At 42.0% G+C, this 111143-nt stretch overlaps 1 protein-coding gene across 2 annotated transcripts; it reads right to left on the bottom strand.

Annotated features, from left to right (window-relative positions):
- Positions 1-464: 464 nt before the first annotated feature.
- Positions 465-45692, bottom strand: KHDRBS1 (KH RNA binding domain containing, signal transduction associated 1). Of its 2 annotated transcripts, XR_007516584.1 has the most exons (11): positions 45107-45692; positions 30863-30987; positions 29358-29474; positions 28079-28225; positions 24171-24304; positions 23476-23677; positions 22892-22959; positions 21794-21852; positions 19003-19195; positions 16350-16407; positions 465-4779 (listed from the first exon to the last, which is right to left on the bottom strand). XR_007516584.1 is itself a non-coding variant. In XM_049878591.1 (9 exons), the coding sequence occupies exons 1-9, from the start codon at positions 45483-45485 to the stop codon at positions 19098-19100; spliced, it is 1329 nt and encodes a 442-aa protein (XP_049734548.1). In that variant the 5' UTR covers positions 45486-45692; the 3' UTR covers positions 17840-19097. The 2 variants fall into 2 exon arrangements, 1 of the variants encoding a protein (XP_049734548.1); XM_049878591.1 differs by lacking the exons at positions 465-4779; positions 16350-16407 and having other exon boundaries at positions 17840-19195.
- Between the last annotated feature and the right edge of the window lie 65451 nt (positions 45693-111143).

Below are 111143 nucleotides of genomic sequence, written 5' to 3'. Positions count from 1 at the left end.
TATTAAGAGCATGGATTCAAATTCCAACTCCACCACTTCCTGGCTGCATGACCTTACAAAATAACCTCTCTGTGCCTCAGTTTTCTATAAGAATAGTGTTAGTCCCTTATGGAATTAAGGTGACGATTGGTCTGTGTGAAGTACTTAGAATAGTAAATGCTATTTCAGTATTACCCAATTTCAGTATTAGCTACTATTATTAAAACATGGATATATTATGAAGAAAAATGAAGTTAAAGATGAAGACAGAAGAAATGTCCCCATAGCTCTGTTTCAGGCCCTCAGGAATTTCTTCTTCTGCCAGCAAGGATACTTACATCTGATTTTCCCAAGAGCCTACAATCCAGGTGTCTTCGTGTTTTTCTGATTTCCACGTAGTCTCCCCACCCACCCACCTGTTCTCATGAGACCTTTGTCTTGCCAAGTCTTTTGACTATTACAAAGATAATATATGCAAGCTACAGAAAACTTGGAAAATACTGTATCTCTTTAGTTTTTCCAACATGGTTAGGATTTTGATAGGTAACGTACTTAGTGGGTGAGGGGGCAATGAAGACAGAGGAAACAGTATGAGCAAAGGTCCAGAGGGTGGTTATGTTTCAGAACAGCAAGTCCGTTTTGGCTTCAGAGTAACTGGAGATGAGGTTGGAAAGATAGGTTAAGTTCAGATCACTTGAGAATCTTGAATTCTATACACAGTGAAGGGTTTGGATTTGATTTCACCTCTTTAAACCTGTTTCATCTGTAAAATTAATTCCTTTGTTATTGAATTGTGTGAGGATTAATGATAAAAGATGCAAACAGACGGGAGGCACCCTGAATGAAAAATGGGGTGACTACCATTAGGAGTTGAGGACAAGGATTCTTTTACTTGTAGATCAAATCATCCCACTTCCCAGGGTGGCCTGAAATTCTTACATTTAAAATCTTCTTGCACATCTCAACCACCAGAGAGAGCCCGATACAAAGGAAATCAGAGCCCCTAGCACAAGTAAATTTTGCTGGGCAGGGCAATGTGCAGTCCTCGATCGGATGCAGGGTTTCTCAATTGCAGGATTGGGGCATGGATCCAGGTGTCCTTTCTCTGGCCATTTTTTCCTTCTTGGATTCCTCCCAAGGAGAGGGGTAGGGCATGATGCCACAACCTAGAGCCTAGCAACTAGCCAGATGCAAGGTCTCCAGGATGTGGGCCAGATCTGGCTTGGGAGCCTGGGTTTCTAGAACCTAAACAAAAAGGGTTTCTATGAACTCTGCACATAACCAGCTGGGCCCAACTCCTTGGGATACTGTCAGGCTAGGTAGTCTAGGAAGCCTTGGGAACCTTAGAAGAGCTGGGGCTGTAGCACAAGGGAGGGAGGAGGGGGCGTGCCATATCTGAGGACTCTTTAGAGTCATCCGCATGGCACTGGGGGAAGCCCAGGCACAACCTTTATGGCTACAGGGCCTAGCTTCCCCAATCGTGACTTAATAGGCTGTTTCTTAGGATTTTCACACCTTTATTTTCATCTTCTCCACTTGCCTGCACTGAGGTAGGCAAGGATTTTTGTTAGAAATGTTAAAAATGCTAAAAAAAAATGAAGGCTAGACACGTTTATTCAAATAAAGCAGCACTCAGAGGCAGAGCTGGGTGTGGAAGCTATAGAGGCAGCTCTGAGGGGCCCAAGAAAGGGAAAGCAGGCAGGCAGAGCAACAGCCTTTGGAACAGCTGCAACAAGCACTGGCTTTTGGCCAGCCTCATACCCAGCCCTCCAGGGCCAGCTCTGCTGCTAGGCCCCAGGCTGCCAGCCCCACCTCCATACTCCCACCCCAGTCCCCTGAGAGCCCATCACCATGGCAACAGCCAGAGAAAGCCCTAGCTAAAATATTTATGGCTCAAAACATTTCAGAGGCTTGGGAGGGAAGGTGGAAGACTGATGTCATCCTTTCTGTGCTTGCAGGGGAAGTGACTGACATGCAGGCTGCTGGGTGGGTGGGCCAGGCCCACTGGGTCAGAGCTCTCAGAGGAAGATCCCGAGGACCATAAGTGGTAAGGGGAGGGAGGAGGCTGTATGTGACTGACACGATGGTGACAGGACTGGATAAGGCCCACAAGCCTGGAAAAAAGGAGGAAGGAAACTTAAGTGTTGAGCAGCATTATGTTTAGACCCTGTTCTAGGCATCTCACACACATTTCGTTTTCCTCTCAGATCCCATTCAGTGGGTAGGGATTACTACCCTATTTTTATGGTGTAAACAGGCCTGGAGAAGTACACAGTAAGTGATGAGCTGAATATGAATCCAGGTTTATTTGGCTACAGCCCTTTTAGCTTTCCTGTAAGATTCTACTGTTCACATGTAGATATCCTGCATCTGGGGTTGAAGGCATGACTCTCTAGGAACCTAGCAATGGCTTCTCAGACAGTGACCCAGGCTCTGCCAGGCCCGGGGCACAGGAGGGGTGGGGAAGTCTGAGTCCCCATCTACCTATGACCAGGCTGTCATCTGATTCCACATCTCCCCACCCCAAACTCCTGCCCTACCAGGTGAACTGTAGCAGGTCTTCAAATGCTAGATTAAGGAACTTCGGCCACAAGGTATAGCCAAGAGGCCAAGAAAAACGCAGCCTTAGTGACCAGTATTGGACCGAGAGCCTCCAGTGACAAACAGGCCGACAAACTCATCCTGGTTTGCCTGGGACTTCCCTGGTTTTAGCACTAAAAGTCCCATGAGAACCCTCTTAGTCCTGGGTAAACCCAGACAGCTTGCTACCCTAGACAAACACCTCATACAAACAATGCTTTACTGTTTCAAATCACTTGTAGCTCAGCTATAAGGCAGACAGGTCAGAAGTATGGGCTGTAAAGTCTGTCAGCACCTTTTTCTAACCTTAAAAAAAAAAAAAAAAAAAAAACCTTAAGCAAGTTATTTATCTTCCTTGAGCCTTGATTTCTTTATCTACAAAATGGGGATAATGGGTTGGAGGATTAAGAAAAACAGTACATACAAATACTTAACACAGTGCCTGGTACAGATTAAAGACAGTTGCTGTTGACTAGATTCTGACTCGTGGTGATCTCACGTGTTTCACAGTAAAGCCGCATTCCAGAATTTTCAATGGCCATGATCTTTTGGAAGTAGATTGTCAGGCCTTTCTTCCGAGACACCTCCGGGTGGATTCAAATGGCCAATCATCCAGTTAGTAGTTGAGATTTAGCCATTTGTGCCACCCAGGGACTCTTGGTACATACTAAGCACTCAATTACAGTAATCAATGAAGAGAAAAAATGAGCTCAGAGGTTAAATAACTTGCCCAAAATACATCAACTGATTCAAAATTCCCTTTCCATTATACCTGTTCTTGCTAAGAATGAATGAATCCAAGCTCATCAGAATGCCCCAGCCATAATAAAATGCAAACAACCTCTCTCCCTAAACTCAGCCCTTTCCCTTGTTCCCTTGTTAGGATAACCAGAGGAATTAAGGAACAGTGTAATACTATGGGTCCCTAACCTATCAGGAAAAGCCCTGGTGGTGCAGAGGTTAAGAGGTTCAGGCTGTTAACCAAAAGGCTGGCAGTTCAAATCTACCAGCCGCTCCTTGGAAACCCTATGGGATAGTTCTACTGTCCTACAGGGTTGCTATGAGTTAGAATTGAATTGACTCAATTGGCAATGGTTTTTTTTTTTTTTTTTTTTAACCTATCAGGTAGTTCAGTGTAAAGTCAACCTGGGGTATACATAATGCCAAACCAAATCTGTTGCCATCAAATCGATTCCAACTCATAGTGACCCTGTAGGACTGAGTAGAACTGTCCCATATGGTTTCTAAGGCTGCCAGATCTTTCTCCCGTGGAGCAGCTAGTGGGTTCAAACCACCAATCTTTTGATTAGCAGCTGTGCGCTTAACCACTGTGCAACCAGAGCCCCTAACAGGGCACAGGCCATAGGAAATCAGAAGCCTATCAAAGACTGACCTTCCAATCCTTCCAGAGGAAATGTCAGGACTGATAGCCCAAATATAGCTGGGAATGAAGTGGCAGATAGATCAGGGGGCCTTTGGCTGTCTCCCAAAGCTGATAGAAGCTACCAAAGTGGGACCATTCATCCCTTGACCAAACCTTTATTGAGCTCCTCAGTGCCAGATACTTGTTGGGGAGGAATTGGGGTATGGTACAGAGATGAAGTAGGCAAAGCCCTACCCTTCAAGAGCTTTCTGGACAAGGCTAGTAGTTAACAATGAAGAGAAATACGGCCTCAGAGGTTAAATAACCTGCCCAAAGTAAATCAACCTTTTCACTTGGCTTTCCTCAACCTATGTTGTGGCAAGTGTTGGGGGAGCCTCTCCCTGGGAGCCTTCTGGGAAGTGTCCAAGGGCTCCCAGGGTGGGACCCACAACACAGGTACAGCAAGGAGGAAAACAGGAAGTGGTGGTAGTATGTTCCAGCCAGTTCTGCTGAAGGCTGAGGGGAAGCAGGCAGACAGAATAGCACATTAGGAGCTGCCAGTTTACTCAGGTCTAGGAGGCAGTGCTGGGGATACTGTTGGTCCCCTTTAACTCTTTAAAGTCCTGAGCAGGTTTAACTGTTATCATCACAGTCTCTTATAGCCCTTAGTACTCCATTCTGGGCCTAGAGACTCCTAGGGTAATCCTGGCTAGCTTTCAGTTGGTAAATCAGATCAAGGGGTGGGGTGGGAACAAGACTGTCGATGTCTTCTCCTGGGTTTCTCTGTGCCCAGCAAATGCCCTCAGGCCAGCCTTGACATAGCAGGTAGCTCTCTTGGTTTCCAGAGTCTTTGATTCCTGCAAAGACACAAGGTGGTAGATTCAGAAACATGGAAGTGTTGTAATAAGGGGCTTCTCAGCTTCCTACCCTTGGCCAGGTACCTTACAATCTCCCCATCACACAGCACAACTTGTTGTTCCATTCAGTACACAGGTCTCTAGGTACACAGATAGGTGGAAAACAGAAGTTCACAACCTATCAACTCTCCTTCTGCTGCCAGTCAGACAGTAAAGAGCCTCAGACCCTGTATCTGCCTTGCTCATGCCTGAGCTGGGTGATCCAGGGAACAATCAACTAAATTTGGGGGGGTTGCAATACCCCTAGCTATTTAAAGGAGAAAAAACTTCCTGCCCTTCCAGAAATGTGAAAAAGATAAAGATCGACAAAGAGCTTTAAAGTGCTTTGGGAGAAGGGGACTGAGGAAGTAAGTATCTTCTCATCACTATTATTATTACCTCGATTCTAGGCTGAGCAGCCTGGCTCTGTGGCCTTATGTGGGATTTATTCCAGCCCCAAATACTGAGTGTCATCCACAGGAGAGACACATCCTAAGCCTACAGTACAGGGCTGGGGACTGATCTCATGTCAAAGCCTGTGATAGCGCTCTCCGTCTTTTAAATAACACCCTCCACCCGACTTGTATATGCCAGTAACCTGGGACCCCTTAGTACCTCTTTCTTCTCTCACATCTAATCAACCACCAAATGGTGTTCATTCTATCTCCTAAAAGTTCTTAAAATCCATTCACTTCTCTACCATTTTTGCTGCTATCACTGTCCAACAGATAGTTATTTCTTGCTTGGACTAATCCAAAGCTTCCTGGCTGACAAAATCCACTCTTCATTCTACAACAAGTGGGGTAATAAAACATGAAATCTAATCATGTCATTGCCCTGATTCAGTGGTCTTCAGTCATACCCACAGAGTAAGTTCAAGACCTCCACCTAAGCAGCTTCCTAACCCACCCCGGTCCTATTCTGCCTAGAATGTGCTCCATGACCTTTCCCTAAGCCTTCTATCTAGCTCAGTTTTCCTTCAGATGTCAGTATAAACATCATTACCTCAAGGAAAACCCCACAACTAGTTTAGTTCCCTGTTATATCCTATTATGACACCTAGTTCTTTTCTTTCATAGCACTTACCACAGTCGAAATTATTTATGAAATTAACTGTTCAGGGTTTGTCTCCCCTACTATAAACTCCATGAGGTCAGGGACCATTTTATCCTGTTCATTCACCACTGAATCTCTGGTACTAAACATAATTTAAAAGAGTGAATAAATGAAAAAAAAAAAAAAAATGAAAGCAGCCATTTATACTGATCTCTGGAGAGAAGCTTACAAAGAATCATCTCTGAGCATAAGGCATTTCTCTTTCTCAAAGGCAGGTGCAGAGCTTGCTTCCTGTATTTCAACCCCAGAGAGCCTGAGAGGTAGGGAGAATCCATCTTCTCCCTAAGCCTGACAGAGTCTAAAGGAAGGTTAATCGGAAGCATGAAGGCTGGAGCCAGAAGACCCCTGAGAAGAATTAGCCCTGTATCTGAACTCAAGCTCTTCTGTATCTCAAGTTCTGACACACATCATGGTACCTGGAGGAAAGAGACCGGCTACCCCAAGGTGGGCCTAGGCAGGCTCCAGAGGATGACAAGGAAACAGCTAATCCAGGCATCTTAATGCTGCCATTTTTAGGAGTCCCCATAATTTCCCCAAATTTGCCTTGGAAGTGACAAGGCCTCCTTGAGGCAAGATGTCCCTTTGACTTAGGAAGGGGGCAGCATGGCTATGAAATGCAGGTCTCTTCCAGATACAAGTCTCCCTCTTTTTAGAAGAGAGTTGCAGTTGGCAGAACACCGCATGAGAATGCATCCTCAGCCTCAGGGCCGGGACAGGCTATAGTGTAAATAACCTCCAGCCCAGAGGTTGCAAATTTGATTCCAGACGTTAGTAATCATTTTCTGTTTGCCATTACCCAAGAAAAAGGGCTTGGTCTGCTGCCTGAGTGCAGCCTCCTCGAGAGCCAGGACAATCATGAGGCCACAATAGGTCTAGGTATAGTGCCCACCACAGACTTAGGGGGCCTGAAAAAGCCATGTCTATTTTCTAGGCCAGGAAACAAAAGACTAGATAGTAAGGCAGTGCAGTGTACTACCTTGTCTCCCCACAACAGATGCTGCCTCAGACAGCTGTTTCTAGCCTGTCAACTCAAGGCTATTAAATATTCATCAGATGCTTGCTAGCTTTAAAAATGCAATGGCTATTAATCTAGAGAGCAGGAGGTACATGTGGGTCCAGAGAGAAAAAAGGGGGAAGGCTTTTAAGGATCTAAGTCAATTAACTTCAGGGCTGAGAAAACCATGCCAAGGGCACCCATCTTGTACACAAGCCAGGAACTGCCTTCAGGGTAAGCCAATCTTCTTGCAGCCACTCTAGGTACAGAGGAGAGACCGGGAGACAGCTAACTGGGAGCAAAAAGATATGGGTCTAAACTCCAGTTCTTGGAATTTGCGGGTGTCCTAATCTCTATCCGTCTCAGTTTCCCACTCTGTAAACTAGGGATAATCTCTGCTTTCTCGGGTGTTTGAGATTAAATGGGATGTTGCATACGAATACTCCCAGCACAAAGCTTGGCACAGAATTAAAAGCTTAAATAGAGGCAGAGTCTTCATCCATTCAGAATTTAAAGAGTGATGAAACAAAGCCTTGCTTAATATTCCCTTAAGAGCACAGTTTCTATCAATGGAGACTATTAATGGTCTCCAATTCACAGGGTGGGTACAAGGGATAGAATACGCGAGACTCCTTTAATATATGGTGAAGGCCTAACTTTCCATCTTCAAATGGCCCAAATACCTCAGAGGAGAGACAATTCTCCTTTCTGAAAAATGTAGGAATCAAGAGTTCTTCAGGCAAGAGGGAGGGTACGAGGGAGACAAGGTGGGAGAAGGGTATCTCCTTCAACCCCCACAAAGGAATGATGCCACTTCATGGAAGGCTTTTCTCTTCTGCTTCCCTTAATTTTCTTTACTTCACCAGAACAAGGGCAAACACAGGTGTGTTAAGTCACTCTCATGCTTAAGGCCTTAAATGGCTCTCTAAACTTTAGCATAAAGTCCAAATTCCTTGGCCTAACACTGCTGAATCTTTTATATGCATTAGCTCACTCAATCTTCACAATAACGTTGTGAAGGAAACGGTAATATATCCCTACTTTACAAATGGAGAACGGATACCTGGAGAGGATAACTCACCTGAAGTCCCAAAGCTGGTTAAGCATGGGAGGCAGAATTTGAAATTAGTTTGCTTTATGCTAAGGTATCTATTTGCCTGCCTGGCAAATTCTTATTTATCCTTTAAGACTTGAATTAAACGTCATCTCCTTCCTTCGGCCCTCCCTAAGACTTCCCCGTACAGCATCTCCAAGCTCACCAGGATTCAGTTCTGCAACACAACTTGATCTCACACTACTTCCTCTCTCCCCTTAGACTGAGTTTTTTGAGGGCAGGGACTATGAACTGATATAGTCCTGTGACCCAACACAGCCACCATAAGGTCCAAGAGGCCTCAGCAAATGTTGACTGCATTAACAGTAATATCTCTGCAGGATAATATCCCCAGCCAGGATAATTCTGGCTGACAGGTAAAACTCTGTCTAAATTCCAGTATAATGTAATAGTTGAGATTAATCACAGACTCTGAAATCAGACTGCTCTGCTACTTAACAGCTATTAGGACCTTCGGTACCTTACTTAATTTTTCTAGGTCTCAGTTTCATCATGTGTAAAAATTGAATAATACCTACTTCATGAGTAGAGAAAGTAAGGCATGGCACAGAGTCAATATTCAGTATATGTCAGAATTGACAAAATACAGGAGTAGCTAAGACACATTTTTACATTTTAACATCTCTGAAATCAGGATGTATCTCACATTCGATGTGACAAGAAACCCTGTGTCAGTTTAATTCCCGTTTTTTTTTCTTTCTTTGAAGTACTTAAAATAATGATGCATCTTTACAATAAATGGTATCTTACAGTCAATGCAATATATGGTATTATAGAAGCAGCATGCTTTCAACATAGAGAACAGACTTTGTTGCCCAACAGTATTCATAAGCACCCTCTTCCAAACCTGCTGTGCAACCATGATAAATTACTTCACTTCTCCTAGTATCAGTTACCTCATTTATAAAAATAAAACCAAAAAAACCAACCCACTGCTGTTGAGTCAATTCCGACTCACAGTGATCCTATAAGACAGAGTAGAACTGCCCCACAGGGTTTCCAAGGCTATAAATCTTTATGGAAGTAGACTGCTACATCTTTCTCCTGCAGAGAGGCTGGTGGGTTTCACCTGCTGACCTTTTGGTTAGCAGCCAAGTGCTTTAACCACTGAACCACCAAGGCTCCCATTTATAAAAATACGGGCATTCAAATAGGGGTACACAGTAGGCTTTCAAATTGAGTTTTCTTCTCCCTTAGCCAGGCAAAGCTCCCTTATTGTCCCTTTCTCACTTTCCCCTTCCTATAGACAGGGTCAAAATCAATGAATGGGGGTAAACTGAGAAATAATAAAATGAAAAAAAAAAAAATTAAAATGACTACTTAATGGTAGCACTGCCAGCACACAGCAATCTCTACAGGCCCACACCAAGCACAAGAACATGTCAAGAGAGAAGGAGCCCATGTGTTGCCTTATGCATTCTAACCCAGAAATGATCTTTGGGCAAAGCCTTGGGGGACTTGGTGACAGAGCTTCAGGGTCTGAGGTTAGGGAGGCAGTACTTAAGTTTCAAAAACCTGAGCAAAACATACACCATTCCTTTATCCCTCTTGTTCACTTAGTTCAGAAGCACTTTGCATATGTGTAAGCAAGAAGCCTTCTGAGTCCCAACTCATGGGCTGCTGTCCCTGAAACAACAGTCCATTTCATCCTTGGTGGTCAGAAAGCCCTAGCAGCTGCTGATGCACCTGTAACTTAATCTGAGGCACGGAGTGGAAAGTGGTTGGGGAAAGTACAAAAGCTGGCAAGCCCCCAGGCTTGAATAACTGTCAAATCCCTAGGTAAGGAAGGGTGAGCATTCACTCAGCAGCAACTGTCATTGCCAAGAGCCCCCGGAGGCACCATGGCAACATGGTTGGGGTGGAGGATGGGGGGATGGGAGTAAGGAGTAGTGGAGCAGAAGAGACTGATTGATGGTAGGGCATGGGAGTGCTGGAGAACTACATATGGCCAGGCATGGCAGCTAGAACAGCCTCATTTCCACCTCAGCAGCCTGAAATATAATGCACAGAACAAAGGCATATGCTCTGAGATCATACATACCTGGGTTCAAATCCCAGCTTCATCTTACTAGCCCTTAATGATGCCAGAATAATCTAGGCAATCTACTGCTATTTATGTTCGAACAGCTACTATATGCCACACATTGTATTTATTAACCACTTACATAATAGCTACTTCAAAAGGTAGTAAAGCAGTTGCCATCCAGCGTTTCAGAACAGAACCATGCTCCACAGGGTTTTCAATGGTTGTGACCTTTCAAAAGCATATTACCTCTTATGAGGTGCCTCTGGGTGGATCTGAACTACCAACCTTTCAGTTAGTAGCTGAGCACTATTTGTACTACCCAGGGACTGTTCAAAAGGAAGTAGGCCTGTTGTACCTATGATCAACTGATTTTCGACAAGGGCGCCAAGACCATTCAATGGGGGAAAGAACAGTCTTTTCGACAAATAGTGTTGAGAAAACTGGATATCCACATGTGGAAGAATAAATATGGATCCCTACCTCATACCATATACAAAAGTTAACTCAAAATGGATGACAAACCTAAATGTAAGAGCCAAAACTATAAAACTTCAAGAAGAAGCACCTTTGTGACCCTGAAAGAGACAATGGTTTCTTAAACATGACATCAAAAGCACAAGCAACAAAATAAAAAATAGGTAAATTGGACTTCATCATAATTAAAAACTTTTGTGCAAAGGACACTATGAAGAAAGTGAAACAACAACCCAGAGAACAGGAGAAAATATTTGCAAATCATTTATCTGATAAGATCCTGGTATCCAGAATATATAAAGAACTCTTGCAACTCAACAAAAACAAATAATCCAAGGGTTTGAACAGATACTTCTTCAAAGGAGATATACAAATGCCAATAAGCACATGAAAAGATGCTCAACAATATTAGTCATTAAGGAAATGCAAATCAAATTCACAACCTGATACCACTTCATACCTACTAGGGTGGCTACAATAAACAAAACAGAAAGTATATGTCAGTGAGGATATGGAGAAACTGGAACTCTTGTACATTGACGGTAGGAACGTAAAATGGCGCGGCCCCTGTAGAAAACAGTTAGGCAGTTCCTCAAAAGTTAAACAGAGCTATCCTATGACCCAGCAATTCCTCTCCCAAGTATATATGCAAGAAATTGAAAACATATATCCGCACAAATACTTGTACTGAATGTTCATAGCATTACTCATAATAGTCAAAAAGTGGAAACAACCCAAATGTCCATCAATAATATGTGGTAATCCACACAACGAAATACTATTCAGTAACAAAAAGGAATGAAGTACTGATACATCTTACAATATACGTGAACCCTGGAAAACATGCTGAACAAAAGAAGCGAGTCACTAAAGACCACGTATTGTGATTCCGATTTATATTTAATGTGTCGAATAGGCAAATCTATAGAGACAGAAAGTAGATTAGTGGTTGCTTAGGGCTGGCAGGGAATGGAGGGACTTTGGGCAGGATGGTTAAAGAGTGCGGGGCTTCTTTTGGAGTGATAAGGACGTTCTAAAATCGACTGTGTGACAATCACACAACTTGATGAATATACTGAAAACCACTGAATTGTATACTTTAAATCAGTGAATTGCATGGTATATGGAGTACATCTCAATAAAACTGTTCTCAAAACAAAAAACCAAAAAACAAAACTAGGATTTCCTCTTTGCCAACAGGATACGTAGTCTGCTCAAAGAGAAAGGATCATTAAAAAATATTGACCTGCCTTTTAATTTATATTAATAGAGCCAAATAGGAGGCTGTAAGCTATAGGGCCACACACATTAAGACTAATTTAAAAAACAAAAAACCAAACCCATTGCTGTAGAGTGGATTCTGACTCATAGTGACCCTGCAGGACAGAGCAGAACTGTCCCATAGGGTTTGCAAGGAGCAGCTGGTAAATTCGAACTGCCGACCTTTTGGTTAGCAGCCAAAGCTCTTAACCACTGCGCCACCAGTATTTTTTTTTTTTTAATCTGAGCAAACATTTAACAATTGACTTATATAAAACCCAAATTTTCAGTTTCTCTTGAAACAGAATAGGCAAATCCATGGCAACAGAAAATAGATTAGTGAGCGAAGGGGTAATTTGGGAGAGACTACTAAGAGGTGTGGAAACCCTGGTGGCATAGTGGTTAAGTGCTACCGCTGATAACCAAGAGGTCTTGCAGTTTGAATCCATCCGCCAGGCACTCCTTGAAAACTCTATCGGGCAGTTCTACTCTGTTGGGCAGTTCTACTCTGTCCTCTAGGGTCGCTATGGGTCAGAATCAACTCAACGGCAGTTGGTTTTTTTTTTTTTTACTGAGAGGTGTGGGGTTTCTTTTTGGGGTGATAAAAATGTTCTGAAATTATATAGTGGTTATGGTTGCATTAACACTGTGAATATACTAAAACCCACTGAATTATATACTTTAAAATGGTTTAAATGGTAAATTGTTGTGACTCTCATCTCAATTTTTTAAAAAAAGGTAGTAAAGACCAAATGAGATCATCCTTATTAATTGCTTAGGATATTACATGGCACATAATGATGTTAGCTATTATTATCAACTTCATTTGATGATAAAGAAATGAGGCATCGAGAGGGGTTAAGGTTTTTTTGTCTAACAAAAGGCTAAAATGACACAGGCTAAGATGAAGTAGAGCTAGGTCTGGTACCCAAATCTTGCCTGGCTCTAAAGCTTACAGAGATGTAATGAAGGTTTACAAGTAGTAATAGAAAGCTATAGAAACCACTTGGATCAACTAAGTGACACATACCCAGAAAAAGCAGGCCACTGGCAGGCCTGGGTCTACAAATGCTGGAACGTGCCTTTCCAAGCATAACATAAGCCAAACGCAAAAAGATGTTTCTGTTCTTAAGAGTACCCTAGGGAGAACTGAGACTAAATTCTCTGCACGAAGGGACTTTCCCCTAAATTTTCAAGCCATTCATGTGGCCGCTATCAAACTTTAGGATCCCCTGGGTTCCCAGAACCATGACCAGTACACATGGCTTAAGATCTCCCGATCTCCTTAATGTCTCCAGACCTCAGAGGTTCCCGGCTGACGGGTAAGCTTAAAAGAAATTATCCCCAAGAAGCCAAATTTGACTTTCTAAGGAGATATGTGCCTTTGGCTCATGAAGATAGATCCTTTCTTAACAGTGCCACCCTAACCCCTAACAATTTACTCAAGGGCAGAGGGAAAAATCAGTCTGTTCCTTGAAGGCTTCAAGCAACATGAAGGCTCACTCAGTTGTCAAGGCTCCAAACACCTAAATCAAGGTGATTAAATTTTCTTAGGAAGAGAACACCAATGTTTACTACGTACGGGGCACTGAATTGGTTGGATATACAGTATATAAACATACACACATATATTATGTATATTAGCTCTCCCCCAGTCTGCCAGCCACTGTGAGGTGTACATTATCACCATCTTCCTCCCAAAGATGTAAAAAATAAAAGGCTCAGGAAGGTGACTTATTTAGGTCACTAAACAAAAGAAAGCTCATGGATTCTACTCTAGGTTTGTCATGCTCCCCATCCTTTCTATTGCATCACAGCATCACTACCAAGGGTTTCCTAAGTCTGATGACAGAAATGGATAAACCTGGGTTTGATCACCAGCCTTACTAATTATATGACCCTGGGAAGTTATTTAACTTCATTAAGTCTCAGTTACTTCCATAAAACTGGGGTATTAGCAGACAATTGATTTCTTTTTTTGGGGGGGGTGGTCTGCCCAGGTCCTATTTCCCTTTTCTAATAACACCCTGTTATGGACTGAATTGTACCCCCCCCAAATGTGTTACAAATTCCAACCCCTATGCCTGTGGTTATAATCCCATTTGGGAATGGGCTGTCTTAATGAATAAGCAAGCAGAGATGGGGGAAGACAGATGCCAAGCCACATGAAGACTGTCCAGGAGCAGAAGCTCAAAAGAGACAACGACCATCCTCCAGAGCTGACAGAGAGAGAATACCTTCCCCTAGAGCCAACACCCTGAATTTGGACTTCTAGCCTCCTGTGAGCCCAGGTGGCGCAGCGATTAAGTGCTATGGCTGCTAACCAAAAGTTCGGCAGTTCGAATCCAACAGCCGCTCCTTGGAAACCCTATGGGGCAGTTCTACTCTGTCCTATAGAGTCACTATGGGTTGGAATTAATTTGACAGCAAAAAACAAACGGTATAGTCTCTTGTGAGAAAAGTAATTTGTTTGTTAAAGCCATCCACTTGTGGTATTTCTGTTATAGCAGCACTAGATAACTAAGACATACTCCAACTGTTTTTTTCCTAAATATTTGTCACTGAGAATATACACAGCAACCCACCGCCATTAAGTCGATTCTGACTCATATTGACCCTATAGGACAGAGTAGAACTGCCCCACAGGGTTTCCAAGGCTACAATCTTTATGGGAGCAAACTGTCACATCTTTCTCCTGTGGAGTGGCTGGTGGGTTTGAACTGCTGACTTTTCATTTAGCTGCCAAGCGCTTTAATCACTGAGCTACCAGGGCTCCTATACACAGCAAAACGTACACCAATTCAACAGTTTCTACACGTACAATTCAGTGACACTGATTACATTCTATAAGCTGTGCGGCCATTCTCACCTTCCTTTTCTGAGTTGTTCCTTACTCAGAAACAAAAACTCACTGCCTCCTAAGGTTCCTATCTAATCTTTTGAGTTGCTGTTGTCAGTTTGATCCCATACCAATAGTTCTTAAAACAGCATAATGCATTAGGCAGATTTTTTTTTTTTTAACTAGTTAAGCTAAACTACAGCTCGGTTTTAAGATGACTTAAAGGGATATTTTTGGTTTAAGGTTTAAAGATTAACTCAAGGGTAACAGTTTCAAGGGTTCATCCACATTCCACGGCTCTACAAAGTCTAGAGTCCATGAGAATTTGAAATTCTCTTCTGCATTTACCCCCTTTTGATCAGGATTCTTCTATGGAATCTTTGATCGAAATGTTCAGTAATGGCAGCCAGGCACTACCCAGTTCCGGTCTCATGGCAGAAGAAGCAGTTGGTTTGTGAAGGCAATTAGCCACAAAGTTCATATCCTCTTCCTATTCGTGTCTCTCCTTCTTCCTCTGTTGCACCAGATGAATAGAGACCAACTGTTGTGCCTTGAATGACCACTTGCAAGCTTTTCAGACCCCAGGCACTATGCAACGAAGTAGGAGGTAGAACAAAAGCACTGAACATGTTATTAAGCCAATTAACTGGGATGTTGCATGAAACCACTACCCTAAACCTCCAAACCGAGGAACCAGCTACTTTTTTTTTTGTTATTGTTGTAAATACATCTATCACACAATTTTTGCCAATTCAACTGTTACAAGTATACAACTATTGACAGCAATTATAACAATCGGTTATGCAACTCTGCCCTTAATCAACATGATTTTTCTATCACCGGTAACCCTCCTTTTTCCCTCCCTCCCGTCCCTGGTAACCACTAATAAGCTTTGGTCTCTGTTCATTTGCCTTTTCTTGTATTTTTATATAAGTGAGGTCATACAATATTTATTCTTTTGTGATTGACTTATTTCGCTCAACAGAATGTCTTCAAGCTCCATGCACGCTGTAGCATGCATGTATCGAGACTTCATTTCTCCTACTGGCTGCATAGTATCCCATTGTATGTATGTACTGCATTTTATTTACCCATTTATCTGTGGATGGGCATTTAGGTTGTTTCAACCTTTTGGCTATTGTGAATAGTGCTGCAATGAACATTGGTATAGCAGTCTTTTTGACTCTGTTTTCAAGTCTTTGGGTATATACCTAGGAGTGGAATTTGTGGGTTGTATAAAAAAAAAAAAATTCTATTTTTTTTAATGATAGTTCTATTTTTACTTTTTTAAGGAACTGCCAAACTTTTCCACAATGGCTGTACCATTTTGCATTTCCACTAGGAATGGATAGGGTTCCAATCCTAATATGCTTTTAATAAATTCTCTTTTATTTATATTAGCCAGTCACTTTGTTGCTTGCAACCAATAAACTCTAAATGAAACACTACACTCAAGTTACTGACAGGCTAAATAAGATTGGAATTCAATAGATATAAGTTGACACTACCTGGTCATATCAACCATTAGAAATAAATTCAACATGGACTACAAACCAACATATAAGTACGGTCATGTTGTAAATATGGTATGAATGACTGTAAGAGAGATTAGTCTACCGACCACCTCCCAGGCCACCTCCTGGTGTAACTGTTTTACTTTACTTATGATAAAGTCTCACATCCTTAACAGAAAGCCAGCTTAACATACCTGATAAGGGTCTTCATTACCCATTGTTTCAGGAAATGCCTCAGGAGCTTTCAATCACCTGTAAATGGAGACAAAGAGATCACTCTTTTGAAGAGGAAGTTTTAAAGACATACAAAATAAGATAAGGAGATCCTGCATGCAGTTTACACATTACAGGAGAGAAACATGCAACTTTACAGAAATTTTAAGTAACATTTCATTGTGAATATCAATATGGGGACCTACAGGGGCTCATCTTTGTACATTTTAAAATAGCTGAGCAGAAAGCTTTACTTTGGGGAGCAGCAGGAGGTCTAAGCTACAGTCAGTGAAAGTTTACAACGTGTCATTTAAGCTGTCAGACTCTGTGCCCAGCTTACATTACAGTTCACTTGGGATTGGGCAGGATTATTAAGAGTTATGGCTAATTTATGCGGCAGCATATGGTTTTTCTTTTTACAGCTACTTTTATTAAACAAGTTTTGCAAAGTTTTAACATTAAAAATTAACAGCTAAAGAATTGTTTATGCAAGTTGCTGTCACAGTTTATGTAAAAGAGAAATATGTGCTATTAAAATCAGACATTTAGGTTACCTTTGGTTTTTTGCGATGCATGTTAGCTTTACACATCCTGATTCTCTTGCGATAATTTTCCTTTAAAAAGGGGGGTATAGAGTGATCTCTTTTCATCAAAACAAGACATAATGCCCTGAAAGCTGACTTCAAACCATGGTTGAAAATTCAGTTATTTACACTTTATCACAATCTACAAATACAATTTTTTGTTGGTGTGTTTTGAAAGAAAAAAAAAAATGTCCATCATGCACTGCTGCAGGCAGCTTGGCATCTCATACAGAGGATTTTTCACCCCCGAGCAGTTTAGGTGGCTCCCTTTGGGAAGGCACGAAAACCCTGAGAATTAACATCAAGTGGAAATGGAGCCAACCAATTCCATCATTCCCTCCCTTGAACTCTTAGGAGGGAGTTCAGAACCAGCCTATCATGCCAAATCCTGCCCCAGCAGCGTTTCTGGGATTGGAAGGGAAACCCTTAAGGGCACCCAGGGTTTGTGGATTGCCATATCTAAAGGCAGGTGTCATCCTTTTCCAAGCTCTAAAGAGATTATTTGGCATCACTCGTTTGGGCCACCTAGGGGCTCTATGGAAGGTGCGAGATGGGATGGCAGGCATCTTAAATACTGAGATCTGTGTATGGAAACCAATCCAAGTTTCAGCTCGGTTGGGTTTCTCTCTCCAGAAATCAAGGCTTGTGATGCGACTGGGTAAAGCGTTCTCAACAACTTCCAGGGGGTGAAAAAGCTTTGGTTATTTTTAAACTAAAACTTAACAACTCCATAAACTCTTTTTTGGTAAACTTAAAATAAAACCCCCCCACCACTTTTAAGATGTCTCCAACTTTTAACAAGCCCATTAACTTTAGAGTTAATTTAAGTTTATTTGAAAGAGAAAATTATTTTATTGTCCACCCAAAAAAAAATGACAATTCATCACATTTACTTTGATTAAAAAAGGACTAAACTTTATTGACAAACTGCTGCAGACATTTTGACATAAGTTTAAGCTACCTATTTAGGCAGACTTACACATGTAGCATTTAATCTTCCAAGAACAAAATGGGAGGACAGTACAAATCCAATTAGGACTTTAACTTATGTACAAAGTGGATTTTGATTCCTTTTTCATTCAGCTGCAGTGTCCCTTTTTATATCATGCTAGTGTTGAGACATACTTGACTAACTACCTTGGGAACAGTTCAATATCGAAAACCATCAACTTAGGAAAATCGGCTTTTTGGCCAGTGTCCAAGTGAGTTTTTTATGGAGTGTAGACTCTCAAATGGACACAATACTTTGTTTTGTCTTTTTAAATACTGAAATTTTAATTATTAGTACTATTACTGAAAGACTGTTCTTGGTTAAAAAGCTCTACATCAAAATTCAATTCAGGTGGCCAGCCCCTCTCCCCCAATTAACCTCTTCAAAACCTATTCCCCCCCCTTAAGTATCTCTCAACACTGTATGTCTGGGGCTAGATTTCAAAACCCACATAATGAAAAAGTCAGTTTTACAAACCTAATTTTGTTGTTGTTTTTAAATCAATTAATGTTAAAAATTGAATCAACTATTTAATTCATGAGGATCTTTCATATTAAAATTTAACCTTAAGCATTCGACCGCCATGTGCTTTTAAAGGAAACATTTTTAGAGACATCTGAGCTCACTTTTACATGGTGGCACCTCTACTGCCGTTAACGTTTGTGATTTTAATCTTAAACAGCCCTGAATTTTGAAATGTAGCCTAGTTTGGGATTCTGCAACTACAACTTTACGGGATGCCTCAAATCAAAACTAAGAGAAAGTTAACAAGCCTTAACTTCAGAACCTTTAAGCAAGCAATGCCACTTTTGAAACTAACAGGTTTGTGGTTTTTTTTTTTTACTCAACTTTTTTTTTTTTTAATTATAAAAGGTACATTTGTTTATATTTAAACAACAAAGAAAAAAAGCATCTACACACTTAAAAAATTAATTCGATATTCCTAAATCTATTTTAACTCATTTTAAAATACTACATACAGAAGCCAGAATGCAGAGTAAGAACGGAGTTAAGGGGGGAAAAGAAAGGGACCACGAAGAAAAACACTTAGACAATTACTTGTCTGTTGTGGGTAAAGCAACAGGAATCCTGGGAGATACAAGAAATCAGTAACAACTTTGCTCATAACTGATATTTTCCCCTCATGTTTGTTTTTAATAACGTCCATATGGGTGCTCTCTGTATGCTCCCTTCACTGGCCTAGCTGGAGGGGCCTTCAGTGATGGCCTGGTCCCATTCCAGTCATCTTGGCCTGTGGAGAAATCAAGAACAATTTATAAACCATATGCCAATGGCATTTGGAACCAGCAGAGATAGGTCACCTGGTGGTGCTGTTAGGTGCCACTGAACTGATTTTTGACTAATAGTGACCTCATGTGACAGAACTCCCTGTAGGGTTTTTTAGCCTGCAACCTTTATGGAAACAGATTGCCAAGTCTTCTCCTGTGGAGCTGATGAGTGGGTTAGAACCGCCAACCTTAGGTGTTAGTAGGTGAGCACTTAACCACTGTGCCACCAGGGCTCCTTAGGTCACATGGTAAAGATCACCAATAAAACGGCTTTGTCTCCAATATCTAGCCATCTCCTCAGTGATCCTCTTTTCCATTTTGCTTGGCCCTCATGAGTAGCCTCAGCAATTTCCCAACTGCACACAGTTTCCAGTGGACAGAGAGAAGGGACCATCTCAGAAAAGGCCTGAGTTTAATTTGGAGTAGTCTCCAGCTACAGGCTCTCCAAAGACAACTTGATCTATACTCAGTCCCCAAACCTGGATAAACTCAACACCATCCTTGAGCCAATGAGGGAGTCATTAATCTCGGCAGTTCTGCAATGGCCTTTTCTGTTCCTAAAGCAATTTGGCAGGCAGCCTCAGGTAAGGCGACAACTTCTGTAAGTCTTTCAGATTGGAAGCAGGTAGCCCCTTTTCCATGCAACAGCAAAGTCTGGCTCCCCTGTGGAGAATCTCTGCTGGTTCCCTGGGAGAAGCAAGCAAGGACCACATTTCATGAGGTCTACCATCAACAGAGCTGGTACTCATTGTTCTGGTGGCAGGAAGTACAAGCAAATGTATTTACAGCAGTGACTGGGAGAATTCATTAGCCCCTTTCTTATGCCAACAGTCAACCCAGAGAAGCCAGACAACAGGGCTGACATTCTGAGATGGTTTTCCTTTGTGACAGGGTAAAGCCTGAGAGAGATGATCACTTATTTCTAGAACTAACCTCTTATGAAAATGAGTTGTGTTTGCAAGTTTACTTTTCCCACTCACTTCCATACCTTACCCATGCCAGTTTATCCCTAAAGCTTCTTTCTCCAGCTGCCAGCATTCACAAACATCTGTCTCTATCACTATATAGGTCTAAAACGCCTATATGGATCTAAAGTTGCATGGAATCCTGTCTGAGACTGTTGTACCCCTAGTATATATATATCCATCCATCATTTTCCAAGTTGTTTCTGAGTACCAATAAAAGAGTTTATTTTTCTGTTTTTACAAAGGCAGAGATCAGAAAGAAAAAAAAAGGGAGCAGATAAACTAACAGTGGCAACATCATACAAGGAGAAGCCTACCCCTTTCAGTTCAGTCCTTTCCCCAGCAAAACAGAAATGCAATTTAGTCAAACACACATAGAAGCCCCATTGTGCTGCCTCACCAGTGGAGAGAAATACCCACATACTATCGTACTACCCTTCTGAATAGTGGCATATGAGCAGAACAGCACAGTGTTACTGATGGCAACTGTCCAGTACCATTTACCTAAAACTGGTAAAAACTGTTTCTCTGGGCAAGTAGCTGATTGGCTACTTCATATGGTGCTAAGGAGATGAACTCAGCTTGTCTGTCTGTGGGTAGTCCTAAGAGGCCCCATTCTAGCTACGGGGTAAGGGGAAACGGTCAATCTTCTTTCAGTGCTTTAAGAGGAACAACTGTCAATTGCTGAGCCCCTCGCCAAGGACTCTCTGGAACTCCCTCAGGTATGCTCAAAATACCTCACATTTAAAAGGCTGTTCTCTCTGCATCCACTGCCACATGGCACTTCCTCTGGGGCCCATTAACATGGGGCCATAATTAGCTCTTAACGCCACTCTTGAGCAATGTGTTTTCAACCAAACCTCAGGGAAGACAGTTTGGCCCTGCTGCCATTCCAGCCTCTACATCAATCTTGAGATCAATGACTGAGTTGAGGTGTCTCCAAACCAGTAAGCAGCTTGGCTCCAGGCTTCCTGGTTATAAGGCTCTAGACCCTTTGATCTAATTCTAACAGGCACTATTCTTGGCCTCTAATCTGCTCTGGCTAGCTCCTTGCCACCTAGGTCAGTGAGATTCTTTTTGAAGAAATCAAAATAAATAAATAAAGATAAAAAAACAAAATTGAGATGGGGCTGAAGAATCGAGTGGAATATGATTAAGTCTTGTTATCTATAAATGAGGCCCAGGTATCAGCAGCAAAGGCCCAGCAACATAAACCAGGTCTAGCTGTCTCCCTGCCCAAAGGGGGGCGGAGGCGGTGCGAAAAACATCATTTTAAAAGTGTTTGTTGTTCTAACTAGGCCAGGCTGGTCCTGAGCCTCAGTTTAAGGTATCTACGTAGCCTTCCAGGAGTAACAGCACCTCGCCTCACTTCAATAGTCTTTCTGCCACACCACAAAATTTAAATAGGAGCAGAACTCCTATTTTCTCATCTATTACCATGTGCAATTAGTACCACCTGGGCTGTTAAACTCAGTCGTGGGCTGTTAAAGATTTCTTCTTAAGTATGTGATTGCCGGACTCCCAATAATCCAGTTACCAGCATCCTCCCAGGCACTTACTTGCAATTTCTGCCCCACCACAGAAATAAAGACATACCATAAGCTTCATAAGAATCTTGAACCTCCCCATGTCCATAGTCATAATATTCTGAGTCCCTGAAAGCCAAACACAGAATGTTAGAAAGCTATAGAGTAACTGTTTTAGTTTAACCTTCCTCCCAAATGCCTCCATATCTTAGCTGTTTTACTGTGTCAATACAGGAAAATGTTTACTTTGCCCCATCCCAAAACCACAAAATATTTCCAAAACACACATATACTACCCAGCTGTAAAAAAAAATATAACCATGTATATGCTATGTACTCATTAGCTGTACCAAAAAAAAAATGGATACCATACAATTTAAAGAGAGAAGGCACAATTCAAAGTTGGCCATCTTAATCGGTGTACATACATACATATTCATATGGCTCAACACTCGAAAAGAATAAACAAACATGAAAAGAACTGTTCTGTCCCCACTGTAGAATTATGAGAGGCTTTTTTTTTTTTTTTTCCAATTAATCTCAGATCCAACCAAAACCAAACCCACTGTCTCTGAGTCGATTCTGACTCATAGTGACCTCACAGGGTTTCCAAGGCTGTAAATCTCTATGGAAGCAGGCTGCCACATCTTTCTCCTGTGGAAGCATTGGTGGTTTCAAATGCTAACCTTTTGGTTAGGAGTTGATCGCTTTAACCAATGGGGCACCAGGGCTCTTTAATCTCAAATAATTGATATATATTCACACACACACACACACAAATGTTTTTAAGAGGATATGTGGAAAACAAAATACTTAACTTATGATACTGGGATTCTAGTGTCCTTTTAAAATTTTATGCAACTTAAGTGTGGCTATAATATTTTAAAATAATAAATCAAAATAATTTAAAGGCATTTTCCTTTGTTTCCATGCAGTCACAGATCAGGAATTTTTCATTTACTATTTCTAGATTTTAAGCTATAATTTAAGATCCAAAGTTACTCAAACTTGCAGATCCAAGTGAGAGCCTCATGGATGTCAAAAGCAGAGTTATATACCCTCAAAAGGTGAGCTCCCGAGATTTGTGACGCTTCAATCTCTCAGTTTCTCAAACTCTGTCCCCATCCTTCACTGGGACGTGAAATAGCATTTCTATTGCCTAACTCACCCTTGGCTTTGGCTGTAGTAGCCTTCGTAGCCTTCATAACTCTGTTCTGCATATGTATCATCATATCCCTAGAACAAATAAAATGAAAAAAAAAAAAAAAAAGTTAGAATCACAGAAAGTAGAGAAGGCAACTGCATCTCATACAGGTATGGCAGGTTTCTAGATTAACAAAAAAGAAAATTTCCCTCCAAAATGTTTTTAACACCCATTTTGGAATAGTCGAGAGAGACAATGTTACTTAAAACAAAAAACCTTCATGTGATATGCCACCAGACAAGAATGGGTAAGAAGTAAAGTATAATATTGAGCCTTAGTATTACCAGTAGATATTGTGGGAAACTAGTAAAACATTGTACCTTAAGGCACACAGCTTATTTTCTGTTTCATCTATACACAAATAGTAAACCACGCCTAAAATGGAAAAATCTTTTCACAGTTCAATGCTAACTGCTAGAGAGATGTGTAGATTCCAAATCTTACAGGCAGTCCCTGCCATCTATTATCAAGGGCCAAGGCCCTGTCGTTCAACTTCCTTTGGCAACCTTCTAGGTATTGAGAAATGGCACGACGTTCAAATTTCTTACATAGTCTTCATATGTTTCTGGCGCAGGGGGTGGAGGCAGAGGTATTCTCTGGATGCCAGCTGTCCGTGCTCTCGGTGTTGGAGCACCCCTCACAGTAGGTGGGGGTGGCACTCCTCGAGCCACAGTGGTGCCTCTGGTGATGGTTCCTCTCACGGGTGTACCACGCACCAATGCCCCCCGAGGTGGTCCAACACCTCGGCCCCTGCAAAAAGAAAGCTTATTTAGGTGGAGCTTTTTATAAATAAGCTACTTTCAAGTTCAGATTCTGGAGCTAGGTAGACTTACCAAGTCTTAACTAACTAGACTTACTAAAGCAGAGAGGAATATACAGGTGGCTGAAGGACCCACACTGAAGATTCCTCAGGTCTCATATTGGACTTGTGGATGTCTCATCATCCATGTGCTGCCTTGGGCAGGTGTGGAGTCTGAACACTCCATAAAGGGCAATCACAAAAGATAAAATTCTAAACTCAGAGACCATTCAAAAATGCTAGGACTGCCCAAAATTAAGACCAAAATTTTTAGCAGGACTATAGCACTTGACTATGGCGAAGGTACTCAAGATCTAAAATTAGACTCAATGAAACATACAAATATCGAGGCCTCTCCTAAGCTGTGGATAAAAACACCACTGAGAGAGATGGTACTAGCAGTCAAATTTACATGCCATTTCTATTTATTTCCATTATTTTTACCTGGGAACAGGTGGAGGGGGAGGCGCAGCTCCCCGGCCTCTCACTGGCACCCCACGTCCACGAGTAGGCTCAGGTACTCCATTCAAGTAGGACAGTTCTAGAAATTGCTCTTGACAGATGTCATCCATCATATCCTGGGAATTGGAGATAACAAGGAATGTTGTGTAACATTCCCACCTTCTGTGGAGAAGTTATCCAGCCCACATGAGCCTTGGACACTAAGAACCACTTTCAAAGCCCAGATGAAGTCTCAGGCCATTCATTCCCTGATGAAATCAAATGGCACCCTGTCTGTCACCTTTCTGAGGAAAGTCTTGATGGCAGACCCCTCATTATTCAGATGAAGCTCTTCATGATGTGGTCCCTGCCTAGCTCTCCAGATCACTTCTCTATTCTCTCCATATACAATGTCCTCTCAAACCATGCTGAACAACTTGTAGTTAAGAGCCTGGCATACTCTCATACAACCATTCTTTGAAAATAGTTTCTGCATCCTGGAGTATTAAGAGTCACTATTATTAATTGAGCTCTATGTGCTGGGCACTACATAATAAGCTTCACATAGATTTTTTAATCTTCAAAATAATCTTGAAGATCACCCCATTTACAGTCGGGAAAACAGAATCAGGGAGTATAAAGCAACCAGTCCAAGGATATAGAGCTATTAAGTGGCAGACTCTAGATGTAAATTCAGAATTATCTGTCTCTAAAATCTAGGCTTTGAATCATTAGACTGTATTATTGCCTTTTCTGTCCACCTAAGGGACTCTAACTTACCCTTACAAGACTTAACTAAAATATCACCTCTTTTGAAAAACGTTGTCTTGATGCCATCCTTCTCTTCTCTCACAACACCCTGTAATTTTCTATACCCAAACCCTTACCACATCATTATTTCAGAACTGCCTGTGTCTTCCTCACTAGATGATGAGATATTTAGGAGCCATCTTTGTAAATTCAGACCCAAGCATAGTATTAGGTATAGAGCAAATGCTTAACAAATGTTTGGGACGAAGAAGGAACCTGAGGCTCAGAAAGGTGAAATAAATTGTCCAAGATGACCCAGATACAATTTCTAGTACAGTGCTCTTCCTACTGTACCATGAAGCCTCTGTTACAGTTAATGGTTTTAAGAGGAAATGGAGGGGCCTGGTTACAGATGCAAAAATAGGTTCACTTTTTTCTCTTCGTAAGAGGGAAGAATTGGCCTCTATACAGATGACTCAAAAGTCATCTGCAAATCTTTCCATGCATTTCCTGATCAGAAATATTCATTCTTACTACTTTATAAATTTTCACAGCTTCGAGAACAGAAGATTCTAATTACTACAGATGGATATTGACTGAAAGCAAAGAACACCAGAAAGATGTTTACCTGTGTTTTATTGACTATGCAAAGGCATTTGACTGTGTGGATCATAACAAATTATGAATAACACTGAGAATAATGGGAATTCCAGAACACTTAATTGTGCTCACATGGAACCTGTACACAGACCAAGAGGCAGTCATTTGAACAGAACAAGGGGATACTGCATGGTTTAAAATCAGGAAAAGTGCGTGTCAGCATTGCATACTTTTACCACACTTATTCAATCTGTATGCTGAGCAAATAATCCGAGAAGCTGGATTACGTGAAGAACGTAGCATCAGGATTGGAGGAAGACTCATTAACAACCTGCAATATGCAGATGACAGACACAACCTTGCTCGCTCCAAGTGAAGAGGACTTGAAGCACTTACTGATAAAGATCAAAGACTACAGCCTTCAGTATGAATTATATAGCTCAACATAAGGAAATAAAAAATCCCCACAACTGGACCAATAAGCAACATCATGATAAATGGAGAAAAGATAGAAGTTACCAAGGATCTCATTTTACTTGGATCCACAGTTAATGCCCATGGAAGCAGCAGTCAAGAAATCAAATGACAAATTGCATTGGGTCAATCTGCTACAAAAAGACCTCCTTCAAGTGTTATTAAGCAAAGACATCACCTTGAGGACTAAGGTGCACCTGACCCTGCCTCACATGCATGTGAAAGCTGAACAATGAATAAGGAAAACCAAAGAAGAATTGATGCCTTTGAATTATGGTGTTGGCGAAGAATACTGAATATACCATGGACTGCCAGAAGAACGAACAAACCTGTCTTGGAAGAAGTACAGCCAGAATGCCTTAGAAGTGAGGATGGCAAGACTTCATCTCATGTACTTTGTATATGTTATCAAGAGGGAATAAGCCCTGGAGAGGGACATCAGGCTTGGTAAAGTAGAGGGTCAGTGCAAATGAGGAAGATCCTCAATCAGAAAGATTGACACAGTGGTTTCAACGATGGGCTAAAACACAGAAACGATTGTGAGGATGGCGCAGGACCAGGCAGCGTTTCATTCTGTTGTACACAGGGTCAGAATCGACTTGATGGCACCTAACAACAACAGTCACTACGGAGATGCCTCCCTCAACTCTCCGCCTGCCCCTACCTTACACACCATTGCTACTTTAGACTTACACTGGAGAAAGAGGTAACCAACGCCAGCCCATTTACTCAGATTTCTCCAACTGCCACAACAACACTAAGGAAACCCAGGTCTCCCTGGCAGGCATCTTTTTTAAAGATCTACTTACATGGAAGCCTTGTAAACTATCCCTTCTGAGAAATATGCTGGAGACAATAATAAAAAGGAGGTGGGCATTTCCTCTGCAGTCCTTCAGAATTTGGGTAGCTCAGGATGCTTTAACAGAACACCTCAAAAAGAGTAAAGAGAATCCTCCCAGGGAAAATTTACCTGCTCTGAGATTTTCTCTAGGACATTTTAAATTGGCTGTTTCATTTTGAGCCTTCCAGTGAAGATGAAGTTCTTGGAAGCAAAGCAGATGCTGAGACATTTGAGACAGTGCTGGAATCTCTGGAGCTCAGCATTATGGGGACACACTGCCTATAAATTGTTGCTCTACCAATTCTCGCATCCTTTGACACCACATCTAGTTCCAACTCCTTCATTTTACATGTGAGAGAAGCAAATATTGTCCCTCACCTCCTCTTAGTTTTACTGATGAAAACATGAAACTTGCTCAATTCTAGCTGAAAAGTATTCCAAATCCTAAGGTTCCAGATTCACCTTTGGTATTAAATGTTCAGCAGTAGCATGTTAACTCTAACAATCACCAGGCCTTGCTTGTAAAACAGCACCATTTTCTAAGTAGTAATTACCAAGGCAGATAACCTGGCCTGTCCCAACTCTTCCTGGGTCTCAGTTAAAATCTGAAAGAAGCCACACACCAATCTGTTTAATATCAACAGCCAACCTCTAATAATTATGACTCTTCCAAACCAAGCCCTACTTGAGTAAACTCCTCTAGGAGACAATTTCCTGAATGCACCAGGTCAGAATTTAATCCATTAATACTGGGTTCTATAATTTTTTTGCTGTTACCTTCTAAACTCTTTAGAGTCTAAAGGATAAACCCCTTGAGTACAGGGATCCAGGTTAGTCTTTTTCCTATCACATCCTCCTGGTTTCACAGAAGTATTAAAATATTAAGCTTGTTAAATCTATGCTAACTGGATATTAGAATGCTGGATACACTGCAGACCCAAGATATTGACAACAGATACTGGCACAAAACGAAAAGCACTTTAGACGAGGGGTGGAGTGCCCTTGGGGCACAATAACAGCTCAACATGGGCTCTATCACAGGCAAATACACACCCCAAGAGCACTTGTGCACAGTGCTTCGAGAACTAGGTACAAATAACGGCCCACCTCAGAAAAATAAATGTTTTAACTGCAGCATTTAGTATACAAGTTCTATGCAGACCCTGGTTAAGAACCCCTGCCTTAGCAACAGCACAAGAGCCCAGCTCTCCCTTGCTTAGAAAATACAGGATATGGACTTCCTTACTGGTACTAGAAACTTCTTGACTTCCTCCATCGCATGGGCCATAAGAGCATAAGCCTCACATGGGGGTCCAAAGACTTCAATGAAGACATGCAGGTCCATATTCAAGTGTGCATATTTGGGGTCTCCACCTTTGCGCAGCTCTTCCTCCTGTGAAAAAATGCAGACAAACATCACACCTGTACCTGTAGGCCAAAGGGTCAGCAAGAAATAACCCCAATATCTAAGAAAAACAGTAAAGTTTATAAAGAAAGTAAAACAAGCTCTGGAATAGCAATTTGCACAAACTGCTAGACCTTCACGTGGTCTGCTGCTAATAGTTAACTGCTGCCTTGAATCCCTAGGTGTCAACTGGGGCTCTTAATAAAAGGCATGAAAGAGAAAAAAATTCCAGTCTCCATTCAGAGAATAGCTATTTGCCAAGCAGTTGTTTTTAAATACCAGGTAGAGCTGCTAATCACCAGCTCTGCTTATCTGATTGGGGGAGTTCTGGGAGAGAAAAGATGTCAGGACTGACAGAAAAGTTCATGTATGTCTCATTAGTTAGACTAACATACTTCAGCCTTAACTGGATTCCTATCTGTCCTCTGGACAAAAGAAAACGGTCTGAGAAAACAATGTTTGTCAATTAGGCTGCTTAAAGGTGGCATGAAAGCTTTTAAACTGTAGCAGGTAATGCCTCATCTAAAAAGTTGACTCTACAAGACTAAGACTACTCTGTTTTGGTGGAAACTTTCTTGGCACTTGCAAAGAGTACACATTATATGGGGATGTTTGGCTTGGGGGCAAAAAAAGAAGCATTTGATTCTGTTGTCAGAATTACTGATTGTTTCCCTTTGGTACACATTCATTTAGCAGGCCTCATATTCCAAATGGCTGGAAAACAAAACAACTAACCAATCCTCAAATTCACCTACACTCAAAACATTATTGCTCTCATCAGTGTTACTGAAAGGAGATGTGCCAGTCACATTTTACAGCCTTTAGTCTGGGTACATTCAGCTCTCCTTCCAAGTTTTCATAGCTAACCTCACTGATGCCAAAATTGCTACTGCTCTTTCCATTACCATGCAGTCAAAAGTCAGAAAAAAAACATTCGCTGGGGCACACCTTAGTGCTTCCAGGGTTGCAAAGCAAGTAAATTAACTTGGTCTACAATCTCTTGCACCCAACTCAAAGGAGTCACATTCTGTACCTACATAAAATGCCTGCTTCTGTAAGACATCCATACTGTGCTATAGAACGCACCAGGGCATCCTCATCTCACCAATGCTAAGCTTACCTTGGCTTTGTCTCTCATTGAGCCCTTTCCCAACACAGAGATCTTTGCACCAGTCTCTTCCTGAAGTCTTTTGATTGTATTCCCTTGTGGTCCAAGGATCTTCCCCACAAAATTAAACTGACAGAAAACAAAAGAGGAGGTCTCTAAATACACACGTTCCTATAAAATATTTCTATATATATTATCTCATTTAATCTCCAACCACCCTGTAAAATAGAGAGTTTTACCATTCCCATTTTACTGAAGGACATACTGAGAATGTACTGATAAAAGGGATTAACGGAAGGTTACTTGTCTAGGAAGCAGCAGTTCCAAGACCTGAATTTGAGTTTCCTGATGCAGTCTGGTGCTCTTTTCATATCATACTGCAACCCTTAGTACTTACCATACATAAATGTTTTCAGGGCAGTGACCTCAGAGCAAAACAGACACATGGCACCCTTTGGCAGCATTAGTTTAGTAAGTTAAATATAACTTACTATCAATATAAATGTAACTTTGCTTTCCCAAAAATAAAGAAGAAAGTATTTGCTTAAAAGTAAACTTTTGGGTAAGAAAATTAACTTCATCCAGTTCAAAGATTTGTGTTACTGAACATTTCCTTTTATTTAGAGCTAATCAATGCCCATGGAAGCAGCAGTCAAGGTATCAAACAACATATCGCGTTGGGCAAATCTGCTGTAAAAGACCTCTTTAAAGTGTTAAAAAGCAAAGACGTCACTTTGAGAACTGAGGTGTACTGACCTAAACCAAGATATTTTCAATCGCCTCATATGCATGCAAAAGCTGGACCATGAATAAGGAAAACCAAAGAAGAACTGATGCCTTTGAATTATGGCATTGGTGAGGAATACTGAATACACCACGGATGGCAACAAACAAACAAATCTGTCTTGGAAGATGTATAGCCAGAATGCTCATTAAAAGCAAGGATGGCAAGACTTCATCTCACATACTTTGGTCATGTTGTCAGGAGGGACCAGCCCCTGGAGAAGGATATCATGCTTGGTAAAGTACACGGTCAGTGAAAAAGAGGAAGACTCTCAACGAGACAGATTGACACAGTGGCTGCAATAATGGGCTCAAGCATATCAGTGATTGTGAGGATGGTGCAGGACCGGGCAGTGTTTCATTCTGTTGTACAAAGAGTCACTGAGTCAGAACCGACTCAACAGCACTTAACCACAATGATTTTGGGCCAATCTTTTGAAAGAGAGCAACTCTTCAGGGTTCAATTTTTTTTTTCTTTAAACCTTCAGCAAAACCTGAACACTTGAGAAAGGAGTTCTTTCTGATAATAAGATTATACTTCTTTCCTGGCTATGGCTATGTTATCATTGACTTAGATCCACAACCGGTGCCAGAAACAAGAACTGCAAGCATGGAAAAGAAGCTTCACAGGCTTAAGCTTCTGCTATATCACAACTCCCAAAAGTCTTTATTACAGCCCATAACTCTCATACCTATAAAGATAACTCAAAGGAGCAATGTACTTTCTGCCTTACCTTGGGATACTGCTTGACAGGTATCAATACCCGCTCCTTCAGTTTCATGTTCTTGTGAGAAAATAAATCCAAGTAATTCTCCTCATCGTCCTTTTTTGAATCCCCTTTCTGAATCTTTTCAATTTCTGAGTGAGACAAAGAGAATTCAATTTATTTTTGCTCTGGTAAATAAAGGCAAGTTTACAAGTTTGCTTACTGTATGAATGAGGCCAAATACTTCAGATGATAGTACTGATTTCAGGGAGAGACCAGTGGAAAGCGCCAAAGCTAAATGAGGTTGAATAGGAAACCCAAAGTTGGCTTCTGTAGCAGTTTGTTTTTCCACCCCTACCTGGAGCCTCTAAAAAGAGACATTCGAATGTTTAAGAATAACCTAATTAAACAAACTAATGATAGTGACAGGGGAAAAGAGGATAAAAGAACTAAAAAAATAAGTAAATAAAAATTTATATCACAAAAAAGTACACTCATATCTTGATGAATCCTGTTAATATCTCACGGTGACAGTAGTGCTTTAGGTGGCAATTCTTAAACAGTCTTAAAGACCTGGTTCCTGACTCTGCCTCTTACTAGTTGTATGAACTTAGAATAGTTACTTGATTTCTTTGAATTTTGGTTTTATCATTTGTAAAATAAAGACAGTATTTCATGTGGTTGCTATAAAGACAGAAGTTTCTTTAGCCCTGATCAGATGGAACCTGCGTATCCAACTGGGAGAAGATTGCCTACAATTAAGGAACTTCAATCATTTGATCATTAAGTGACTGCAAATACTGAGCTTCCTATACAGAAGCAGATTAACTGAGATACATGTGTGATTGTTTACTAAGGGCCAGGCACCTACTTTGCAAAGTACAGGAGGTACAACAAAGGCAAGTACAACATTGTCTCTATTCTATGTTTACATACTGGAGTTTCTGGGCTATGGGGGTGGAAAAGAAGTAAGTTAAGTGCTATGATAGGAGCTCTAACCAGGGAATCGAATTGGTTCAAACCCCTACTGAGAATTTTAATTTCCACCCCCAGATATACCGAATCAGAATCTACATTTTAACAAGATTCCTAGGTGATTCTCACATATAATAAATTTTGAGAATAACTGCTGTACTAATGGTTCCCAGAACTGGTCCCTAACCAGCAGCATTAGCACCACCTGGGAACTTGTTAGAAATGCAAATTCTCAGCAGGGGTTTGAACCAGGAACTGGTTTGCAGTCCTGGCTCTAACAGAGACAAGGAAAGGGTTCTCAAACTTCAGTATGCATCAAAATCAACTGGAAGGCTTGTTAAACTAGATTGCTGGGCTCTGCCCCAGATTTCTGATTCAGTAGGTCTGGGATTTGTGTTAGGAATTTGCATGTCTAACAAGTTGCCAAGTGATGCTTCCGTTGCTAGTCTAGGGACAACACGTTGAAAACCACCAGTCTCAGATACAAAGATACCCTATCTCAAACACACTCCCAAACTCTATGCCCTTAACAGTTTTTAAAAATAACTTTTAGATTAAGTCCAGCAGTGAAGTATACAGATGAAGGAAAGCTTTGACTCTGACAGACTTCCTAAGAGTTCAAAACTTCAAACTGAAGGCTTTTGTTAAATGTTATGTCAGATGTTGTAGTATACAGAGAGCTAACTGACCTACTTATGCCTGAGAGCATATGCTCTCTTGTTTCCTGACAATTGAAACTGCTAAGCGTATTTGTAAATATTCTTAACTAAACCCTTATTCCTATGAAAAGAACTGTAAATAACAGAGCTCTTCACAATCTTGTATTTCATTGCTTGGAATAGAAAACAAATTTGACCTTACAATTTAACAGACCAAATGCTTCATTCAACACCCTGTGTTTACTGTTTTATTGGTGGTATACCCGGAACTCTACCCCTCCCCGCCTACTGCTAATATTAACTTTTCCTGGTCACTCCTTCTGAGCCTAACACCTGAATACACCTCTTCTTCAGTTTCCAAGCTGGAAAGCTGGGTACTCAACCCTAAAAAGTCCTACAGGAACAAAGACTCCACAATTCTTATCTGAAAACATCACTGCACAGCTTGTAACAAAGTGGAACAAATTACATAATAGCTCATTTAATCTATGACACTTTGTTTGTGTTTTCTAATTGCCCTAGTGGTGCAGTGGTTATATACTCAGCTGATAGCCAGGAGGTCCAGGGTTTGAACCCACCAGCAGCTCGGAGAGAAAGATGTGGTAATCTGCTTCTGCAAAGATTTACGGCATTGGAAACTCTACGGGGCAGCTCTGCCTTGTCCTACAGGGTTGCTATGAGTTGCAATCAACTTGATGGCAACGGATTTTATCATCTCATCAGGCCCTTCAGCTATATTGTATACCATTTTCCAGAAACCCTTCTTGGCTAGTGCAAGAGGTAAGACTCAAAGTCTGTTAATATGCTGTATTCCCCTACAGGAGCAGGACTCCAAAACTGAACCCAGTAGAAAGGTTCGTTTATATGCAATATAACGTGCACTGTGAATTCACACCCTTCCTATAACTTGTATCCTTCTGCTATTTTCTGAACTACTCAGATCCTAATTAGAATCCTTTTATAAAATTTTTCTCAAAATTATTTTGAGAATATGAAAACATTTTCAGAGAATGATGATTTAAAACTGAGAGAGAATTAAAAAGATAGAAGTATTAGGGGATTTTACCCTAGAAAGCAAAAGACTAAGTGACTTGAGCCTTCAAGAAGGGTTATCTTTCATGTTTAGGAGGGGAGAAGACTAAACAATTATCCAGTGTCTACATGTATCAAACACTGTACAAATATATTTATCATAAACAAACAAAATACTCAGTGAATAGGTGGTACTATCCCCATTTTACAGATGACGAAAGGAAACTCAGAAAAGTTAAATAACCATCCCCAGGTCTGTTAAAGTACCTGAATAAGGATTAAATCCTCATGCATTTTCTGTTACTTATGCTGTTTCCTATCAACAAGGGGAACAATTTATTTAAGGAAGGACTGATTTTAATAAAATTTTGGGAAGTACAGTCTACACACTCAGACACAGTCATGCAGCCTAAAGACAACAAAAGGGCTTTGTGGGTGCCTTTTTTTTATATGTTCAGTTCCCTAATAACTTTTCTTTTTCAACTCTGTACTTCTCTCCTTAGCTTAACTTCCCTTAGAGGGCTAGAGCTGATTGTAATGAGAAAACAAAAATAAAATGAAGAAGTTTCCTAAAAATGACTTTCCCTCAGGTGAAAGTACTTTCTAGACAACTTTTTTGAAACCTATTCCTTTAAGTGATCTTTGCCCGGGCCTCTGGGAGACCCTGGATATCCCAACAACTAAGGAAAGAAAATCTGAGGTGTAAACAACACAGAGAAGTGATCCATTTGTTTCCTGGCCAAACCCTTAAAATAACCATATCCAGTTTTTTTTTTTCTGTGTCAGGAATTTTGTATTATTTCATTTAATCCTTATAACCAGTATTATTCTCATTTAATAGATGAAGAAATCTGGGCTCAGAAAAGTAATATAACTTGTCCAATATCAAAATCTAGTTAGTGACAAAATATTTAAAACCAGGTCACTTCTAACACCAGTCACAGGAAATTCAACCAACTTTGTGACATTTCCTTTACTGCTATCTCTTGCTATAACTTGGATCTTACCTGGTTTCGTGGGTCTTATTACAACCAGACTAAGCTCTCAAGGTTGAAGAGGTCCAGAGGAAAGACCATGGGTTTTAAAACTAAACAGAAGTGGGTTTGATTCCCAGCTCTGCTAGATGTTTGGTGTATGACTTTGGGCAAATCATTTAACCTTTCAGTCTTCTTGCTTTTAAAAATGGGATAATACAAAAAGGAAGGGGGAGAAGTTAATGACATCTACCTGGTATGATGTGTAATGATTGAAGATAATGCATCTGGCATAGAGTGGATGTTTAAATAAATATTTGTTAACTTACAATTTGGTTTTGATTCGTTTTGTCTGCAAAACACAAAATCTGTTTCACTGGCATGGGAGTAATAAAGTTGAGCCAAAATATAAATACCATAACATGAGTTAGATGGGGAGTCAGCAAGGCTTAGAACTGGATAGAAAATAGGTTCCAGCCAAGAAAGAAATGGTCTTAAGTGAAAATTTTAAACATTTATCCTGCCATCTTTTCTCCACAACCAGCTACAGCTTCAGTGTCCCAGCCTTGGACATATTCATAAGTACATTCAAAAAGGTTTAGTGAAAAAAGGTTTAAAAACAACAGTTAATGTTGTTGTTGTTGGGTGCCGTCGAGTCGGTTCCGACTCATAGCGACCCTATGCAGAACAGAATGAAACACTGCCCGGTCCTGCGCCATCCTTACAATCGTTGTTATGCTTGAGTTCATTGCTGCAGCCACTGTGTCAATCCACCTCATTGAGGGTCTTCCTCTTTTCCGCTGACCCTGTACTCTGCCAAGCATGTCCTTCTCCAGGGACTCATCCCTCCTGACAACATGTCCAAAGTATGTAAGACGCAGTCTCGCCCTCCTTGCTTCTAAGGAGCATTCTGGTTGTACTTCTAATACAGATTTGTTCGTTCTTCTGGCAGTCCACGGTATACTCACTATTCTTCGCCAACACCACAATCCAAAGGAGTCAACTTTCTTCAGTCTACCTTATTCATTGTCCAGCTTTCACATGCATATGATGCGACTAAAAACACCATGGCTTGGGTCAGGCGCACCTTAGTCCTCAGGGTGACATCTTTGCTCTTCAACACTTTGAAGAGGTCCTTTGCAGATTTGCCCAATGCAAATTTGATTTCTTGACTGCTGCTTCCATGGCTGTTGATTGTGGATCCAAGTAAAATGAAATCCTTGACAACTTCAATCTTTTCTCCCTTTATCATGATGTTGCTCATTGGTCCAGTTGTGAGGATTTTTGTTTTATGTTGAGGTGTAATCCATACTGAAGGCTGCGGTCTTTGATCTCCATTAGTAAGTGCTTCAAGTATTCTTCACTTTCAGCAAGCAAGGTTGTGTCATCTGCATAACGCAGGTTGTTAATGAGTCTTCCTCCAATCCTGATGCCCCGTTCTTCATATAGTCCAGCTTCTCGTATTTGCTCAGCATACAGATTGAATAGGTATGGTGAAAGAATACAACCCTGACGCACACCTCTCCTGACTTTAAACCAATCAGTATCCCCTTGTTCTGTCTGAACAACTGCCTCTTGATCTATGTACAGGTTCCTCATGAGCACAATCAAGTGCTCTGGAATTCCCATTCTTCGCAGCATTATCCATAGTTTGTTATGATCCACACAGTCAAATGCCTTTGCATAGTCAATAAAACACAGGTAAACATCCTTCTGGTATTCTCTGCTTTCAGCCAGGATCCATCTGACATCAGCAATGATATCCCTGGTTCCACGTCCTCTTCTGAAACAGGCCTGAATTTCTGGCAGTTCCCTGTCGATACACTGCTGCAGCCGTTTTTGAATGATATTCAGAATTTTGCTTGCGTGTGATATTAATGATATTATTCTATAATTTCGACATTCGGTTGGACCACCTTTCTTAGGAATAGGCATAAATATGCATCTCTTCCAGTCAGTTGGCCAGGAAGCTGTCTTCCATATTTCTTGGCATAGACGAGTGAGCACCTCCAGCGCTGCATCTGTTTGTTGAAACATCTCAATTGATATTCCATCAATTCCTGGAGCCTTGTTTTTCGCCAATGCCTTCAGAGCAGCTTGGACTTCTTCCTTCAGTACCATCGGTTCCCGATCATACGCCACCTCTTGAAATGGTTGAATATTGACTAATTCTTTTTGGTATAGTGGCTCTGTGTATTCCTTCCATCTTCTTTTGATGCTTCCTGCATCATTTAATATCTTCCCCATGTAATCCTTCACTATTGCAACTTGAGGCTTGAATTTTTTCTTCAGTTACTTCAGCTTGAAAATCGCCGAGCGTGTTCTTCCCCTTTGGTTTTCCCTCTCCAGCTCTTTGCACGTCATTATAATACTTTGTCTTCTCGAGAGGTCCTTTGAAATCTTCTGTTCAGTTCTTTTACTTCATGTATCCTTCCTTTTGCTTTAGCTGCTTGACGCACAAGAGCAAGTTTCAGAGTCTCCTCTGACATCCATCTTGGTCCTTTCTTTCTTTCCTGTCTTTTCAGTGACCTCTTGCTTTTTTCATGGATGATATCCTTGATGTCATTCCACAACTCGTCTGGTCTTCAGTCACTAGTGTTCAATGCATCAAATCTATTCTTGAGACTGTCTCTAAATTCAGGTGGGATATACTCAAGGTCATATTTTGGCTCTCCTGGACTTGCTCTGATTTTCTTCAGTTTCATCTTTAACTTGCATATGAGCAATTGATGGTCTGTTCCACAGTCAGCCCCTGGCCTTGTTCTGACTGATAATATTGAGCTTTTCCATCATCTCTTTCCACAGATGTAGTCAATTTGATTTCTGTGTGTTCCATCTGGCGAGGTCCATGTGTATAGTTGCCGTTTATGTTGGTGAAAGAAGGTATTAGCAATGAAGAAGTCGTTGGTCTTGCAAAATTCTATCATTTGATCTCCGGCATTGTTTCTATCACCAAGGCCATATTTTCCAACTACTGATCCTTCTCCTTTGTTTCCAACTTTCGCATTCCAATTGCCAGTAATTATCAATGCATCTTGATTGCATGTTCGATCAATTTCAGACTGCAACAGCTGATAAAAATCTTCTACTTCTTCATCTTTGGCCCTAGTGGTTGGTGTGTAAATTTGAATAATAGTCGTATTAACTGGTCTTCCTTGAAGGTGTATGGATATTATCCTATCACTGACAGCGTTGTACTTCAGGACAGATCTTGAAACGTTCTTTTTGACAATGAATGCAACACCATTCCTCTTTGAGCTGTCATTCCCAGCAGAGTAAACTATAAGATTCTCTGATTCAAGATGGCCAATACAGTCCATTTCAACTCACTAATGCCTAGGATATCGATGTTTATGCGTTCCATTTCATTTTTGAGGATTTCCAATTTTCCTAGATTCATACTTTGTACATTCTAGGTTCCAATTATTAATGCATGTTTGCAGCTGTTTCTTCTCATTTTGAGTCGTGCCACATCAGCAAATGAAGGTCCCGAAAGCTTTACTCCATCCATGTCATTAAGGTCGACTCTACTTTGAGGAGGCAGCTCTTCCCCAGTCATCTTTTGAGCGCCTTCCAACCTGGAGGGCTCATCTTCCAGCACTGTATCAGACAATGTTCTGCTGCTATTCATAAGGTTTTCATTGGCTAATGCTTTTCAGAAGTAGACTGCCAGGTCCTTCTTCCTACTCTGTCTTAGTCTGGAAGCTCAGCTGAAACCTGTCCTCCGTGGGTGACCCTGCTGGTATCTGAATACCGGTGACATAGCTTCCAGCATCAGAGCAACACACAAGCCCCCACAGTACGACAAACTGACAGACTCGTGGGGGACAGTTAACATTAGGGAAGTTTAAAAAAATTATATACAAACTTTATCAACTGAACTGGCTTAACTAAAACAGATTACCAGATATATTTCATTAACCGAACGTTCCATAAGCATTGCTTAAGGAACAAGGCAATAGTCAAGATTTTCTAAATCACCCAAAGATAGTGTTTCCAGGAGAGCAAGATTCAAAGATACCTGCTCCAAAGGGTAGGGGGTCATGCAGTCTTCCACTCTCCACACATTTGGTTCCCGTATCTAGCACCACAGTACCCCTTGCCTTACTTAACTGAGTGTCTACAGTTCTTAGGAGAGTGCCTAATACACAACCAAAGCAAACCCACTGCCATCCAGTCAATTCCAACCCAGCAGAGAAGAACCACGCCACGGGGTCTCCAAAGCTGTAAATCTGTACAGAAGCAGACTGCCACATCCTTCTCCTGCAGAGCAGCTGGTCGACTCCAACCGCCAACTTCTGCGTTAGCAGCTCAGTGCTTCACCACTGTGCCACCAGGGCTCCTTAATATACAACAGGCGCCTATAAATGTTTTGCTTAGTGAAGGAAATTCACCACTAACACCCAGCAACTTCTCTTAACAATTCATATTAATTTCAAACCAAACCCATATGAATTCAGCATCCTCAAATTTATAATTCTCTACCCTATACCTTTTCTGATGGTACCACCTTTTGGAATTACAAGTCCACTAAGCTTACTATTTTTGTGGGAAAAAAAAAAATCCTTTCATTTATCAAATTACTTCTTGTTTTAAGTGACAGTACTGGAACAAAATATTCTTAATCTTTTTTTGGGTCATGGGCTCCTTTGAGAACCTGATGAAATCTATAGACTAGCTCACCAGAAAAAGATGCAAATCCCCAATATTTTATATACAATTTTGGCTAAGGGTGGATAAAGGTGGGTGTTGGTTTGAAAAATCTAAAGCCTGGGTTAAGAGTACTCTTACGGGCTCAAGTCTCACATTCCAGGATGGTGGCAAACCTTGTTAATAGCATAACGACTGTGGTCCCAAATCTCTTCCTTAGGGCGCAATTTAGAGCTTAGGACATCATTTTTTCTTTAAAAAAAAAAAAAAAAAGAAAAGTTTTTTTTTTTTTTTTAACTTTGAAATAGTTTTAGTTTTATATGCAGAGATCCTGTATAACCTTTACCCAGTTTTTCCCATGGTAACACCCTGCATATCTACAGCACAATATTTAACTACCAGAAAATTAACATTAGTACAATCCACTGAGTCTATTTAGATTTTACATGCACTTATTTGCATGTGTTTAATTCTACACAATTTTATCACATGTATAGATTCATGTGACCACTACCAGTCAAGATATAGATGATTTCCATCAAAAGAATCCCTCATGCTACCCTTTTAGAGCCAGTCACCTACACCTCCCTGTCCCCTTCCTAACTACCAGCAACCTGTATTCTCCATCTGTATTATTTCATTTCAAAAATGTTATATAAATGCAATCATACTGCATGTAGCCTTTTAAAATTGACTTTTTTCACTTAGTATTAATTCTCTTGAGATCTACCCAAGTTGTTGAGTCTATCAATAGTTCATTTCTTTTTCTTGCCGAGCAGTAGTCAATGGCACATATGGACCGCAGTTTAACTATTCACTCGATGGTGGCGTTTGGCTTTTTAGTTTTCACTATTACCAAAAAAAAAAAAAAAAAAAAAAGCTTCTATGAACATTTGTGTACAGGTTTTGTGTAAACAAAAGTTTTAATTTATCTGGAATAAATGCCTAAGACTGCAATTGCTGAGTCATATAGTAAGCATGTTTGGTTCTGAAGGAAACTGCTTTATCACAGAAACATGCATGTTTAACGATATTGTGCTTAATCTTGCTAGTATTTACATTCAATATAAATAGTACTGAACTGCATGTAGTTATCTGGGACCTAATTTTTTCACCTAACATTTGATTTTTTAAGATTTCTCTATGTTCTTGCATGTAGCTATAGTTCATTCATTTTCATTGCTGTGTAAGTATTCCATTTTGTGAATATATCACAGTGTCCAATCAATGGTAGAACAAGTTGCACTATTTTGTGGGCAAGGCACATTGCTTTATGAATGAGATGCTCATGTGCAAGTTTCTCTGGACGTATTTCTTGGAATGGAGTTGCTGAGTTTTAAGGAATGTGAATGCTCAGGTTTCTGAGGAAACACCCAACTGTCATCCAAAGTGGTTGTACTAATTCACACTTCCACCAACATATGTTTAAGAGCTCCTTCTAGTTTACATCCGCTCAAGTCTTAAGTGTTGTTTGACTTAGTTTTTGTCAATGTAGCAAGTTTTTATTATTTCCAATCTCGAAAATTTTTATTTACCTTCATTTGCTCTTTTAAAAACTTTTAGCTACTTTATATTCAAAATGTCAAATTAAAAAAATAAATCCAGTTGGAATTTGTTTGGAAAATGCACAAAATCAACAGTTTAAGAGTACTGTCATCTTTCTAACACTAGTTCCCTGTTCTCCCCAAGGACATAGCTTATTTCTCTATTTATTCAGATCTTCGTTTATCTCCCTCAGCAAAATTTTAATTCAATCACACTAGCCATGTGATGGAATATTCTTCATCTGTAATAATGGGATAGGAGTCCTTGGGTGGTGCAAACAGTTAAGCACTCATCTACTAGCTGAAAGGTTGGTGGTGGGAACCTGCCCGGAGGCACCTTGAGAGACAGGCCCCGCGATCTGCTTCTGAAAGGTCACAGCCTTGAAAACTTGATCTGTTCCACTGTGCACACATGGGATTGCCACGAGTTGGAGTAGACTTGACGGCAACTAACAACACTAATATTGGGATAAAAAATCTTCCTGCTTCATTGCATGGCCAGGAGGATGGAAATAATGACCATAAACGAGTAGCACATGTTAATATGCACTACAAAAGTTTAATGTTATTGTTATTATTTGTTATGAATATTCACATACATTCTTGAACCAATTTTTATTGCTTATCTCATGGTATTTTATATTATTCTAAAAATTTGATCCTTTTGTTCATTTCTACTTTAGCCGGCTATTTGCTTATATATGAGAAACCTACTGACATGTTTATCTTTATCTTGTAATTAGCCTCATTACTGACCACTTTTCTAGGTAAACAATCATGATGTTGCAGAGAGTGATTAATTTTGCCTTTCTTTTGTAATATTTATACGTATATACATGGTGTATAACTCTTCTGCAGTTCCACTTTCCAGGTTTTTTTCCACCTTTTTTTTTAAAATTGTATTTTAGATGAAGGTTTACAGAGCAAATTAGTTTCTCATTAAACACTTTCTAGTTTTAATAGATTTTGCTAGCCCCGTAGAACGAACCGAGAAGGTCTCCATACCTCTCTGTAACATAAACAATAAACTATTTTCAAGTTTTCAATCAACTACTTTCAAGTTTTCAATGTTACGTGCTTTCAAAGGATGGATTTCTGAGTATCCTTTCAAGATCTTCTGGGAATTGGTCATCTACTCAAAGTGTTTACTTATTCCTGAGCTTGTATATGTATTTTTCTATTAACAGGATGGAAACCCTGGTGGCGCAGTGGTTAGGAACTACTGCTGCTAACTAAAAGGTCGGCAGTTTGAATCCACCAGGCGCTCCTTGTAAACCCTATGGAGAAGTTCTACTCTCTCCTAGGGGGTTGCTATGAGTCAAAATCTACTCAACAGCAACGGGTTCTTTTTTTTTTTTCAATAGTAGGAAGTAGAAAATGAACATCAATATGTATTAAAAGAATTCACGTTTATCACATAAATATATTAACACAAAATGGATTTCTTTCTTTCAGAAATTTTCTAAATGTTGACTTTGAGTCCTTGTATTTAATTGCCATCATAGTTCAATATCAATTTGCCTAATACAGAAGTTTGTATTCAACATCTACATCCTTTAAAATTGTGTCCATATTTTTTCATCACATAATGAATGTGAGCATTCATTAAATACTCAGTAAGAGGTCACCCTGTGCAGCACTCTTCTAGGCACAGGAGATGCACTGGTGAACAAAGCAGAAAATATCTCTGCCCTTTTGAAGCTGACCTAGTCGTGAATGAGAAGGGGTGGTCAACAAATAGAGTATATCCTTCACAAGATGCTGATAAGGTCAAAATAATACAAAGCTGGTAAAAGGTCAGAGAGAAAAGGTGGGCAGTGTAGGAAGAGTTGCCTAAGTCTTGTGACACCTTTTGGGAATGGGCAGAGGTGCCTGGGGGAGTCGTTGTCCCAAGTGCTGGCCTCTACTCTCTGAGTTTTATTCTTCTGCATTTTGGCCTCATCATCTTCACTGTCCTGTTAGCTCTCCGATGCTTTCAAACAGATTTTATTTTTAATACTTTATCCAACTAGGCCTTAATTTTTAAGTACAAATTGTAGCAGGTGGGGGGAAGGGAGGTATAAGTGTGTGGACCTAGAGTTCTAGACTCAGACTGAGTTCAAATTCTGGCTATGTTGCTTACTAACTTTGCTACCTTCAGCAAATTATTTCGTCTGTGTACCCCGGTTTCCTAATAGGTGAAAATAAGGGTAAGAGTAACTTCCTTACAGTGTTACCACGAAAATTAAATATTTAATGTAAAGCACTCAGACCAGTGCCTGGCACCTAATTGTTATAGCTACATTTTTCTTACATGTGTCCTCATCATATACTACTACGTACTATTCCATGTTCTCAGAATCTGTCTTTTCCAGATCATTTAGAAATACCCTAAAAGCTGCACCCAACATAGATCAAGACTTATCCATGCTAAGAAGTATCCCAATTCTGTTCTTTCACTGAGCCAGTAGTACCTCAATCCCATCTCTCTAGTTAAAATTTGAGTTTGGTTAAAAAAAAAAAAAGGGGGGGGGGAGACATCAAAAAAGCCAAAGTTAAAAAATTAAAAGGCACTCTTTTGGTAGAAGTTAAGCAATGCAGGCAGGGAGGGTGAAAATTATAACTAACTTTTGAGGATCAATAGTTTTTGATGGTTACCCTAAGAAACCACCTTTTGCTTAAGAGATGACCACCACACTGGATGCCTGATGTTCGGTTACAAAGGCAAAAAATATCCTGAGTTTCATACCTTGTTGGGTACCGTGGATTTACAGCTAGAAGACAGCTGAGGTGACAAATTATTACTTAATGATTATAGGTCAAAGAGAGCTGTGATAGTGCTTTTACACATCATTTAACCTTCATAACTCATCATTCCCACTCTACAGATGAGATTACTGAGGTTCAGTTTCCCAAAGCCATGTAACTAGTTAAGGATCAGAATTTTAAACCAAAGCCAACACCTTGAAGTTCTAAAATTTGTTACTTTCTTTTCCTCATACATGTTATCTGGACTGATTATTTGAAGATTTGGGTAAATAAAAATTAGAATATCAGGTCAAGCTTTACCAATCAGTCTGACATTCCTAAATCTGCATGTACATTTTTTCAGATTCAATCAGACATATTTGGTGTTTGCTATATGCAAGGGATTGTGAAAAATTTAAAGATGAAAAGCAATTACTGCCCTCAAAGAACCTGCCAGAAGAACACAATAAACATTAATGTTTCAAACAATGTGGATGGGTGGACAGGGCAGCAAAACAGTGAGTTAAAAAAATGTAAGCAGTTTATCAAAAAGTTTTTATTCTTGACCCCCACGTACTTTAGTTTACGGTGTTGAAAACTAGACTCCTTACCAATGCTGGAAGATAGAGAACAAAAGGGAGGGAAACGATATTTTCATAATGATCTGCCTTTTATATCAATCTGATCAGAGTCCAACTACTCATTTAGTGTTAAAGGCTGTGAATTTCTACTTAGGAAAATTTACGTATCATAAGAAATACTTACTAAAATGTCTTAACGAGAAGCAAGGCAAATCTGAGCGACTAGATGCTTGGCCAGGGCCGATCAGGAAAGGAATGCCAGTCTACAGACAGAGAACAAAGACTACCATTCCTGATCTCTAGTTCACAACTGAAACCAATAGAAAAAACCAAAAAGATCGAGCCTTTCACGTACAAGCATCGCGAAACTTCTCTCAATCTCATTTGGAAACGGCAAGCAAACCATCCTGGAGTTCCTTCCCTCTCTCTCTCATCTCATTTCACTGTCTCTAGGGTTATTTTTCCTTCTTGAATGATGAAGGTGAACGCACATCATAAAATAAAGGGGGCCAACCTTTTGGCTTGTCGCAATTAATCATTTTATCAGCCGAAGTCGGAAATCTCATTCGGAAAACCTCAAGCTCGGATTCCCACAGGTCGCTCCTACCTGGGGGAAACTTAAGCTCCAGTTACCGCTAAGTCCGACCGGACCCCACAGTAGACGGCGCGCTGGACAGGGCACTCCAGCCTCACCTCGGCCCTCCCTCCCACGGTCCCTCTCCAACCGGGCTGTGTCTTCATCTCTTACACCACCCACCACCTGCAATCGAAAAGGCTTTCTTTCCCTTTGGGAGAACAGGGAAATAAACATTCATTTCTGGAAGAATCTGAGCACTCAGAGCGCGGGGCAGCTGCAAGAGGTGGGAAAGGGAAGGGTTGGAAGGGTGACGGAGAGCTCAGCACCATCCATCAAGATCTCTGCGCTAAGAGATCGCCAAGCCGCCTTCGGGCCTCCACTGCAGCCTAGAAATTCTCCCTCGCACCCTGCGAAAGAATGAGGCTTTGGAAACCAGGTTCCCGAAGATAAGAGTAGGGGAGTTCACGAATGCCTCGGTCCCGAGGGGGCGGGAAGCGAGAGGAACAAAGCCGCTGCCACCCACGCCCCCGGGTGGCCGGGCGGCCCGCTCACCTGCCGTCAGCAACTGCATGGCGTGAGTGAAGGACGGGTCCAGCGAGTCCTTCTCGGCCATAAGCTCGGGCAGGTACTTGTTCTCTGGCTCCATTTTAACGGAGGCAGTGGCTGAGGGGGGCAGCAGCGGGGTCGGCGCTGGACCTACTGTCGCATCGGGACCGGTGGCCGAGGGCGGCAGCAGCGGTGGCGGCTGCGTGGCGGGCGAGGCCCGGGCGCCCCCCCGGGATCCTCCTCCGCCTCCCCGGGACCGGTGAGGCAGCGGGGGCTGCCGAGACGGTGTCTGACGCACTGAGGGATGGGCACCTGAAGGGTCCATGGAGCCACTGCGGCCCGAGGACCGGCTCATGCGCGCGGCGGGATCGTCCCGGCGCTGCATTTGGGAGGACGTGCGGTCAACGGATCGAGGAAGAGACGCGGCAGCTGCAGAGGCCCGAGCGGCGGTTGGCGAAGGTGGGAGAGCCTGGGCGATCGCGACCGAAGCCGACCCGAGCGACCCAGCAAAAGAGAGCACCGGAAATGAGGCGGCGCGCGTGCGCAGCCAGCCACCGGCACCGCCCTTGGGTTTATCCGCGGAGAACAAAGTCCCTAGTGGAGTCACAGCGCCTGCGCACCACCTAGGCGCCCGAGGAAGTCGCCTCCCCACTCCTCATTTCCCTCTGAGCCCGCTAGGCCTAAGGTTTGTGCGCGTGCGCGGGTGGCTCCGGCTTCGTTCGTTTTCTTTTCCACGTGACTCGGCGCTAGCGGGACACGTGTCTCCTCCCCCTTCTGGCCGAGTGCGCGGAGGGGGCAGGGACTGTGGAATGTCTTTGTCTGCGCGGGGGCCCGCGGAGTGTGGGGCGGGAGAGCTGTTACTCGCGGGGCCACGCCCCCTTCAACGGCTGAGCTGTGGGGCCAGGTTGCGTTCAATGGGCTGGGGGTGGGGGTGGGGGTGGGGGTATGGGGTGAAGTGGGGAGTCGTTGAAGTGTGGAAACGAAAGGAGAACCGAGTAGCGCACCGGGAAGGAGCGAGAATTGAGGCCGCTGGGCAGGAAAGAGGAGGGAGAGAGGCTGCCTAAGTGTGGAGAGGGGGAGAGAAAGGGAGTAGGAGAAAGGGTGAAGAGGCAAAGACTAATGGAGAGTTTGACGTAGGGATGAGGAGTGGAGATGGGGAAGGGAAGCTTGGAGGGATAAATTGAGGAAGGACGGCTTAGTGGGGAGACTAAATGCTGTTGGGAGAATTTGAACTAAGAGGGAAGATTCAGATCGGAGACCTGAAATCTCGCAATGGCACGCACAAAGGGAACCAGAGAAGTCTTATCCCATGGCTTGCAATACAGTAGGCTCTTAAACGTTAACCTTTGTTGGTCAGAGAAGTCTTCGTAAAGGAAGGAGTGTTTTAACACTTATTTACATATCGGTCTGCTTTCACTCAGTCTGTTTCTTCCGCAAAAAATGGGGCTAGAGCTTAATTCGTGGCGGTTGCATCATGTGGGGTGTCTCTTCTTCGGATGAGTGACTTCGGATGAGCGTTAGTCCTTCTGCCTCTGTTGGGCCCTCCATGATGGATTATTCCAGACTTGCTCAGAGAGACAGACCCTGCTTTGAAGACCAGGGTACACACCGCACAGTCTCCGTGCGCGTTCGCCTCTTGCTGGGGCTGGTATATGCAAAGTGGAGCCCAGGTCACTACTTTCCAATGAACATTCCCATAAAAGGTTAGTGCCTTCTCTAACCTTTCCTTCTCTCCACAGATTTTGACTTCCCCCATTCAAAGCATTCACTACCATCCCTTTTCTTTCTTGATCACTTCCCCCAATGAGCCCACACTGTTCAAAAGCATTTCTGGAAATTTTCTTTTGGGTGCCTTGAAACTACTGAATTTTGAAATCAGTGTAATTTGACATTATTAAATGTAATCATTTTTGAAACTTACAAGTCTTCAACTAGGGCACATAAGGGCCTGGCTACCTTTTTCTGGTGGGGGTGGGAAGAAATTACCTACAGAAATCATTACAAAACACAGATATCTCCATAAATTGTCTTGCCTGTCTTACTCCCTCAGTGCAACCACAGTGCCCCCCCCCCCCACCCTTATCTCCAGTGTTTGGTGCGGCACTTTACTTTGAGGTCACATAAGAAGTGGCTCTTGTCCTTAGTTTATAGTCCAGTAGGAGAATAAAAGAATGTTTTGAATAATTGTAATGCAGAATGCAATATGACAAAGTGTCAAAAGATAAGGGAAAATTAAGGGTTACCAGAGATCAAAGCAGGGGAAGAGAGATGTCAGCCTGGGAAGAATGAGTTCCAGGCAAAGGGGAGCGTGAATAAACGAGCAGAGATGAGAACGTCAGAAACGCGTCAGAAACGCATTCACGGAATGGGAGTAATCCATTTGTGGACTGTGAAGGAATAGGTGGGTTGGGTGGAGAAAGAGACTGCATGGAGGGAGGAAAGGGGGCAGAGAGGATTTATAGCTCCCTTGCAATTCATTTCTGCCGCCATCCCTGAAAATCCTGCTTGGGTGGTGGTGTTACAAATGACTGAAGTGTCCTTGCTCTGTAGTGAGATGCCCAGATGGAGGTACCTTGAGCTGAGGCTAATAAAACTTTGATAAAGAAGTGTCTGAGAAGGAGTTGGGTAGTGGTGCCTATGGGTTTTCTAGACTAGGATCAACAGACTTTTTGGGTGGCAGGCAAACCTTTGCTTACTTTCTCTGAGGGTGGGTTGAGGGAAGCCTGTGTAACCTCCACGAATGGGGGATCCAGCAGGCTTCAACCACCTCCTCTGTTGTTGCAGCCAGTTCCCAGGAGAGAAAGGGCCCTGGGCAGGAGAATTTCTCTTCCAAGAGTGTAGTTAACCTGTTCAGTCTTAAACATCTTTAATCAGTTGTCATTCAGTCCTTTCCTACTCATGGGGGCCCCATGTGTGTCAGGGTAGAACTGTGCTCCGTAGGGTTTTCAATGGCTAATTTTTTGGAAGTACATCACTTGGTGCCAAATATGTGGAGGGAGGGGAGAGGGGACACAGAAATGGGGACTCAACATTGAGTAAGAGAGAGTCCTTGCCCTCCAGGAGCTCTTCATTTAGTGAAGACAAATACGTAAGCCAAGAGTTACCACATAGTGTGAAAAAAGTTATAATAGAAGAACATACAGACGGTTGTGGGAATGCACAGGAAGGAGTGACCAACTGTGGCAGGTGGTGAGTTAGGGAAGCTGGGACTTGGCTGGCTGCCAGGTGGAGAGGGAGCAGGGCATTTAAACGTTGGGCGTTCAGCAAAGCTTGGTCTTGTGCCTGTACTGTCGCCTCCGTGCCCACAGCTCTGGAATTTAGATCTTCAGCCCAAACTTCTAAGTTCTAAACCCAGAGGCTGTTTGTATACCTGACATCCACATTTGGATGTCTCACTGTCCTTTCAAACTCAACATGTTTTTACCATGGTACTAGCAGAGCAGCTTTAGGGCCCAAATGACTTAACGTAGCTCAAAGCTTGGGGAAGCTCCTTCTTCTTGAACACAGGCCTGCTCCAGCACCTTGAGGGCATCCAAAAAAAAAAAAACAAACCCATTGCCATCAAGTCAATTCTGACCCTGTAGGACAGAGCAGAACTGCCCCATAGGGTTTCCAAGGAGCACCTGGTAGATTCAAACTTCTGAGCTTTTGTTTAGCAGCCTAACACTTAACCACTATACCACTAGGGTTTCCTTGAGAGCATCAGGGCTAGAAAAACATAAGGAGGCACTCACTTTCCAGACTTGCTTGCCTCACTCTAGCCCTGGTGTTGCCCTTAGCACCCTCACAGTGGGCACCTTTGCTAGGGGCGGTGGGCGGGAGCAGAAGGGAGCAGAGCAGGGCTGATGTGCCCGCAGACTGCCTTGTCTATCAGGCACATGTGAAAAGTCCCTTGAAATGTCCCAGAAATACCTGTAGGGACTTTGCGGGGGCAAGAACAGAATATCTTCATGATTGATGTTCCTGTGGCTTTGTTTGAATCCACAGTCCAGAGAGGCCTGCTTGATGTTTGAACTATAATGATCTTTTTGGCCTGCTTCCTCAAACAGCAGGTGAGCCACTTTAAGGCAGGCACCATTTCTGTTTATGTATAAACAGAGACAGGTACAGAGAGGGCATTCAGTAAATGCCTTCAAAAAAACTCCCATTCTCCACCCTGCCTTCACTGCCAACCTGTGTTCACTATCTTAGGGAACAACACCCTCAACTCACTGCCCAAGGCAGAAATCTGGGAGTCGTCCTTAACTTCTACCTGCTGTCTCATAGCTCTACCCGCATCGTATCAATTCATTACTAAGTATTATTGTTTTTACCTCATAAATATCACAACTCCCGTCCACTTTTCTCTATCTCCACTGCCTCTACTTCCTTCTGAAGTGCCATCATGTCTCACCTGAACTCCTACCACCTCTGACCTGGTCTCCATACTTCCACTCCTGTGCCTCTTCCATCCATTCCCCACCTAGAAGCTAGCATATTTAAAAGCGCAGATCTAATCATCTTTCTTCCCACCCTCCATTCTGTCACAAACACACACACATACACACCTGGTTAAACCTTTTCAGTGGCTTCCTCTTGCCCTTAGATAAAGGCTAGAATCCTTTATCTGACCCAGCCCTGCTTGCATGGCTTGGCCCCACCTGGCTTTCTTGCTTCATCTCAGGCTATTCCCCTCCTTAGTTCCTGTGCTTGGCAACCCTGGCCTTTTTCAGTTCCTCAGACAAATCAAGACTCCTGTGTCCCCCAAACTTCACACATTTTGGTTCCTCAATCTAAATCTCCAATCACTGCTCCCCTCCCTGCAATCCAGCCCTCCCTGCCCCTGCTGCCTTTTTTTTTTTTTTTAAAGATACCATAATTTCTACTCATCCTTCGGATGTATTAAAATGTCACTTCTTTAGATCCGGCAACTTTATATTCTTAGTTAAAAAAAAAAAAACCAAACCCACTGCCATGGAGTCAATTCTGACTCATAGCGACCATTGGGAAATTTCACATTTAAAAAAAATTCTGCATTTTTGGTTTTTCTTGAAACATCAGAAGTTCTAGGAACCCTGGGCCCATCCTCCTCCAAGAAATTAGCTGCTTTGTTTAGCCAACACTGTCTTTAGCTCTCCAGGTATTTATGCCACCAGCCTGGCTTTTTAAGCATTTGAATTAGTGACCTTCTTCTAGAGGGTTCATTCTGATGGTGGAATGGGAGAAGAGATTAGAGCAGGGTGGGGGAGGGCAATGGCAGCCAGAGGAACCCAGGGAGAATAAAAACCAAAAAAACCAAACCCTGGTGGATTCAAACTGCTGACCCTTTGGTTAGCAGCCGTACTACTTAACCACTATGCCACCAGGGTTTCCTGGGCTGGAAACTAGGGAGAAGAAGGAGTTCATATTCAATTTGGAGACACCTAGACCCAAGGGGAGTCCCTGGGTGATGCAAACAATTAACATACTCAACTGGTAACCAGAGGGTTGGAGGTTAGAGTTTACCCAGAGGTGCCTCAGAAGAAAGGCCTGGTGATCTGCTTCACAAAATCAGCCATTGAAAACCCTATGGAGCGCAGTTCTACTTTGACACATAAGGGGTCCCATGAGTCAGAATTGACTTAACAGTAACTGATTTTGGTTAGACCCAAGGGAGACTGTATTTGGACTCAGTCAGGACCTAGGGTTGGAGGCAGGGAAGGGGGACGAAATTGATAATCTTGTGGGGGAGGAAGACATTTAAATATCTAAATAATGTTGTTGTTGTTGTTAGTTGCCATGGAATTGATTCTGACTCATGGCGACACCAAGTGTGCAGAGTAGAACTGTACTCTATAGGGTTTTCAGGGCCATGATCTTTTGGAAGCACATTGCTAGGCCGTACTTCCGAGGTGCCTCTGGGTAGTTTGAACTTCCAACCTTTCAGTTATTAGTCCAATGCTTAACCATTTGTGCCACCCAAGCACTCCTACCTAAATAATACGGGCTAGATAATAGAACAAATATATTTTGAGCGCCTACCAGCAGCTCCTTGGAAACTCTATGCGGCAGTGCAACTCTGTCCTATAGGGTCAATATGAGTCAGAATCGTTTGACAGCAGTGGGTTTTACCATGTGGCAGACACTGTGCTAAATGCTGAAGGTACAGTTGTGAAGATGACAAACCTAACCCCTGCCCTCATAGTAGTTTGGGAGCTCAGAGGATGATGGAATTCATTCTGAAGGAGGTTTGCATGAGGTGGGAATTCTGGAAGGCAGCCGTTTGAGCTGTACTTGGAGGGAAGAATAAGATTTTGCCAGGGCTTGGGTTGGAGGATTGGAGGTCCATTCTAGTCAAAAGAAAGAACAGAAAAAGGGACACAAACTGGCGAGATTGTGTGAAATGTTTGAGGAATAGAAAGTATTGGGTTGGAGTGCTTTTTGTACAAGAGAATGAGGCAAATTGTTTAGCCCTTGAGCTGCCTTTCAACAAATCCGACCTAAAAACCATTGGATTTTTTTTCCCCCTAGAAACTCAGTTTGCTAAATTGGAGCTATTTCAAAAATAATTAAAATAAGACACCAAGCCACAGGTGAAAACACTGTAAAGTAAAAACACTGTAATTTAAAATTTTTAAATCAACACAAGACTCCAGAACTTACACATCAAAATGAGAGTTTCTTTAATTCCTCCTTTCAAATTGCCTTCAGAGCCTGAAGTCCATTCTTCAGACTGTTATCACAGGTGACCAATTTTCATTCTTGAGGGTGAATTTAATTTTGGGAAACAAATTCAGAGCCAAACTTAGTGAATAAGACAGAAATCAAGTTGGGAAGAAGGATTTTGAGTAAAAAATTAGGTATGCTGCAAAATAGTGAAACATTTTCTTGTGTGACTTTTGAAGTGATTCTGAAATCAGTTCTAAAAGATGAGATCCCAAAATACTTTTGAGCAAGGATAGCACTGTCAGAACAAGACATACCCACCCAAGGCAGGTACTTGAAAGATAGCACTTGTTAAAAGCATGCATGCACTCAGTCATTCAACAAATTAAATATCACATATGTCCCTAATAGATGTCAGACTCTGTTCAGGTGTTAAGGTAAGCTGTGAAAAAGACAGATAGGGTCCCTGCTTTTGGTACTGCCTACTTTCTAGTGAGGGGAGATAAATAATCACCAAGTAAACAAACTGTGGAAATAAGTGTTAGAAAGACATTAAAACAAGATACTGTGATAGTGACTGAGAAAGGGTTAGCAGTTGGTTACTCTAGGTAGGGTGACCAGGGAAGGCCTCTCTGAGGAGCCTAAAGGGCGAGAGGAAACCAGCCATGGCAAGTGCTGGCAAGAGCAGTCTGAAAAAAAGGAGCCACAAGTACATGGGTCCTGAGGCAGGAACTGAGTAAATTCTAGAAAAGCTGTGTGGCTGGAGAATAAAGTGAGCACAGGGGACAATGATAGAAGTAAGGAGGGTGAGATACATAGCGTCAGAATCCTGTATGGCCATGTAATTCATAGTAGGAGTTCTCTGGTTGCTGTGTAGAGATTGGGGGAAGAATAGAAGCACAAAGACCAATTAAGAGGCTATTACAGTAAATATTCAGCAAATACTTATTGAGCATCTACTATGTGCCAGGAAATGTGATGCTAGGGATATAATGGTGAGTAAGATGTGGTTCCTGTCCTCTGTTGCTGACAGTGGGGGACACAGACAAATAAACCGGCAATTGCAAATCAGTGTGGTAAGTGCTAGAATAGGGATAAGTACTGGGTGCTGTGGGAGACAGAGGAAGGTTATGTAACCTAGACTGGGAAGTTAAGGATTGCTTCCTGGAGCAGGTGAACTTGAAGGACCTCAGGAATTAGCCCACTGAAGGGCTGAGGAAGGGCATCCCATGCATGAGTGAAAGCTTAGAAGGAAGAGAGAACTTGGTGAACTTGAGGACCCACAGATAATTCAGCATGGCTGGATCTCAGAGGTATATATTCTGTTTAAAAAGAAATCAGTCTTAAGTTTTATTTTTTGCATTTTATTTTAAGCTTCCTGAGTTTGCATAGGAAAGATATCTGAAGGTTTTTCAGGAGGCAAATGAGGTGGTTTGGGACCTGCCTAACTCTCAATGGACTCTCTGTCTAATCTCTTATGGTCTTAATAATCATCTGTTGAGCTAAAAAGGAGCCCTGTTGGGGCAGTGGTTGGTTAAGTGCTTGGCTGCTAACCGAAAAGTTGGCGATTCGAACCCACCAGCTGTTCCTCAGGAGAAAAGATGTGGCAGTTTGCTTCTGTAAAGGTTACAGCCTTGGAAACTGTATGTGGCAGTTCTACTCTGTTACATAGGGTCGCTATGAGTTGGAATCGTTTCGATGGCAATGGGTTTTAATGGATTGAGCTAAAACTTTGACCTGATACTATACCTAGTTGGAAAACAAAACAAAACGTGCTGGTCGAACACCTCTGTTCTCTCCTAACTAGATGGAAAGAGTAGTTGTTGTTAGGTGCCGTCGAGTCGGTTCCGACTCATAGCAACCCTATGCACAACAGAACAAAACACTGCCCAGTCCAGCACCATCCATACAATTGCTGTTATGCTTGAGCTCATTGTTGCAGCCACTGTGTCAATCCATTTTGTCAAGGATCTTCCTCTTTTCACCACTGACCCTGTACTTTACCAAGCATGCTCCCCTTCTCCAGGTACTGATCCCTCCTGACAACATGTCCAAAGTATGTAAGACACAGTCTCACCATCCTTGTTTCTAAGGAGCATTCTGGTTGTACTTCTTCCAAAACAGATTTGTTTGTTCTTTTGGCAGCCCATGGTATGTTAAATATTCATCGCCAACACCACAGTTCAAAGGCGTCAATTCTTCTTCAGCCTTCCTTATTCATTGTCCAGCTTTCACATGCATATGATGCGATTGAAAATATCATGGCTTGGGTCAGGCAGACCTTAGTCTTCCAGGTGACATCTTTGCTTTTCAACACTTTAAAGAGGTCCTTTGCACCCTGGGGGGTCATGGTTCCCAGACCTTCTGTTAGTCCAAGACTGGAACCATTCCCAAAGCCAACTCTTCAGACAGGGATTGGACTGGACTATACAAAAAAAAAAAAAAATTTTTTTTTTTTTTTATAAGATAGAAAATAATACTGGTGAGGAGTGAGCTTCTTGGCTTAAGTAGACACATGAGACTATGTGGGCAGCTCCTGTGTGGAGGGGAGGTGAAAAGGCGGTGCGGGGAGGGCAGAAATTGGCTGAATGGACACAGAAATACAGGGTGGAGAGAAGGGGTGTGCTGTCTCATTTGTATGAGAGACTGACTTGATTTGTAAACTTCCACTTAAAGCACAATATAAATAAAAAATTAAATAAAAATAAATAAAGAGGTCTTTTGCAGCATATTTGCCCAATGCAATGCATCTTTTGATTTTTTGATTGCTGTTTCTATGGGTGTTGATTGTGGATCCAAGTAAAATGAAATCCTTAATAACTTCAATCTTTTCTTCGTTTATTATGATGTTGCTTGTTGGTCCCGTTGTGAGGATTTTTGTTTTCTTTATGTTGAGATATAGTCCATACTGAAGGCTGTGATCTTCGATCTTCATCAGTAACTTCAACTCCTCTTCACTATCAGCAAGCAAGGTTGTGTCATCTGCATAATATAGGTTGTTAATGAGTCTTCCTCCCATCCTGATGCCCCATTCTTCTTCATATAGTCCAGTTTCTCAGATTATTTGCTCAGCATACAGATTGAATAGGTATGGTGAAAGGATACAACCCTGACTCACACCTTTCTGGACTTTAAACCACTCAGTATCCCCTTGTTCTGTGCAAACAACTGCCTCTTGATCTATGTATAGGTTCCTCATGTGTACAATTAAGTGCTCTGGAATTCCTATTCTTCACAATGTCATCCATAATCTGTTATGATCCACATAGTCAAATGCCTTGCATAGTCAATAAAACATTGGTAAGCATCCTTCTGGTGTTCTCTGCTTTCAGCCAGGATCCATCTGACACCAGCAATGATATCCCTGGTTCCATGTGCTCTTCTGAATCCAGCCTGAATTTCTGGCACTTCCCTGGCAATATACTGCTGCAGCTGCTTTTGAACGATCCTCAGCAAAATTTTGCTTGCGTGTGATATTAATGATATTGTTCGATAATTTCCACACTCAGTTGGATCACCTTTCTTAGGAATGGGCATAAATATGGATCTCTTCCAGTTGGTTGACCAGGAAGCTCTCTTCCATATTTCTTGGCATAGACAAGCGAGCACTTCCAGTGCTGCAGCTGTTTGCGGAAACATTTCAATTGATATTCCGTCAATTCCTGAAGCCTTTTTTTTCTCCAATGCCTTCAGTGCGGCTTGGACTTCTTCCTTCAGTATCATCAGTTCCTGATCATATGCTACCTCTTGATATGGTTGAATGTCGACTAATTCTTTTTGGTATAACGACTCTGTGTATTCCTTCCATTTTCTTTTGATGCTTCCTGCGTCATTTATATTTTCCTCATAGAATCTTTCACTATTGCAACGCGAAGCTTGAATTTTTTCTTCAGTTCTTTCAGCTTGAGAAATGCCGAGCATGTTCTTCCCTTTTGGTTTTCTATCTCCAGCTCTTTGCAGGTGTCCTAATATTTTACTTTGTCTTCTCAAGCCGCCCTTTGAAATTTTCTGTTCAGTTCTTTTCCTTCATCATTTCTTTTGCTTTAGCTGCTCAACATTTGAGAGCAAATTTTAGAGTCTCCTCTGACATCCGTCTTGGTCTTTTCTGTCTTTCCTGTCTTTTCAGTGACCTCTTCCTTTCTTCATGTGTGATGTCCTTGATGTCATTCCACAGCTAGTCTGATCTTCGGTCATTAGTGTTCAATGTGTCAAATCTATTCTTGAGATGATCTCTAAATTTAGGTGGGATATACTCAAGGTGGTATTTTGACTGTCATAGACTTGCTCTGATTTTCTTCAGTATCAGCTTGAACTTGCATATGAGTGATTGATGGTCTGTTCCACAGTCGGCCCCTCACCTCATTCTGACTAATGATGTTGAGCTTTTCCATTTTGCCTTTCCACAGATGTAGTCGATTTGATTTCTGTGTGTTCTGTCTGGTGAGGTCCATGTATATATTTGTTGTTTGCATTGATGAAAAAAGGTATTTGCAATGAAGAAGTTGTTGGTCTTGCAAAATTCTATCCTTCGATCTCCGGTGTCATTTCTATTACCAAGGCCATATTTTCCAATTACCTATCCTTCTTCTTTGTTCCCAACTTTCAGATTCCAATCACCAGTAATTATCAATGCACCCTGGTTGCATGTTCAATCAATTTCAGACTGCAGAAGCTGATAAAAATCTTCAATTTCTTCATCTTTGGCCTTAGTGGTTGGTGCATAAATTTGGATAATAGTCATATTAACTGGTCTTCATTGTAGGCATATGGATATTATCCTACCACTGACAGCATTGTACTACTTCAGGATAGATCTTGAAATGTTCTTTTTGATGATGAATGCAACGCCATTCCTCTTCAAGTTGTCATTCCCAGCATAGTAGACCATACAATTGTCTGATTCAAAATGGCCAATACCAGTCCATTTCAACTCACTAATGCCTAGGATATTGATGTTTATATGTTCCATTCCATTTCTGATGATTTCAAACTTTCCTAGGTTCATACTTCATACATTCCATGTTCTGATTATTAATGGATGATTATTAATGGTGATACATCGTCTCACATATTTTGGACATGTTATCAGGAGGGACCAGTCCCTGGAGAAGGACATCATGTTTGTTAAAGTAGAGGGTCAGCAAAAAAAAGGAAGACCCTCAATGAAATATATTGACAATTGGCTCAAGCATAACAACAATTGTGAGGATAGCACAGGACCCGGCAATGTTTCGTCATGTTGTACATAGGGTCACTATGAGTTGGAACTGACTCGACACCACCTAACCACACCAATGGGTCGGAGTTGACTTGATGGGATACAACAGCAACAAAGGCTGACTCCAGAGCCCGATTTTTTTTTTTTTTAATCGTACTTTAGATGAAGGTTTACAGAACAAACTAGCTTCTCATTAAATGGTTAGTACACATATTGTTTTATGACATTGGTTACCAACCCCGTGACATGTCAACACCCCTTTCTTGACCTTGGGTTCCCTATTGCCAACTTCCCTGTCCCCTCCTGCCTTCTCTTCCTTGCCCCTGGGCCGGTGTGCCCCTTTAGTCTCGTTTTGTTTTATGGGCCTGTCTAATCTTTGGCTAAAGGGTAAACCTCAGGAGTGACTTCATTACTGAGCTAAAAAGATGTCTGAGGGCCATACTCTCAGGCTTCTCCAGTCTCTGTCAGGCCAGTAAGTCTGGTCTTTTCTTTGTGAGTTATAATTTTGTTCTACATTTTTCTCCAGCTCTGTCCAGGACCCTCTATTGTGATCCCTGTCAGAGCTGTCAGTGGTGGTAGCTGGGCACCATCTAGTTATACTGGACTCAGTCTGGTGGAAGCCATGGTAGTTGTGGTCCATTAGTCCTTTGGATTAGTCTTCCCCTTGTGTCTTTGGTTTTCTTTATTCTCCCTTGTAGAGCCCAAATTTTTAAGAACCACAGCATAGGTATGACCAATTTAGGGATTTAAAGACAAAGATACAGTTATAAATCCCTCTAAGCCCCTATAATTTTGGTCCCAGATCTACATAATTGAACATAAATAGACTGAAATCAGTGATCTCAATGTCCTACAAAGTACATTTACAACAAATAGAATTTCTTTGTACCATTAAGTTGACCTAAATGAGCCAATTTGTTCTAAAACTGTAATATAAAATTTCAAATATAGGAATTGTACTTGCTTTCTTAAAGTTTATCAAGCCTTTTTTTTGATGGGGCAGATGATTGAGATGATTCAACCTTCTTAAAAAATAAAGCTAATGGAAGCCCAAATTGGAGTCTGCTTTTCTTCTTGGTAAAGTTCCCTGTTATAAGCAGAGACTTTCAAAACCTTTCATTCGTCTTAGAGTCGAACACCTGTAATGCCCATTATAACAAACAACAAACAACAACCCACTGCTGTCGAGTCGATTCTGACTCATAGCGACCCTATATAGGTTACTACAAAGAACAGTTACTAACATTTTTTAAGGACTTAGTATGTGCCAGGCTCCGTATAAGCCTGTAAGTCTAGAAGAAAGGACTGTAGTTAAACCCACTTACAGAGAAGAAGAAACCAAGGCTCCAAGAGGTTAAATAACTTACCCAAGTCACAGAAGTGGTGAATTAAGGTTGGGACCCTGGACTGTCTGAATTCATGGCCCAACCTCACCTACAGATATTTACAGAGATTTGCTCCAAGAAATACTTATGTAATTGTGTGAGAATGTTATAATGAGGTGTTTCTTCCAAAGTTTTGAATTTCATCTCAAACTGCTTCTCAGTTTAATCCCAAATATGACACGGGAAGCGTTAGGGGCCCTTATCATTATTTCTTGACTTCAACACAGGGCCCACTTGATACTTGTCTGATGTGTTATCATAGCATATCACACTTTATGAATGCCACAGAAACAATTACAGGTCATTATTAACAATGGTTCTTAATAGATCTAAAACATCTGTGAAAATGGCTAAAAAAAGGCTTAGTGAATATTCTCCACTAGATGGGGTGAGGCAATGAGAGTTGAGATACAAGTGATAATCAGGTATAAAAAGCATGGCAAAAGCCAAGTATTCTAGTGGGGCCTGCCTATGTAACCTAAAAAACTGGTCATAGAACAAGAGTGTTTTTTGCTTTCTTGGTTTTGTTTGTTTTTGGTGATGAAAATGCAAGGTGTTCTCAAATAACCAGAATGTCCCGTGGACACTTTCGTACAGAGATGGTAAAACCACCAGCAAACATTTCCAATTCAGATGTCACTCTTCAGGACAAATTCCGAATGGCATAGAAATTAGCTTAGTAAATCACAGCGAGCAATCCTTGAGAATGCATAGTTAGAGCAAGAACTGGAATCAGAAAATTACATCCCCTCTGGGTTTAATAGGACTCTGCTTTCTAGAGGTTTCAGTGCTTTTTCACCCATCTTTTGGTAGACATTAGATAGAGTTGATACCCTACCACCCGGAAGCAACTGGCCTGATGTTGTTACTGTTGTTAGGTGCCATAGAGTTGGTTCCAACTCATGGCGACCCTATGTACAACTGAATGAAAAGTTCTGTGCCGTCCTCATCATTGTTGTTACCCTTAAGCCCATTGTTGCAGCCATTGTGTCATTCCATCTCATTGAGAACCTTTCTCTTTTTCGCTGACCCCCTACCTTACCAGGCATGATGTCTTCTAGGAACTGGTCCCTCCTGGCCTGATAGAATGGGGGAATAGCCTGCTGAAGGCTCAGTTATGGTGGCACCTAGGAAATAGCAACCTGCAAAGTTGGGGTGATATCAAAGGATGTGGAATATGCCTTAAAAGAACAAAGAATATATGGCGCCATCTCCCCCATAGCACATCTGGCAAACTAACCTCAGGAAAAGGGGGGGCATGATGGAATCAGTTATGCATATTCAGTGATTCAATCAATCATTGACTATGCATTAAGGCCCCAGTTATGCATATACATTGAGGCCCCAGTAACTATTATAAAGGACCTGGACCTTGAAGCTTCCAGATTGATGATGCACATGGGAGGACCAGCACATCTCTGGGGACATGACACTCCATGTGGAAAAATTCTCCTAGACCTTGTCTGTGCATCTTTTTGTGTATATACCTTTTTGTGGTTATATTAAAAAGGTTACAGTGGATATACCCCTTTCTGTGAGTTCCATGAGTCATTCTAGGAAATTATGAAACCCACTGGGGGCCATGAGGACCAACAGGTCTTGGCATCTGCCTATTTGGCAGTTGATTAGAAGGACAGAGCCCTAACTTGTGAAGACCCCAGCCTTGGGTAGCTGGTGGACAGAAGAGGGTTGTGCAAGCAGTCAGCTTATAAAGACTGGGTGGTTAGAAAGAAAAAAATGCCACGTGGGTGGCTGGTGTCAGAGATGGAGAAGTGGGAAATCGGGGATGTGAATTATCTTCGAATGTTTGGGATCAGCCTTGTGTCGATTATTAACGGTTCCCTTACCCTACCTACACCTCTTGAATAGTCCCTTCATTAAAGTTTCTTGAACGATCTGAGCTGGATTCATTTTTCTGCTAAGATTCAACTGATAGATGAGTCATTTCAAGGTGAGTTGCAAAATTCTTAAAATATATTTGAGTTTATTATTGAAAAATAAATTCATAAAAGCCATTAAAGAATGGGAGATGAAAGTTGTCATTCTTTGATAAATATTTATTGAATACTTACTATGTGTAAATCGCTATATAGGTGTTGGGAATACAAAAACTAATGACAGTCACTGTCCTAGTGTACAAGCTAGTGGGGAGACAGATGTGCACACGAACTACACAGTGTGGTAAGTGCTTTCTAACAGAGTTATAAAAATGCTATGGAACAAGTGTAAGTTTACTCATTTGTTTCATAACTTGAATTTATCTTAGTTTTTCCCCCCAGAAAATGGTTTTATTTGGCACATAAAATTTAAGAGAAACACAATTATTTTAAAAAGATGATTTTCATATCATGTCTTACTTGTAGGAGCCCTGGTGGCACAGTGGTTAAAGCGCTAGGCTGCTAACCCAAAGGGCAGTTTGATCCCACCAGCTGCTCCACTGGAGAAAGATGTGGCAGTCTGGTTCTGTAAAGATTTACAACCTTGGAAACCTTATGGGGGGCATTTCTACTCTGTCCCATAGGGTCCCTATGAATCAGAATCAACTTGACAACAGTGGTTTGGTTTTTGGTATCTGACTTGTTGTTAGTTGCTGTCAAATCGGCTGTGACTCACGACCACCTTATCCTGTGCCATCTTTATAATCGTTGGAACGTTAGAGTCCATTGTTTTGGCTACTGTATTGGTCCATCTTGTTGAAGGTTACTGCCTTAATATAAGGAGCCATAGTGGCACAGTGGTTAAGAGCTCGTATGCTAACTTAAAGGTCATGGTTGAAACCCACCAGCTGCTCCTTGGGAGAAAGATGAGGAAGTATGCTTCCATAAAGATTAACCAACCCATTGCTGTTGAGTCGATTCCAACTCATAGAGACCCTACAGGACAGAGTAGAACTGCCCCACAAGGTTTCCAAGGCTATAATCTTTATGGAAGCAGACTGTCACATCTTTCTCCCACGGAGCAGCTAGTGGGTTTGAACTGCCGACCTTTTGGCTAGCAGCCAAGTTCTTAATCACTGTGCCACCAGGGCTCCCATAAAGATTACTGCCTTGGAAACCCTATAAGCAATTTTACTCTGCCCTATAGGGTCTCTATAAGTTGAAATTGACTCGATGGTGAGTCAGGTTCACGGGTCTTACTATAGGATATTAATTCCCAATAGAGGAATACCTACCAGAGTGTTCCTAATTGTTACCTTTGAGAAGTGGGAATATGAAAAAATTTCATTATTGCTTTACACATTTCTGTATCACTTTAATTTTTTCAATTAAAAAAATATTTTTAAAAATCCTATGCAATCGAATATATAGTATAAATTAAAGAAAGGAAATAATACTATGGTAGACCTCAAAGAGATTAATATGGGGCTCAAAGAATGAATAGGAGAAATTCATGTCGTAGAGAAACAGGAGGAGATAAAACATGATCACATAATATTTTATTCTTGTTTCAGATTGTTGTACCTCCTTCATACCTGATCTGTAAATTAATTTGTTGACAGCATTCTGTCACAAAATAAGTATGTATTGAGTTTCTGCTTTATGTCAGTATAAGAAATACCTAGGCAGTGTAAGTCAGAGTTCCTGCTTTTAAATTGGTTACAGTCCCAAAGGGAGTTAAGATGCACAACGGTTAGCGACAGCCGGTGGATAAGTGCCGAAGGATTTGGCCCATGAAAAAGCAGGAAAAGCTGAGTTCGTTGCCCAGGTTTGAGCTTGGGAGCCTGAGAACAGTAGTGTCATTTATAAAAATGGAAAGTTGGAAAAGAGCTCTTTTGGAAGTAGATATACCTATAGTAAAATATCACGGTCCATGTAAATTACTACTTGGCTATGCAAATGAGCAGGGCTGCATAAGTAATGTTTAGGCTGCAGGATGCCAGGAACTATAATAATCTCTAGCTCTCATTGAGTATAGACTGTGTGCCAGGCACTGTATAAAGTCATTTGCATACATTATCATTTAAAAAATTAACTGAAGACACCACAACTCTGTGAGGTCATTACGACCCCTATTTTTCAGATGAGGAAAGTGAGACTTGGAGAGGTTGGGTTGCTTGCCAAAGGCTGTGCAACCAGGGGGAAAGTGGCAGATTAGTATTTGAGCACCAAAAAAACCCATTGCCGTTGACTCAATTCCAACTCATAGCCACCCTATAGGACAGAGTAGAATTGCCGCATAGGGTTTCCAAGGAGTGGCTGGTAGATTCGAACTGCTGACCTTTTGATTAGCAGCCGAGCTCGTACCCACTGCACCACCAGAGCTCCATATTTGAGCACAGGTCTGTTCAACTCCAAATTATGCTCTGTTTTCCAGGAGGATGTGAAACACCAACTCTGCCCTTAGGTATAAGCTGAAGGGCCAGTATCCATTAACCAGCTCCTCTCTTCCCATCCCCTCACCCCAACCAACATCATCAAAGGGAATTCAGAAGATGTGATGACTATGAACTAGAGCAGAAAGTGAAAACTTCAGGAAGTTGAGCTTTGAGTCAGGCCTTGAAGGATGGAATTTGAATAAGGGGAAAAATGGAGAAAGGGCACTCCAAGCAGAGGAGTCTACAAATGGAAAGATGGATGGACACAGACAAGGCATGAATGGAATGGAAAGTCAGGATTGGGCCTGACAGAAAGATTTAGAAGATCAGATTATGAAAGGCCTTAAATGCCAAGTTCAGGCATCCATTGGTTAAGACAGGAAGAAGTCTTAATAGGATTTTTAATGGAGAGTAGGGATATGGAAGCGTTATCTCTGGTGTGCTTAAAGTGATCCTTTGGGAAGGTTGCAATACTAAAGATGGATTGGAATTACTAATTTAAGCTACATCAGACCTGGGTTGATGTTGGTCCAGAGGGGCAAGATGAAACATGGAAAAGAAGGGAATGGTTGTGAGAAATGGTTTCAGGGAAAAAACAGAGATGTTTGACAATTGATTGGACTCAGAAAGGGAGGAAAGGAAAAAGACAGGAATCTGGGATTTGACCTCTGGGTAGCCAGAATGATGATACCATTGAAATCAGGAGCAAAGAGAGACTAAGCTTGCTGTTGGCGACTGTGCGGCCTTTCCCTGGAGGAGAGCAGGTAGAATGTGGAGGACAGACGACAGTGGAATAAACATAGGAGGATGAAGAGCCTGGAAAGAAACAGAGGGAGAGACAGAGAAAGTAATAAGAGGAGGGCAAATATCCGAGGAGCAAAGAGTCAAGAAAGCCAAGGGAGAGGAGGTCTCAAAGTCAGAGGTGACCACCAGGGTCAAACAGTACTAAGAGGGCAAGAAGAATGAGGACAGCAGCCACCTGAGATACAACTATTTGTCTCTACTCATCCAGAGCAAAAGAGAAAGAACGAAACTAAAGACTCAGAGAAGAAACTGGTATGCAGGACTAATAGTCTATGTGAACCACGGCCTCATGTACCCTGAGATCAGAAGAATTAGATGGTGCCTAGCTACCACTACCAACTGTTCTGATCAGGGCCACAATAGATGGATCTTGATAGAATAGGGGGAAAATGTGGAATGGATCCTCAAATTCTTAACAAATCCAGACTTACTAGACCAATTGAGACTGGGGGACTCCCTGACTCTATTGTCCTGAGATATGCTTTAAACCTTGAACTGAAACTATCCCCTGAGGTCACCTTTTAGCTGAATAACAGATTGACTCACAAAATAAAGAATATCACCGATGAGTACTGTGCTACTTTAAAAAATCATCTGTATGAGACCAAATGGACAACTACTTCAAAAATAAAGATGAGAAGGTAAGGGGGCAGGGAAACTAGATTACAGGAAACGGAACAATCAGAATGGAAATAATGAGAATGTTCGAGCATTATGAAGGGTGTAACCAATGTCACTGAACAACTAGAGTAGAAACTGCTCAATGGAACCTAATCTGCTGTGTATATTTTCACCAAAAACACAACGAAATGTTATTAAAAAAAGAAGACTCAGGACAAGAAAGAGGCCACCAGATTTGAGAATATCAACAGGCTACCGCAAAGTAAATCACTTTAGCAGACTTTCATCTCTCAATAAAAACTATCAAACAGAAAAGGTGAAGAATGCTGGAAAGAGAGTGATGATTCTGTACTGACAGTAGCTAATATTTCCTGAGCACTTTCTGTGTGCTCAAGCCAGGTGACAACTGGACTCTGTATTATCTATTTCTTCTTACAGTAGGAGACTGGAGCTTGAAGAAGTTAATTAACTCCCCCAAGGCCACATAAATAGGAAGGGAAGGGACCAGGATTCCAAGCCAGGTCTGTATTGTCCTAGAGGCCCCACCATTTTCCACTTCATCATTGTGTCTATGCAACCATAGCTCCATAATGAATTGGTACCATTTTATAAGCAATTTCTGGTTCCCACATACTGTGCCAAATAGTTAATTTTATTCTCAAGACAGCCCTTTGAAGTAGATATTATTAATCACATTTTATAGATAAGGAGATTGGAGCTCAGTGAGGTTAAATGACATGACCCAGGGTCACATAGCTAGAGAGTAGTTGATGTGGACTATGTATAAAGATGTGGGCTTCTAGGCCAGTGTAGCAGGGGCAGGGGTTTGGAGACCATGGTTTCAGGGGACATCTAAGTCAATTGGCATAACAAAATCTATTAAGAAAACATTCTCTATCCCCCGTTGGAGAGTGGCATCTGGGGTCTTAAACATTAGCAAGCGGCCATCTAAGATGCATCAATTGGTCTCAACCCACCTGGAGCAAAGGAGAATGAAGAACACCAAAGACACAAGGTAATTACGAGCACAAGAGACAGAAAGGGCCACATAAACTGGAGACTACATCAGCCTGAGACCAAAATAACTAGATGGCACCTGGCTACAACTGACGACTGCCCTGACAGGGAACACAAGAGAGAATCCCTGAGGGAGCAGGAGAGCAGTGGGATGCAGACCCCAAATTCTTGTAAAAAGACCAGACTTAATGGTCTGACTAAGACTAGAAGGACCCCAGAGGCCATGGTCCCCACACCTTCTGTTAGCCCAAGACAGGAACCATTCCCAAATCCAACTCCTCAGACAGGGATTGGACTGGACTACGGGGTAGGAAATGATACTGGTGAAGAGTGAGCATCTTGGATCAACTCGACACATGAGACTATGTGGGTAGCTCCTGTCTGGACGGGAGATGAGAGGGCAGAGGGGGTCAGAAGCTGGCCAAATGGACATGAAAATAGGGAGTGGAGGGAAGGAGTGTGCTGTCTAGTTAGAGGGAGAGCAACTAGGGGTATATAAAAAAATTTTTTTTTTTTTTTATAGCAAGGTGTATATAAGTTTTTTTATGAGAGACGGACTTGGTTTGTGAACTGTCACTTAAAGCACAATAAAAAAAAAAAAAAAAGATGTGGGCTCCTATTGCCTCCCCAGAATTTCTTAAAGGAAATTTCGACTTGGCACCCAATAAGTGACCAGCTAGTACCCAGAAGCATTGTAAATCATTAATCTTATAAAGCCAGTATAATATGCTTCCTGGCTTGAATGCTGAGCTTCTGGTGGTGGCCTCTCTGTATATTATCACTATCATTTAAGACTGCTCTATTTATTGAGTTATAGCGTTTTTACCACATTCTTTTTTTCACCTTAAGGGTTAAGGACAGTGTGTGGGCTTTTGAACTTGCTTTTCATCAGGGATGGAGAAAGTCTGAGAGTTTATCCACGTCCAGGCAGAATCAGGCACTTGCAGTTTGGGCCTCTCCCCAGCAGTCCCAGTGGCTGCATCACTTTTCCTGTGTCAACTCTGCAGGGAGAGGCCAGCTGGGTCAATAGAAGCATCACCTGGCAGTTGGAGGCCTGGAGAGGAGCTCTAATTCTCTCCCAGCAACCTCAGCTGTGGCCTGGGCAAGACCTACAGAAGGTGAAAGCTTAGTGACCCAACCCTGGGTGGGGAGGGAGCAGGTTTGGAGATTTTCGGTGGTATTCTGGGCAGAAATACGAGAGTGAGCTCAGCTGACACTGTGTGATTGATAGGACAGAGTGAGGAGGTGCTGTTAGGCTGTTAAGCTGAGCGCCTCTCTTCCCCTTGGTCGTTAGTCAGAGGACCTCAGGGAAAATGTGAGCCATCCTGAGCTGATATAATTTCTAGCCCCCCTGCTGTATAACTGAGTGATTCTCTCCGGAACACGGTCAGCAGCAGATTTTTCTCAAGGTGAAAGCAATTAGGCCTTCCTCCCCTCCTCCCCCTACTGCTAGAGAGAAAAGAAAGATGGAAGGGAAGCAGTTCCTGCTTCTGCCAAGGTTGGCCAGGGTTCCTGGCCTATTGCTGTAATTGGCTTCTGCATCTGCTTACATCTCTCACAGCTTGTTGGGGGCTCCGGCGTTTTGGTGTCCCTCAGGGCTGAGACAGTGAAGAGGACTAGAGCTGCTGCTTTTACACCTCTCTTCTGAACAAGAAAGAGGGCATCTCACCCTGTCCTGGGCAGGGAATTAGCAGGAACACTGTGAGCCAGGCCCTAACGGCCCGTACAGGTGGGGGCTGAGCTGCATCCTCCTTTCTCTGGAAGATTCAAAGCCAGGCAGGAGAAAACTCGCTGGAAGGTAGAAGAATTCATTCATTCATTCAATAGCTATGTCATGCACTTTGCTGTTGTCTCGAACTGGGGGTGGGGGGACAGGATGGGTGTAGGAGGTGGAGAGGGGCAGGGAGAGGCAGTGAGCAGACAATTACAAATGTGCTGAATGTCATAACGGAGGAGGGCAGGATGCCACAGGGGACTGATCTGCAGTAGGTCAAGGAAGACTACCTGGAGAAAGAGGCTTTTTAAAAAAGGGATAAAATCTCATGATAAAATATTCAGAGGAAAAAGGATAAAAGTTGAAAACGGAAGCTCCTGATTAATGTCCCCTCTCAGTGGTAACAACTGTTAATACAGTGTTATGAAATTTCCAGAAGTTTTCCATATGTATATAAGCATAAAAAAGAAGCTCTGGTGGCCCAATAGTTAAGCGCTTGGCTACTAACCAAAAGGCTGGCAGTTAGAACCTACCCAGGGGCTCCTCTGGAGAAAGCCTAGGAAATCTTATGGGGCAGTTCTACTGTGTCACATGGTTTGCTATGAGTTGAAAATCAACTCCACGGCACCTACAACAACAAACAACAAACGAGCATGTCTTAGGCTGGGTCTCTAGAGGCGCAACACCAGTGAAGTGTATATGAGTCTATATAAGGAGAGAGATTTCAAGAATATAACTCATACAGTTGTGGAGGCTGGCAAGTCCCAAATCTGTGGGTCAGGTGGCAGGCTGGAGGCTTCTCCTGCCTTATGTGGTTGCAGGCGCTGATAAACCCAAAATTGACAGGTCAGATGGCAGGCTGCTGGCTCAAGAACCAGAGGTTCAAGAGGGAGAGAGAGAGCTTTGCTAGAACATCCATATATATTGGGTGTAGGCCACACCCCCAAAGAAACTCCCTGTGATGGTTAAGATTGTGTGTCAGCCTGGCTGGGCCATGATTCTCAGTGTTTCGGTAGTTGTATAATGTTGTGATCACTTCCCTGTTGAGACATAATATGTGATCATTCCCATGATGGGTTCTGCTGTGAGGAGCCAATCAGTCGAAGTGGAGTTTCCTCAGGCGTGTGGCCTGCATCAAGTGTGGGCACACATTCTGGTAGGGCTTGGGGGCTGTTGTTCATTCTGGATCCTGCAGCTGGCTCCTGTTTGTCTGACCTCTGGTTCTTGGGACTTGAGCTAGCAGCTTACCTGCGGTCTTGCCTGCCAATCTTGGGATTCGTTGATCTTCACAGCCTGTGAGCAACAGCCCTGCTCTCCGGCCTGCTGATCTTGGGTTCACCAGCCTCTGTGGCTACGGGAATCAGGAGAGGCCTCTCTCCTGACCCACAGACTTGGGCTGTTACAGCCTCTGCAACCTCTTTCCTTGATATAAGTCTCTCTCTGTATATATATATTTACATGCTTTACCGGGTTTGCTTCTCTAGAGAACCCAGGCTAAGACACTCCCCTTACATCAGACCACAAACTGAAGGATAATTACATAATACTGAGAATCATGGCCTAGCCAAGGTGACACATAACATCAACTATCACAAAGCATCAAATCATATTTATGGCTCTCCTTAAAAAAAAATAGGATTATATTATACACCTGTCCTGCCAGTTACCTTTTTTTTTTTTCACTTCACAATATGTCTGGTGCATTTTTCCATGTTGACCCAGAGAGCTTTACCTCATTCTTCTTGAAGGCCATGTGTTATGAGAAAGTGATTTTTGAAAGGTAAAACCTGAAGAATGAGCCAGATTAGCAAGGTGAAGGGGTGGTTCTCTAAAAAAGAAGCATGCTGGGAAACAAAAACAGCACAGACCCTCCTAACATCTCCCCTCCACCTGTTTTCAGGCCCCCTCACACTGTCCCTGTTGCCACATTTTTCCCACCCTAATTCGTGGAGCAATTCAAGCTCTCTTTTTGTCTTGGCCTACCCCTGGGGAGCTTCATTCTTCATGCCAAAACAACTTACTAAGTATTTCCTAAACAAAGAGCCATCTACCCAGAGAAAAATTATGCCACTCTCCTAACAGACAAAAGTTGCTGCAGGCAGTTGTGGTTTTAAAAAGCAATTAAGAAAGAAAAAATCTGTTACACACATCAAGTACCTGGCAGTGCATAAATGGAGGTTGTTTGTTACTATTATTATTTTACATGTGCTGATGGATAAGTTGGCTACTGCCAAGGACCCGTCCTTCATCCTGGAGAACCTACCTCTGATTTGGGAGCTTTTCAAGTACAGGGATAGTGTCTTATTCTTCTTTGTGTTCCCAGCTGGCAGCATGGGGCCTAGAATGGAGCAGAGAGGCGGAAATGAATGTTGAGGTGAACACTCAGGGACTGCGGTGTGCTGCTAGGAGGCAGACACTGAGTCATGGATGCTTGAGGGCCTGCTGTGTTCTGAACTCCAATATAGATGCTTTGGAACAGTACAGATTAAATCAAAGGGAGCCTCTGGCCCTGGGGGACTTTACCACTAAGCTGGGCCTCATATGAAACGTCGTATCATATCAAACTGTAAAATATTCATAATCCCTGGTCCTTTTTTTTCCAAGGGGGGGGATTGGCTTTTTTTTTTTTTCCCTCCCGTTAGGTGTAAAATAGCGTAAAAGTGCTGTGGGGGTAGTGTCTGACCACCTCTGACTTCACAAGGGGGAAGAAGAACCGAGATCAACAGCCCAAGGTTGATTCCTATGAGGCAGAGTTCAGATATGCCTCCTGTCTCCACCATCTTTACTAATTCTGATACTAACCATCCCTCCTAGGGCACTCTCTACTTCTCTGCTGGGTTTAACAATTCATTGGTACGGCCACATAGAACTCACAGGCTGTATTCATGATTATGGGGTTTATTAGGGAAGTAACAGATTACAATACAGGCTCAGGAACACTCAGGACAGCCTCTTCCCAGCTGTGCTTGCAGGTATGCCTTTCTAGCCCTCAGACTCTGCCCTGCTCAGGCAAGTGTCATAAAGCTCTTTTAGCCCCTGCCAGTAAGTCCCCAGAGGCACTCCAGGCACTAAGTTTTCTCACTCCATGAGCCCATGGCACGGTCTCCTGCCAGTCTCTCCTGCCGCCACTTCTTGCCATCTTCAGGGTTACAGCTCGCTCTCTCTTGGTCTCCTGGTTCCAGGAGCTTCTCAGCACAGGCATCCCAGGTCCAAAGGACGTGCTCTCTGCTCCTGGCTATTGTTCCTTGGTGGTGGTGGTATCCTCTCTTTCCTGCCTCTGGGATGCCTCACCTCAAGCTCTGCCAAAAAAAACAAGCCCTGCAGGATGGCACAAATAACCAATCCCCTTTGTGGGCCACAATTACCCTATCTGCACAATCACACCCAGTCACTTGGGTGGGAGTTAGAAGACCATGGCAAGAAAGGCCATACAAAAGCGATCCATTGCTCCACAAATAGATATAGTAAAGTACACAAATCTTAACAGCTGGATGAAATTTTATACATATATAAAATTTATGCGGAGTCCCTGGGTAGCACAAATGGTTAAGCGCTTGGCTACTAACTGAAGGGTCGGTGGTTTGAACCCACCCAGAGGAGCCTCGGAAGAAAGGCCTGGTGATCTACTTTTGAAAAGCACAGCCTTGAAAACCCTATGGAGCATAGTTCTACTCTGCAACAGTTGGGGTCATCATGAGTTGGAAGTGACTCATTGGCAACCGGTTTGCTTTTTTTTTTAATACACCTTTATAACTACCACCTAGATCAAGATACACAGAATTTCCAGCACCACAGCAGGCTTACCTTTCAGTTGTCTCCCCCCCATAATGGAAACCGCTATTTCTGACTTCTATCACCATCAACTTTTTTTTTTTGCTTCATATAAATGGAATCATACCATATGTATTTTTTAGGTCTGGCTTCTTTTGTTCAGCATTATGCCTGTAAGATTTACCCACATTAGTACTCAGTTTTTTTTCTTTGTGATCTAGGATTCTACTGAATGAAGATATAACAATGGACATTTAGTTTATTTCCAGTTTTTGGCTATGTTGAGTAATGCTATTAGAACATTCTCTTATACATAAGCATTCATTTCTCTTGGCTATATAAAAAAAAAAATTTTTTTTTTTTTTTTTATATACACTTGGGAGCCCTGGTGGTGCAGTGGTTAAGAGCTCGGCGGCTAACAAAAAGGTTAGCAGTTTGAATCTACTAGCCACTCCTTGGGGCAGTTCTACTCTGTCCTGTAGGGTCTGTATGAGTCAGAATTGACTCAATGGCAATGGATTTGGTTTTTTGAATATATACTTGAGTGGATTGCTAGGTTATAGGGGATGCATATGTTTAGCATTAGTAAATACTGCCAGTTTCCCAAAGTGGTTATACCAATTTACACTTTACTAGCAGTATATGGGGGCTCCAGCTGCTTCACATACTTGATATCACTTGATATTGTCAGCCCTTTTAATTTCATTTATCCTTGTGGATACGTAGTAGTATATCATCCTTGTAATGTGTTTACCCTTTTAATGTGTTTGACAGATAGGTTGCACAGGAATCAAATCAACTACATCTGTGGAAAGAGATGATGGAGAAGCTCAATATTATCAGTCAAAACAAAGCCAGGGGCCAACTGTGGAACAGACCATCAGTTGCTCATATGCAAGTTCAAGCTGAAGCTGAAGAAAATCAAAGCCAAGTCCAAGAGAGCCAAAGTATGACCTTGAATACATCCTGCCTGAATTTAGAGACCATCTCAAAAATAGATTTGATGCAATGAACATTAATGACCAAAGACCAGACAAGTTGTGGGATGACATCAAGGACATCATACATGAAAAAAGAAAAGGTCATTAAAAAGACAGGAAAGAAAGAAACAAAAGACCAAAATGGATATCAGAAGAGACTTTGAAACTTGCCTTTGACTGTAGAGCAACTAAAGTGAATGGAAGAAATGTGAAGTAAAAGAGATGAATGGAAGATTTCAAAGGGTGGCTTGAGAAGACAGAGTAAAGTATTACAGTGACATATGCAAAGACCTGGCATTAGAAAACCAAAAGGGAAGAGTACCATCCATATTTCTCAGGCTGAAAGAAGTGAAGAAAAAATTTAAGCCTCAGTTGCAATATTGAAGGATTTTATGGGCAAAAAATTGAATGATGCAGAAGAATGGAAATGGGGAGCCCAAGGTTGAGAAGGGAAGAGTGTTGACATATCACGGGGTTGGCAATCAATGTCACAAAACAATATGTGTATTAATTGTTTAATGAGAAACTAATTTGCTCTGTAAACCTTCATCTAAAGCACAGTAAAAAAAAAAAGAATGACACAAAGCATCAAAATAAGGTGGAAGGAATACATAGAGTCACTGTACCAAAAAGAATTAGTCAATATTCAGCCATTTCAGGAGGTAGCATATGATAAAGAACTGCTGGTACTAAAGGAACACATACAAGCCACGCTTAAGTGTTGGCAAAAAATAAGGCTCCAGGAATTTATGGAGTACCAGTTGAAATGTTTCAACAAAGAGATGCAATGCTGGAAGTGCTTACTCATCTATGTCAAGAAATTGAAGACCAACCAATTGGAAAAGATCCATATTCATGCCCATTCCAAAGAAAGGTGATCAAACAGAACGTGAAAATTATTGAGCAATATCATTACTATCAAATGCTAGTAAAATTTTGCTGAAGAAAATTAAAAAACAGCTTCAGCAGTACATCGACAGGGAACTGCCAGAAATTCAAGCCAGATTCAGAAGAGAATGTGGAATGAGGGAATCATTGCTGATGTCAGATGAATCTTGGCTGAAAGCACAGAATACTAGAAAGATGTTTACCTGTGTTTTATTAGCTATGGAAAGGCATTAGACTGTGTGGATCATAACAAATTATGGATAACATTGAAAAGGATGGGAATTCCAGAACACTTAATTATGCTCATGCAGAACCTGTACATGGATCAAGAGGCAGTCGTTTGAAGAGAGCAAGGGGTTATACTATGTGATTTAAAATTGGAAAAGGGTGTGCGTCAGGGTTGTATAATCCATATGCCGAACAAATAATCTGAGAAGCTGAACTATACAAAGAAGAATGCAGCATAAGGATTGACTCATTAATAACCTGCAATAAGCAGATGACACAACCTTGCTTGCTGAAAGTGAACATGACTTGAAGCACTTAATGATGAAGGTCAGAAACTACAACCTTCATTATGGATTACACCTGAACATAAAGAAAATTAAAGTCCTTACAGCTGGACCAATAAGCAATATCATGACAAATGGCAAAGACATTGAAGTTGAAGTTGTCAAGGGTTTAATTCTTTTTGGATCAACAATCAACACCCATGGAAGCAGCAATCAAGAAATCAAAGTATTTCATTGGGAAGATTTGCTGCAAAGGACCTCTTAAAAGTGTTAAAAAGCAAAGATGCCTTTTTTTGATGACTAAAGTCTGCCTGACCCAAGCCATGGTCTTTTCAATTGCCTTATATGCATGTGAAAGCTGGACAACGAAAAAGGGAGACCAAAGACAAATTGATGCATTCAAATTGTGGTGTGGAGAAGAATATTGACTACCAGAAGAATGAACAAATCTGTCTTGGAAGAAGTACAGCCAAAATGCTCCTTTAGAAGGGAGGATGGCAAGAATTTGTCTGGCTTACTTTAGACAATTATCAGAAGGGACCAATCCCTGGAGAAAGACATCATGCTTGGTAAAGTACAAAAACCAAAAAACCAAACCTGTTGCGGTCGAGTCAATTGCAACTCATAGCAGCCCTATAGGGCAGACAGAGTAGAGCTGCCCCATAGAGTTTCTGAGGAGCTCCTGGTAGATTCAAACTGCTGACCTTTTGTTTAGCAGCCATAGCACTTAACCACTATACCACCAGGGTTTCCTGGTAAAGTATAGGGTCAGCGAAAAAGGAGACCTTCAATGAGACGGATTGACACAGTGGCTGCAACAATGGGCTCAAATATAGCATGGAGGAAAGTAGGGTCAAGCTATGGAAAGATTGACTCCCGTTGGCATTTTCGAACCCCTGGATTTAACCCTGCCTGATGCTTTTTTTTTTTTTTGATGCTCATCCTATCAGTGAACTTTTCAGTTAAATGAGCCAGTAAATTCATTTGTTGCTTACGTCAGTTTGAATTGGTTCCTGTCACTTGCAACAAAAAATGTACTAATACGCTCCCCCACTAGACTGCAAACTCTCTGAGAGCAGGCATTGGAATCTTATTTATCACTCTATTTAAAGCACCTACAGTGCCCAGCATGTAGGAGGAATTCAGGACCAACTTTGGTGGTCCTTCCTCTTGACTTACCCTGCCAGTTGATGCTCCACCCAGCTCTACTCAAGGCTACCCTTGCTGGTCCAACGATCGCTCGCTTATTCTTGGTTGTACATCTGCTCCCTGATTCCTCTTTAAGCTAACTTGCCTGTCCCACTAGAGACTCTGATGGCTGTTCCTAAGCTGTCTGTCTGTTCTCCAGATTTTCTTTGCTGGCCAATCCAACAGCCATTCTTCTGGAAGATCACCTCCACATTCCTTGAAGACATAGATTCTACTAAAAAGCACTCCTCTGCATCCCTTTTGCATTTCCAGTGCTGTGATGGATTTCCTAATTATCTGCACTTAGTTTTGTTGTCAAACCACAGAGTAGCAGTTATTAAGGGGAAAAGCTCTGGAGGCAGACTCAATGAATTTGAATCCTAGCACTACCACTTATCAGCTATGTGACTTTGAGCAAGTTACATTACCTTGCTGTGCCTCAGTTTTCTCATCTGTAAAATGGAGGTGATAATAATACTTCATATTGTTGTGAGAATTATGCCAATTGGTTAATGTAAAAATATTTGTTTACACTGGGGGAAATACATATTTCACAAAGGAAGTGAAAACTAGGCCAGGTTTCCAAGTGGCTGTGGCTGGAGATGGCATTGTTGGTGATGGGAAATGCAGCACACTAATAGTGTGAGCATCTTACCAGTAACTTCTAGTGAGTTCCCTTGTTTTCTCTATTTGGTCTGACACATGCTCTTAATCTCATACTGATAACACTAATACAAGTCTATTCAACTGTTTGGCATCTCACCAGTGTTCGGGAGCCAGAGTGGTAGCCAAGTCTGTTTAGCTAGAAAAGGACAATGATGGTGATGTTTGCTGCAAAAACTTAGGAGATAACATCATTCCTACTGTACAGAGTGTGTATTTCATTGACAAAATAGGTTAGACTCATTGACCATAATTCCAACACGTGTATAACTGTGTAACAGAGCAGATTCACCCCCAACCACTACCTAGCTCTGAGACTACACTTTGGAGTTGTTCATGATTGAGTTTAGGGCTCATCTCTGCATTTTGCTTGCTGTATGGTCTTAAGCCCCCCACGTGTCTGTCAGTTTGTCATACTGTGGGAGCTTGTATGTTGCTGTGATGCTGGAAGCTATGCCACCGGTATTCAGAAACCAGCAGGGTCACCCATGGAGGACAGGTTTCAGCTGAGCTCCCACACTAAGACAGACTAGGAAGAAGGACCCAACAGTCTAACTTCTGAAATGAAAACCTTCTGAATAGCAGTGGAACATTTTCTGATATAGTGCCAGAAGCTGAGCCTTCTAGGCTGTAAGGCACTCAAAAGATGACTGGGGAAGAGCTGCCTCCTCAAAGTGGAGTCTACCTTAATGATGTGGATGGAGTAAAGCTTTGGGGACCTTCATTTGCTGATGTGGCATGTCTCAAAATGAGAAGAAACAGCTGCAAACATCCATTAATAATCAGAACATGGAATGTATGAAGTATGAACCTAGGAAAGTTTGAAATCATCAGAAATGGAATGGAACACATAAACATCAATATCCTAGGCATTAGTAAGTTGAAATGGACTGGTATTGGCCATTTTGAATCAGACAATTGTATGGTCTGCTATGCTGGGAATAACAATTTGAAGAGGAATGGCGTTGCATTCATCATCAAAAAGAACATTTCAAGATCTATCCTGAAGTACAACGCTGTCAGCGATAGGATAATATCCATACGCCTATAAGGAAGACCAGTTAATATGACTATTATCCAAATTTATGCACCAACCACTAAGGCCAAAGATGAAGAAATTGAAGATTTTTATCAGCTTCTGCAGTCTGAAATTGATCGAACATGCAACCAGGGTGCATTGATAGTTACTGGTGATTGGAATGCGAAAGTTGGAAACAAAGAAGAAGGATAGGTAATTGGAAAATATGGCCTTGGTGATAGAAACGATGCTGGAGATCACATGATAGAATTTGCAAGACCAACAACTTCATTGCAAATACCTTCTTTCACCAACATAAAGGGCAGCTATATGCACATGGACTTCACCAGATGGAAAACGCAGGAATCAAATCAACTACATCTGTGGAAAGAGATGATGGAAGAACTCAATATCATCAGTCAGAACAAGGCCAGGGGCCGACTATGAACATACCGTCAATTGCTCATATGCAAGTTCAAGATGAAACTGGAGAAAATTAGAACAAGTCCGCGAGAGCCAAAGTATGACCTTGAGTATATTCCACCTGAATTTAGAGATCATCTCACGAATAGATTTGATGCATTGAACACTAATGACTGAAGATTGGATGAGTTGTGGAATGACATCAAGGACATCATACATGAAGAAACCAAGAGGTCATTAAAATGACAGGAAAGAAAGAAAAGATCAAAATGGTTGTCAGAGGAGACCCTGAAACTTGCTCTTGAACGTCTAGCAGCTAAAGCAAAAGGAAGAAATTACGAAGTGAAAGAACTGAACAGAAGATTTCAAAGGGTGTCTCAAGAAGACAAAGTATTATAATGACATGTGCAAAGAGCTGGAGATAGAAAACCAAAAGAGAAGAACAGGCTCAGCATTTCTCAAGCTGAAAGACCTGAAGAAAAAATTCAAGCCTCAAGTTGCAATGGTGAAGGATTCTATGGGGAAATTATTAAATGACACAGGAAACATCAAAAGAAGATGGAAGGAAAACACAGAGCCATTATACCAAAAAGAATTGGTCGATGTTCAACCATTTCAGTAGGTAGCGTATGATCAGGAACCGATGGTACTGAAGGAAGAAGTCCAAGCTGCACTGAAGGCATTGGTGAAAAACAAGACTCCAGGAATTGACAGAATATCAACTGAGATGTTTCAACAAACTGATGCAGTGCTGGAAGTGCTCACTTGTCTATGCCAAGAAATTTGGAAGACGGCTACCTGGCCAGCCAACTGGAAGAGATTCATATTTATGCCTATTCCCAAGAAAGGTGATCCAACTGAATGTGGAAATTATCGAACCATATCATTAATGTCACACGCAAGCAAAATTTTGCTGAAGATCATTCAAGAGCAGCTGCAGCAGTATATCAACAAGAAACTGCCAAAAATTCAAATTGGATTCAGAAGAAGACATGGAACCAGGGATATCATTGCTAATGTCAGATATATCCTGGCTGAAAGCAGAGAATACCAGAAGGATGTTTACCTGTGTTTTATTGACTATGCAAAGGCATTCAACTGTGTGGATCTTAACAAATTATGGATAACATTGTGAAGAATGGGATTTCCGGAACTCTTAACTGTGCTCAGGAGGAACCTGTACATAGATCAAGAGGCAGTTGTTCAGACAGAACAAGGGGATACTGAGTAGTGGTTTAAAGTCAGGAAAGGTGTGCATCCGGGTTGTATCCTTTCACCACACCTATTCAATCTGTATTTTGAGCAAATAATCTGAGAAGCTGGACTATATGAAGAAGAACGGGGGATCAGGATTGGAGGAAGACTCATTAACAACCTGCATTATGCAGATGACACAACGTTGCTTGCTGAAAGCGAAGAGGAGTTGAAGCACTTACTGATGAAGATCAAAGACTATAGCCTCGGGTATGGATTACGCTTCAACATAAAACAAAAATCCTTGCAATTGGACCAATAATCTTCATGATAAATGGAGAAAAGATTGAAGTTGTTAAGGATTTCATTTTACTTGGATACACAATCAACACCCATGGAAGCAGCAGTCAAGAGATCAAAGCACACACTGCCTTGGACAAATCTGCTGCAAAGGACCTCTTTAAAGTGTTGAAAAGCAAGGATGTCACCTGGAAGACTAAGGTGCACCTGACCCAAGGCATGGTATTTTCAATGGTATCATATGCATGTGAAAGCTGGACAATGAATAAGGAAGACTGAAAAAGAATTAATGCTTTTGAATTGTGATATTGGTGAAGAATATTGCACATATCATGAACTACTAAAAGAATGAACAAATCTGTCTTGGAAGAAGTACAACCAGAATGCACCTTAGAAGCAAGGATGGCAAGACTGTGGCTTACATACTTTGAACATGTTGTCAGGAGGGATCAGTCCCTGGAGAAGGACATCATACTTGGTAAAGAACAGGGTCAGTGGAAAAGAGGAAGACCCTCAATGAAATGGATTGACACAGTGACTGCAACAATGGGCTCAAGCATAACAAAGATTGTGAGAATGGCACAGGACTGTGCAGCGTTTTCTTCTGTTGTGCATAGGGTCACTATGAGTCAGAACCGGCTTGATGGCACCTAACAACAACAACAGCAACATGATCTTAAGCTAGTATGTTATCTTCTCTGAGCCTCAGTTTTCTTATCTGTAGAAATGGATAGAGTAATCGTTCCTAGGGCTACTTCATGGCACAAGCCAGGTGTGCCAATCACAACACATTTTATATGTTGATAACACCTACCTTATAGGGTTGTTGTGAGGATTAAATGAGAAGGTTTGAGTAAAGGCAATTAGCTCAGATGTGGGAACGTAGAAAGCGCTCAGTAAACATTAGCTGCTATTATTTTATGTGCAGAAGTACTCTGATAATAATAACCGTAATAGCAGGAGAGTATATAGTCAGTTGAGTTAATGAGGAAGGCTTTTTGAGGAGATTCTAAGGTTTAAACTGGATTTTGAAAGGTGGGGAGGAACCCATTTTGGCAGAGAAGATTAAGGTAAGTGTTTTGGGAAGAAAGAAGAGGGAACAGATATCTTTGTGACCAAAATGAGACACTTGGATGCAGCTCAGCCCTGTCCTCATGGCACTGTTGGGCCCCTGCCAGTCATGGGGAATCACAGAAGCTTCTCCAGCTTGGCGGCAGAAGGAGACAGACATCTCCTATGGAGAGAAAGGGAAATCATGGAGACGCTGTCTGGTGGTGCAGTCATCGGGGCCAGACTGGCTAGCAGACAGATTTCTGTGAGGCAAAGGAACCTGGCAAGGTGAGAATTCAATGGTCAGCCCAGGGCTTTCTGGCCATATACACAGCTGGGTTTCTTTCTCCCTGAAAAGTCCGCAGGCTGGTTCACTGGCTTTTTCCCAGAGGCTCAGGATCCCTGTCTCCAATGTGCCATCCGATGGGCCTTCTCTAGCAAAGGAGGGAGAAGTGATATACAGAAATGACCAGAGGGAACTATGGGAGATTTTATACTTTAGCCTGAGGTTTCAAATGATCATCTTGGGGCTGTGGGAGAGGTAGGCAGACTAGGTGGTGCCACTTTCTTGATGGGCCAGACATCTTCAGTCTGCCTCTCCAGAGCCACACTTCATCTTCTTCATCCTGCTCTGGGTCTGACTTGTTGGGACACATCAGCAGGCTCTGTTGCCTTCTGCTTCTGACTGAGCTCAGCCAGTGGGGAATCTGGGGATGAGAGACAAGAGAAGAGACCTCAAGGTATTTACTCCCCTGGTTCCCTCCTCAGGCTGGCTGTGTGCCTTGAATGACTTCTCAAGGAGGCCTTTTTTCTACAACCCTCTTTCTCTGTGTTTAGGTAACTGTCTCTCCCCTGTTCCTGTTGGTCTAGGGGTGGTGACGGCTCCTCAGTTGTTAGTAGCCCTGGGTCACTACACTATTCCTTGTGGTCCCCCTACACCTCCCTATACTGTTATAAATAAACCCTCTTCAAATTATCCTAATTTGAGTATGCCATCTGTTTTCAGTTGGGACCCTGACTGCTGCATTTGCCAATTTGGCAAGTAAGAATTCTTTTGATTATCTTAAGGGAAAAAAAGAGGGAAAGAGGGAAAGAGGGAGAAAAAGAGAGAATGGAATGAACTATTACCTCACATACCTGAAAGTTCAGGTATAGACTTAAAAAAAGGTTAATGTGGTAAAATAGAAATAAAAAAATTTACCATTTTAACCATTTTTAGGTGTACAATTCAGTGACATTAATTGCAGTCATCATGTAGTACAGCCATCACCACTGTCTATCTCCTGAAGGGTTTTATCATTCCAAACAGCAACTCAGTACCTCTTAAGCAATAATTCCCCATTCCTACCTTCCCCTACCCCTAAAAAAACACCCAGTGCCATCGCCTACCCTTGGTAACTGCTAATAAACTCTGTCCCTATGTATTTGCCTATTCTAGATATTTCATCTAAGTGAGATCATGGAATATTTGTCCTTTTGTTTCTGACTTACTTCACTTAGCATAGTGCTGGCAAGATTCATCTATGTCATAACATGTATCAGAACTTCATTTCTCTTTATGTCTGAATAATATTCCATTGTATATATACCACATTTTGTTTATCCATTCATCTGTTGATAGACACTTGGGTTGTTCCCACCTTTTGGCTATTGTGAACAGTGCTGCAGTGAGCGCTGGTGTACAAGTACCTGTTTGAGTCCCTGCTTTCAAGTGTTTTGAGTACATACCTACTAGTAGAATTGCTGTCATATGTTAATTCTATATTTAACTTTTTGAGAAACTGCCAAACTATTTTCCGCAGCAGCTGCACCATTTTACATGCCCACCAGCAATGCACAAGGATTCCAATTTCACCACATCCTTGCCAATAATTGTTATTTTCCGTTGTTTTCTGATAATACTCTAGTGGGTGTGAAGTGGTATCTCGTTGTGGTTTTGATTTGCATTTTCCTAAGGAGCATCTTTTCATGTGTTTATTTGTATATATTCTTTGAAGAAATGTTTATTCAAGTCCTTTGCCCATTTTTTAACTGAGTTGTTTGTGTTGTTGAGTTTGTAGTTTTTTATATATTCTGAACATTAAATCTTTATCAGATATGTGGTTGCCAAATCAGGTATAGACTTTTGACATGTCTGTTCAAGAGTTTAGGCAAGAGCTCAAATAAAGTTTGCAGGCTTTAATTTCTTTCCGTATTTCAACTCTGTTTTCCTCTGGGTTTGCTTTACACTCAGGCACTCTCCACCTAGCAACCTCCAGCGCTCCAGGCTTACATCCTCCCAATGTCAAGTCCAAAAAAGGTTTATCTCTTTCCCAATGGAGTCAACAAAAGTTCCAGCAATGAGTCTCATTGAGTTGGAATGGGTCACATGTCTACACTCGAAGCAACCACTGGGTCATATACTTGATCCCGGAGCTTTGGATGGGGTTGCCTACCCCATCCAAAGCACATGGGTGGAGAGGGTGGTTCCCAAAAGAGAGTGATGGTACTCTAATTAGAAGAAAGGGGCATGAATGCTGAGTAGGCCAAAGCCACAAGTCTTTTCTACTTGCCTGTGTGAACTCAGGTAAGTGATATAACCTCTGGAACTTCTGTGGCCTCTCCTCTAATATTAGCAAGACTGTCTAGTGATTATTGAGCATAAGTGTGCCAGGTTTTATATGAATCTTTGTTTGGTTGGTACCGTTATTTTTCCTATGTTACAGAGGAGCAAATCAAGACTCAGAAAAGTAAAGTAGCTTGCCTAGGGTCACAAAACCATGGATCGGGCAGAACTGGAACTTGAACCCAGATTTGTCTGAAATAAGAACACATACTACTACACCAGACTGCTGCTCAGTTTAGATCCCAGCTTGCAGGGTTGTTGTGAGGTTTAAAAGTGGTATAATAAAAATAATATGTAGATGAGGAAATACTCATGATCATTAGCCATTAGAGAAATGAAAATCAAAACTACAATGAGATTCCATCTCACTCCAACAAGGCTGGCATTAATCCAAAAAACACAAAATAATAAATGTTGGAGAGGTTGTGGAGAGACTGAACACTTATACACTGCTAGTGGGAATGTAAAATGGTACAACCATTTCGGAAATCGATTTGGCGCTTCCTTAAAAAACTAGAACTAGAACTACTGTATGATCCAGCAATACCACTCCTTGGAATATATCCTAGAGAAACAAGAGCCTTTACACGAACAGATATATGCACACCCATGTTCACTGCAGCACTGTTTAGCAAAAATATGGAAGCAACCAAGGTACCCATCAATGGATAAGTGGATAAATAAATTATGGCACATTCACACATTGGAGTACTATGCATTGATGAAGAACAATGATGAATCCGTGACACATTTCATAACATGGAGGAATGTGGAAGACATTATGCTGAGTGAAATTAGTCAGTTGCAAAAGGACAAATATTGTATGAGATCACTATTATAAGAACTTGAGAAATAGTTTAAACAGAGAAGAAAATATTCTTTGATGGTTACGAGAGTGGAGAGGGACGGAGGGAGAGGAGTATTCACTAATTAGATAGTAGGCAAGAACTATTTTAGGTGAAGGGGAAGACAACACACAATACAGGAGAGGTCAGCAAAACTGGACTAAACCAAAAGCATAGAAATTTCCTGAATAAACTGAATGCTTTGAAGGCCAGCATAGCAGGGGCAGGGGTTTGGGGACCATGGTTTGAGTGGACAGCTAAGTCAATTGGCATAATAAAATCTATTAAGAAAACATTCTACATCCCACTTGGTGTCTGGGGTTTTAAACACTAGCAAGCGGCCATCTAAGATGGATCAATTGGTCTCAACCCACCTGGAGCAAAGGACAATGAAGAATACCAAAGACACAAGGTAATTATGAGCCCAGGAGACAGAAAGGGCCACATAAACAAGAGACTCCATCAGCCTGAGACCAGAAGAACTAGATGGTGCCTGGCTACAACCAATGACTGCCCTGACAGGGAACACTGCAGAGAACCCCTGAGGGAGCAGGAGAGCAGTGGGATGCAGACTCAAATTCTCGTAAAAAGACCAGATTTAATGGTCTGACTGAGACTAGAAGGACCCCAGAGGTCATGGTCCCCAGACCTTTTGTTAGCCTAAGACAGGAACCATTTCCAAAATCAACTCTTCAGAAGGGATTGAACTATACTATAGGATAGGAAATGATACTGGTGTGGAGTGAGCCTCTTGGATCAAGTAGACACATGAGACTATGTTGGCATCTCCTGTCTGGAGGGGAGATGAGAAGGAAGAGGGGGTCAGGAGCTGGCTGAATGGACACAAAAATAGAGGGTGGAGAGAAAGAGTGTGCTGTCTCATTGGGGGAGAGCAACTAGGACTATATAGCATGGCGTACATAAATTTTTGTATGAGAGACTGACTTGACTTGGAAACCTTCACTTAAAGCACAATAAAAAAAAAAATATGTAGAGCTAACATTTATTATACTCTTTGTGCTGTTACTATGTGCCAGACCCTGAGCCAAATGTTCTACATGGATTCATAGTTAATCCTTGCAACAACTCCCTCACCCCTGAAAACACCTGTCCCAGCCTGTGGCCCAGTAGGAACTTAATAAATGGTAGTTTTTCTCCCCTTATGCTCTCTGACTTTTCTCTTCATACTGGTACAAACATCTCCCCAGCATTTGCCATTCCAGGATCTTTGATAGTCACATAATCTCTGATCTATTTTCCCTGGTTGCCTAGAAGCTGAGGAACCAGGTTCAGGGCGCTTGTGCCTAGAGAAGTCCTGATGGAAGGACAGGGCTCAATCAGGACAGCAGGTGGGAACATGTGCATGAGAAGATGATGTGATTAGCATCACAGTATCTAGTATTTTCCCCCTGAGGACCTTTGGACACTCTTTAAACATCTCCTGGGGGGTGGGGTTTACTCTATTAGAGAAGTAAGAGGTAGAGGGAATGGCTGATGAGTCCAAAGCTGCTCAGCAAGTTGGTGTGAGGATCAGATATACAATCTAGTTTGTCTGTCCTTCAATCTCCCAGGCTACTTCTATCCTCAGACCAGTTGTCCATTATCTGATTCTTCCATTACCCTCTACATCCAATCAGGTGCCAGGACCTGCTGATTCTCCCAAATGATTGGTTGTTACCTGAGAGATTGTTGAAATCTTTGTTTTCTCCATTGTGATTGAGGGTAAAACAAAACAAAAACCAAACCCATTGCCATGGAGTTGATTCCGACTCGTAGCGACCCTATAGAACGGAGTAGAACTGCCTTATAGGGTTTCCAAGAAGCGGTTGGTGGATTTGAACTACTGACCTTTTGTCTGGCAACATATTTATCTAGTATCTTTTGTCTTTGTGTTTCTAGCAACTAAATGAATATCTAATTGAATTTAATGATAGTGACATTTATTCAGAGCCTGCTGTGAACCAATTACTGATTTCATCCTCAAAACAAACTCACTGTAGCTACTGTTTTTATCCCTATTTTACAGAAGAGGAAAAGGAGGCTCTGAGAAGTCAGGTGTGTTGTCTATGGTCACAAAGCTAGTAGATGGCTAAATGGTAAACTAGTACATAGCTTAAACCTCTCCCTTGAACGCTAGACTTGCATGTCCAACTGTCTTCTTGACATATACACTTAAATGTCTATTGGGCATCTTGAAATTAACATGTCCAAGACTGGGTTCCCAGTATCTACTCCCCTCAACTGTTCAGTTAATTGTAACTGCATCTTTCAGTTGCTCGGACTAAAAACTTTGTCATCCTTAACTTCTCTCTCATACACCCTTGCACCAATCCGTCAGCACCCTTAGTCATCCCTACCTTCAAAATAAGGAGCCCTGGTGGCGCAGTGGTTAAGTGCTTAACTGCTAGCCGAAAGATCAGTGGTTCGAACCCACCAGGCATTCCACAGGAGAAAGATGTGGTAGGCTGCTTCCGTAAAGATTACAGCTTTGGAAACCCTACGGGCAGTTCCAGTCTGTCCTATGGCGTTGTGAGGAATTGAAATCAACTCCACGGCAATGGGACCTTCAAAATACTTCCAGAATCAGCCACTTCTTACTTTCTCCCCTGCTCCCATCCTGGTTCAAGCCACCATCATCAGTCACCTGCATGAATTATTGCAATAGCCTCCTCACTAGTCTCCCTGCTTCTGCCTTTGCCTCCCTTTAATCTATTCTCAGGGAGCCCTGGTAGTGCAATGGTTAAACTAACTGAAAAGTTGGTGGTTTAAACCCACCAGCCACTTCGTGGGAGAAAAGACCTGACAATCTGTTCCTGTGAAGATTACAGCCTGGGAATCCCTATGGCAGTAGTTCTACTCTGTCATAGAGGGTTGCTATGAGTCGGAATCAACTCAGCACACAACAACAAATCTATTCTTAATAGATTCAGATACATCACCCCTCTACTTGAAACACTTTGGTGAGTAAATTGATGAATAAAATCCAAACCCCTTACTCTGATCTACAAAGCCTTATCTGAGCTACCTTCCTGAGACTTCTCTTATGTCATTTCCCAGTCTTCCCCCCGTCTATTCCTCTGCTACATTCCCTTTTCCTCAAATGACAGCTTTTGCATATGCTCTTTACTCAGCCTGGAAGTCCCTTCCACTGAGTATCTACATGCATTGTGTCTTAGGTATCTAGTGCTGCTATAATAGAAATACCTCAGATGGATGGCTTTAACAAAGAGAAATTTATTCTTCCGTAGTCTAGTAGGCTAGAAGTCCAAATACAGGGCGTTGGCTCCTGAGGAAGGCTTTCTCTCTCTGTAGGCTCTGGAAGAAGGTCCTTGTCATCATTCTTCCCCTGGACTAGGAGCTTCTCTGAGCAGGAACCCCAGGTCCAAAGAAAGCACTCTGCTCCCGGCACTGCTTTCTTGGTGGTATCAGGTCTCCACTCTCTGCTGGCTTCCTTTTCCTTTTATCTCTTGTAAGGGAAACTCCCTTTACACTGGATTAGGGATGTGACCTTAGTAAGGCTGTTATAATCTTTAACATAAAACTACAATCACAAGATGCAGGACAACCACACAATACTGGGAATCATGGCCTAACCAAATTGGCACGTGTTTTTGATGGACACAATTCAATCCGTGACACCTTGCTTCTGCATCTCTTTCAGGTTTTTACTCCACTATCATCTTCCCGGTGAGGCTTTTCCCTGACATCCTATCTGAAATTCCAAACCCTCCCCCAATACTTCCTATTCTTTTTCCTACATTATTATTTTCTCCTTGGGACTTCTCACTATCTAAGATACTATGTATTTTATGTATTTATCTGGTTTATTGTCAGATTTCCTATTAAAATGTATGCTCCATCATGGCAGGGATTTTGGTCAGTTTTGTTCACTGCTGAATCACCAGTTTCTTTAACAATGCCTGGCATATACTAGGTGCTTGACAAATATTCTTTGAATAAATGGATTTAGAAGAAGAAATAACATGTTTGACTTATTCCATTGTTCCATACTGCTTCTTCAAATTAGGTATCTCTACCATACACCTCTAACTCCATTTTGTCTGGTGGTATAGGTCCCCAGTGCTACTGGAATTCTTGGGAGTCATCAGCAAATAGCATCCACCTTGCTGGAAAAAGAGCCCTGGTGGCACAGTGGTTAAGAACTTGGCTGCTAACTAAAAGACTGGCAGTTCAAATCCACCAGCCACTCCTTGGAAACCCTGTAGGGCAGTTCTACTCTATCCTATAGGGTTGCTATGAGTTGGAATCAGACTTAATGGCAAAGAGTTTTTTTTTTTTTTTGCTGGAAAAAGTTCTGAACCATTTGAGAAATACAACGAACAAGCAAGACATATGAACACCAAAATAGCAGCCTTATTATTGTGAAAGCTAATACTGAAGACAGTGGCTTATGTCTGTAGCTAAGTGTGCTTCCTAATAATGACCCCTAGAATTAGCAACCTGTTCACTGGCAGTCCCTGATGCTGCAGAATTTAAGGCATAGAGAAGCAGAAAGAATGCATCCTCCAGGGAGAGAGGCACATGCAGAGCTGCACATACCACTTCTTCTTCTCTTTAAATTTATTTCATTTGTTATCATTGAGAATAAACACAGCAGAAGGTACACCGATTCAACAATTTCTACATGTACAATTCAGTGACATTGATTACATTCTTCAAGTTGTGCAACCATTCTCACCTTCCTTTTCTGAACTGTTTCTCTTCCATTAACATAAACTCATTGCCCCATAAAGTTCCTATCTAACCTTTCAAGTTGCTGTTGTCGTTTTGATCCCATAAAGCACAATGCTTGAGGCAGACTTTCTTTACAGTTAAGCTAAACTGTTGTTTGGTTTAAAGAAGACTTCGAGGGATATTTTTGGCTCGAGGTTTAAAGACTATCTCAGGGCAATAGTTTTGGGGGTTCATCCAGCCTCAATGGTTCCAGAAAGTCTGTATTCCATGAGTGCACATACCAGTTCTTTATTCCAAACTCACTAATCATATAAATCACTTCCTCCTTTAAGGGAGGAGTGGGTTGGAGGCAACAAGAAGCCAGGAGGACCATAGTTTCAGGGGACATCTAGGTCAATTGGCACAACATAATATATTTTTTGTTTCTATTGTTTTTGTAAAGCATAACATAGTTTATTAAGAAAATGTTCTATATCCCACTTTGGTGAGTGGCGTCTGGGGTCTTAAAGCTTGCAAGCAGCCATCTAAGATACATCAATTTGTCCCATCCCACTTGAAGCAAAGGAAAGTGAAGAAAACCAAAGACAAAAGGAAAATATTAGCTCAAAGGGCTAAGGGACCAAATGAATCAGAGACTCCACCGGCCTGAGACTGGAAGAGCTAGATGATGCCCAGCTACCACCAATCACCGCCCTGACAGGGAATACAACAAAGAGTCCTGGACAGAGCAGGAGAAAAATGTAGAATAGAACTCAAATTGATGTAAAAAAACCAGACTTAATGGTCTAACAGAGACTGGAGGAACCCCTGAAACTATGGCCCTGGATGCACTGTGTACCCCTAACTGAAACCACTCCCAAAGCCCACTCTTCAGACAAAGATTAGACAGGACTATAAAACAAAAAATAATGCATGTGAGGAATGTTCTTCTTAGTTCAATCGGATATATGAGACCAAATGGGCAGCTCCGGTCCAAAAGCAGGATGAAAAGGCAGGATGGTACAGACAGGAACTGGTAGAATGGACACAGGGAACCCAGGGTGGAATGAAGGAGGGTGCTGGCACATTGTGGGGATTGCAACTAATGTCACAAAACAATATGTGTATAAATTTTTGAATGAGAAATTAACTTGAGCTGTAAACTTTCACCTAAAGCACGCACACAAAAAAGAAGCCAGGAGTATTATACCAATTGACGCCCTTCCTATAGAAGAGAAATGTGAGGAGAGGATGTGACTGCTTCCCATCTAACAATTCCTAACTTTTTTTTTTTATAACAGCTTTATTGAGATAAAATTCACATACCGTAACATCTACTTTTTAAAAGTATACAATTCAGTATTTTGTAGTATAGTCACAGAGTTGTACAATCATCACCACCCTCTACTTTCTGAATGTTTTTGTTTCCACAAAAAGAAACTCCATGCTCACTAACAGTACACTCCCCATCCCCTTCCCTCCCCTCAGCCCTTTCTGATTCCATGTTTTTGAATATTCTGACCACTTCATATAAATAGAATAATAAAATATATGCCTTTCATGGTTGAATTTTTTCACTTAGCATGTTTACAAGTTTCATCTAGGTTTCAGTATGTGTCAGTACTTCATTCCTTTTTATTGCCAAATAATATTTCACTGTATAGATATACCACATTTTGTTTATCCATTCATCAGTTGGTGATCATTTGGGTTGTTGCCACCTTTTTGCTTTATGAATAATGTTGCTATGAACATTCATGCCCTTTTTCTGTGGACATACTTTTCATTTCTCTTGGGTATATAGCTAGGAGTGGAATTGCTGGGTCATACGGTGTGATGGTTAAGGTTGTGAGTCAACTAGGCTGGGCCATGATTCTTAGTGGTTTGGCAATTGTATAATGTAGTGATCACTTCCATGATGAGATTTGATGTAATGTGATCACCTCCATGATGGGATCTACTCAGTTGAAAGGGAGTTTCCTTGGACTTGTAGCCTGCATCAAATGTAAGTGGACATTCTGGCAAGGCTTGTGGGCTTTTGCTTGCACTGGATCCAGCAGCTGGCTCCGGTTTGTCTGAACTCTGGTTCTTGGGATTTGAGCTAGCAGCTCACCTGTGGTCTTGCCTGCCGATCTTGGGATTTGTCAACCTTCCAAGCCTGTGAGGAAGAGCCCCGCCCTCTGATCTTTCCATCTTGGGTTCGCCAGTACTTGTAGCTATGTGAATCGGGAGAAGCCTCTAACCTGACGCATGGAGTTGGGACATTCCTGGCTCTACAACTGTGTAAGCCATCTCCTTGATATAAATGTCTCCCTATATATATATTGATACACTTTACTGATTTTGCTTCTCTGGAGAACCCAGCCTAAGACATATGGTAACTGTATTTAACATTGTGAGTAATTGCCAAACTGTTTTCCAAAGTGGCTGCACCATATTACATTTCCACCAGCAATTATAAAATTTCAATTTTCTCCATATCCATGTCAACACTTGCTATTATCGAGACTATGTGGGCAGTGCCTGTCTGGAGGTGAGATGAGAAGGCAGCAGGGGACAGGAGCTGGCTGAATGCACATGGGGAATACAGGGTGGAGAGGAGGAATGTGCTGTCTCATTAGGGGGAAAGCAGCTAGGAGTACATAGCAAGATGTATATAAGTTTTTGTATGAGACTGACTTGATTTGTAAACTTTCACTTAAAGCACAATTAAAAAAAAACTTGCTATTCTTAATTTGAGCCATTCCAGTGAGTGTGAGCTGTGATTCATAACAAATTATAAATAACATTGTGAATAATGGAAATTCCAGAACCCTTAAATGTGCTCATGAAGAACCTGTACATAGACCAAGAGGCAGTCGTTTGACCAGAACAAGAGATACTGCATGGTTTCAAATCAGGAAAGGTGTGAATCAGGGTTGTATCCTTTCACCATACTTATTTAATCTGTATGCTGAGCAGAGATAACCTGAGAAACTAGACTATATGAAGAACAGGTCATCAGTATTGGAGGAAGATTCATTAACAACCTGCGGTATGCAGATGACACAAGCTTGCTTGCTGAAAGTGAAGAGGACTTGAAGCACTTACTGATGAAGATCGAAGACCACAGCCCTCAGTATGGATTACACCTCAACATAAAGGAAACAAAAATCCTCACAACTGTACCAATAAGCAACATCATGATAAGCAGAAAATATTGAAATTGTCAAGGATTTCATTTTACTTGGATCCACAATCAACGCCCATGGAAGCAGAAGCCAAGAAATCACAGGAATGATTTGAATGGGGCAAATCTGCTGCAATAGACCTCTTTAAAATGTTAAAAAGCAAAGATGTCACCTTGAGAACTAATGTGCACCTGGCCCATGCCATGGTATTTTCAATCGCCTCATATGCATGTGAAATCTGGACAGTGAATAAGAAAAGCCAAAGAAGAATCGATACCTTTGAATTATGGTGTTGGCGAAGAATATCGAATATACCTTAGGCTGCCAGAAAAATGAAAAAATCTGTCTTGAAAAAGTACAGCCAGAATGTTCCTTAGAAGTGGGGATGGTGAGACTTTGTCTCAAATACTTTGGACATGTTATCAGGAGTGATTAATCCCTGGAGAATGACTTCATGCTTGGTAATGTAGAGGGTCAGAAAAAAAGAGGAAGACCCTCAACGAGATGGATTGACACAGTGGCTGCAACAATGGGCTCAAGCATAAAAACGATCATGACGATTGCATGGGACTGGGCAGTGTTATCTTCTGTTGTACGTAGGGCTGCTATGAGTCAGAACCGAATCAATGGCACCTAACGACAATGACGACTAATGATATTGAGTATCTTTTCGTGTGGTTATAGGCCATTTGTATATTTTCTTTGGAGAGATGTCTATCCAAATCCTTTGCCCATTTTTAAATTGGATTTTTGGTCTTTTTATTGTTGAGTTGTAGGTATTTTTTATATATTCTGGATGCCAGATCCTTATTAGATATATGATTTACATTTTTTTCTCTCATTCCATGGATTATCTATTTACTTTCTTTCTTTTTTTTTGGGCAAATCTGCTGCAAAAGAACTTTTTATTTATTTTTTTTAGAATACTTTTTTTGAAATTGTACTTTAGATGAAGGTTTACAGAACAAACTAGTTTCTCATTAAACAGTTAGTACACATAGCTTTTTTTTAATTGTGCTTTAAGTGAAAGTTTACAAATCAAGTCAGTCTGTCATACAAAAATTTATATACACCTTGCTATATATACTGTTAATTGCTCTCCCCCTAATGAGACACCACACTCATTCCCTCCACTCTCTCTTTTCGCATCCATTCGGCCAGCTTCTGACCCCCTCTGCCCTCTCATCTCCCCTGCAGACAGGAGATGCCAACATAGTCTCATGTGTCTACTTGATCCAAGAAACTTATTCTTCACTAGTATCATTTTCTATCCCATTTTCCATCCAATCCTTGTCTGAAGAGTTGGCTTTGGGAATTGTTCCTGTCTTGGGCTAACAGAAGGTCTGAGGACCATGACTACCGGGGTGCTTCTAGACTCAGTCAAACCATTAAGTCTGGTCTTTTTATGAGAATTTAGGGTCTGCATCCCATTGCTCTTCTGTTCCCTCAGGGGTTCTCTGTAGTGTTCCCTGTCAGGGCAGTCATCGGTTGTAGCCAGGCACCATCTAGTTCTTCTGGTCTCAGGCTGATGTAGTCTCTGGTTTATATGGCCCTTTCTGTCTCCTGGGCTCATAATTACCTTGTGTCTTTGGTGTTCTTCATTCTCCTTTGCTCCAGGTGGGTTGAGACCAATTGACGCATCTTAGATGGCCGTTTGCTAGCATTTAAGACCCCAGACACCACTCTCCAAAGTGGGATGTAGAATATTTTCTTAATAGATTTTATTATGCCAATTGACTTAGCTGTCCACTCAAACCATGGTCCCCAAACCCCTGCCCCTGCTATGCTGGCCTTCAAAGCATTCAGTTTATTCAGGAAACTTCGTTGCTTCTGGTTTAGTCCAGCTGTGGTGACCTCCCCTGTACTGTGAATTGTCTTTCTCTTCACCTAAAATAGTTCTTATCTACTACCTACTTAGTGAATACCCTTCTCCCTCCCTCCCTCCCTCCCCCTTCTTGTAACCATCAAAGAATATTTTCTTCTCTGTTTAAACTTTTTCTTGAGTTCTTATAATAGCGGTCTTATACAATATTTGTCCTTTTGCAACTGATTAATTTCACTCAGCATAATGCCTTCCAGATTCCTCCATGTTATGAAATGTTTCACAGATTCATCACTATTCTTTATCGATGCGTAGTATTCCATTATACACATAGCTTTTTATGACATTGGTAAACAACCCCATGACATGTCAACACTCTCCCTTCTCAAACTTGGGCTCCCTATTACCAGATTTCCTGTTACCTCCTGCCTTCTAATCCTTGCCCCTGGGCTGGTGTGCCCCTTAGTCTCATTTTGTTTTATGCTCCTGTCCAATCTTTGGCTGAAGGGTGAACCTCAGGAGTGACTTCATTACTGAGCTGAAAGGATGTCCAGAGGCCATACTCTTGGGGTTTCTCCTGTCTCTGTCAGGCCAGTAAGTCTAGTCTTTCATTTTGAGTTAGAATTTTGTTCTATGTTTTTCTCTAGCTCTGTCCAGGGCCCTCTATTGTGATCCTTGTCAGAGCAGTCAGTGTTGGTAGTCTGGCACCATCTAGTTGTACTGGACTCAGTCTGGTGGAGGCTGTGGTAGATGTGGTCCATTAGTCCTTTGGACTAATCTTTCCCTTGTATCTTTAACCAAGAAAAAAAAAAAAAAACCCAAACCTGTTGCTGTTGAGTTGATTCCAACTCATAGTGACCTTATAGGACAGGGTAGAACTGCCCCATAGAGTTTCCAAGGACCACCTGGTGGATTCGAATTGCCAACCTTTTGATTAGCAGACACAGCACTTAACCACCATGCCACCAGGGTTTCCAGTAGAATTGCCCCATAGGGTTTACCAAGGCTGAAAACTTTATGGGTACAGATTACCATGTCTTTTGTCCTGTGGAGTGGCTTGTGGGTTTGAACTGCCAACCTTTCGATTACCAGCCGAGTGCTTAACCACTGAGCCACCAGGGCTCCTTCTTGTATCTTTAGTTTTCTTCATTCTTTCTTGCTCCCGCAGGGATGAGACCAGTGGAGTGTCCTAGATGGCCACTCACAGGCTTTTAAGATCCCAGGTAGTACTCACCAAAGTAGAATGTAAAATATTTTCTTTATAAACTATGTTATGCCAATTGAGCTAGATGTTCCTCAAGACCATGGTCCCTATAACCTTCAGCCCAGCAATTTGGTCCCTCAGGGAGTTTGGATGTGTCTATGCAGCTTCCATGACCTTGCCTTGTACAAGTTGTACTGGCTTCCCCAGTATTGCGTACTGTCTTACCCTTCACCAAAGTTACCAATTATCTATTGTCTGTTTAGTGTTTTTCCACCCCCATCCCTCCCCTCCCTCATAACCATGAAAGATTGTTTCTTTTTGTGCGTAAACCTTTTCATGAGTTTTTACAGTAATGGTCTCATATAATATTTGTCCTTTGGTGATTGACTTACTTCACTCAGCATCATGTCCTCCAGCTTCATCCATGTTATGAGATGCTTCACAGATTAATCATTGTTCTTTATCATGTAAAACTTCATTATGTGTATGTGCCACAGTTTGTTTATCCGTTCATTTATTGATGGGCATCTAGGTTGTTTCCATCTTTTAGGTATTGTGAACAATGCAGTGAACATGGGTGTGCATATGTCTATCTGTGTGATGACTCTTATTTCTCTAGGATATATTCCTAGGAGTGGGATGGCTGGATCATATGGTATTTCTATTTCTAGCTTTCTAAGGAAGTGCCATATCATTTTCGAAGATGGTTGTATCATTTTGCATTCCCACCAGCAGTGCATAAGAGTTCTGACCTCACTGCAGCCTCTCCAACATTTGTTACTTCCTGTTTTTTTGATTCATGCCAGTAATGCTGGGGTGAGGTTATATCTCATTTGTGGTTTTGATTTGCATTTCTCTAAGGGCTTTTTTATCCTGAGCATTTCCTCCTGTGTCTGTTGGCCACTTGAATGTCTTCTTGAGTGAAGTATCTTCATTTCCTTTGCCCATTTTTTAATTGGATTGTCTTTTTGTTGTAGAGGTGTTGGACTTTCTTGTAGATTTTAGAGATTAGACCTTTGTCCGATTTGTAATAGCCAAAATTTTTTTTCTAGTCTGTAGGTTCTCTTTTTACTCTTTTGATGAGCCTAAGTGTTTAATTTTTAGAAGACCCCAGTTATCTAGCTTATCTTCTGGAGTTTGTGTGTTGTTGGTTGTGGTTTTATGTTGTTAATGCCGTGTATTAGGGCCTCTAGCATTGATCCTATTTTTTCTTCTATGAACTTCATAGTTTTTGGCTTTATATTTAGGTCTTTGATCCATTTTGAGTTAGTTTTTGTATATGGTGTGAGGTATGGGACCTGTTTAATTTTTTTTGCAGATGGACATCAGTTTTGCCAGCACCATTTGTTAAAAAGACTGTCTTTTCCGCATTTGATGTATTTTGGGCCCTTGTCAAAGATCAGGTGACTATAGGTGGATGGACTTACACCTGGGTTTTTAATTCTGTTCCATTGGACAATGTATCTGTCGTTGTACCAGTACCAGGCTGTTTTGACTATCGTAGCTGTATAGTAGGTTCTGAGGTCAGGTAGTTTGAGTCCTCCTACTTTGTTCTTCTTCTTCAATAGTACTTTACTTATCTGGGGCTTCTTCTATTTACTTTCTTGATGGTGTCCTTTGAAGAACAAAAGTTTCTAATTTGTTCGATGCAGTTCCATGTATCTATTTTTTTTTCCTTTTGTCATTTTTACCTTTGGTGCCATATTTAAGAAACCATTGCCCAATGCAAGGTACTGAAAATTTACTTCTATATTTTCTTCTAAGAGTTTTATGATTTTACCTCCTACATTTAGGATTATGGTCCATTTTGAGTTAAATTTTTATATGTTGTGAAGTATGAGCCCAATTTCATTCTTTTTCATATGGATATTGAGGTGTCCCAGTACAATTTCTTGAAAAGACTGTTCTTTGCCTCATTGCACTGCCTTCACACCCTTGTTGAAAATCAATTTTCTTTAAATGTAAGGGTTTATTTCTGGACTCTCATTTCTGTGCCATTGTTCTATATGGCTATTATAATGCCAGTGCCACACTGTTCTGATTACTCTAGCTACGTAAAAAGTTTTGAAGTTGGGAAGTGTGAGTCCTTCTACACTACATATAGTGCAAAGGCTATATGTGATAAGAACCTAATCTTTCTGGTATTCTATGCAAGTTGGAGGAGGGATCTAAGACCTATGTTCCAAACCAAGTTTGGTTGCTGATCCATTCCTGTTTCTTCAGTTACAAAATTGGCTGAAGAAACGAGAAATTAAAATGAGATAATATATATGAAAATTATAATTGTTCATCTACTATGTACCAGGAAACCCTGGTGACGTAGCGGTTAAGAGCTATGGCTACTAACCAAAAGGTCAGCAGTTCAAATCCACCAGGCGCTCCTTGCAAACTGTATGGGGCAGTTCTACTCTGTCCTGTTGGGTCGCTATGAGTCAGAATCGACTCGACGGCAATGGGTTTGGTTTGGGTTTTGATTTTACTATATATCAAGCCCTGTATTCAATACTCAACTCCAGAGGGCACTACTAACATAGAAGAAGTTGTATGACAATGTGGTCCTCATACCAAATGCTTATCTTTAATTCTCACAATAATGTCATGATATTGATGTTACTAATCTCATTTTAGAGATAAGACAGTTGGTGTTCAGAGCAGGTAAGTGATTTCCTTAAGGTCACACAATTCTTAGTCTCAGAGCCTAGATTTGAACCTAAGTCTTTCTGATTCCATTATACCAAACTGTGTCTTGAAAAATATTATTTCAAATTTTTAAACGAATTTTGCCTTGAAAAAATTATACATGCACATGGTAAATAATTTAACAGTACAAAAGAATATACAGTGAAAAGTAGTTCTCCTTCCTACCTCAGTATCCTCAGTCCCCTCATCCCCAGAGGCAGTCATTATTATTAGTTTCTGGTGGTTCCTTCCAGTGTATTCTGTACGTATGTAAATACATATGTCTATAGTTACAGACCCGTATAGAAAACACACATGTACACATGATCACTCACGTACTGACTGTTATGCATCTTGCTTTTTGTCACTTAACAGTGAATGTTGGAGATCGTTTCACAGCAGGACATACAGATCTGCCTCATTCTTTTTAACCCCTGCATATTACACCTGCTCCTCACTTATCGACATGGTTGGGTTCCAAAGACCAGGTTGTTATCACGATGTTATCAGGATGACTACATCATTACATAACTGCTAAGTTATTACATAACTGTTAGCCAAACCACTGAAAATCATGGCCCAACTGAGTTGACACTCTACCTTAACTATCATAGCCAGTGTTACTCTCGCCTCTCATATGGGTGTTCATTACTGCCAGAGTACATCATTAATGTCCAAAATGGAGACATAGTAGATTTTTTTATATTATTATAAATGCGAAATGTTGGGTAACGAGATAGTCAATGAGTGAGAAGTAGGTGTACTTCATTTTATCTAAACACTCCCAGCCCCCAAATAAGGGACATGTAAGTTGTTTCCAGTCTTTCGCTGTTACCAACAATTCTGCAACAAACATCCTTGTATGAACTTACTTGTACCTGTCAAGTTGCCTTGGGAAATACTTTGAAAAGTGAAAAGTACCATACAAGGACAAAGGCTTTTACGATATGGATGATTGCAGTTATCTTGTCTTCTACTTTCTTCAACCCAAAGTCTTGGCCATCATAGGAAAGCTCTCCATTACTTGCTCTAGCAATTGGAAAAGAGCATTGGCTAGGAACCTCTGGTTCGCAATGGACATTGTTGTTCAGATGGATTTACAGTTGTTAGGCATAGTCTGGCCAAGCCTAGATTATGGCCTATTTGGGGTGACATGCTGATTCACTGTTGTTGGTACAGCACACTGGTGACCACAGGGGTAGCCAGAAGTCACTCTGGGGATGACCTTGGCTGTCAGGATGCACTGGTTGTGCTGTGCTTAGCCGAATCAGGCTGTGACCTGTCCTGACCAGAAGAGGGCAGTAGTGAGCTACCTAGCATGTCTGCCACACTTGTGGACGGATCTTCTTCCTGCCAAAGAAGATTCTGTCTGGAGTAGCTCCCCAAAGGACTGGGCAGCTAGGTGAATTCTCCTCTTCCTGAATAAGGAAGATGTGTTAGAGAAGATCTGATTAAATGTGAGTTGAGGAGAAAATAAATCATTGTGGATGGTTTTAATTCCCCCCTCATGAAAATAGCTTCATTATTTTTTCTCATTATGAATATAATGCACATGCATTATAAAAACTTCACATAATGCTTAAAAGTACAAAGAAGAACAGAAACATGCCTGAAATCCCATGACGCAAGATAACTGCTGTTAACATTTTTGGCAATATTTTTTAACCTGCTGTTTTTTTTTTTTTTGGACTTGAAAAATATTGTGGACATCTATTTTGTCAATAACTTTAATGTTAGAGGCCTCAGGACTTGTACTTACATAAAGGCTTCTTAAATTTTTCCACCCAAGTAACCCCAAAGGCAGAGAAGATAAATGCATTGCCTGCGGATGGTGTGTCAGACAGGTGTGTGTGGTGCTGGAATGTAAGAGAATGGAAGAAACCTCTTTGAAATACTGGACTTTTACCGTAAAAAACTCAGACCAATTTTGCATTATACCCTGTAACATTTTGCATTCTAGTGTATGTTCATTTTTATTTGAAAATATTATGTCTTTTCTCCTCCAAATCTTCATAGTGTAGTATTCTATTGCATGTAGGTACTGTCTCATCTGTTAAGCGAAACACAGTGTTGGACATTCAAGGCATGTCCAGTTTTTCTCTAGTATAAACATGACTACAACGAGCATCCTTATGCATAGGTATTTGCTCTTGTCTGATTATATTATTAGAATAGAGCTCCAAGATGGGCACTTTTAAAAATAAACACATTCTTTTCCTTTTCAAGGGAGCCCTGGTGGCGCAGTGGTTAAAGCACTTGGCTGCTAACCAAAAGGTTGGTGGTTTGAGCCCACTAGCCACTCCGTGGGAGAAAGATGTGGCAGTCGGCTTCCGTAAACATTTACAGCCTTGGAAACCCTATAGGGCAGGTCTACTCTGTCCGATAAGGTCACTATGACTTGGAATAGATTTGATGGCAGTGGGTTTGGTTTGGGTTCCTTTTCAAGGCTTTTGAACAATTGGTACAAATGAGATGAAAAAGATGCTGATGGGGAGAGGGGTTGTCCCTTTGAGGTTCCTTTTCTAGTCCTGGCTCTATGCTTGGACCCAACCCTTCCTCTGCATTCAGCGCACACTGACTATGAGGCTTCTCTGCGCCCAGAACTGTGCTAAGCTCTTGCACTCACATTATGTCATTCAGTCTTCACGACAGCCTGGTAGTATAGGTATCATTATTCCCATTTTACAGAGGAGGAAGTCAGTTCAGTGAGTCCAGGTATTGTGGTCATAATCACACAGATAGTAAATGGATGCTTGCATGTCTCGATTCAGAGAGCCAGAGTCTTGTTAGCACAGTGCACAAGACAGCTTGGTTGTAGACTTGTTCCTAGGACGGTTGTCTAAGTACAAGTCAAAACAACGACAACCCACTAGAGTGATTTTAAGGGGAAAAAAAGCGAGAGAGGGGATTATAAGAACACAGAGAAATCTCGTGGGACCCAAGAGAAGAAGTAATTAGTCTCATGAGGATGAAGAAGCAGCTCTCTCTTTCTCTCTCCATCTAGGAAACCATGGCCTCCGGTCTCTGCTGCTCTGCGTGCATCTGCCTTGTTCTCATTTAGCAGAACAGCTTCTCTTCTCCTCCATGAACGTGACCTTCTCCCAACCCCCAATTTTACATCCCCTCAGTTGAAACATGCAGCTCATACTGAACTAAACCCAAAACCCCAGGAGAAATAAGTGAATTTGATTACCCTACAACACATGTCCACTTCTGGTCCAATTCATTGTGGCCTGACGGGGCAGAGTTAAAAAAAAAAAAAAAAATTTTTTTTTTTTTTTTTTAACATTAGTCTAGACTCTGGGTAGGGGGCAGTTCTTAGAAAAATGGGATCATAGTGGGCTGAGCAGATTCTTTTTTTTTTTTTTTAAATTGTATTTTAGATGAAGGTTTATAGAGCAAACTAGTTTCTCACTAAACAGTACACATATTGTTTTATGACATTGGTTAACAACCCCATGACATGTCAACATTCTCTCTTCTCAACCTTGTGTTCCCTATTACCAGATTTCCTGTTACCTCCTGCCTTCTAATCCTTGCCCCTGGGCTCATGTACCCCATTAGTCTTGTTCTGTTTTATGTGTCTGTCCAGTCTTTGGCTGAAGGGTGAACCTTAGGAGTGACTTCATTACTGAGCTGAAAGGGTGTCCAGGGGCCATATTCTCAGAATTTCACCAGTCTCCATCAGGCCAGCAAGTCTGGTCTTTCTCTTTGAGTTAGAATTTTGTTCTACATTTTTCTCTAGCTCTGTCTGGGACCCTCTATTGTGATCCCTGTCAGAGCAGTCAGTGGTGGTAGCTGGGCACCATCTCGTTGTAGTAGAGCAGATTCTTATAGAGATGTGTGTATATGTCTAAGGAGCCCTGGTATATGTCTACTATGACTCCCTATGTATAAAAGTCAAATATTAATCAGGACTCTTTTGGATGTGACAGAAATCAAATGCAAATTGACTTAAACAAACAAACAAACAAAGTGTGGGGGGAATTTATTGTCTCATTAACAGAAAAGTCAAGGGCTTGACTTCAGGCATGATTAGACTCACTTGCTCATAAATGGAAACCCTAGTGGCATAGTAGTTAAGAGTTTGGCTACTAACCAGAAAGTGAGCAGTTCAGATCCACCAGGTGCTCCTTAGAAACCCTATGGGACAGTTCTACTCTGTCCTATAGGGTTGCTATAAGTAGGAGTCGACTTGATGGCAGTGGGTTTTTTTTTTCCCCCCCTTTGGCTTAAAAAATAGTGTCAGGAACTACTACCTCTCAGTTATGCCCTTTTCCACATGCTTTAGTCCTTGGTAGGCTTTCTCCTTGTGGCGGCAATATGGCCACTAGAAACTCTAAGTTTATAGTCTCACGATTTAGCTCCCTCAGCGGAAAACAAATTTCTCCTTTCTAATAGTTTCAGGTCTGATTGGCTCTGATTGATTGAGTCTTAAACTGGAGGGTGAGGAGATAACTCTAATTGAAAATACATTTATTGAGGGTTTTGCATGTGCTTTGTATATGCTAGGCTTAGGGTATACGGTAGTGAATAAGACAGACAAAGCCCTTGTTCTCCTGAAGCTTAGATTCAAAGTAACCAACAAATACCAACACATAAATGTTTCTTGAGAACCTACTATGTACAAAACACTGAATTCTGAGCCACCCTACCCCCTATATAAAGAGAGATAAGATGTGGCCTTTCCCTCAAGGAATTTACAATATACCAGGGGAGATGAAATAGTTATAAGTAATAAGAGCAGATGGTAAATGCCAAAACCAAACCAAACTCGTTGCCGCCAAGTCGATTCCGGCTCATAGCGACCCTGTAGGACAGAGTAGAACTGCCCCATAGGGTTTCCAAACAGCAACTGGTGGATTTTGGTTGGCAGCCAAGTTCTTAACCACTGTGCCACCAGGGCTCCAAATGCCCAAGCCTGTTGTCATCGAGTCCATTCTGACTCATACCGGCCCTATAGAACAGAGTAGAACTGCCCCATAGAGTTTCCAAGGAGCGCCCGGTGGATTCAAACTGCCCACCTTTTGGTTAGCAGCTGTAGCTCTTAACCACTACACCACCAGGGTTTCCAAAGAGTTACACAAATAGGAAAATGCCATGGGAGAGAGGGCTGGGGTGAGAAGAAATCATAATAATAACAACAACAATAACAGTGACTGACATTCCTTCAGTGCTTACTGTGCTCAGAACTTTCTGGGCAATATCTTATCTAATCCTCACAGTAACCAGAAAACCAGACCTGTTGCCACTGAGTTGATTCCCGCTCACGGTGACCCCCTGCGTGCCAGAGCAGAGCTGTGCTCCGTAGGGTTTTCAGTGGCTGCAATCTTAGGGAAGTAGATCGCCAGGCCTTTCTTCTGCATTGCCACTAGGTGAATGGTAATTGCCAACCTTTCAGTTAGTTAGCCAAGTACGAACTGTTTGTGCCACTTAGGGACCTAATCCTCACAATAAATACTATGAAATAAGTACTAGAATCACCCCATTTATAGCAGAGGGAACTGAGGCTCAGAGACCTGAAATGACTTGCTCGAGAGCACACAGCTGGGGAATTGCAGAGCCAGCACTTAAGCCCAGGTCTATCTGGCTCCAGAGCCTATAACTTAAATATCACATAGTCCTGGGCCTAGAAAGAAGGGCAGGAGGTGTTGGGCCAAGAAAGGTAGGTTTGTGGCATACCTGGGGAGCAAGGAACAGGCTTTGTTCTTCCTTTTACAGAGATGGCTTTCTCTGCTACTCCACACACATAGCAGAGAGTGGTGGCTGTCTCCAGCTTCAGGGCCAACGCCTAAACCTGACTCCCCGGTGCAGCTTGCAAGCTGGCAGTCCTGTAGGCTAAATATGATGCAAAAACATGCTTAGCTGTGGCATTTAAAGGAATGAATTACTGCCCAATATTTAAAAATCGGGAAATTTCACATAAAAATCTATAAAATCAGGATATCTGATAACCCTATGCTTATATTCCCATGGCAACCGTTTGCCAGAGCAGAGCAACAGCTGCTGTCTTTAGAGGAGTCAGGTGCTGTCCATTTGCCATAATTGCAACCACTCCCCATTGTCGCTCATTGGGCTGCTTCCCTTATTTTCTTTGACTCTGTGACCCTTGGGGGCATCTGAACTAGAGTCACTATGTCCCAGTTTCTCATTCCCAGGAGATGGAATTCAGCGCAGTTGAACCCCTGGTTCAGAAAACTCTGGCAATAGCAAGGCAGGCTTCTGTAATGTCAACATGGGATCTCCTCACCTCTACAGCAAGGCCTATGGGCAATAGTCGATTCTCAGGGAAGGAACTGTGGCTGGGTAGACATTCCAAGAGGAATCTAGAAGAATGAAGGAGGATATTAAGGTCTAGTGCCCACTTATAAAAAGCATAGAAATCCAGGTTTCAGGTCATGATGAAGGCCTGCACTGAAGCAAAAACAGTGGGGGCAAAACAGAGGACAAAAAACCAAAACCAAACCTGTCACTGTGGAGTTGATTCAGAACAGAGGAGGAAGGGGAAAATTTACAAGATGTTAGGAACACAGTGATTTTGGGGACTGGGGAACGAGGGGCAAGGGTGACCTTTGAACCTTTGGCTTCGGTAACAAGGTAAAGGGTGGTGTCATTCACCAAGACTGGGATCACAGGAAGAGGAGCAGATTTAGGGGGAGATAAAGAATTCAGTTTCCAGCATGTTGACTTTGCTGCACCTGGGGTCCTGCAGGTACTGTTGCTGGGTAGGCAGGTGGTGTTCAGAGAAAGACCTGGGCTCAAGATATGGTCTGGGAATAACTAGCAAAGAGGTGGAAGCTGAAGACACAGGCACAGATTAAATTTGGGAAGGGGCATGAGGAATAGGAAAAGAAGCCCTGGTGGTGCAAAGGTTAGACCCTCGGCTGCTAACTGAAAAGTTGACAGTTTGAACCCACCCAGCAGCTCCAAGTGAAGAAAGACCTGGCAATCTGCTTTTGTAAAGATTATAGCTAAGACATGGGGCGGTTCTACTCCCTCATGGGGTCACTATGGGTCGGAATCTATTCCACAGCACCCAACAACAGCAATAAGGAATAGGAAGGGAAGAGGGCTAAGGGCAAAACCATGAGGAGCAACATTTAAGAAATTGAAAGAAGCCAGTAACCAAAACCAAGAAGTGCTAGTCACAGAGGAAGGAGGAGACCCAGGGTGATCATTGGCAAATGTGGTGAAAGAGTGTTAGCGGAGTGGCTGGGCAGAAGTCAAATTACAGGGGCTGAGAAATGTGTGGGCAATGAGGATGGGAGACACGGTGTTGACTCTCCTGAGGACTGGGTTGTGGAGGGAAAGTCCAAGCGTAAAGAGTTTGAGTCAAACAAGACTCCATGGGAAGGCCTAGCTGCTGGGTACAGACCCAGGCATAGCTAATGCCTTATTCTGGGTACAGGATCACCTGGAAAGGACTCAGATGCCAGGCCCTGTCTTGTTTGTGGGACCCAAAAATGAAAACTCATCAGAGGGGCCAATGGAGGGAAATGCCCTATGAGGAGGCCTCAGCTTTGTGGCTGGGTTTTCCCCACTCTGCATCTAGTTTCCTTGATTCACTGATATTCTTGGGCTGGTTTTGCTGAATGACTCAGGAGCTTGAGCAAGCTTTGCGTACTCAGTTTCACAGCTCTGGGGGAGGGGAGGCTGGCTTCTTCCCTGATAACCGGAAAGTAGTCATTAGATATTGAAGGAAGAAGGACAATTGGGTGGGCCCTAGCTTCGGAATAAAAGGCTTCTAAGCCCTAGAGAATCCTAGTGTTTGGATCTGGGAGCAAATGGCTGACACTGGGATGCTTTTCCTCTCTGCTCCCCCCTGAGTCTTAATAAAAATAACAATATCTATTAGATGTGGAGTATGCTTACCAGGTGCCTGGCACTGTTCTAAGAGCCCATAGGCATGCGGAAGTCGAGCATCTGAGAGGTGAAATGACTTGCCTGGGGCAGCCAGCCAGTAACTGGAAGAGCTAAGAATCCTCCCCCCTCTCACCCACTCCTGCCAAAGCCCATGTTCCTAACCCTTAGGCAACTCTGTACTTCTTGGGATGTCTCTAGGTGACCAGCAAGGCCTGTGGGGTTGGTGAGGGGCCTCCCAAATGAAGATCCTAGGCAAATGGCTGGAAAACAAGGTCCTTAAAAGAAGCCTCTCTCTAGCCAGGGTTTGTGCTGGGAAGGAAGGGACGTGATCCTCTGAGCTTGTTCTGAGGCTCCTGTCACCTGAGACCCCCTTCTTTGGCCCCCTCCCCTAGCTTAGATAAAGGGCCTATTCACTGGCCTCCCTGGAGCGTGGGCCTGGAAGCTGGCCCTGGCATCAGCCAGTGGTTTGTCCCCGGTTGGTCGGTCGTGCCTCCCTTCTCCGGCCTGCCTTTCCTGCCTCTCCCCCGGGCTTGTCACCTGGTATCTCTTTCTTTTGTCCCTGAGCCCAGGTCAAGTGAGGCCCAGGCAAGCACAGTATCACTTTCTTCCTAAGCTGTCCCCGAAGCAAGGACAGTTTTGTGTGCTGCCCGCCCCTGCTGTCAGTACATACTTCCAAGGGTTCCTCTGGAATCTAGGCTCCAGTAAACACCCAAGGAGGAGGAAATGGGCCAAGCAGCGAGCCTGCGATTGCATCAGGGCTGACGCACACCCTGCCTTTTCCCCCACCTCGGCCTCCAGGGGAGCTCTGCTGGTCAGGCCATTTGAGCTGCTCAGGTCCTCTCCCTTTCACTGGGCCAGGAGAAAGGCTGAGCCTGAGGGAAAAGAGGGGCTTGTGAACCTCAAGCTGCACCCCTCCTACCTAGAAGGGCAATAGCCAGCATATTTGAAAGTTGGAGCAGGGGCAAAGGTGGGGTGGCTCAAGGAAAGTGTACCAAAAGGATGAGGAATGTTCACGTGATATTTATGGATTGCCAACCAGGTGCCAGGCTCTCTGAAACTATAATGTTGTCAGCTGCTGTCCAGTTGATTCTGACTCGTGGTGAGCCCATGTATGCAGAGTAGAACTGCTCCATAGGGTTTTCAAGGTTGTAATCTTTGGGAAGCAGACTGCCAGGCCTGTCTTCCCAGGTACCTCTGGGTGGGTTTGAACTGCCAACCTTTCAGCTAGTAGTTGAGCATTTAGCTGTGCCACCCAGGGACTCTGAAACAATAACAACAATGATAATATCTGACTTACGACTTATCAGGCACTGGGTCAGAAGCTCTACCATTTTCTTGGGCGCTTACTATGTTCTATGCGTGTTGTTACATGCATCTAATTACATGCATCTCATCTCATTCTAGCAACGCCCTTATAAATTAGTCCGATCATGATTCCACTTTTACAGATGAGGAAACTGAGACTCAGCAGGGTTAAAGTTAAGATTTATCCAAGGTCACTCAGTTGAGCATTGGAAGAGTCAGGGTTTGAATCTGTCTGTTCTTTGCTTCATCATACTATATTAGCATAATCTTCTAAACAATATAAGGTAGTTATTATTAGCTTTAGGTTACAGATGGTGAAACTGTGACTCAGGAAAGAGGGTTGCACTGAGAAGGACTCATAGGAACATCCCAGCAAGCAATAGTTGGTCTCACAAGAGTTCAGTATGAAGGCATCAAAATTAAGGGTGAGAAGACTTGAAACTTGTGTTTCACACAGTTTTCCCCACCCCGTGGTTTAAAATCAGGAAAGATGTGAGTCAGGGTTGAGTTGAATGGCTAGGATAATTGCTACCGTTTATTAAGCAGATACTCTATGCCAAGCCCTGGGTGAGGTGTTTTTAATAAGTTATCAAGTTTACTCTTCAAAATAACCCAATGAGGAAAGTATTATTATCCCTATTTTAAAAGGAACGGAGGCTCAAAGAAGTGAGTGAACCAGCCCCTGCCTCTGTGAAGTCACTTGTCCTGTCTTGTGGTCATCTACGGACCCCACTTTCCCTCTGAACTGTCGGCTCTCTGAGGGCAGACTCTAGCTATTCAGCCATCTCACTGTACCTGCTAGTGACTGGCCCAGAGGGGGGATTGTTTGAATGAATAAATAGATTCGTTGAAGAGTCAGGATTTGAACCTAGGTCTGTGGGCTCTACCGGAGCCATTTCCGCTCCCTCACCCTGCTGCAGGGCCCCCACATCTAGTGAGACCTGGTTACGTAACCTGAAATGCAAATAGCCAAGGCAGCAGGCAAGCTGATTTAGAAGGCTTCCCCTCACTTCACCTTTCCTTTTCCAAGGAGAAACATGAAAACTCAAATGTGTCCTGTTATGGACTGAATTGTATTCCCCCAAAATATGTGTTATAAATCCTAACCGTTATGCCTGTGGTTATAATCTCATTTGGGAATGGGTTGTCTTTGTTATGCTAATGAGGCAGGATTAGTGTAGTGTGTATCTTGAGTCAGTCTCCTTTGAGATATAAAAGAGATTAAACAAGCAAGCAGAGGGGAGATGGGTTAAGATAGATGCCAAGTCACTTAGGCATCTCTAAGGAACCGGGAAGCAGAAACTGAAAAGACAAGGACCTTCCTCCAGAGCCGACGGAGAGAGAAAGCCTTCCCCTGTAAATTCATACTTCTAGCCTCCCAAACTGTGAGAAAATAAATTTCTGTTTGTTAAAGCCATTTACTGGTGGTATTTCTGCATGTAAAAATGGTGTGGGAGTGGCATCTGATCTCCTCTAACTTCACAAGGGGGAAGGAGAATCAAGATCAACAGAACAAGGCTGATTCCTGTGAGGCAGAGGTCGGACGTGCCTCCACCCTCCAACCTTTTTACCAATTCTGACACCAACCACCGCTTCTGTGGCACTCACTACTTCTTTGCTGGGTTTGATATTTTGTTGCAGTGGTTACACAGAACTCACAGACAATACTCACAATTATGGGGTTTATTAGGGAAATAACAGGTTACAATTTAGGTTCAGGAACGCTCAGGATACAGTTCTTTGATCAGAGCAGCCGCTTCTCAGCTGTGCCCACAGGCACACCTCTCTCTGGCTCCTTGGCCCCTGCCCTGCTTGGACAAGTGTTATAAAGCTCTTTTAGCTCTGCTGATGAGTGCCTAGAGGCACCCCAATCCGCCAGAAATCCTCCTGCCCCAAGACGCTCAGCTTTCTTGCTCCATGGGCCAGGAAGCCCGCTGTGCCATGTCCTGGTTCTGCTGCCTCTGCTGCCACCATTTCTCTGTCACTGGTTTCACAGTCTGTGATATTACAGCTCTGTCTCTCTCTGTCTCCTGGATCTAGGAGGTTCTCAGTGTAGGCAGGGATCCCCGGTCCAAAGGACATGCTTCACTCCTGGCCCTTCTTTCTTGGTGGTGGTGAAATCATCCCTTATTGCCTCTGGGATGGCTCATTTTAAGCCTAGTGGGATGGCAAAACTGACCAATCCCCTCGTTAGGGTTCCATATACCTCTTTGCATGGTCCCAGCCCACAAGAGTGCCATGCACCTTATTTACATTAATAGCAGGTTATCCAATCCCCTTGGTGGGCCACAAGCACCTCATTTGCATAGTCCCACCCAGTCTTTTGTTGGGAGCAGGGGTAGATTAATCAGTAAGTTCCATATATACCAGCTTACAGTAAGTAAGGTATGCAGGGGCTTAATTGTCTTTACTTACTAATCTCCAGAGAACAACTCACATGGGTTTCATCACATCTCTGATGTGGTGAAACCCAGGTGATGTTGTGCACTGCAGATTAGTAAATAAGCACAGTTAAGCCCGTGTGTACCTTGCTTATTGGGTAGTCTGTCCTGGGTGGGAGTTATAAGACCATGGCAAGAAGGCCATATAAAAGTAATCCTTCGCACTGCAGAGCAGCACTAGATAACTAAGACATGCCCTGAGCCAGTTTCAATCCCCAAAGTCAAGGGATGCAAAAAGGTGAGACGTTGCCGTGGTAACAGCAGTACCAGGTGTGTTGCCGAATGTTTAGTTTCTGCAGCATTGGTGACAGGGCAGGGAGAGCCTGCCCAGTGGCAGTCTGAGGATTTGTATTTTCTGGCTACAGGTGAGCTACATTTCATTTGCTGCTCTTAATGGGACATTACAGGAGACTTTTGCTTTTCATTGCCTCCATTTTCTTGTAAGTGAAAGGGGAGGAAAAGACATTTTTCCTTTCTTTCCCACCCACTCAGAGAAACATCAGAAAAACACCAGCATTCCCATCAGAAGCTCTGCCGCTACTGGTCGTTAAACCCCATCGTCACTTAAACTGTGCTATTTTGAAGGTTTGTGAAAACTGCACCACATTGATTTTTCCCGTATCACTTCTATCTCTTATTCCTGTGATTTCCCTCCTTTAGTGCTGCATTACTTTGGGAGTAGAGGAGCAGACAGGGGAGTAAGTCTACATGGAAGCTTCAAGTACTCTTGTGTGGTTTGGGAACCAAAAATAAAAGTGTTTCAGAGGATGCAAAATTGTTGCCTGTCTTTTATTTACTTACGTATTATGTTATTTATTTTTTTTTACCTGGGTCCGTTGAAAACGATTTGGCTCAGATTCCAAACTCAATTTACCTTTGGGCCTTCCTTAATCATTGTTGAGCAGAGAATCTTATAATCACAGGGATGGAAAGAACCTTAGAAGGCACATGGCTCAGAATGTGCCCAGACTCTTAGATGCCATCAACAGTTAAAGGTTTAAACACTGAGGAGGGGGACCAGCTTTTATTTTATTTTATTTATTTTTAAATTTTTATTGTGCTTTAAGTGAAAGCTTACAAGTCAAGTCAGTCTCTTATACAAAAACTTATATACACCTTGCTATATTCTCCTAATGGCTCTCCCTCCAATGAGAGAGCGCACTCCTTCTCTCCACCCTGTATTCCCGTGTCCATTCAGCCAGCTTCTGTCCTCCTCAGCTTTTATATCTCACCTCCAGGCAGGAGCTGCCCACATAGTTTCATGGGTCTACTTGATCCAAGAGGCTCACTCCTCACTACTATTATTTTCTGTCTTATAGTCCAGTCCAATCCCTATCTGAAGAGTTGGCTTCATGAATGGTTCCTGTCTTGGGCTATCAGAAGGTCTGGGGACCATGACCTCTGGGGTCCTTCTAGTCTCAGTCAGACCGTTAAGTCTGGTCTTTGTATGAGAATTTGAGGTCTGTATCCTACTGTTTTCCTGCTCCTTCAGGGATTGTCTGTTATGTTCCCTGTCATGGCAGTCATGGGTTATAGCGGGGCACCATCTAGTTCTTCCGGTCTCAGGCTGATGTAGTCTCTGGTTTATGTGGCCCTTTCTGTCTCTTGGGCTCATAATTACCTTGTGTCTTTGGTGTTCTTCATTCTCCTCTGCTCCAGGTGGGTTGAGACCAATTGATGCATCTTAGATGGCCGCTTGCTAGCATTTAAGACCCCAGATGCCACTCTCCAAAATGGGATGCAGAATATGTTTTCTTAATAGATTTTATTATGCCACTTGACCTAGATGGGGGATCAGCTTTTAATTTGGCCAAATAAAAACAGTAAAGAAAAATGATTATCATGTACTACCACTGCCGCTTCATAAAAGAAAGGAAATTTTAATACCAAAAAAAGGGAAGTGTATAATCTCAGAACAAAAGAATGTCCCTTAAACTGAATACATTTAGTGTGTGAAAACCTATCTCTTTATTCTCATTTATCTCTTTTCCCCATCCACTGGTACCAGTCTCAGGGTGAACACTTGAGAACCACTGATCTGGTTTACGGCTATTATGAGTAGTTCTTAGAGATACTGTGGTGTCTTCTGCTTGGATACCTCTGCTGGCTGGGGCACTCACTACCTTTCCTCTTTGAATAATTCAAGCTGTTACTTCTTTCTCATAGCACTTCCCTTGTCTGACTTTTAGGCTGGTTAGACCTCCCTCCTATTGCTCTGTTATCTCCCCTGCAGTTACCACTTTGGTAGTACTTCTCTCAGAGTGTTGTAATTGCTACTTGACACACCCCTTCCCCTAACTAGACTATCAACTTCTTGAGGGCAGGGTCTGCATCTGTGCACTGTTGGATCCTCAGGCCCATCACGTGGCAGAAGTTCCTCAATAACTATTCACTGCAAGAATGAGCTTCTATCTGCTAATCATATTGTGAAATAATGGTAATAATAACCACGAAAATAACATTTAAGGTCGCTACGAGTGGAATCAACTCGAAGGCACTGGCTTTACTATATTTTTATGCAAATAACATGCACATCATATGCTTTTTGCCAACTGCACAACCCCCTTGTGCGTTATCTTCCCAGGCGCACTACGCACATTATATGTGTGGGTGAGTTACTTGTAGAAAACGTGATTTTGATCAGGAACAGGTTTTTATGTTCGGCCATTTGGAATGAGGGAAATTATGATTTATGATGCATGTTGATTTAAAAGAACAGCTTCTCTGGGAATTTACCCTACAGAATTCCCCTAAAAGATGTATGTGCAAAAACTGTCCATTGCAGTACCGTTTGGAATAGCCAAAAATTGGACATGACTCAAATATCCATCAATGGAGAACCTGTTAAATAAACTATAGCTTGATCATACTATGTAGGCAGCCTTTAAAAACAATGAGGTAGGTCTAAATATAGTGACATAGAAAAATGTCCAAGACACATTGTTAAGGGAAACAATCCCATTTCTGTTTAAACACACACACACACACACACACAAACGCAGGTACACAGAAAAAAATATGACCATACAGAAAAAAATCTGGAGGGATAATATGATACAAATTGTTAGTAGTGATTCTTTCTCTGGGTAGGATTGTGGGGGACTTTTATTAAGCATCTATATCTACAATTAAAAAAAATAATTAAGAAGCATGTATTATTTTTTAACAGCTTTATTAAAGTATAACTTACATACCATAAAATGCACATGTCATTTTTAAGGCCAGGAAAGAAAAAGATTAAAAATACACACATAAAAGCAAAGATTTCTGACATTGAGGCTAATCCAATCTTTTGTCCATTTGCCTGCCCTTCTGGTTGCTTCCCCACAGTAATTCCCCACACAGCCCCTTCTCAGGCCCTCAATATCTCTGAGTGGCCTGGGAAGCTCCATTTTTTTACCTGGGTCTGTAAAAGAAGCCCTGGTGGTACGGTGGCTAAGCGTTCAGCTGTAACCAAAAGGTTGGCAGTTTGTATCCACTAGCCCCTCCTTGGAAACTGTATGGGTCAGTTCTACTCTGTCATATTAGGGTCACTTACTATAAGTCAGAACTGACTTGACAGCAATGAGTTTGGTTTTTTGTTTTTGTTTTTAATAAAAGGAAAGAGTTGCACTAGATGACCTCTGAGGTTCTTTCAGACATTAATTCAGGCAAGTACCTAGTCTTTCTACTCTCCTCCCTACCAAAACTCATATTTACAGAGGAGCTGATAATCGCTTTCTCATTAAGTGAAAGCGGCTGATAAGGCCC

This window comes from Elephas maximus, chromosome 3, assembly GCF_024166365.1.
Source record: "Elephas maximus indicus isolate mEleMax1 chromosome 3, mEleMax1 primary haplotype, whole genome shotgun sequence".
NCBI classification, from domain to species: Eukaryota; Metazoa; Chordata; class Mammalia; order Proboscidea; family Elephantidae; genus Elephas; species Elephas maximus.
Note: the sequence above shows the minus strand (reverse complement) of the source record. Positions and strands in the feature narration are given on the sequence as shown.

Coding starts and splice junctions, on each gene's coding strand:
- KHDRBS1 (XM_049878591.1), bottom strand. CDS start 45,485: ATGCAGCGCCGGGACGATCCCGCCGCGCGCATGAGCCGGTCCTCGGGC. Junction 30,988..45,106: donor CATGCAGTTGCTGACGGCAG/GTGAGCGGGCCG, acceptor TGTCTCACTCAG/AAATTGAAAAGATTCAGAAA. Junction 19,196..21,793: donor AGATTCTTATGAAGCTTATG/GTATGTCTTTAT, acceptor ATTTCTCCACAG/GCCAAGATGACTGGAATGGG.